The sequence below is a fragment of the Arachis hypogaea genome, chromosome 11, assembly GCF_003086295.3.
Source record: "Arachis hypogaea cultivar Tifrunner chromosome 11, arahy.Tifrunner.gnm2.J5K5, whole genome shotgun sequence".
Lineage (NCBI taxonomy): Eukaryota > Viridiplantae > Streptophyta > Magnoliopsida > Fabales > Fabaceae > Arachis > Arachis hypogaea.
The window spans coordinates 45,316,723-45,460,901 of NC_092046.1; the positions used below are offsets into that span (position 1 = coordinate 45,316,723).

The 144,179-nt window shown below is 37.7% G+C and overlaps 2 protein-coding genes and 3 non-coding genes across 11 annotated transcripts; 3 read left to right on the forward strand and 2 right to left on the reverse strand.

Annotated features, from left to right (window-relative positions):
- The first annotated feature begins 14,217 nt into the window (after positions 1-14,217).
- LOC112720785 (probable polygalacturonase) lies at positions 14,218-19,204 on the forward strand. Of its 7 annotated transcripts, none has more exons than XM_025771873.3 (12): positions 14,218-14,433; positions 14,914-15,145; positions 15,467-15,816; positions 16,106-16,423; positions 16,515-16,635; positions 16,726-16,900; positions 17,011-17,081; positions 17,197-17,538; positions 17,654-17,775; positions 17,885-18,006; positions 18,150-18,298; positions 18,491-18,897. In XM_025771873.3, exons 3-8 carry the CDS (start codon positions 15,712-15,714, stop codon positions 17,337-17,339), a joined length of 933 nt encoding a protein of 310 aa, XP_025627658.2. In that variant the 5' UTR covers positions 14,218-14,433; positions 14,914-15,145; positions 15,467-15,711; the 3' UTR covers positions 17,340-17,538; positions 17,654-17,775; positions 17,885-18,006; positions 18,150-18,298; positions 18,491-18,897. The 7 variants fall into 7 exon arrangements, with proteins under 7 accessions (XP_025627658.2, XP_072062905.1, XP_072062903.1 ...); XM_072206804.1 differs by having other exon boundaries at positions 14,239-14,433; positions 17,197-17,466; XM_072206802.1 differs by lacking the exons at positions 14,218-14,433; positions 18,491-18,897 and adding an exon at positions 18,955-19,204 and having other exon boundaries at positions 14,626-15,145.
- A 1,584-nt stretch (positions 19,205-20,788) lies between these two features.
- Positions 20,789-21,970, forward strand: LOC112720787 (ethylene-responsive transcription factor ERF038). The gene has a single exon (XM_025771874.3). The coding sequence runs from the start codon at positions 20,894-20,896 to the stop codon at positions 21,575-21,577; it is 684 nt and encodes a 227-aa protein (XP_025627659.1). The 5' UTR covers positions 20,789-20,893; the 3' UTR covers positions 21,578-21,970.
- A 32,658-nt stretch (positions 21,971-54,628) lies between these two features.
- LOC112725546 (small nucleolar RNA R71) lies at positions 54,629-54,736 on the forward strand. The gene has a single exon (XR_003164648.1). It is a non-coding gene; the product is annotated as a small nucleolar RNA R71 (small nucleolar RNA).
- A 63,345-nt stretch (positions 54,737-118,081) lies between these two features.
- LOC112724297 (small nucleolar RNA R71) lies at positions 118,082-118,189 on the reverse strand. Its single transcript, XR_003163467.1, has one exon. It is a non-coding gene; the product is annotated as a small nucleolar RNA R71 (small nucleolar RNA).
- Positions 118,190-131,994: 13,805 nt separating this feature from the next.
- On the reverse strand, positions 131,995-132,102 carry LOC112725857 (small nucleolar RNA R71). The gene has a single exon (XR_003164938.1). It is a non-coding gene; the product is annotated as a small nucleolar RNA R71 (small nucleolar RNA).
- Between the last annotated feature and the right edge of the window lie 12,077 nt (positions 132,103-144,179).

The following is a 144,179-nucleotide window of genomic DNA, read 5'->3' on the forward strand; positions in this document are numbered from 1 at the left end:
CTCTCTCTCTCTCTCTCTCTCTCTCTCTCTCTCTCTCGCTTTCCTTCTCTCTTCTTCTCTCTCTCCCTCCCTCTTTTCCTCGCTCTCCCCTTTTCTTTCTCTCTCTCCCCCTCTTTCTTCCTCTCTCTCTCCTTTTTCTCTTTCTTCCCCTCTTCTCTCTCTTTCTTTTTCCTCTCGCTCTCTCTCCCTCTCTTTCCTTTTTCTCTCCTCTCCCTCGTTCCCCCTCCCTTCCCCCGTCTCTCTCTCTCTCTCTCTCTCTCTCTCTCTCTCTCTCTCCACCCTCCTCTCTCTCTTTCTCCTCTTCTTCCCTTCCTTTCTCTCTTTCTCTTTCTCTCTCAACCTTCTCTCACTCTCTATCTCTCTTCTCTCTCTCTTCTCCTCTTTTCTCCAAAATAAGAGAGAGAATGAGGGAGAGAGAAAAGAAGAAAAAATAGGGGAGAAAGAGAGATAGAAAAAAGAGAGAGGGGAGGAGGAGGAGAGAGAGAGAGGGAGAGAAAGTAAGAGAGACAAAGAGAAAGAGAGAGGGAGAGAGAGAGGGGGGAGGGGAAGAGTGAAGGAGAGAAAGTGAGAGAGAAAGAGAGAGGGGGAGAGAGAGAGAGAGAGAGGAGGGAAAGAGGAAAGGAGAGAGAGATAGAGAAGAAGAGGCATAGGGATAAGAGAGAGAGAATGAGAGAAAGGGATAGAGGGAGAAAAGGAAGAGAGAAAGAAAGGGGAGGGGGAGAAAGAGGGGCAGGGGAGAGAGAGATAGGAGGGGAAGAGAGGGGAAGATAAGAAGAGAGAGGGGGAGAGAGAGAAAAGGAAACGGGGGGAGAGAGAGGAAGACAAAGAGAGGGAAAGAGGAGAAAGAGGGAGAGAGAGAGAGAGAGCAGAGGAAGAGTGGGAGGGGAAGGAGAGAGAGAGAAAGGAAGAGAAGAAGAGAGAGAAAGGAGGGAGAGAGGGAGAGAAGAGGAGAAAGAGAGGAAGAGGGAGAGAGAGAGAGAGAGAGAGAGAGAGAGAGAGAAAGAAAGAGAAAAAGGGAGAGAAAGAGAGAGAGAAAGGGAGAGAAGAAGAGAGAAAAAGAGAGAGAGAGAGAGAGAAAGAGATGGAGAGGATGGAGAGAAAGGGAGGGAGAGAGAGAAGGGAGGAAAGAGAATGTAAAATCTAATTTTATATATGTTAAAAGAGAGAGAAAGAGATAGAGAAAGAGAGAGATGAGGGGGAAAGGAAAGGAGAAGTGGGAGAGAGAGAGAGAGAGAGAAAGAGAGAGAGAGGAAGATCGATAGGGGAGAGAGAGAATGAGAAAAGGGAAAGAGAGAGAGAGAGGGAGGGAGAGAGGAGGGGGAGAGAGAGAGAGAGAGACAAAGAGATGGGAGTGGAGAGAGAGAGAGAGAGAGAGAGAGAGAGAGAGAGAAGGAAAAGAGAGAGAAGAGGGAGAGAGAGAAAGGAGGGAGAGAAGAAGAGAGAGGAAGAGGGAAGGAGAGATAGGGAGAGAAGGAGAGAGAAAGTGGGAGAGAGAGAAAGGAGGGGGAGAGAGAAAGAGAGAGAGAGAGAGAGAGAACGGAAAGAGAGAGAGAAAGAGAGAGAGAGGGGAGAGAGAGAGAGAGAGAGAGAGAGAGAGAGAGAAGAAGAAGAAGAAGAAGAGAGAGCGGGAGAGAGAAAATGTAAAAACTAATTTTATATATGTTAAAAGTTAAAACTAGTTTTAGCCTATAAACCAGTTTAAACTGGTTTTTTCAATTAAAACTGGTTTTATTTTTATGAACTGGTTTAAACTGGTACACTGTATTGTAAACTGATTTAAAACTATTTTTTTATTTGACAAAGTAGTTTGGTTCAGTTTCTAAACCATTTAAAATGGTTTAGTGCAGTTTCAGTTCAGTTTATAAAAAAACTGAACCATGAACACCCCTAGTCTCAGCAGCAACAACCACCTCAGCAGGCAAACTCTAAATCCCAAGAAGATTCTAATTGGGAGATGATGAGGAGTTTTATGTAGGAAACCAGAGCCTCCATTAGAAATTTAGAGGTGCAAATGGGCCAACTGAGCAAGCAAATATCTGAGAGGTCTACAAGTACATTTTCCGGTGATACAGTGGTGAACCCAAGAGAAGATTGCAAGGTTATTCAATTGAGAAGTGGTAAAACAGCTGGCTCTGAGACAAAGGCTAATGAAGAGCTAGTTGAAAAGGAAGCTCTAGAGGAGAAGAAGGAAGAAGTGAAGCACGCCCCTCCAAAGCGTGCAGACAACCCATTCCCTGACTCTCTTGACATGTATCCTACATTGCCAAAGGCTCCTGAATACAAGCCAAAAATGCCATATTGACGTTGGGATTTTTGCTAGTAAATAATTTTAATAAAATAGTCGCTTTGTAGATATAATTTCTAAACCAACAAAAATCCCTTCGTACAAACGTTTTGGTTGTCACAAGTAACAAACCTTAAAAATTGATAACCGAAGTATTCAAACCTCGGGTCGTCTTCTCAAGGAACTGCAGGAAAGTATGTTCTTATTATTGGTTATGGAGATTGTAAATTTGGGGTTTCAAGAATGAGGAACAAATATGACAAATAATTTAAATGGCAATTAAAAATAAATAAATAACTGTAAAATAAACTTTTGGCAAGGTATGAGAATTTGGAAGTCCAGACTTAGTTATCCTTATCAATAATAATGAAAGTTGAATCTTAATTCCACTTAGTTAACCTTTACTAAAGCAAAGGGAAGTCAAGGGACTAATTAGTTTGATCTTCGAATCCTATTTATTTCCTAAGAAAAGGTTGGGATTATTGAAGTTCAGTTCAATTAGCAAAGATAACAGTTATCAATTATGTTGAGCTAAGATAACTCCTGAGTTATTGCTTTCTTAACCAAGACCAAAAGGGGAAAAAGTAAATTTGCTGGAATAAAAATGTCTTTAGATTGGAAGTAATGGTGACATAAATAAAAGAAAGCAATAATAAACTGAAATACCTCAAATAGCATTAATTCAAATAATCAGGAACATAGAAGAATTCATAAATTATTAAATGGTAAAAGTAAATAATCAACTAAAGTAATGGAATGAATAAAAGTGAAAGGGAAGCTTAAATTAAAGGAACATTAAACCTGGGATCGAGAGTCACTCCTAAAATTAAGAGAAATCCTAAATCCTAAGAGAGAGAGAGAGGAGAGAACCTCTCTCAAAACTAAATCTAAATCATGAGAAGTAACTAAATTGGCGAGCTCCCTTTGAATGGATGCATTCTCACACTTTATAATCTCTAATCTATGCCTTCTGGACTTGGATTTGGGCCAAAAAGGGCTTCAGAAATCGCTGGGAGAGTTTTCTGCAATTTCTGGTGCGTGGCCTCTGTCACGCGTCCGCGTGGGTCACGCGGTCGCGTTAGTCAGAGCTTTTCTTGTCACGCGGTCGCATTAGTCATACGACTGCGTCATATGTGTTTTGCTTAAGGCGCGTGGTCGCGTCAGTCATGTGGCCGCGTCGCTGTTGATTCGCGCTTGGCATGCGTTCGCGTCGCCCATGCGATTGCGTGGATGCCAGTTTCTTTAGAAACTCCGTTTTGTGCTTTCCTTCCATTTTTGTATGTTTCTTTTTTCATTCTTTAAGTCATTCCTGCCTTAGAAGATCTGAAACTACTCAACACACTAATCACGGCATCGAATGGAAATAAAGGTAATTAAAATAATTATTTTTAAAGCATAGGAAACATGTTTTTCACATACATCACATAATAAGGAAGGAGAAGTAAAACCATGCAATTAATATGAATAAGTGGGAGAAGGATTGAATAAATCACTCAAATTAAGCACAAAATATATCATAAAATATGGGTTTATCACATATCCTCAGAGACTTCATAAGGCTTCCAAAGAAAAGCAGTTCTCTAAATTTTTAGATGTCTTCAAGAAGCTACATATCAACATTCCTTTTGCAGAGGCTCTTGAGCAAATGCCCCTTTATGCTAAATTTATGAAAGAATTGTTGATTAACAAGAGGAATTGGAATGAGCAAGAAACCGTGGTGTTAACCAAGGAATGCAGTGCTATTATTCAACATAAACTTCCTTAGAAAATGCAAGATCCAAGGAGTTTTGTGATTCCTTGCACCATTGGAGATGTCACCATTCAGAGAGCTTTATGTGATCTTGGAGCTAGCATCAATCTCATGCCACTTTCAGTGATGAAAAAGCTTCAACTTGAGGAGGTAAAACCCACTCGTATTTCTCTTCAACTTGCTGATCTTTCTATTAAATTACATGTGGGTGTTGTTGAGGATTTACTTGTGAAAGTAGGACCCTTTATTTTTCCTACTGATTTTGTTATATTAGACATGGAAGAGGATGTAAAATCCTCTATTATTCTTGGTAGACCCTTTTTAGCTACAGGTAGAGCTTTGATTGATGTGCAAAAGGGTGAATTAATCCTGAGGGTCAATGAAGAACAGGTGGTCCTTAATGTTTTTGAAGCTCTCAAGCACCCTAATGATTCTGAAGGGTGTATGAAAATTGATGTTGTTGAACCACTTGTTCAAGAAGTACTAGAATCTGAGGTACTTGATGACATTCTGGATCCTATTTCTGAATATGAGTTAGTTGAAGTTGATGATTCACCACCCCAGAAGGCTATGGTTCACACACCTAAAGTAGAGGAGGAAGTCCCCAAGCTTGAGCTCAAACCTTTACCTTCTTCTCTGAAATATGTGTTCTTAGGTGAAAATGATTCCTATCCAGTGATTATTAGCTCTTCCCTGAAGCCTGAAGAGGAAGAGGCGCTTATTTCAGTGCTCAGGAGCCATAAAACAGCTCTTGGGTGGACCATTAATGACTTGAAGGGGATTAGTCCAACCAAGTGCATGCACAAGATCCTCCTTGAAGATGATGCTAAACCAGTTGTGCAACCACAAAGGAGACTCAATCCAACTATGAAAGAGGTAGTCCAAAAAGAGGTAATGAAACTATGGGAAGCATGTATTATTTACCCTATTTCTGACAGTCCTTGGGTAAGTCCGGTGCGGGTAGTTCCCAAGAAAAGAGGGATGACAGTGATCAAGAATAAAGAGAATGAGCTTATTCCTACAAGAACAATCACAGGATGGAGAATGTGTATAGACTACAGGAGGCTCAACACTGCTACAAGGAAGGATCACTTCCCCCTGCCTTTCATTGATCAGATGCTTGAGAGGTTAGCTGGTCATGCTTTTTACTGTTTTTCTAGATGGATATTCTGGATATAATCAAATTATAGTGGACCCTCAAGATCAAGAGAAGACAGCATTCACATGCCCCTATAGAGTATTTGCCTAAAGAAGAATGCCTTTTGGACTTTGCAATGCTCCAGCAACTTTTCAGAGGTGTATACTTTCAATTTTTTCTGATATGGTTGAAAAGTTCATTGAGGTATTTATGAATGACTTTTCTGTTTTTGGTAATTCTTTTGAATCTTGCCTTAAGCATTTATCTCTTGTTTTGAAACGGTGTCAAGAATTAAACCTTGTTTTAAATTGGGAAAATGTCATTTTATGGTTACAGAAGGTATTGTTCTTGGACATCGGATTTCAAGTAAGGGAATTGAGGTTGATAGAGCAAAGGTGGAGGTAATTGAAAAATTACCACCACCAGCTAATGTTAAGGCAGTCAGGAGTTTCTTAGGTCATGCAGGATTTTATAGAAGATTTATAAAGGATTTTTCTAAAATTGATAAACCTTTAAGCAACCTACTGGTTGCTGATGTTCCTTTTGTCTTTGATTCTGATTGTCTGCATGCTTTTGAAACTCTGAAAGCAAACCTTACCTCTGCTCCCATTATAGCTTCCCCTGACTAGGATTTACCATTTGAATTAATGTGTGATGCTAGTGACTTTGCTATAGGCGCTGTTTTAGGACAGAGACATGGTAAGCTTGTACATGTCATTTACTATGCTAGCCGTGTGTTAAATGATGCCCAAAAGAATTACACAACTACAGAAAAGGAATTATTAGCCGTTGTGTATGCTGTTGAAAAGTTTAGGTCCTATTTACTTGGTTCTAAGGATATTGTTTATACTGATCATGCTGCTTTGAAGTACCTTCTAACCAAACAAGATTCTAAACCAAGATTAATCAGATGGGTGTTGCTCCTTCAGGAGTTTGATATTGAGATAAAAGACAGGAAAGGGTCAGAAAATCAAGTAGCTGACCATCTCTCCAGAATTGAGCCTGAAGCAGGAGTACAACCACCCACAGCTGTGATTGAGACGTTTCTGGATGAGCAATTGTTCCTCATTCAGCAGGCTCTATGGTTTGCAGACATTGCCAATTATAAGGCCATGAATTTTATTCAAAGGGAGTATAGTAGGCAACAATTGAAGAAGCTATTGACTGATGCAAAGTACTACATTTGGGAGGAACCACACCTTTTTAAAAGGAGTTCAGATGGTATCATCCGGAGATGTGTCCCAGATGAAGAAAAACAGCAGATTCTTTGGCACTGTCATGGTTCTGAGTATGGAGGCCACTTTGGTGGTGAAAGGACAGCTACAAAGGTCCTTCAGAGCGGGTTTTACTGGCCGACTCTCTTCAGAGACTCAAGAGCATTTGTGAAGCACTGTGACAGATGTAAAAAAGCCACAAATCTCTCTGCCAACCATGAAATGCCACAACAGGGGATTCTTGAGGTTGAGTTATTTGATGTGTGGGGTATTGATTTCATGGGACCTTTCCCACCCTCACATTCAAACAACTATATTCTAGTGGCAGTTAATTATGTGTCCAAGTGGGTGGAAGCTGTGGCCCTACCCACCAATGATGCCAAGGTGGTAATGAGCTTTCTTCAGAGATATATCTTTAGCCGGTTTGGTGTCCCAAGGACACTCATTAGTGATGGTGGTAGCCACTTCTGTAACAGACAGTTGGACTCTCTTCTGCAGAGATATGGAGTCCGTCATAAAGTGGCAACCCCCTATCACCCTCAGACAAGTAGACAGGTTGAAGTTTTCAACAGAGAACTTAAGAGGATTTTAGAGAAGACCGTCAGTGTTTCAAGAAAGGACTGGTCTAGGAAGCTTGATGATACTCTCTGGGCATACCGGACAGCTTACAAGACTCCTATTGGCATGTCCCCTTATCAGTTGGTCTATGGCAAAGCTTGTCACTTGCCAGTTGAGTTGGAGCACAAAGCTTACTTGGCAATCCGATATCTGAATCTTGATTTAGAAGCTGCAGGAATCAAGCGAATGCTTCAGTTGAATGAGCTTGATGAATTCAGATATTCAGCCTATGAGAATGCCAAGCTCTATAAGGAAAGAACCAAGTTACTACATGACAAGAAGATTGCCATCAGAGTCTTTGAGCCAGAACAGTGAGTGCTTCTGTATAATTCAAGGCTCAAACTCTTTTCCGGGAAGCTGAAATCCCGGTGGTCAGGACCGTTTGTGGTTATCAGAGCTTCACCATATGGTTATGTGAAAACACAGGAAGAGAAGAGGTTGAAGCACTATCTTGGAGGCTAGATTGATCGCCAGAGGTCCGCTCATCTGCTAAATTAGCAGAACAGACCGTCAAGCTAGTGACGTTAAAAAAGCGCTTGTCGGGAGGCAACCCGATAATTTCGTATCCTTAGTTGTTTTTTGTAGTAGTAGTAGTTTTATTACTTATTTGATTTTTATTGAGTTTTTACTGTTCTTCTGATCATGCAGCTATTTTATAACAGGAACCGAACACTTCAGGCGACACAAAAAAAAGAGCACATGACGCGCAAGCGTCACTGACGCGTACGTGTCATCTGTGTGTGTGTGAAAATAAAATTGTACAAAGAGTTGAGCAGGAGTGGGGCTGGAACTATGCTGGGCGCATAACCCGCATCATGCGTACGCGTACTTCACGTGTGCGCGTCGTTTGTGCAAATGGCCACCCACGCGTGCGCGTCTCAGACGCGGACGCGTGACCCTGAAAATTGGCGTCAATGAGTGTTTGGGCAGAGAGTTGTGATGGCTTGGGGCTGGAAGTGTGCTAGAGGCACAAAGTTGATCACGCGTACGCGTCCCTGACGCATGCGCGTCATTTCCCCAAATGGCCATCCACGCATGCGCGTGCATGACGCGCACGCGTCATCTAAAAATTTTGATTCCCAGACCACGCGAGCAGAGAGTTGTGCGTGCGCGCAGCCGCCTTCGCGCAATTCGCACAAACCAAGTCCACGCGTACGCGTCCCAGACGCGTACGCATCGCTTGAAATCAGTGCGATTCACGCATACACGTGCCTTAAGCGTTCGCGTCGCATGCGACGCCCAAATTAAACCCCTTCAGCGCCTGATCTCAAATCATCTACCCCCCCATCCTAATTCTCTCTTGTTCTTTTATCCTTTTATTATTCTTTACTCATAATATTTGTTTTCATTTTCAGTTCTTCTTTGCTTGACGACAAGCAAACCTTTAAGTTTGGTATTGTGTCGCTCCGCTTATGGCTTTTCTGCTTATTTTAATAGCACCAAAGAGAGATGAATGTTCTTCATGGAGGAATGAGATGGCCACTAGCATAACTAAGGTGGTTGAGTTCTTTTCATTCTATTTCTCTTCCGTTCTTATTTTGTTGTTTTCTGTTTTCTGTTGCTTTGATTACCTGCATGATCTTTAGTACTTTTAGTTCTTAGAATTAGTTTCATTCTGTTATTTGTCTCATGTACCGCTCACTGAACTTGAATCTAAAAAGAAAAAGAAAAAAGAAGTGATATATTGCATGAGAAATTAAGTTTATATTGAAGAGTAGTCTTATTCACTTAAATGTGGTGGTATTTTCTGTGATTCTGAATGCATGACATGAACAGTGCATATTTGAATTTGAATCAAAGAATGTTGATGTACAAGGAACAGGGATTTAGAGAATTATTATGACTTCTCTGAAATAAACAAAAATATAATCCTTGAAGCAAAAGAAACAGCAAAAAAAAAAGCAAGGTCCAAGGCTCTGAGCATCAATGACTAGGGAGGTCAGACATGATTAAAAGCTCAAAGAGTTGTTTCCCTAGTCACATGCTTGTGGTGTTCTTGTGTCAAGTAATCCTTGAGACAAAATATTTAGAGTCGAGATCAATGCCAATTAGCAGAGTATGCCAAAGGCTTTAAGCACCACTGTCTGGGAGTAGCTGAAAAAAAAAATCAGAACTTCAAAAGAGTTCCCCAGTTAAATGCTTGTAGTGTTTCTGTGTCAAGTAAAACTTGAGACAAAATATTTAAAGTCACAGCTAGGCTCAAGGTGCAAAGCACCAAAGAAAAAAAATTTGCTGTGTTCAAGGGTTAAATTAAGCTACAAAAAATCAGAGAATTCATAATATTATCCGGATTCTAATTCCGAATGACACTAACATCCTTCTGATTCAAAGGAGAGTGAGATGCCAAAACTATTCAAGATTGCAGTTGTAAACCCCACTATAAGAAGAGACATGAGCTTAATCGAACTCATTCTCATGCAAATTCACATTCTAAGCCTATATTAGTTTGGTTGCTTGAGGACAAGCAACAATTCAAGTTTGGTGTTGTGATGCGTGAGCATCTTTCCTATCTTTTCCTAGTGAATTTGCATTTAAATGGTTGAGTTTAATCAAGAATTAATTATCTTTTAGCCACTATGGATGCTACTTTGAGTCTTATGCAATTCTGTTTATTTTAGATAGCATTCGGATGGATTTGATGGAGTTTCTGCAGAGAAAGAGAAGAAACCAAGGAGCTGACCAGCGAAGAGCGACGCGTACGCGTGCCTAACGCGTACGCGTGATTTGGAGCTGTCCATGGTGATGCGTGTGCGTACCTGACGCATACGCGTGAAAAGTGAAGTTGCACAGCAACGCGTGCGCGTACCTGATGCGTACGCATGACACGTGAAGAAGATCATCGACACGTACGCGTGACTGACGCGTACGTGTGACATGCGCCACGTGCAGAATTTGCAGAAAACGCTGGGGACAATTTCAGGCCGAGTTTTGACCCAGTTTTTGGCTCAGAAACATAGACTAGAGCCAGGGGATAGCAGAGACTCAAGGGAGATTCACATAAGAATGGTTATTCCCACTCCAAGTTAGGCGTGGACCCTACGAAGCAAGTGGTCCCCATCCATCAATTGAAGACATGTTGATTGCTTTAATTAATTCTAATTTAAACTTTATTTTATTTAAAAATAGGAAAAGATATTATTTTAGTTTTAGAAGATAGATTTTAAATTAATTAGGATTAAATATAAAAGTGAATTGGAATTATTCCACAGGGGGAGATCCCATTCCATTCAAACTACCAAAATATATTTTATCAGAATCCTTATTTTCTCTTTACCATGAGCAACTAAACCTCCATTGTTAAGGTTAGGAGCTATGTCTATTGTATGGATTAATTTTATTGTTTTTCTATTTTAATTCATGTTTTGATTTATATTTCAAGAATTGTTTTCGTTCTTTATTTTATGAATTTGGCTGGAACGGAAGTATGACCCTCTTTCTAATTGAATTCTTGTATAACTTGGAAAAACTCTTTACTTGAAACAACAGCTTGAAAACAACTTCTCCTAAATTTCTAGTTTATCTGAATTTAACGGGATACGTGACATATAATCCTTTTATATTTGGGTAATTAGGATTTCTGTGGCATATAACTATAATTGAACTTCACCCCCTAATTAGAATTAATTGACCAAGGAATTGGCTGTTGATGAATTTTAGAGGAGACTAGAAAGGTCTAAGGAATTAGGGTCTAGTCACATATAATTTGCCATGAATTAAATATTGCATGATTAAAGTAGTAAATAAGAAAAGTCAATCCAGAAAATAGATAACTCTGAAGCCTTAACTGTTTCTCCATACTTTATTTCCAACTCATTTATTTGCCTTTCTTTAATATTCTTTCTATTGTTTAATGTCTTTGAACTCTCAAACACTACTTTCTATTTTCCTAACTAAGTAAATCAATTAATCATTGTTGCTTAGTCCTTCAATCCTCGTGGGATCGACCCTCACTCACCTGAGGTATTACTTGGTACGACCCGGTGCATTTTCCGGTTAGTTTGTGGGTTATAAATTCTGCACCAGATATATACAGAGTATTAACTCTGCGAGGTGTACAGGGCACTCTCCCTGTGAGGCTACGCAATATAGCGAGTAAACAGCAGAGAGGACAATCTCCGGGTTAGCTACTAGATGTGTCGGATTTGGCTGTATAACCGACAGATGATATCATTGGCCATAAGGCAGACATGCATCATTTGTATATGTTTTGATTTGTTTGGGTTTATTTAATTGTATGGTTTGCCTAATTGTACATATTACATGATTATATGCTACTTGTTTTACTTGAATCTTACTTGTGTATTACTTGATTGCATGACTTGTGTTTGTACAACTGAGAGGTCCCTCATGCTGGTGTTGGTTGACGTTGAGGGCTAGTGTTTGTTCTGGTTATGATGCTGTTTGATTGGAAAGTTGAAGAAAGGCGAGAATTATTGACTTAGACTTAAAAATCCCTTAAGATAGTTGCCAAGTTATGGAGTAGATAGAATAATAAGATGGATATAATGAGGTGTGAAGTTAAGATGCTTAGTGAGTTCTTATTATAGTGCATTGTATTTACTTGGAATTTTTACCGTACTAGAAACCCATGGGTCGGGGTTCTCATTCCGTATATATTCTCTATTTTTCAAATGCAGGTCCAAGTGCTCAATAGTGAGCTGTGGTTTATCTGAAAGATAGCGAAGATCATTGGATTCTGCTTTACTTTTGTTTAGAATTTCTCCGTTCTTGTTTTGAAAAATTATTATACGTATTTATTCCTTTTTGAAAACTTTCCTATAGAGGCCTTGATGTATATTTTGGGAGAGATAAAAAACTACTGTTGTCAACTGATTTTATTTCTGTACCCTAGTCAGCCTAAACTTCGCAGGTCGCGACTAGTGGCTATTATAATTATGTCTAAATATATATGTATCTTGTCTCTATTCTATTCTTCCTTACCATTATACCTTATCTTGATTCTCTATCCGAGTACGTTTTATCTTATGTTTTACCGATACGTGAGCGTTCTGATTCGCGATTTTATTTTACTCTTTTCAGGCTTCTCGTTAATACTTCCCTTCAAGTCATATATAATTATGTATTATAATGCACCTTGAGAGTCGTACCACCTTATTATCATTGAATTATGACTCGAGCATAATTAGGGTGTTACATTCCACCACCTAATAAAAGCAAATTTGGTAACGAATCTATTTTATGTCACTAACGCAACATCTATTCTAGTCATATAAAACAATAATAAATTAATAAAAATACCCTAATATAATTGTATGATTATTTATTTAAAAGAGAAAAATAACGACATTAACTTGGAAGTCGATTGCTCCAGCAATCTGTCACGTCGTATTCAGGTGGTTGATATCGTCATCTCATACAACTAAGCGCATCATAATGTCTAAATACTTCAATAATATAAAGGGTTAAGTACAATTTTGGTTCCTAAGGTATAGGCCAAAAAAATTTTTCGTCCCTAACCTTTTTTTACATACAAAATCATCCCTAAGGTTCAATGTAATTTAAAACCGTCTTTCGGACTAAAATACTCTTCTCTTCTTCTTCTTCATCACATCATCTCTTTTTCTTCCTCAGAAACAAAAACAGAAGATACAGAGCCCAACCACCGCCACACACATCCCTTCCCCCCTACCTGGACTCCCATTCTTCCCTTTCCCCTACCGTTAAAACCCTTTGTCACATCATCGCCACCACTCTCTCTCACTTCATCGAGCAATCTCTCTACGACACGCAGCACCTTGCCCTCGCCATCGCTTGGCCCTCGCCCTCGAAGCACCGCGACTCGCGCCCTAACCTCTCTGCGACTCGCCCTCACTTCGCCCTTGTCGTCGCTTGGCCCTAGCCCTTCCCTCCCTTCCCCTTCCCTCCCTTCCCTATCCCCTCCCTGGCTCCCTGCCATCTGCTGCCCTTCCCATCCTCTCTGCTTCCTTCGCTTTCCAAATCTGTTGAAAGTGCAAACCCCCAGTTCGATAGTATTAATGTCGAGGGTTCTAAACCATACGTCCCTCACAATTTCATTTTCTTTGGGGCAAAATAATGTTGTCGTCGTTTGCTGGGACACTGGGATGTATAGTTATTGTGATATGGCACAACCTCTTTGAATCAAATGTTAACTCTATAATGAATTCCTCGAAGTCAATCTATTCACTATTCAATCCCAATCCTAATTGCTCATTAGGCATTGGCGTGTTTCAGGGGGTTTCTTTTTGCTTTCTTTTGTTTGTCTTGTAGGGAAGTAAAGTTTTAGGCTAGTTATGCGGTGAGTCTTTGGTATGATCTGTGTTATCGGTTTTTGTGTGCTTGGTGCCTCAGTATGTTTCTGTGGTGTCATTGCTGAAGGAATTTTGGAGATGATGATGGTAGGTGGTGGTTGTGTCCCTCATGTTTCTCGTCGCCGTCGGGGAGGTGGTGGTTATGTTCCTCGCGTTTCTAGCATCACCGCCGCGCCTCCCTTTCCCTTCCCTCCCTGCCCTCTACCGCCCTTCCCCTCCTTTTCTTGTTAATGTTTGTTTTGACAATGATGATGATGATTTTCTTATTTTTTGTTAACGATGATTGTTTTGGTGATGAATTGCTGTGTTATTTTGATTTATTTGAGGTTGTTGTTGAAGGTTGTTTCTTGGTGCAGATGGTGATGGAGTGGTAGTGGATGGGGTGATGGTAAAAAGAGAGAGAAGAGGTAGTTTAGTCATTCAAAAATTAATCTGTCTAAAAGGATGATTTTAAAATTATGTTGAATCATAGGGACAATTTTGTATGCAAAAAAAAGTTAGAGACTAAAAAAAATTTTTGACCTATACTTTAGAGATCAAAATCGTACTTAATCCTAATATAAAAAAATGTCCAAAAAAGAGAGAAAAAGAAGCGAAAAAAGTGAATGAATGTGATCGGAATCACGCCGTACACGATATATCTCATTTATATGATAAACGAGATGATTTTAAACATATCTCATTACAATTTATCTCGTTTATACGGTAAAATTGAATATATATTATGAGACCCCACTACTACATTTTGAGCATTTGGTAACATTTATTGCTTAACATTTATTAAAGTGTTAGTGATTATTATAAAATTATATATAAAGTAACATTTATAATGAAATGTTAGTAAATATATATAATTTTTTTAAAAACTTCAAAAATGTTACCTATTCCGATCGTGAAAATCAAAATCGGAGACTACCCTAACTGTTGGGACGGAAGAAAGATCAGGAAACCTGGTCCAAATCTCGTTCTCCTTCACACTCTTGCTCTCAATCTCACTGGCGCTCTCGATCGTGCTCCTCCTCTGCTTTGCACTCTCGCTCTCAATCAAACTGGTGCTCTCGATCGTGCTCCTCCGCTCCTTGAATCTCTCACTCGTTTCAACAAATTCTAAGGTTGGGTTTGTTATTCTCTGTTTTAAGGTGAGTCTAATGGAGGAGAAGAAGAACTACTTTTCGTATTCTTTCTTCTTTTACTGATTTTGATCCAAATTTGAATAATGCATATATAATTTTTCATCTCTGGTTCATCCTCTTATTTAGTAGTCAGGTTTTGAATTTAGTTTTTAATTAAGTTTTTTATTTTAATTTAGGTTTTGAATTTAGGTATGAAATGAGAAGAAGAAAAAGAAGCAGCTGAAATTTCTTGCTCCTTGGTCCTTGACTCCTTGTTGTTCCTTACTTACGTTTCTCATCTTTCCAATCCATAAAACCCTAAATTACTACCCAGAATCCCCTTTTCGTTTTCCTCAATCACATTCAAACCTTTAATCCCCAATCCATAAAACCCTAAATTACTAACCGTTTTCATTCCCATTTCCGATATTCCTACAAAACTCGCCTTCTCTCTGCTTTCTTTAATTCTCTCTGTAAGAATTCTCAAATTTCCCATTCTAATTTCAGGAAGAAAAAACTGAAGTAATTACTGGAAACTAAAGGAAAGAATTGGTACATCTGTGAAAAGAGCGACTACTGTGTTAACCGTCAGATGAAGCTACTCATCCATGTTGGATCTACTGCTCCTGCACCTGCTCCTACTTCCGGTGCTCCTCATTCTTTGTCGTCGTCGTCGTCATTTTACATTGCTGCAACTCTTGCCATTGCTGCCATTTTATTCGTCTAAGATTAGTTTGAGGTTCTTCGTCTTCGTTGCTTGTTATGAAAAGTAACAGTTTCAGATATATGTGCTTCTAGCTTTAATGTCACTGGTTTAACCTTACTTTTTTATTTATTTTTTATCTTAAATGAGATTTATTTTTTAATTATCATATATACTATATTATTTTATTATAATATATATTACAGATAAAATGAATCATCTTATTATTTTTTATATTTATTATAAAAAATAATAAACCATATGCAAAATGAGAAAATTGAATTAATCTATTCATTTTTTTGGGAATTAATATACAAAACTCCTTGTTTTGGTGTTTATTTATTTAATATTAAGCAGGTGTTTAGCATGTAATTAGCTAATTGAGAATCATGTCGAGGACCTGAGTGGAGCTTTAAGCAGGATAAAGCATTTGAGAATGCCTTGGGTACTTACCCTGAGGAAGATTGCTGCGGATGTAACTGGGAAGACTTTGGAAGAGGTTAAACAACACTATGAACTTCTGGTTGATGATGTCAACTTAATTGAATCTGGGCGTGTGACTCTACCGACTTATAATTCTACTTCAGAAGGCTCAACAAGCAATGCTAGTGATGAAGGAGCTGGCAAGAAGGGTGGCCAACCTTGGAATTCGAACGAGTCTAATAATGGATCTAAGGCTTCAAGATCATATCAGAAACGTCGTAAGGGTATTGCTTGGACAGAAGATGAACACACGTCAGTTTATTGTTTACTTAATTAATTATAATAACTAATTTAAGTAAATCAACAACACTTTGATTATTTCCAGTAGGTTTAATAACTAATTTGAGAAAAATAATTATTCGAAAAAATAATCTTGATTTTAGTCATAGAGATATGTCAACCCTATGATTTTCTTCCTTCTAGGTAATTTCATACTCTCAATCCCCTTTATTAATAATTATTTTGTTGAATTGTGAGAAATTCAATGAATCTGTAATTGATATATTGTTTTAGGTGGCACTGGTGTTGCTGCTGGCATTGAGCAATGAAGCAAGAGTTAATGGTTATGGTAGTTCTGAGCAATGTGAATATAGTCCAGAACTAGCTCCAAGACCACACAGTGTCTCAATTTTGGAGTTTGGTGCTATTGGGGATAGAAAGACACTGAATACCATTGCATTCCAGAATGCAATATTCTATCTCATGTCATTCGCCGATAAGGGCGGCACTCAGCTTTATGTACCGCCTGGACAATGGCTCACCGAAAGCTTCAACCTCACTAGCCATCTTACCCTCTTTCTAGAAAGAGGTGCTGTCATTATTGGATTTCAGGTATTTTTTCCCCTTTTGTGCTTCTTTGATTCTTCTATTTTCACTAACTTGTTAGAGATGACATGTTGCTATATGATTCATCTTTGTTTAGGATCCATTTCATTGGAAAGTTATTAATCTTTTACCTTCTTATGGACGAGGAATCAAAGCTCCCGCCGGAAGATACCTTAGCTTGATAAATGGATACATGTTAAATGATGTGGTCATTACAGGTTTTTGTTTAGGATCTTTGTTTTCTTCTCAATTAATTGGTCTGTTTCTTTTCTCACTTAAGCTCTCATATATCTATGTTACATAATCAGGCAACACTGGGACCATAGATGGTGTTGGATCGATTTGGTGGAGATCCTTTACTTCTCATTCCCTGAACTATAGCCGACCTCATCTAATCAAATTAGTCGCATCTAACTCGGTGGTAGTTTCAAATATCACATTCCTGAATACCCCTACATATGGCATCCACCCAGTTTATTGCAGGTAACATTTTATGCTCCTTCTAAAGCATTGAGTACATTGTTACTTATTTTGAAAGAAAATGGGTTACTGATCTGGTGTAATGTAATGTACTGTACTGTATTTTAATGCAGCAATGTACATATTCACAATATTTCAATATCAGCTCCTTCAGAATCCCCTTTCACTGTTGGCATAGTACCAGGTTTGAAACTTGTTATCATGCGTTATATTTTTACTATATTTTATCTCAAATTCCAAACTTTATTGAAGTCTTAATCAACTTGTTGTATAATGTATTTTTCTTTTTGTTTTTTCAGATTCTTCTGATAATGTTTGTATAGAAGATAGTACAATTAGCATGGGGTTTGATGCAATTGCACTCAAAAGTGGCTGGGATGAGTATGGCATTACCTATGGCAGGCCTACAAAAAATGTGCACATTAGAAGGGTGCATCTCTAATCTTCTTCCGGCTCTACTCTTGCGTTTGGTAGTGACATGTCTGGTGTCATTTTGAATGTCCTAGTGGAGCATGTTCATCTCTACAACTCAAAAACTGGCATTGTGTTCAGAACCACCAGGGGAAGAGGTGGTTACATCAAGGAGATAGTTATATCAGACATAGTTATATTAAAGAACATGACTGGGACAAGATTCTCAAGTAATCTAAAAGAGTGGCATGGATAAAATTTACATGGTTTTGTTTTGTTAGTATGTGTGCCAGCATGTAAATTCTGTGGTTTGTTTGATGGAGTTAATCTTTTCTTCGCCCGCAGCCTTTTGGACTTGGCTGGCTATGGAGTAGCTGTAGCCGTTTCCAAAGAATTTAAGGGTTCATTTCGTGGTCTCACATATAAATCTCCACTGCTTGATCTTATGATCAAAAGTGGGAGAAATGGTAATACTTATTTTTCAGTTAAATTAAGCTTTCTTTGTGTCGAGGACATACTTCAATTTTCATTTGTTTACATAACACATTCTTTCCTTGATCACTTGTGTCCTTTCAGGCAAAAACAATGGGAAAGGATACTACTTTTATGAAAAGGGTAGCAAGCCAAAACCCGATCTTTCAATATTACCAATTGTTGAAGAGTCGAGAAGACTTGCCAATATTATGCCTGGTGGAAAGGTGCTTTTCTTTTGAAAATTCTATATTGCAAGTGATTGTTTAATCATAAGCTTCCTCTCACTAGATTGAATCTATATCTTCTTGAATTTTCTCGTCGACATTAGCTTGTGTAGTGAAGCTGATAGCATTTATTCCTTTTACAGCCTATATTTATTACTGACCAAGAGATTGTAGAGATGATACTATTTCCAATAGTGAACGAGGCATGCCGTGTTTTAGATGAAGGAATGGTTATTCAAGCATCAGACCTCGACATTGCTTGTGTTCTTGGGATGAGCTTCCCTAGTTACAGGTGGGTTTATCCTTTCCTTTTTCTTTCCTCGTCTAAAATATTGAATGGCTAAAGCTAAGAAAAGGAATTTATAAAAGCATTGCAAAATCATTTGCTTCCATGTAATAATTTGTAAACTATTTGAACTCTTAAACCATCATTTATGTTACTGCCCCTTTTGTACTTATCTAGTCCAACATGTTTTATGATCAGCTTTTTGGTTGGGGCAAAGCATGTATATAACAGCCTAAAGAAATAGTCAGAATTATATGGTAACTTATATAAGCCATCAAGGTATCTGGAGGAAAGGGCAATTCAGGGCATTCCTTTGATAAGATTCTATATCTGTTATTTTCTATTTGAATTTCATGGAATTTAATATTTTCAATTTCCTTTGTATATGAGAAAAAAATGTTAAATTGACATAGTTACCTTAGGATATTTAGATAGTTAAAGTTGAAAAACCAAGATAACTAAGTCTTGCTTACTTTCTTGCATGTGACTGTTTACTTTCTTTGTACATGAAAAAAAATGTTAAATTTTCTTGGTGTAAGTGACTGCTTACTTTCTTGTAAAGTCTTGTAAATAGTAACTAATGAAATTCATGCTTTTCTTTTGCATATTATACTCTCTTCCAAGATTGTTTTGATTATTGGGTGTGTGCAGTGTATTTTCAGATGTATTTGATGAGAAAATTTTCAAGAATCTGAAAGTTGGCTCCCGAGCTAGAAAACACTTTACTTCATGGTCTGGTGTGGGTTAAATGTTACTAAAGATATTTTGTGCATTTAAATGTTACTAAAGATCCATTGTAATATTTTTTTTTTTGTTAACAAAAAAAATCTTTTGTAACATTTATTTGAGTATTACTATAGAATATCTATTGTAATATTTTTTAAAATGTTATTAGAAAGATTTATTGTGATATTTTTTAAGTGTTACATAAAATATCTATTGTAACATTTTTTAAGTGTTACAGAAAATATCTAAGGTAACATTTTTCTAAATGTTACAAAAATTATCTATGGTAACATTTTTCTAAATGTTACAAAAAATATCTATTGTAACATTTCTCTAAGTATTACCATGAATAGTCTATTGTAACATTTTTCATAATATTATTATAGAATATCTTTTGTAACATTTTTACTAAATGTTATTAAATCTTTAGAAAAATGTTAGTAAAATTATTTAGTAACATAAAGTATATTTAACATTTGTTAAAATATTACTAATATACATAGATAACATTTTAATATAATTTAGTAATATTTTTTAAATGTTAGTAAAAATTAATTATGTAGTAGTGCCTGAGGCCAATTTTTGTTTTGGATCCCCACTTTGATTTGGAGCTAAGGATAAATACACGGATATGGACAGTGTGACATCTAATCTATCATCAATTATATGATATGATGATCATACAAAGAAAAATGCCACTAATAATGTAAGACCCACTTGAAGATTAATATTGGACACTAATTAATCTAGCTGTTAAATGAATATGATCGAAATGACGTCACACCAAGAAAATGAATAAACAATATCGCTACAGGAATAGTACATTTAATTTGGATAATCAAGAGAAAGCTAGAGAGCTTAACAAAGTATTTTCTTAGCAATGTACACGAAAATTTAATTTGTACAAGAACGGACCAAATTTGAGGAAATTATTTATATAAAACAAATTTTTATGCCTTTTTGTATGGCCACTTTTACGTTTGGTAATTGTCATTACTCATACTTAATCCAAAGTTGTAGTAAATAGTGTTATTTGTGTCATTTTTCTTCTTTTTCATTTTTCTATTTGGATAATTCTTCGATCCACCGTATCACAAAAAAAAATCCTCTAAAGTGACAATGTTAGTAAAATAGTAAAGTGATATTTTAATCACTTTTGAATTTGTAACATTTATTATCCGTAAATTTTACTATCTTAACTCAATGGTGATTAATGTACTTTTTTTTCTAAAATGACAATACAACTTTAGAAGAATCGGATCTCTGCCTCACAAGGAGGAGAACAGATGATGACTCCGTTTAATGTAATTTGTGTATAGATTAGTCATTAGTGTGTATTGGACAAAATATTTATAAGAGAGAATGATAGTGAAAAAAATAGTATCAATATTTTATATAATATATTTTAGATCTGTAATTTAATTGGTCATAAAATATTTATACATTTTTAGAACAACTTGTTTGGTTATTTATACAACTTCAACCAACATTTTTCTCATTGTTTTCAAATGACACAATTTAAAAAGTCACTAACTTTTAAATCCAAAATTATGAAGTATTTGTCCTACTAAATTACCACGTTAAAATTATCCATAAGATTAATCTGGTTTATAAATGTCCAAACCGTGACGGCAGAAAGAAAGTGAGATAAAAGGAATACAATGCAAAGTGCACACAGAAGCATTTGTTTGTTTCTTTTCAGCCGGGCCCATTTCTTTAATTAATATGTGAAAGAATTATAAGTATAGTTCACAGCTCCACCCACCTCAACTTAATTCAAAGCTCTCGCTTACTCACCACATATATTTCCCCTTCACTCATTCCATCACACACACACACAATAATCTCTCTTCTCACTTTCCATTATTTCCTCCAATGGACATGGAAGAAACTGTCCCTTTAGAGAGCGAAACACAACCAACTACGTCCTTCTCTTTCCCCATTATACCCTCCACGTCCTCCTCTTCCTCCTCCTCCTCCAAGAAGAAGAAGAAGGTGGTTTTGAAGAGGAGCAATGATGGGAGGCACCCAACTTATAGAGGAGTACGAATGCGCCAATGGGGAAAGTGGGTATCTGAAATTCGGGAGCCTAGGAAGAAATCTAGGATTTGGCTTGGAACTTTCCCCACGGCTGAGATGGCGGCTCGAGCCCATGATGTGGCGGCTCTAACAATCAAGGGCAGCTCAACTTACCTCAATTTTCCTGAGCTAATAGCCGAATTGCCTCGTCCGGCTAGCAATTGTCCTAAAGACATTCAAGCAGCCGCAGCCAAAGCTGCCGTCATGAATTATCACCATGAAAGCCATGACATAGAATTAGAAGCCGAGTCCGAACTAAGCCAAGTAGAGTCTTCTTCAAGTCAAACTCAAATATCATCAACTTCTACTTCATCATTATTGAAGGGTGAGGATGACATGTTCATGAATCTCCCTGATCTATCATCAGACTTGAATCATAGTGCTGATGAGTTTCATTACCTCTCGGCTTGGGTCATAGCTGGAGCCGAAGCCGAACATCTAGACTCAGATTTCCGGCTTGAAGAACCGTTCTTATGGTAGCCTTATTAAGTTACCTAGTATGGACAATCTATGTTCCCTTTACATTTTGTTGATTGTGCTGCTTCTTTTTCCTCTTTTCCTTTCGTTCCTTTCACTTTTTTGGTGGTACTCTATCCACTACCTAGAACCTTGAAGCCCCCTAGCTATAGTATCTACTTTAATTTGGTCCATGGCATGTCATGCGTCATCGGTCATGGTATCATGGGGTGCCAAGTGCCAATTGCCAATTGCCAATTGCAAAGTTTATTTCCACCCACAAAATGGTCAAAATTTGTTACTATAGATTGATTGATGTGCCTCTTCACTTCGCTGTTTCCTTAATTCCACAACGTATAGTGGGGTTTTCATGCATGGATTTTGTAAATATTAGTCCTAATAAAAATATTGCACTCATCAATTGTGTTTGATACGGTAATTGAGTTGTCCATCATCGTCTTTTACATTTGGATCTCTTAATCTCCAGATCCTCATGTCTTAAATTATATCAAAATTAATGAAAAACAAGTGTCTTTTTTTTTTTATTTATTTTAAACATTATTGGTCAGAATTCCATTTAATTATGTATGAGGTTAGTTTGTGGAATAAGATTCTCAAATGGGTATTTCCTTTTACGGATTCCCAGTTGTTGTTTCTCCTGGCTTATTTAGAATAATAAAGTGTTGATGACCACGTTTTGTTGTGAGAATTCTTTAAAGTTCTAATACTAATGTTTGTCGTTATAAAATTATTATAGCACTATTTTTTAATTAAATTTACCAGCTTTATGCTTTTATCTTTGACTTAAAGCTGAAAGGAGAGGCATATCATAAGGTGATGATATATCATTATGAAAAAGTACAAGAGGCCAATTAGTGGTACAGCTAATTGTAATAAATTAAAGGAAAAGTATTGGTAGATAATGAAAATATTAAATAATGTGAACAGTAGATATATTAGATATTCAATTCATTATGTGTGCGGATAGTTATTCTAATATTAAGATTTAGATGGATAATTTGTAATGTAGTGTGTTCTACTTAAATTGGGCCAATTTTAGGGCCCGTTGTTCATATTGTTCAAGAAAGTCATTGATTACCTAGCATAATCCTAAATTAAAATAGTACTCAAAGAGTCACTCCTCTAATCGTAATTTGTCTTTCACTCTCATTCCTAGTTGAAAAAAACAACCACATAAACTCTTATCTCTCTTCATAGTCGCACGACGCGCTGTCCAGCCGCGGAGTCTCGCTCCACCTGTGCCGCTGACTAACAACGCCCATCCTCCTTCTGCCGCAACGCCTCCTACGCAAAAGCCGCACGCGTTTCAATGAAGAAGAAGGCTGCAAATCACGCCTCCTCCACGATGCGCACAAGATAACGTGCATTGTTCTAAAAATAAGATCAAACCGACTAGTTTGACCGGATTAATCGGAAACCAGTCATCTGGCTGGTTCGATTGACTCCCAGAACTGTCTTGAAAAAATTGGCCGAAAAAACGGTCAAACCAGTAATTAACCGACAAACCAAGCGAACCGGACGGGTTTTTAAAGGCTCCAATTTTTAATTTTCCTTAAAACGGCGTCGTTTTGATGCTGAAAAAAAAAACTAACCTAAAATGATGTTCCCCTCCCCTAACAAAGACACACACCACGTCTCCCTCTCTCAACCCTAATTTCCTCTTCCTCTAACTAATGAGAGAAGGCACTCTACCATCGTTACCACAAGCGATGCCAGTAGTGACCACCAACGGTTGCCACCGTCATGGATCGAAGCTTCTGTTGGCGGCATCGTCGTCTGAACTCTGAAGCCTTTGTCGTTGGTGTCGTCTGGTTGTCAGAAGCAGGGTCTGAAGTCTCTGTCGCCATTGTCGTCTAGTCAGTTCGAAACTTCTGTCGTCGGCCACCTCTATCCCGCCGAGCTTCTGTTCTGTCGCCGTGGACTCCAGGCCTCCTTTGCTCTCTGCCGTAGTGAATTCTTCGATTATTTTTGTCAATTAATTTTTTATTTTGTTAACTATATGAATTGCTTGTTGTAGTGAGTTAATCAGTTTTTTATTTCAATTAATTTTTTGTTAATTATATGAATTAATTATTCTGTAATATGGATTTTGGATTCTGAATTATATGAATTAATCATTCTGGATTTTAGATTTTGTTTTATGTAATTTGTAATTTGAATTTCTAGATTTTGAATTCAAATCCGCTTCTGAAACCATGGCAAATTCCTTACTCGATTCAATCAATCATGACATCTGCAGACATGTTTCTGCATTGATCTGCATATTCTTCCTTTTGTTAATCTCCCTATATGTTGTGTTCTCTCTGGTAGCATAAAGTCACTCTTGGTATATGGTGGAAATTTCTAGAATTAGGTCATTGTTGAGAATGTAGTTTAGAGAGTTTTTTTTTTATTTTTATTGGTACCATTTGTATCTAAATAATGGAAGAATCTTGTGTTAATTACAATGAATGTATTATTGCTATTAGTGCTTTTATTGAGCATCTTAATGATTCTAGTGTTAGTGCTTCTGGTTTCATTGTAGAAGAGAATTGTATTATGCATTAAGGAAAAATTGTATCTACTGTACTTATCTCTCTAACTTTTGATTTAGTGTTTTGAGTTCTTATAATTGTGCAGTTGTAATTTTGCCTGTGTTTAACTAGTGTATATTAGCTGACCAAACCTTATTAATAATTTTTTTAAGAAAACTACTAATGTCTAATCTTGAGGTGTAGCATCTTTTAGTCTCATGTTGAGGTGTAACTCTAAAATTAGTTTCATATTAAAGTTTTCTGATTTAGAAATTATTGAATTTAAATATTTAAAATTATATATTAAATTTTTAATAATTTTATTTAATATTTAATTAAATCAGTTGAACCTTGGTTGAATTCCGGTTGAACTACTGAACTAATGAACCAGTCGCCTCATCGATTCATTGACCGGTCCGGTTCTCGCAACCTTAACAGCGTGTGAGATCGTCACTGCTCGTGCCGCCGACCAACGACACCCCTCCTTTCTCTGCCATCAATTGCTGTAATGCCTCTTTTGCAAAGTCGCACCGCCACTCATGTTTCAACGAAGAAGAAGGCTACGGATCATGCCTTCTCCGCGACTCGCTTTTCTTCTTTGTCGTTTTCTTTTTTTTTTTTTTTTTTGGTTTTTCATAATTCTTTTTACTAGTTTTGGCAGTTTAATTTTTTTTTCTAAGTTTTAGATGTTTCTTTTTCTTATGTTTTGGATAATTTTTTTTATAATTTTAGATGTTTCTTTTTATAATTTTCCGATGTTGTTTTTCCAATAATTTGTTGGATGTCTTTTTTTTAGTTTTTGAAATTTTAAAAAGATTTTGAATATGTCATTTTTTTAGATTTTGAATGTTTTTTTTATATAAGTTTCAAATGTTTTTTTTGTTAGAAATTTTTAAAATAATTTTAAAATTTTTAAATAAATTTTACAATAACTTTAAATGTTTGTTATTGTTTATTGGTGATAATTTTTTTTTAAATTCAGAACTTTTTTTATTAAGTTTTGAATATTTTTATAATAATTTAAATTTATGTTTCCTCCACAAAAATAAAAAAAAATTACTAATTAACTACAATTAGCTACATTCCTAACTGATTACCTAAGATTGTAACATTATTATATAACACATAATAATATTGCCATCAATTACTCATTTGAATCTTTTTGGCCGCGTGTAATAATTCATTATTCATATTTATAGACCAAAGCTGAGATGTTCCACATGAAGCAGCATGAGATATATAGAGGAGAATATCTTTTTCCTTCTGACCCGAATAAAGACGCCACTGATATAAATAACTTTGCTAATACTTTAATAATGCACACATAAGGAATTTATATGCTTTCTTGTGAAATGGGTAACTTCTTCTATTAGTACTTCACCACCATCTGGCTTCATCATATCTACGTACATTTCTGTTTCAAGTATTAATTGCGGAAATAAATTGATATAAATATAGGATGTTTCTTTTTCACCTAATAATAATGATCATTATTAGCATCAAAAAATTAAAATTTACTGCCTTATAATAATAATAATAATAATAATAATAATAATAATAGCTATATAAAATAATTTAATTTTTATACATTATTAATATAAAAGAGTTATGAAAAATAACTATTTGAGTATTGTTATCTAAATAAAAATAATTAATTTTTAAACTCATAATTTAAAAAATATTTAAACACATGAATCTGATAAAATAGTCGTATGTAAAATTTTATATATTGTGGGTGTATTAAAAATAAATTTTAATTAAATATAGTCTTTTAATTTTTTAAATATATATTAACCGGAATATAATAATGTTTCAAGGGTTACTTGAAACGTTGATTTAGATCTGAATATGAGGTCCAAATTCCTTAATATGACCGCGTCCAATCTCTTTGGTACTGAGGTGCCGCCTATTCGAATTTCTCATGAAAAGATGGGGGCTGGTACCTGCAAGAGACTTTGATGCTTAAGTTAGCAAGGGCTTTAAGCAGGTTTTTAATAGATTAAAACGTGAATATACCTGAAGGGTGTCAGTGTATTTATAGTAGAATAGATAACCACTTTTATTGGAGTAGTTCCATCTATATTGATGGATAACCATTTTCTTTATCTTAGGAGTTTGTTAGGATCTATCTTTTAGGAAAGATAGAGATAGTTGGAGAGATTCAAGGAGGCAGTTACTTACTTAGATAAGCATAAGCTGTCCCTTTTTATTGTGTCCAACCTCTTTAAAGAGGTCGGGTATGTGGTAGAGGCCACTCTCTTAAGTGGGCATTTCATTTTTATTGGGTCTGCCTTTTGTGTTTTGGGTCAGGGTATCAACAGTGTCCCTGCTTGAATTCTGAGCTTTTCATACGTCAGGCTCGAGCATTTTGTGACTTTTGCTTGGACATAGTTTATTTCGACTTTGAGTCTTAGCAACTTTGTTAAGTTATTAGTTTCCTTTCCTAGTTCCGACTTCGAGTAGTCGGTCTTTATTAAGTTACTTTTACAGCTCATTTTTTATTCGATCTCATTGAGGTCTCTTTGTACGAGTTGTTTATATAACTTCTTACATTAATTTGTGCCTCTTTGCTTCATCTTGCCGACCATTCGAGGTCGGGCAATAATTTTCGCAATTTGTCGAGTTTAAATTAATGTGTTCTAAATAGAAAATGTTTGAAGAAAGAAATAGAAATTTTTTATTAAGAAATTTCTTTACAAATCTGTGTACTAGGGGATTGGGTACCCTTAACCCTCATGTTGGTGCCTCGTTAAAAAACCCTTATAGTCGGAAAAAAGAGTACACCAATACACGAAATTTGCTAATTAGCTATAGTACTTCTTTAGGTTACAAGCATGCCAAGACCTCGAGAGCTTCCGCCCTTAGAGGTCGGACACTTTGTAGTAACCTTTGTCTAGGACCTCAACTATTTTGTAAGGTCCCTTTCAATTAGCAGCCATCTTTCTTTCTCCTGATTTTTGTACTCCGATATCATTTCGGATCAGAATGAGGTCATTGGTGGTGAAGCTCCTCTTGATAACCTTTTGATTGTATCTTAGAGCCATTCTTTACTTTAGGGCTTCCTCCTTAATCCGAGCTCTTTTTTGGACTTTGAGGAGAAGATCGAATTCTTCTTTCTGTGCCTAAAAATTAGCTCTTTCGTTGTAGTATATGACTCTAGGTGATTCTTCCGCTACTTCTATGGGATCATGACTTTCTTCTCTTTTGTGTTGGTTGTGATGTGCTTTCTTCGTGGAAGCTATCCATCTTTATTAGTTTGCAAACAACATCAAATTCATTGGCAATGATGCAATTTGTGAGCAACCAATAAAAGATGTGCCATGAGGATTTCCAGTGTTATTCACTGCTATGTTGTAATTGATTTGTGAATATAATAAAGAAAAAACTGAATTCATCAGTCCATTGTCTGATTAAGTAGCATTCAAATTAGCTGATACTGTATTTTGTGGCATAAGATGGGAAGAAAGATTTCATTATTTTTATCAAAAATATTTTTCATACCTCCTTCAATTACTAATCAATATAGGACATTTTATTTATTTATTTTTCTTTATAAAACATGTGTATTTGGAACATGCAACTGCTCCATTACCATGAGTGAGTATCATGATTCTTTCCGAGGTTGTAAGTAGGCACGAACGTCGTTGTCCATCCTATTCCACGAGGAGATTGGGATCAGTCACGTTCTCTTTTCTCCATTTCTTTTTTTTTTTTTTTGATGATGGTGATGAATTTGCAACTTCCAATCCACCATGGTTGGTGTCTACGAGTGCATTATTCTCGTCTCTGCCGTTTATATATTTAATCCAATTTAACTGTAGAAGCAGAATCATCATCCCTATTTGATATCTTCTACCCATTGGGAGAAGTTTTTACAGAGTTTATAGTATCCATAGAAACTGTATTCCAACTTCTTTTTAATATGCTTGCATCATATTCATGTCGAGTGGTTGTTTGACCAGTTTGTTGATCATCCGCCATTATTAAGGGTTGAGCTCCAAGTCCCCGACAACGGCGCCAATGTTCCGACGGTTTTCTGAAACGTTGATTTGGGTCTGAACGTGAGATCCAGATCCCTTAATATGGCAGCGTCTGACCTCTTTGGTGCCGAGGTGCTGCCTGTTCGAGTTCCTCGTGAGGAGGTGGCAGGTGGTACCTGCAAGAGACTCCGATACTTAAGTTAGCAAGGGCTTTAAACAAGTTTTTAGTAGATTAGAACGTGAATATACTTGAGGGGTGTCAGTGTATTTATAGTAGATTAGATTAGGGATGGTAATACCACCCGAACCTGCGGGTACCCACCCCGCCCCTACCCCGCTCGGAGCGGGTAATTACCCGCCCCGGTGCGGGGCGGGTCTTGGGAGGGGGGGCGGGGTCGGGTTTAGGTAATACCCGCCCCTACCCGCCCCGCTATATATATAATATATATAATTTTAATATATAATATGTATAATATATGTAAAATAATTAGTAAATGATTAATAATATTGTATCATATTTAAATTTTTACTTTAATTTATGCTATGTATGTGATGATAGTTATATAAATTTTGAAATTTAATTTTATTTATTAAATTTTAATAATTATAGGGGCGGGTAGGGGCGGGATGGGTACCCGCAGGGGCGGATTAGGGTTCAACATTTTACTACCCGCGGGTAGAAGCGGGACGGGTTCCATGCGGGTTGTTGTACGGCGGGCGCGGGGTCGGGTAGAGCAAAATCTGCCCCTACCCGCCCCGTTGCCACCCCTAGATTAGATAACAACCTTTGTTGGAGTAGTTCTATCTTTATTGATGGATAACTGTTCCCTTTATTTTGGAAGTTTGTTAGGATCTATCTTTCCTAAAAGATAGAGATAGTTGGAGAGATTTGGGACAGTTACTTACTTAGATAAGCATAAACGGCCCCTTTTTATCGCGTCCGACCTCTTTAAAAAGGTTAGATATGCGGTAGAAACCATCTTTTTAGGAGGCCTTTCATCTTTGTTGGGCCTGCTTTTTATGTTTTGAGTCAAGACATAAACAAATAGTATTTTAAAAAAATTAGAAATCCCAAAATTGAACAAAAAGAAAAAATTAGAAAATGACATAAATATCAAGAATAAAATTCAACCTTAACGGTACAAAAAATATAAAGATTTTGGCATTTACATATTTGGCAACCCTTTGTATCTTACAATAATGTTATTTAATTTAGCACACTTGAAAAAAAGTAGCTATTTAGACATTAACTCCACCATTATGAGTTCAAATTGTTAATTACTGCATCATTATTTCTCACGTATGTACTCTATCCACCTTTAAATGTAAGAGATGTTTATAATACCATTTTTAATCTGAGTTTACATCTATATCATTAGTTCAGACCAATTGAGATATCACAACTTAAAACCAAACTCATGCCATTTAACGAGGTTAGATTAATTTAAAAGTTTGTTAAAATATTCTTTTAACGGACACATAATCATGAGGACAAAACAAACAACAATACAATCGATTATACAATCATCTATGCTACAATCATATTTAATGCAAAAATTATGCAATAATACCTATATTAAAATGTAATTCCAGTAAATTTGTAGGTATAACAAATTTACATGTTCATCCATTCATGCATCCATAAGTCACTTATATAAGTATGTAGCAAATTAAATCCATGGGTAAGAGAGATCACACGGTAGAACAAGTCTTGGGTTAGCAACAGTAGACATGAGGGGATATATATATATTGGAAAGTTTTCGAGTATACAATGGACCGGTATTTCAATAATTTTTAACCATTGATCTTAATTATATATATTATATATACTTTTTATAACTAAAATCAACGATTAAAAATCACTGAACCAGTATACCAGTAAACTTGAAAATTTTCCATATATATAATGATCCTCCTGTACAATTCATCCTTTGGCCCCACCCTCATATTGGCATCCTAAGCAGACAAGAGGTAGAAATTAATACATCAAAATAAAACAATACTTCAACATTAGACCTAAGATATTCTTTTCGTATATATTTATAGAGAATACAATAGATGTGTAGATTGTCCAACTCAAAAAAACAAAAAAATTAAAATTAGACAGGACTTTTATTTTTAGGATTTATTTTTTAGAAAAGTTACTAATACTCTAATAAATATTGAAAAAGAGATTATTTTTTATTTTTTATGGAATTTTTTAATCTGACAGGTAGAATTCGAACTCCTAACACTTACTTAAACGGATTAATGAGCCAACTACTAAATCAATTCAACTTGGTTAAAAAAAGAGATTATTTTACCTGACTTAGTTTGTAATTAAATGTTTTTTCTTTGGGCTTTAGCCCCAATCCAATAAAAAACAACCTTTTATATTCTCTCTAATCAAGCCACCAATAAACAATAATTGTGTCATGATGAACCATTGCGAAGGAATACCGCTTTATGGTATCAACCTGGCAAGGACACTCCTAACTCGGGCCTAGGGATGTCCATATCTTTCTTAGGGTCCTCTTGTTAAAATTCGATGGATGATAAATGATGTCAGAAGAAAGGTCCTCATCTCTAGAATCAGAACATGTATCGAGGCAGATATAGGCTCTAGAGCTGAGCTGGCTGAGCAATTAGGGTAACTACAGGAACCGGAGCAAATATTGGGTCGGGTGTGAAGACTGGAGAGTGTGCCAAATGCATCTTGAAGCTATCAAAAGGATGTGATAGATCAAAATCGGGGTGATGTAAAGAAGAGAGTTCGAATGACAACCGAAAAACATTTACATACGCAAAAGCCAAAGGTGCTGCAATAAAAACGCTCTCTGCCACAGGATCTATAGGTACCACTTGTACGTGGTCATTGAACAATGAAGGACGTCCGTGAAGATGATGATCATACCCATTTGAACCAACACAGATAGCGAGAAGAACACAACAATATAATGTAGGGGTGAGTAGTTCACCTCTTAGTAGGGAAAAAGGACAAAAAAAATATAGCCACCTGTTAGATAGGTTAATTACAAGATTCATAATGCTAATCAATAATGGTAATCCTCTGCTAAATAAAGATTTAGTTACCCCTCTATGATATATTTAATAATTATTAGATGAAGTAAATTGTGTTATTATTATTAATACTTACTCATTATTTAACATGAATTTTGATAACTTAACTATTTAATTATAGTAAAACTCTTTTTTTTTACAAATAACAAAACTGACTAGAGAAGTCCCTTTCTATAAATTTTTGTTTTTTTTCCAAATTAAACAGTCTATTTATTAAGTAATTCAAAAAAAAAAAAATTTAAAATCCAAAAATAATAAATAAAAAATTCAAAAAACGATTCTTCATAGAGTTATAGTCAAACTGCAGAAGTTTTTTTTGGAAGAAATAGAGTGAATACACAATCCGACTTCTAACAAATATTTTAAAGGGACAACGAAATTCTTAAAAAATTCATTTTTCGTGTCCTGATCTTTAATTTACGAGACTGATTAATCCTGTATTAATGATAAAAAACATTGACATAGAGGACTAATCAGTCTCATAAAAGTAAAAATTAGAGATTCAAAAAGAATATTTTTTTTGTTGAAGATTTTGTTATTTTTCAAAATAATTATCAGAAATAGTTTAGAAATTTTTTTTTAAAATAATATTTTTTATTGAACAGTAACATAGTTAATTAAATAGAATGCGAGCCAATTTAATATAGACCCATTTTGAAAATTTGAGCATGGATTTACTTGGTTTTTTCAAATGTTGAGAGTGCAGAACATACATGTTTTGAGAAGGAAGAAAAAGTGCAGGCATTGTGAGTTTGTGACACACTGAATGGTGAAACATTTGATGGCACAAAAATAGAACTTCTTCTAAGTCAGTACTATTCAAATATGTCCTCATCATGATGTTCTACATGACAATATTAGATGAAGACAAACAATTTTCAATTAAAAAAAAAAAACTATGCAGTTTGGCTTCAATGGAAGAATCGTCTTTTGTTTTGTTTTGTTTTTTTTTTATTTATTCTTTTTTGTTTTTTTGAAACTAATTAATAAATGGGAAATTTTAAAAACTAAAATTTATAAAATAAAATTTTTCTGACAACTCTTTAATTTACAAAGAAAAATTTTACTACGATTAATTGATTATCAAAATTCAAATTAAATTAGAAGACAGTGTTAATTATAATGACACAATTTATTTCATCCAATAGTTATTAAATATATCATAAAAGATAATTAATACTTTATTTTAAGAGATGGTTAGATAGAATTTACCATCAATAATAATATAATAATCATCGAGTGAGTGTAACTTCCTAACTATCAAAGCTTATGCTTCCGGCTGCGCTACTCTAATAGCTTTGGTGTTACGACGACTCTGAAAGTATTTAATACTAAAATATGAGCCTGTTTAAAACTTTAAACTGTATAACCGCTCCAAAATACTTTTTGATAGGTATCATACATCCATAAATACAATACAACTTACAAAACTCACAAAGAATATATATATATATATATATATATATATATATATATATATATATATATATATATATATATATAATTTTACAAGCATTAACTAATACAATTCCTATCCCTCTTACAGAATGTATAAAGATAATGGCGAGGGAACAATAATTAATAATTAAAGCAATACAAAACATCACGACAACAACAACTAGGTAAACTCTTCGTGACTTCTGCATCCATATCCTGAAAAGGAAAATTTGTAGGGGGGGTGAGAACATCATCCTCGAAAAGGTTCTCAGTAGAGAGTTTTTGATAATTATTATAATAGGATACGTGAAGGTAAAACCGTTACAGTGATTAATAACCGTCTTATGCATCTTTTCAGAACCAAAGGTTTAATATCAAAATCTAAAATCCTCTCTGAAAGAGAAAGCTGTTAATTCCTCAATAAAATAAACCAAAAGCCTTTATAAAAGTTTTCCTTACACAGTATCAATGACCAAGCTATTCCAAGCATAGGTTCATTAAGTCTATGCTGAACCAGTTTAGTTTTTCATACTTTTCTAAACTAGAAACACAAAACCAAACACAAGTTTTTTCATGAATAAAATTATTTAAATGCCCAAATTAGATTCCAGAAAGTTAGAATGAGAATTTGGGAATTTAAATATGATTTTTGGACTCAGTAGGTCTTTCTGAGTCAGAAAATGTGTTTTCTACGAAAAATCGTGAACCGACAGTTAAACCGGTTGAACCGGTTCAAGTCTGCCCGCTACTGTGCGAAAAAAAAAGAGAAAACAGTCAAAAACTATAGAAAAATATTAGGAATGAAAAATCGGGCATTAGTGTTAAAGGTTTGGCCCAAAGTTGGGTCGAACGAGCTAAAAACGCTAACGGGTTGGACCGGGCCCAAGTTGGGCCCAAGTCCAACATATATAAAGGTTCATTAATGAACCCTTCACTCCATAAACACACACACACTCAGCAGAGAAGAAGAAGAGGGAAAGGAGAAGAGAGAAGAGCACTATTCACTTCTCCATTTAATCCGCGATATCTCGAGCTACGGTGCTCCGATTCGCGTGCCGTCACCGGTTATGCGAAGCTCTCGCCGAGCCCGTCGTTTCTATCTAATCTTTGTGGTAAGTCCCTCGAGTTTTCCTTTCCAGTTTTCGTGCCCTTGTTCATTTCGAGTTTTAGGATTTGGTTTTGAGGGAAATCTTGTGTCTTGGGTGTTTTAGGTACACTCTAGCACTTGATTGTTGGTGGTTTTGGCTTTCAAAACTGTTGAACAAGGTAAAAGCTCTTGAAAACCCTTGTGGGATCATGTTTATGTTGAGCCCTAGCTTGATTAGTGATGTTTGGTGTGTATATAGCTTGTTTGTTGTGAGTTTGGAAGCTTTTGGAGCTTATTGGTGCTTGTTGGAGTCATATTGGAAGCTTGCTTGTGGTTGGAAGCTCAACTTGTGCTCTTTGGGGTTTTGGTCCATATTGGAAATTGACCAAGGTATGGTTTCGGTTTCCTCTATGTAGTATATAATATTCATGGATACTTAGACTAGTGACCCATAGGATAGGAATGAATTATAATGGTTGTTGAGGTGTTGAGTGTTGATGTATGATGAATACTATTGATATGTTGAGAATGAATGATTGTATATGGTTGTGATGTGTGAAGATAACTTGTATGGAGATGATGATGTTATGGAGTTTTGAAATGAGGAATGTGTAAATTTGATAATGATTGTTGGTATTTAAGGATTATGATGCTTGATGTTGGGTATGTGATTTATTATTGTTGATATGGTTGATGATTGATAATGATTAGTGATCTTGTGGTATATTGAAGGTGAGTGTTGAGCTTGTTAATAAATGATGTGAATTATGATGAGTTGATAAATCATGAATGTTGAAATTGGTAAAGGTGGCGTGAGAAATTGAAATTGAAAGCATATGGGATTGATTTTGATGTTCGGTAATGATTGAATTAGGATTGAAGAAAGTGTTGGTGGAGGATTGATTTTGGTATCACATGATTGAGATTTGATGGTTGGGAATGGTATAAAATGATATAAAGGGTAGGTTATGATAGAAAGTAGAGTTTGAAGTGGTTTTGGTTTGGTTTGGTTGGAAATGTTGGTAATGTTGAGGTTTTGAGACTTTTGTAAAAAGTGGGTTTATGGTGAACTTTGTTTGATCATAACTTTTGCCTCAGCTTTCAAAATTGATTGGAATTTATTTCAAATTAAAGCTTATTGAAAACCCTTTTATTTGATATAAAGTTTGTAAAATTTAGAATTTTGTAGAGGGAGTTATGATCATTCAAAGTTGGTGTTAAAAATCTGAAATTTTGCAAAGTTGCAGAATTTTATGATTTCTGATATGTGCGCACGCACAATCCTGTGAAAATCTCAATCTGTGCGAGCACATAGCCTTGTCCGTACGCACAGGCAGAAAAGGGCTCTCTGCTTGCAGCGTTAGCACAGTTTGTGCGCGTACACATCAATGAAGAATTGCGACCTGTGCGTACGCACAGCAGCCCTGTGCGCACGCACAAGTTGGGAAGGGTCGTCTGTTGGGGGTGCTAGCACAGGTGGTGCGAGTGAACAGACAGTATGAATTTTGGTACCTGTGCATATGCATAGGTTTTGAAACTTCCTGGGCGTGTGCACACACACTCCTGTGCGTACGCACACGCCTTGTTTCACAAATTTAATTTTAGTTTTCAACTATTTCACCTTCCCAACAAGGTTGTAAGCTTCTAAAACACCATTTTAAGGCTCTTGGGCCTAGTTTTGGATATTTCAACATGGGATAGAGCCTAAGGATTTTGATTTGGTATTATTTCAAAAAGTTAGAGAACGGAGGCTTAGGTTTCTGGTGTATTGAGGATGAGTTTGGTTGAGAGAGAAGGAAGACTAATGAACTTGATGATTACGGTCAACGAATTGAGAAACTGATGGACTAATGAGCTTGGAATGAAAATCATGAATTGATGATGGTTGTGAGGAGTTGAGGACTCAAGATGGGATGAGGACACTTGATGAATGTTGAAAGTGTGCTAGGCACTATATCCTTGGAATGATAATTATTGAAAGAGAGTATGCCAGGCACTATATCCTTGGAGTGTTGAGGGTTGATAATTGGAAGTGATTTGAGATGAGAAATGATGATGATTTGATGTTGATGAAATTGTGGATGTGGATAGTGAGCCACGCACTATTTCCTTGGAATGATAGTGTGCCAGGCACTATATCCTTGAAATGATTTGTGATGAGTTATGTGTAATTGTTGTTTTCCTTTTCTACCGTAAGAGTGGACCATGCACTATATCCTCGGAACGGTAGTGTGCCAAGCACTATATCCTCAGAACAAGAGCGGGCCAGGCGCTATATCCTCGGAAGTGGCAGAAAGGCGACATCCGAAAGGATGTGTCGGGTTGGCATTTATAGACCGACAAGTGATATCACGAGCCAATAGGATAGACATTCATCATAAGCGTTTCCTATGTGCTTGTTTGCTTTGATTACTTGAGCCTGCCTAATTGTATAATATGCCTACTTGCTTCTTGAATTACTTGTTATATATTTGAATATTACTTGTGTTTTCCTTGCTTGTATTATCTGTGTTTGTCTGGTGCTGAGGATGGTAAGTAGGCGGTGGCAATAGGATCACAGGGTAGATCGGTTGGTGAAGGCTGTGGGACAGCGGTGTTGGTTAAAATAGAAATTCCTTAAGATAGATTACTCGATTTATTTATGTTAAGGTTTATATAACTATGCTTATCTGTTTTAGTATGCTTTAAGATTGAATCTCGTGATGGATATGGAGCTTAGGATTGCCTTTGGTGTCCCGGGGTCTTATATCCTACATCACTGGGCACTGTTACCGTACAGAGAACCTCCAGTTCTCATACCACATTTATGTTGTGTTTTTCAGATGCAGGTTGCAACCCACCACGGTGAGGTGTCTGGTTGGTGATAGAAGCGGAGGATCCGGATGTCTCTTTTTGAGTATTTTTGACTTATTTTGTATATGTCTCTCACTTTTGTATTTTGCCTTGCCTAGAGGCTTGTGTATTGAGAGAACAAAACTTGAATAAGCTGTTTTTACTGTCTGATTCGGTATATCTGTATATGGCTAGCCGGCTTAAACTCCGCAAGCCGTGGCTAGTTTCTTATGATATTATATACTTATCTTTTGTTACACTGTATCTGTTTCTTGTGTTTTAAGTTAGAAGCTTTGTTAGTACGTTTTGCACTTTTCAAATCTAAACCTTGAGCTATATCCTTCATCGGGATTCTTGATTATATTATTCTTTCTATATAAATATTATGTATGAGCTTAGAACTGTCGTAATCTCTGATTAATCTTTGCTTTACGATGCGAGGTAAAGCTTAGGCTAATTAGGGTGTTACACATCTCATAATCAACCACGGCCCTAGACCCAAACAATCCAAACAGCAGCCAATCCTCCACAATCCAACAGAGTTTCAGTCGCAAACACACGTAAGAAAGCTCAAGCACAAACAAGCAGTTACGTCAAGTAGAACAGTTAACAGTTAAACACAATTAATCACATAGGCAAACCAAGTACAATATGCACACCCACACAATGTCACATAGATGCATATGATGAATGCCTGTCCTAGTGGCTGATGAGTCTCATCTGTCGGTTATAAAGCCAGCCCGACAAGTCCTGGTAGCTAACCATTGGACTGTCCCTCTGTCGTGCATCCCCAACTCGAGTTATTCACAATCATAATCATAATCACACAACACCTACACAGGTGTTTATCCACGGGGGCGAGCTCATCCGGAACTTTCACAGTGTCCGGCCACACTTGCGACATAGGGTCAGCAGAGTATCGAGTCTCAACCTGGAGCACGTAGTGGCTAGCCACTGCTTCTACCCACGAAAACTCGTATCTCAGATAATTGGAAGTGCAACAATCATTTTATCAACTCAATAATCATCCATATTCATACTCAGCCATCCGGCTCATACCATATTCCACAATCAGCCATAATTCATTATCATATACAACCATTCCATCTCATAACATATTACACAATCAGTCATAATTCATTATCATATACAGCCATTCTGGCTCATAACATAATAGCACTTCCACCATCCAACATCATAAAACTTATATCATCATTCAAGCCACAAATCACTTTTTCTCAATTTACTTTACTCTGAAATCAAAAATAAATTCTTTTCAGCCTTGGCTTTACAATTCCCATTCCTCAAATCATTTCAGGCTCATACGCCACTTTTACTCAAAGTAGGTTCCTTTTTCAAAACAAAGCCACACTCGGTATCCTCTTTCCAAAACTTCCAAAACAATGGCAAATTAAAGATTTCTTCTGAAATATTCAAAATCATCCATCCAAAAATGGGATTTTGTAACAAAAGTTCCTTGGCAGAGTCTCAAGTCTTTAGGGCAGAATAACATAATTTATTTCCTCAAATTCGTTAAAAATCTGTAAAACCTTAATTTTCTTGATTTGAATAAATAAAAATAAGAATAGAATTTAAGTCAAACCAAGTCGTGAAATCAGTTACTCCAACCACATTTTCAAAATTCTTTCTTTTACTTAAACTAAAACTAATTTCAATCCCATGCTAAAAATCTGAAACGTTTCCAACGGCTCGGAAATCACTTTAGTTTTTTTAAACCAGAACTTTAAAGGATACTTTAAACTTTTCCCAAAACGTCGTAAAAATAAGGTTTATCAATCAAGATTCAAATTCTTTCAAAACCACTGAAATTCTTCCAATTGAACTCCTCAAGTTAATTTCAAAGACATAAACCTTTTCACCTTTAAAACAACTTAAGACACAAGCTCCTTCTAAATGTCTTGCACCCAAAGGTAAAATACTTTTCTTAAGAAATAAATTAAAGTTGAATCATAGTTCTCTTTTCAATAATTCATTTCGAAACACAATTCTTCACCTTTGTAAATAGTTCAAGTAAAATAGTACAAGTCTTAGACTCATAACTCTCTAAATAACATTTCGAATAAAATCTTGGATTTTCGTAGAAATTTCGGCAGCACCCCCTCTAAAACATGGACTCTGCCACCCTTTCTGAGTCCCATCCAAACCATTCCACAACCCTCTTTAAAGGGTTCAAAACTAAATCAGCTCAAAATCCAACTGAATCCAAATGTGCATTCCATTTTCATATTTAGAGAAAACCAAATCAAACTCAAATCAATTTCCAACGGATTAAACTTGATTTCAAAGCTTTAAAGAGGCGACTATAAAGAAACACTTTAAAACCGTCCGTTTCACAAAACCAAATGATAATCAAATCAACCAAGCCTTCATATTCATCCAAGACAACCAACATTACATAAGACTTATACAATCACCCAAGAATATATTTTTACCACATAATATCCATATATAATAATTCCAGTTTATAAAATATGCTTTTCTGAAAAGGCCCCTACCTCGTCTCGTCGAAACCATAACCTAAACGCCTCACAGAGTTCCTTTTGCCTTAACCCGCATTGACGGCAACCAAAACCTCGGCTCCGTTTGCTCTTTCAAAAGCAGAAACAGCTTCAAACGTGACAAGAAAACTCAGATTTTAACTCCTAAAATCATTAACATTGCAAATACTTTATTACACAGAATAGAACACTAACGCAGGACTTTTGAAACAGAAATACTTACTGAACTAGCGAAACAAAGCAGTTGCAGGCTCTGAACCAGTGGGGCAGCGGCCCCGGCAGCCACCTCAAGCGGCAGCGGCGAGCGAACTTCGGCGATGGTGATTGAAACCCACATACAGAGACGATAAAGTTTCCAAAATCTTAAACGAATGAAAACCAAACTCAAAAACCCCTACCGGCAGAGTTTACCGGTTACGGCAGTGGGGTTTCGGGTGGCAGAAGCGGCCAGAAGCTTCGGCGGTGGTTTCAGCAGCCACAACAACTTCCCCATTGACCATACCCAGAAAACCACAACCACTGCAGCAGCTAGGAGGCCGGCGGCCATGGCGGCAGCTTTTGACGGCAGCGGCAGCAAGGGTGGCAGAACAACCCACCACCATCGTGTCTCACCTTCTCTGCAAGCTCCCTCGCACACGTTCTTCCTCTGTTTGCGCCTCCAACGACATCGGCGATGGCAACTTCTATGGCGACGGCGAGGTGACATTGGCGGTGATGGCTTTCCTCAGCGACGACTGCACGAACAGCAGCAGCGGTGCGAATCTTCCTCCCTCTTCGTATCTCTCTCTCTGTCCGATCTCTCTCTCTCCTCCTCCTCTGGCGTGGGACACGGCAGCAAGTTCAATGGAGGCGATGACAGCAAGAAACGACGGTAGTGGTGGCTATTCCTCCCCTGTGCGCACGCTCTTTCCTTTGTTCTGTGGCTACGGTTCGTGGCTTCCTCCCCTTTAATGGCGGCACGACGGCGCGTCAGCAGTGATGCCCGCTGGCACCGTCCTCCTTCTCTTTCCCTCCTTCTCTTTACAACATTTTCCCCTCCCTTTCTTTCTGTGCGTGTGTTCTGTTGGGAAAGAGGGGGGCTGCGGCTGCTGGATTTGGGAAAAGGGTAGTTGGGTTAGGGTTTCAGGGTTAGGGTTTTCCCAATTTGGGAATTTAGGTTGTAATTTTAATTAAATTAGGAGATAGAGTATTTCATTAAAAATCTAATTTAATCCCTTTAAATTACTTTAAAACATTAATTAAATTATCAATTTGCTAATTAACTCTCAATCAAGTATTCTAATTTAAAATATAAGATAATATAATTAATAAAAATTAAAGTATAAAATTCTTTTTCTTTTACAACTACTAAGACTTGTAATTTAAATATAGAAAATTATTCAATAATTATGAAACTATGTAAAATTTCCATTTTAATTGCCAAAACTTGATTTAATTATTCTCAATGAAATAATTTTTTTGAAATTAAAATCGCTAATAAATAAATAAATTTGGAATCACTCAAAATAGGATTTTTCAAAAGTTCTGGGTCTTACATTCTACCCACCTTAGAAAAATTTTCGTCCTCGAAAATTAAAGTAGCACACAAAATATTACATAGCTTTGATACTTTACTTTCGAATACTTTAGAAGAGCAACAGATTTTGGCATATATATAAATTTTCAAATACCGGATAAGGCATAAGACTTAGATATAATGGAAGAGTGTGGTGTTAAGCAAAAATTACAAGATAGGCTCAAAATAAAGAGGTTATATGGTGTCAACATCAAGGGCTTTAACATAGCTCACTATCACAACTCCCAACTGTACTGTAAGAACCGCAATTAATCAACTGGTTAATTAAGTGATTAATTGCCCTAAATTAGACTTTGAAAAGCTAGAGTGAGAATTTGAGGATTTAAAGGTGATTTCTGGACTCAGTCGGTCTTTCTGAGTCAGAAAATGTGCTTTCTATAAAAAACCGTAAAAAACTGCGAACCGGCAGTTAAACCAGTTGAACCGGTTCAAGTCTGGCCGGTACCGCATGAGAAAAAGTGAAAACCGGAAAAAACCTTAGAAAAATGCTAAAAATGAAAAACCGGGCGTTAATTTTAAAGGTTTGACCCGAAGCTGGGCCAAACGGGCTAAAAACGCTAACGGTTAGACCGGGCCCAAGTTGGGCCCAAGCCCAACATATATAAACACTAAGTGAACCCTTTTCACCTTCATTAAACACACACACATCAGAATTGGAAGAAGGAGAGGAGAAGAGATTGAGTACTATTCATCTCAATCTTCCAACGCCCATATCTTGAGCTAAAGAGCTCCGATCGCTTCACTGTTTGCGGCTACACGTTTTTCATAAAGAGCTCTACAAAACCCATATAAGAAATTGGTAAGAAAAATTCGAAATCTTCTCAGTTCATCTCTTGAAAATTTTGGGTACCTAGGGCTTGTGATTAAGTGAGTTTTTGTGATTCTTGGTGTTTAGGTTCACTTTAAGCCTTGCTTAGCCTTGGGTTTTGACATCCAAATCGGTTGGAAGAGGTAAGAGCCACTAAACCCTTGTGAGTTTATGTTAAATTGGAAGCCTAGGTTGATTTGAAGTGATTTGTATGCAGTGACGGATTCGGAAAATTTTGGTAGTGGGGGCAAAATTTTTATAAGTAAAAATAATATGTGTATATAAAAAATTAAATATTAAATTATCTATTAACCACTATATATCTGTGTATAAATACATGTATTGTTTAACTTATTTTTATTATGTATTTTATATTTTAATATATATTTTATATAGATAATTATTTTTAATGTGCATATAACAAGATTATTGTTATGATTATATTTTGTTATTGTAAAATATGATTAACTTTCAAAATATCTAATATACGAATTAAAACACTAAAATAGTAATTTAAATAATAATAATAATATATAATTTTAAATTCTATTGTTTTAGGTTTTATATTTTTAAAAAATTAAGTAATTTTTCTCTTAACACTACCATCAAAATTTCTCTCTTTCCATATATATTACTAAACAATTATTTAGAAATTCACTTCCTAACACAATTAGAAACCGACTCTTATTGATATTCATAGTTAAAAAAGTTCTTTCAATTAATACAGTTGCTATGCAAAAATTAAAGCTAATTTAAAAGAAAATAAATAATATTCTTTTGAGTTGATTTTTAAAAAGAACACTAATTTCGTTTAAATATGAGAATTGAACATTCTAACGAATATCTGATATAAAATTTTTAAATTGATGATTAAGTACCAAAAATTGAGTAAAAAATTATTATGGGGTCAAATTTAATAATTTAATGGGGGCAAATAAATATTATTATCATATACTACTCAAAAAAATTTTAAATTGTAGTGGGGGCGCTTGCCCCCACATAACCACCCTTAGAACCGTCCCTGTTTGTATGCATATAGTTTGATTATTGTGACTTTGGGAGCTTTTGGAACTTAATTGTGCTTATTGGAGTGGAAGTGAAAGCTTGGTTTGTGGTTGGGAGCTTATTTGGGCTAAATTGAAGTTTTGGTGCATAAAGGGAATCGGCCAATGTATGGTTTCAGTTTCCTCTATGTAGTATGTAATATTCATGGACACTTAGGCTAGTGACCCATAGGATAGGTTTGAATTATAATGGTTGATGAGCTGTTTGAAAAATTAATGTATGATGATTTATGATGGTGTGATGATTATTGAGGTGAATGTATGATGATTGATAATGTTAAGCTATATGTGAAATTAATGTTAACGATATGGTTATGTGATTTGAAGAGTTGAATGGGGATTATTGTGGTATTGCATGATTGGTATTGATGGTTGGAAAATGGTGAAATGTGATGAAAAGATGTGGTAAGTGATGAATTTTTGACCCAAGAGGGTAGTTGTGCTATAAATGGGAGGTTGACGTTGTTTTGGTTGGAGGTGGTTTAAGAATTGTGAACATTTGGTAAATTGTGGCTTTTAGTGAAATTGGATTTTTGGTGAACTTTGCTCGATCATAACTTTTGCCTCGGTTTTCGAAACTGATTAAAATTTATTTACAATTAAAGATCTTTGAAAACCCTTTAAATCGATATAAAGTTTGTGAAATTTGGAATTTGGTATAGGAAGTTATGATCATTCAAAGTTGGTGTTAAAAATCTGAAATTCTGCAAAGTTGCAGAATTTCATGATTTCTGATATGTGCGGGTGCACACACCTGTGTGGACGCACACCCTGCGAGAATTTTGACCTGTGCGCATGCACAAGTAGGGAAGTGCGTTCTATTTTCAGCGCTAGCACAGCTTGTGCGCGCACATATCTAAGGAAAAACTTCAACCTGTTCGGACGCACAGGTCTGTGCGGACGCACACGTCATGTTTCTTAAATTTTTCTTGTTTTTCAACTATTCTACCTTCCCAACAAGGTTGTAAGCTTCTATAACACAATTTTAAGACTTTTGGGCCTAGTTTTGAGTATTAGAACATGGGATATAACTTAAGAGTTATAGTACATGATTTTATGATAAATTTAGAAAACGGAGGCCTAGATTTCTGGCGTGCTGAGGAAGGTTTGACGTTATGTGAAGGATGATTGATATATGAGATTGAGGAATGATGAACTGTTGATGTTTGAAAACTGAGATATGAATGGACAGTGGTTGAGATGAGTCAGGGACTCTGAATGAGATGATGGATCCATGTATACTGAAAATGTTTTCTGAAAACCACTGATATATTATTTTTACTGAGATTATGAGACGCTATGCGCCCGGCAGGGACGGCGGTAGGATCCCGCCTGTCGAGGTAGCGGCGGTGGCGTAAGGGCGGTGGTTTGTGCCGCTTGCGTTGAGATGTGAGGTCTGTGGCAAGAGTATCCCGCTCACATCCCTTCGGATCTATAGGCGTGCAGGCGCCAGTACCTGGACAGTGATCCGGGCACTATATCTCGGGGGTTCCCAAATGAGAAATCCAAAGGGATACGTCTCCATGGAGATGTATCGGGTTGGCAGTTGAACCGACAATGTGATATCACAGCCAGTAGGGTAGGCATTCATCATATGCATTTTCTATCTGTTTGTTTGCTTTTCCGACTTGTAATTGTATGCCTAATTGAATAACATGCCTATTTGCTTACTTGATCTACTTGCCTTGTATGCTTTTACTTGTGAATTACTTTCATTGTTATTAATTGTGCTTTCTACTGGGATTGATGAGGTTTGGAAGGCAGTGGCGATGGGATCACATGGAGGATAGGTTGGTGAAGGCTGTAGGACAGTGGTGTTTGGTTAGAATAGAAATACCTCAAGATAGATTACCCGGTTTAATTATGATAAGGTTTATATTATGCTTATTTGTTTTAGAATGCTTTAAGCTTGAATCTTGTGATGGATATGGAGCTTAGGATTGCCTTTGGCGTCTCGGGGTCTTATATCTTACATCACTGGGCACTGTTACCATACTGAAAACCTCCGGTTCTCATACCATATCTTTGTTGTGTTTTTCAGATGTAGGTCGCAACCCACCTCGGTGAGTTGCTTTGGATGGTGACAGAAGCGGAGGATCCTGGATTCTTTTGGAGTCTTTTGGTTTATCTTGTGTATACATCTCTCTTTTGTATTTTGTTTAGCCTAGAGGCTTGTATTATGAGAGAAAAACTTGTATAAGCTGTTTTTAAACTGTCAGGTTTCTGTATGGTCTGTATATGGCTAGCTGGTTTAAACTCCACGAGTCGTGGCTAGTTTTCTTATGATATTACACTATTATACTATTACCTTGTTTATATCACTTCTGTTTCTTATGCCTTAAGATAGTAGCTTCGCTAGTACGCTTTGCGTTTTTGAAATCCTATTTTTGAGCTATATTCTTCATCGGGCTTCTAGATTATATTATTTCTTCTATATATTATACATATGAGCTTTAGAATTTTTGTAATCTCTGATTAACCTTTGCTTTACGGTGTGAGGTAAGGCTTAGGGTAATTAGGGTGTTACATATACTCTATCGAACAATTCATCCGTAAGTTTTCAACCTCATCAATCACGTTGCAACTCACTACCGGTCATAAGCCCAATATCAACAAAACCTTTTCATGTAAAACAAAACTCTACAACATTCTGTGGCATCGCACACTTACAGGCTTCACCTTCTGCCTCCACCAAAACCGTGTCCTAAGAACTAACGTATCGCTTGCTATATCTAAAGGTCGTGCGTGACATGAGCAAATCTCGAGTTTACTCAGGACACAAGATCTTAGAAGCAAAGATAAGTGACAAAGACGGTACTCATAAGAATTTGAAAGAATGAATGAAAATACAAACAAATAGGATGCACAAGAATGAAGATTGCAGGAAAGGGTTCAGCTGGTAACTTCAATGATAACACTTGAATAAAGGAAATTCGATAGAATTAATGCGAAGAAAAACAGTGTATTATTTTGAAACAAATTCAAGTTGAGTTGAAGAAGCATGAGGTTTGCAAAAAAGAATATCTCAAACCCAAGACAAAGCTTACAGAACTCAAGAGTACGTTTAAAATATTTTCGAATACATTGTTCATAAAAGAATCGAAAACTTGCGGAAAAATCACTTCGCAGTCTAAAAGAAAAGTTAAGCAACAACATTCTTCAAGAGAATAACAAAAGCATAAATTTGGCTTTACTTTAAAACAAAATGAACACAAGTTTGGCTAAGAGCTAAAATATTTCCTCAAATATCTTAGAAAGATAGTTAGGTGCACAACTTAACCAAAAGTAATTCATAAAACTCGGAAGAAAATCAAATGCTTGTTCAAAAATCCTCAAAGTTCATATTCAAACAAGCATGTATAAAAACTATAGCAAGGACGAAAGAGAAAGTTAAACTCTATTTAGAAAAGAAAGTCCAAGGTAAAAATTTGCTTATAAATTGGTAAAGGAAATAAGTAGTGCGTTACAAACGGACAGGTTTCTACTAAATAAGGAAGCTTTTCAAAACTTCATTTAAAATAGTGCATGCCCACTTTAAAATAACTTTGTCAAAAATGGAACAATGGTTTCAATTACAATCAAGCAACAAAAAAATTTGACTTACAATATCCTTAAAGAGAAAATCAAAACGTCTTTAAAAAGTTCAAAACAAAACTCCGAGAATATACTTGAAATCACCACCTCACAAGAACATTCAAGAAGATTAGGACGTACTAATAGGGAATCAACTCATCAATAGCAATTCTCGAGAAAGAATCTTCGACTAAGAACTCTGGCAAAAACAATGAGAGGATAAACGATGCACAAAATTAAAACAAATCAAGTTGACTCATATAAGGATGAGATTCATAAGAGAAGGGAAACTGAGATTGATGGTAGTGCTCACAAGAGGTAGAAGAGTGATTAAAAACAAGATCAAGCATGACATTCATAGAGATGAAAAGCTTAAGAAAGAACGAGTCCGTTCACAAGAAGAAAGATATGAGTCCAACATTTTCAAAGGAACAACAATGGCATAAACAATGTAGTATGCTAAACTAAACTCAAATAAGAAATAAATTAGGTGAAGTTTATCAAACGAAAATCAATCGGAATAAAAGCGAAAAGTATTTTCTTTCCAGAATTTTGAAAGATACCCCAAATAGATAATCAAATAAAGATATGCTTTGGAACTGTAGTAAAATTATTAGAAAATCAAATTGCATTTAAAGTAAGTGCAGTTCCGTAAACCAGTAAAAGTACAGGCGAGGTATTAGAAATAAATAGTTGTTAAACTGTATAAGGAATTTTCAAAGTTTTATATAGATAAGTGTATATCGAATCAACAGCAATTTTATAGAAATTTCAAAATTGGTTGTAATTACTGTCAAATAAGAGAAAAATGGAATCACAATTCCTCTAAGGATGAACTCAGAATAAGGACTTAAAAGGCACATCGCATTAAGATAAGTTCAAAGCTATATCAAAGAATACGTGAATCAAGAAGAAGAATTTAAACAGAGAAAGATAGATACCACAAGGATTTTAAACAAGCATATGCAATTAAGATCAAACAAGAATGCATATGAATAGAGGAGTAAGGTTGAAAAATCAAACTACTTTTCAAAAGGATTAGCAAACAAGAACTTCAAGTTAGGCTATGAAAGAACAAGTCGACTCGAATAGAATTCAAGACACAGGAACTGAATAACCTCGAGAAATAGTTTCTAACATTCCCAAAACCCGCGATTCGCTTTACCCAAAACTCGTATACCATCTATGATAACCCACTAGTGCTTTCATATACATAATTCGCTAGTATTAAGCCGGCCAAACTTAATACCAAGAAGTATGCAATGTAAGACTAACAGCGTTAATCAATAGACCGTCATGTGCATAAAGCTCTAATTCTCGTCATTTGACAAGACTATTGCATGACAGACACTTAGAATATGAAATTGAAGCATAGTCAGTCCATTCCTCAAGCTTTACAGGAAAGACTGCTTTGATACCATAATGTAACACCCTAACTATCAAAGCTTACGCTTCTGGCTGCCCTACTCTGATAACTCTGGTGTTATGACGACTTTGAAAGTATTTAATACTAAAATATGAGCCTGTTTAAAACTTTAAAGCGTATAACCGCTCCAAAATACTTTTTGATAGGTATCATGCATCCATACATATAATACAACTTATATAACTCACGAAGAATACATATATATATATATATATATATATATATTAATAATTTTACAAGCATTAACTAATACAATTCCTATCCCTCTTACAGAATGTATAAAGATAAAGGCAAGGGAACAATAATTAATAAATAAAGCAATACAAAACATCACGACAACAACAACTAGGTAAACTCTTCGTGACTTCTGCGTCCATATCCTAAAAAGGGAAACTTGTAGGGGGTGAGAACATCATCCTCGAAAGGTTCTCAGTAGAGGGTTTTTGAGAATGACTATAATAGGATACGTGAAGGTAAAACCGTTATAGTGATTAATAACCGTCTTATACATCTTTTCAAAACCAAAGGTTTAATATCAATATCTAAAATCCTCTCTGAAAGAGAAAGCTGTTAATTCCTCAATAAAATAAACCAAAAGCCTTTGTGAAAGTTTTCCTTACACAGTATGAATGACCAATCTATTCAAAGCATATGTTCATTAAGTCTATGCTGAACCAGTTTAGTTTTTCATACTTTTCTAAACCAAAAACACAAAACCAAACACAACCTTCGGCCCATCTCATAATCAACTATGGCCCTAGACTCAAACAATCCAAACAGCAGTCAATCCACCACAATCCAACAGAGTTTTAGTCGCAAACACACGTAGAAAAGTTCAAGCACAAACAAGCAGTTACGTCAAGTAGAACAGTTAACAGTTAAACACAATTAATCACATAGGCAAACCAAGTACAATATGCACACCCACACAATGTCACATAGATGCATATGATGAATGCATGTCCTAGTGGCTGATGAGTTTCACCTGTCAGTTATAAAGCCAACACGATAAGTCCTGGTAGCTAACCATTGGATTGTCCCTCCGACGTGCATCCCCAACTCGAGTTATTCACAATCATAATCATAATCACACAACACCCACACTGGTGTTTATCCACGGGGGCGAGCTCATCCGAAACTTTCACAGTGTCCAGCCACACTTACGACATAGGGTCAGCAGAGTTTCGAGTCTCAACCTGGAGCACGTGGTGGCTAGCCACTGCTTCTACCCAGGAAAACTTGTATCTCAGATAATTGGAAGTGCAACAATCACTTTATCAACTCAATAATCATCCATATTCATACTCAGCCATCTGGCTCATAACATATTCCACAATCAGCCATAATTCATTATCATATACAGCCATTCCGACTCATAACATATTCCACAATCAGTCATAATTCATTATCATATACAGCCATTCCGGCTCATAACATAATAGCACTTCCGCCATCCAACATCATAAAACTCATAAAATCATCATTCAAGCCATAAATCACTTTTTCTCAATTTACTTTACTCTGAAATTGAAAATTAATTCTTTTCAGCCTTGGATTTACAATTCCCATTCCTCAAATCATTTCAGCCTCATAAGCCACTTTTACTCAAAGTAGGTTCCCTTTTCAAAACAAAGACACCCTCATCATCCTCTTTCCAAAACTTTCAAAACCATGACAAATTAAAGATTTCTTCTGAAATATTCAAAATCATCCCTCCAAAAACAGGATTTTGTAACAAAAGTTCCTCGAAAGAGTCTCAAGTCTTTAGGGGAGAATAACATAATTCATTTCCTTAAATTCGTTAAAAATCTATAAAACCTTAATTTTCTTGATTTGAATAAATAAAAATAAGAATAGAATTTAAGCCAAACTGGTGCACGAAATTGTGATCTGCAGGCTCGAACAATCCCTGGTAATGGCTCCAAAGCTTGGTGCTTTGATCTTAATTCATGATTGTCACAACTTCGATACAACTAACCAGCAAGTGCACTGGGTCGTCCAAGTAATACCTTACGTGAGTAAGGGTCGAATCCCACGGAGATTGTTGGTATGAAGCAAGCTATGGTCACCTTGCAAATCTCAGTCAGGCGGATTTAAACATGATACTTTATTAGATTAAAATAAACAATAAAAGGGATAGAGATACTTATGTAGATTCATTGGCAGGGATTTCAGATAAGCGAATGGAGATGCTTTTCATTCCTCTGAACCTCTGCTTTCCTGCTATCTTCATCTAATTAGTCTTACTCCTTTCCATGGCTGGCTGTATGCAAGGGCATCACCGTTGTCAGTGGCTACATCCCCTCCTCTCAGTGAATCATATGCTCACGCACCCTGTCACGGCACGGCTATTCATCTGTCGGTTCTCGATCATGCTGGAATAGGATTCACCCTCCTTTTGCGTCTGTCACTAACGCCCAGCACTCGCGAGTTTGAAGCTCGTCACAGTCATTCAATCATTGAATCCTACTCGGAATACCACAGACAAGGTTTAGACTTTCCGGATTCTCTTGAATGCCGCCATCATTCTAGCTTACGCCACGAAGATTCCGGTTAGGAGATCTAAGAGATATTCATTCTAGCTTATTTCATGTAGAACGGAAGTGTTTGTCAGGCACGTGTTCATAGGGGAGATGGTGATGAGCGTCACACATAATCATCACCTTCATCACGTTCTTGGGTGCGAATGGATATCTTAGAAGCGAAATAAGATGAATTGGATAGAAAACAGTAGTACTTGCATTAATCTTTGAGGAACAGCAGAGCTCCACACCTTAATCCATGGAGTGTAGAAACTCTACCGTATGAAAATACATAAGTGAAGGTCCAGGCATGGCCGAGATGGCCAGCCCCCTAAAACGTGATCAAAGGATCATAAGGTAATCCAAAGATGGTCAAAAAGACGTCTAATACAATAGTAAGAGGTCCTATTTATAATAAACTAGTCACTAGGGTTTACATGAGTGAGTAATTGATGCATAAATCCACTTCCTGGGCCCACTTGGTGTGTGTTTGGGCTGAGCTTAAGTGTAGTACGTGCAGAGGCCATTTGTGGAGTTGAACGCCAGTTTCTGTGCCAGTTTGGGCGTTCAACTCTGGTTCTGGATCCTTTTCTGGCGCTGGACTCCAGATTTGGGCAGAAGGCTAGCGTTGAACGCCAGTTTACGTCATCAATTCTTGGCCAAAGTATGGACTATTATATATTGCTGGAAAGCCCTGGATGTCTACTTTCCAACGCAATTGGAAGCGCGCCATTTCGAGTTCTGTAGCTCCAGAAAATCCACTTTGAGTGCAGGGAGGTCAGAATCCAACAGCATCAGCAGTCCTTTTTCAACCTCTGAATCTGATTTTTGCTCAAGTCCCTCAATTTCAGCCAGAAAATACCTGAAATCACAGAAAAACACACAAACTCATAGTAAAGTCCAGAAATGTGAATTTAACATAAAAACTAAGGAAAACATCCCTAAAAGTAACTAGATCCTACTAAAAACATACTAAAAACAATGCCAAAAAGCGTATAAATTATCCGCTCATCACAACACCAAACTTAAATTGTTGCTTGTCCCCAAGCAACTGAAAATCAAATAGGATAAAAAGAAGAGAATATACTATAAATTCCAAACTATCAATGAAACATAGCTCCAATCATATGAGCGGGACTTATAGCTTTTTTGCCTCTTGAATAGTTTTGGCATCTCACTTTATCCATTGAGGTTCAGAATGATTGGCATCTATAGGAACTCAGAGTTCAGATAGTGTTATTGATTCTCCTAGTTCAGTATGATGATTCTTGAACACAGCTTCTTTATGAGTCTTGGCCGTGGCCCTAAGCACTTTGTTTTCCAGTATTACCACCGGATACATAAATGCCACAGACACATAATTGGGTGAACCTTTTCTGATTGTGACTCAGCTTTGCTAAAGTCCCCAATTAGAGGTGTCCAGGGTTCTTAAGCACACTCTTTGTTTGCTTTGGACCTTGACTTTAACCGCTCAGTCTCAAGTTTTCGCTTGACACCTACACGCCACAAGCACATGGTTAGGGACAGCTTGGTTTAGCCGCTTAGACCAGGATTTTATTCCTTTAGGCCCTCCTATCCACTGATGCTCAAAGCCTTGGGATCCTTTTTATTTGCCCTTGCCTTTTGGTTTTAAGGGTTATTTGGCTTTTTCTGCTTGCTTTTTCTTTCTATTTTTTTTTCTACATTTTTTTTTCGCCTATTTTTTTTTTCTTTGCAAGCTTTGTTCTTTGCTGCTTTTTCTTGCTTCAAGAATCATTTTTATGATTTTTCAGATTATCAAATAACATGTCTCCTAGTCATCATTCTTTCTAGAGCCAACATATTTAACATTCTTAAACAACAACTTCAAAAGACATATGCACTGTTCAAGCATACATTCAGAAAACAAGAAGCATTGTCACCACATCAATATAATTAAACTAAGTTCAAGGATAAATTCGAAACTCATGTACTTCTTGTTCTTTTGAATTAAAACAGTTTTTATTTAAGAGAGGTGATGGATTCATAGGACATTCATAACTTTAAGACAAAGTTACTAACTACTAATGATCATGTAATGAAGGCACAAACATAGATAAGCACATAACATAGAAAACGAAAAACAGAGAAAGTAAGAACAAGGAATGAGTCCACCTTAGTGATGTCCTTGAGCTCTTCTATGTCTCTTCCTTGTCTTTGCTGCTCCTCCTTCATTGCTTTTAGATCTTCTCTGATTTCATGAAGGATGATGGAGTGCTCCTGATGTTCCACCCTTAGTTGCTTCCAATAATTGTATGGAAGAAAATGAATCCCCTGAGGTATCTCAGGGATCTCTTGATTTGCAGTCAAATGTTCTACCACTGAGCTATAGATCCTTTACATAATTGTTTTAGCACACCAAACTTAGAATGTTGCTCGCCCTCGAGCAAAAGGAGAAGGAATAGATGAAGAAGAAGATGTGGAAATAAAAACTAGGATTATGAGGAGGTAAAGTGGGGATCCTGTGGGGTCCACAGATCCTGAGATGATCCTGTGGTGTCCACAGATCCTGAGGTGTCAAGGCATTTACATCCCTGCACCAATTTAGGCATGCAAAATGCCCTTGCACACAACTCTGGGCGTTCAGCGCCAGGTTGGTGCCCATTTTGGGCGTTCAACGCCCCTTTGCTGCCATTTCTGGCGTTGAACGCCAGAACCATGCTTGTTCTGGGCGTTCAGCGCCAGGATGCTCCCATTCTGGGCGTTCAGCGCCAGAACTATGCTCTGTTCTGGCGTTTGAACGCCAGACAGATGCTCCTCCAGGGTGTGATTTTTCTTCTGCTATTTTTGATTCCGTTTTCAATTTTTCTATTTATTTTGTGACTCCACATGATCATGAACCTAAGAAAACACGAAAAATAATAAAAATAAGAATTAGATAGACATTGGGTTGCCTCCCAAAACAAGCGCTTCTTTAATGTCAATAGCTTGACAGTGGGCTCTCATGGAGTCTCACAGATGTGCAGAGCTTTGTTGAGACTCTCCAACACCAAACTTAGAGTTTGGATATGGGAGTTCAACACCAAACTTAGAGTTTGGTTGTGGCCTCCCAATACCAAACTTAGAGTTTGACTGTGGGGGCTCTGGTTGACTCTGCTTTGAGAGAAGCTTTTCAAGCTTCCTCTCCATGGTTGCAGAGGGAGATCCTTGAGTTTTGAATACAAGGGAGTTCTCATTCCATTGAAGTACTATTTCACCTCTGTCAACATCAATCACAGCTCTTGTTGTGGCCAGGAAAGGTCTTCCTAGGATGATGGATTCATCCTCTTCCTTTCCAGTATCCAGGACTATGAAATCAGTAGGTACGTAAAGGCCCTCAACCTTTACTAATACATCTTCTACTTGTCCATAAGCCTGTCTTCTTGAGCTGTCTGCCATCTCTAGTGAGATTTTAGGAGCTTGCACCCCATAGATTCCCAGTTTCTCTATTACAGAGAGGGGCATGAGGTTTATTCCTGAACCAAGGTCACACAGAGCCTTAAAGATCATGGTGCCTATGGTACAGGGTATTATGAACTTTTCAGGATCCTGTTTCTTCTGAGGCAATGTCAGTTGATCCAAATCACTTAGTTCATTGATGAACAAGGGAGGTTCAACTTCCCAAGCATCAATGCCAAATAATTTGGCATTCAGCTTCATGATTGCACCAAGAAACTTGGCAGTTTGCTCTTCAGTAACATCCTCATTCTCTTCAGAAGAGGAATACTCATCAGAGCTTATGAAGGGCATAAAGAGGTTCAATGGACTCTCTATGGTCTCTAGATGAGCCTCAGAGTCCTTTGGTTCCCCAGAGGGAAGCTCCTTATTGATCACTGGACGTCCCTGGAGGTCTTCCTCCTTGGGATTCACGTCCTCTCCTCTCCTTACAGGTTCGGCCATGGCACTTATGTCAATGGCCTTGCACTCTCCTTTTGGGTTCTCTTCTGTATTGCTTGGGAGAGTACTAGGAGGGATTTCAGTGATCCTTTTACTCAGCTGGCCCACTGGTGCTTCCAGATTTCTAATGGAAGACCTTGTTTCATTCATGAAACTTACAGTGGCCTTAGATAGATCAGAGACTAGATTTGCTAAATTAGAAGCATTTTGTTCAGAGTTCTCTGTCTGTTGCTGAGTTGATGATGGAAAAGGTTTGCTATTGCTAAACCTGTTTCTTCCACCATTATTAAAGCCTTGTTGGGGCTTTTGATCCTTCCATGAGAAATTTGGATGATTTCTCCATGTTGAGTTATAGGTGTTTCCATAAGGTTCACCTAAGTAATTTACCTCTGCTATTGCAGGGTTCACAGGATCATAGGCTTCTTCTTCAGAAGATGCCTCTTGAGTACTGTTGGATGCAGCTTGCATTCCATGCAGACTCCGAGAAATCATATTGACTTGTTGAGTCAATATTTTGTTCTGAGCCAATATGGCATTCAGAGTATCAACCTCAAGAACTCCCTTCTTCATAGGCGTCCCATTACTCACAGGATTCCTTTCAGAAGTGTACATGAACTGGTTATTAGCAACCATGTCAATGAGTTCTTGAGCTTCTGCAGGCGTTTTCTTTAGGTGAATGGATCCACCTGCAGAAGTGTCCAGTGACATCTTTGATAGCTCAGATAAACCATCATAGAATATATCCAGGATGGTCCATTCTGAAAGCATGTCAGAAGGACACTTTTTGGTCAACTGTTTGTATCTTTCCCAAGCTTCATAGAGAGATTCACCTTCTTTCTGTCTGAAGGTTTGAACATCAGCTCTAAGCTTGCTCAGCTTTTGAGGAGGAAAGTACTTGGCTAAGAAAGCCGTGACCAGCTTATCCCAAGAGTTCAGGCTGTCTTTAGGTTGAGAATCCAACCATAATCTAGCTCTGTCTCTTACAGCAAAAGGGAAAAGCATGAGCATGTAGACTTCAGGATCTACTCCATTAGTCTTAACAGTATCACATATCTGCAAGAATTCAGTTAAGAACTGAAAAGGATCTTCAGATGGAAGTCCATGAAACTTGCAGTTCTGCTGCATCAGAGAAACTAATTGAGGTTTCAGCTCAAAGTTGTTTGCTCCAATGGCAGGAATGGAGATGCTTCTTCCATGTAAATTGGAATTAGGTGCAGTAAAGTCACCAAGCATCCTCCTTGCATTATTATTATTTTCGGCTGCCATCTCCTCTGCCTGTTCGAAAATTTCTGAAAGGTTATCTCTGGATTGTTGTATTTTATCTTCTCTTAATTTTCTCTTCAGAGTCCTTTCAGGTTCTGGATCTGCTTCCACAAGAGTGTTCTTATCCTTGCTCCTGCTCATATGACAAGGAAGAATGTCCAGAAAAATGATAATAATAATAGAGATTCTCTATACCACAGTATAGGGATCCCTTTGTGAGTGGAAGAGAAGGGGGAGACAAAGAATGTGATGTAAAGGAAGAAATGCAACTGTACGAATGGAAGAGATGTGAGATGAGATGTTAGGATATGAATGAATAAATAGAATAAGATAGGGGAGGGAAAATTTTCGAAAATTATTTTGAAAAAGAGTTAGTGATTTTTGAAAAATGGTTTTTGAAAAATGTTAGTATTTTTTTTCGAAATTTTTTTTTAAATTAAAATTAAAAATAATTAGTTAATTAAAAAGAAATTTTTGAAAAAGAGGGAAGATATTTTCGAAAATTAGAGAGAGAGAGTTAGTTAGGTAGTTTTGAAAAAGTTAAGAAACAAACAAAAAGTTAGTTAGTTAGTTGAAACAAATTTTGAAAAGATAAGAAGTTAGGAAGTTAGAGAAGATATTTTGAAACCAATTTTTTTGAAAAAGATAAGATAAGAAGATATTTTTGAAAAGATATGATAGAAATTAGTTTTTGAAAAAGATTTGATTTTTAAAATCTCAATTAATGACTTGATTCATAAGAAATCACAAGATATGATTCTAGAACTTAAAGTTTGAATCTTTCTTAACAAGCAAGTAACAAACTTCAAATTTTTGAATCAAAACATTAATTGATTATGTTATTTTCGAAAATTATGGTATAAAATAAGAAAAAGATTTTTGAAAAATATTTTTGGAATTTTTGAAAATAACTAAGAATTTTGAAAAAGATTTGATTTTTGAAAAAGATTTTGAAAAAGATAAGATTTTCAAATTGAAAATTTGATTTGACTCATGAAAAACAATTTGATTTTAAAAATTTTTGAAAAAGTCAATCCAAATTTTCGAATTTGATGAGAGAAAAAAGGAAAGATATTTTTTTGATTTTTGAATTTTTATGATGCAAGGGAAAAACACAAAAAAAATGCAATGCATGAAATTTTTAGATCAAAACATGTGATGCATGCAAGAATGCTATGAATGTCTAGATGAACACCAAGAACACTTTGAATGTCATGATGAACACCAAGAACATATTTTTGAAAAATTTTTAATGCAAAGAAAACATGCAAGACACCAAACTTAGAATTCTTTAATGAATTCAAGAATGCATATGATAAACATGAAAAGACACAAAACAAAAAATCATCAAGATCAAACAAGAAGACTTACCAAGAACAACTTGAAGATCATGAAGAACACTATGAATGCATGATATTTTCGAAAAATGCAAGATGCATATGCAAGTGACACCAAACTTATAATGTGACTCAAGACTCAAACAAGAAACAGAAAATATTTTTGATTTTTATGATTTTCTAATTTTTTTTGGATTTTTATTTATATTTTTCGAAAATTTAAAAGAAAAAATAAGGATTCCAAAATTTTTAATATGAATTCCAGGAATCTTGCCATGTTAGTCTAAAGCTTCAGTCCAGGAATTAGACATGGCTCACTAGCCAGCCAAGCTTTCAATGAAAGCTCCAGTCCAAAACACTAGACATGGCCAATGGCCAGCCAAGCTGTGATATATGGAATTACATGCATTGAAGTTATTAGTTGAAGCCTCAGTCCAAAAGAATTTAGACATGGCTTTACAGCCAGCCAGGCTTCAACATGCTTCATGAAACACTAGAATTCATTCTTAAAAATCTTGAATAAAATTTTTGAAAACATTTTTATTTTTTTATTTTTTTATTTTTTTTCGAAAACAAAGGAGAAATTTTTGAAAAATATTTTTGAAAATTTTTTTGAACAGAAAACGAAAAGAAAGTTACCCAATCTGAGCAACAAGATGAACCGTCAGTTGTCCAAACTCAAACAATCCCCGGCAACGGCGCCAAAAACTTGGTGTTGTTGCCGGATCAAAACTTGGAACTGGGCACTATTGTTGCTGGACCAAGAGAGAATTTGGCACTGATGTTACCGGACCAAAAGCTTGCCGAAAACTCAAACAATCCCCGGCAACGGCGCCAAAAACTTGGTGCACGAAATTGTGATCTCCAGGCTCGAACAATCCCTGGTAATGGCTCCAAAGCTTGGTGCTTTGATCTTAATTCATGATTGTCACAACTTCGATACAACTAACCAGCAAGTGCACTGGGTCGTCCAAGTAATACCTTACGTGAGTAAGGGTCGAATCCCACGGAGATTGTTGGTATGAAGCAAGCTATGGTCACCTTGCAAATCTCAGTCAGGCGGATTTAAACATGATACTTTATTAGATTAAAATAAACAATAAAAGGGATAGAGATACTTATGTAGATTCATTGGCAGGGATTTCAGATAAGCGAATGGAGATGCTTTTCGTTCCTCTGAACCTCTGCTTTCCTGCTATCTTCATCCAATCAGTCTTACTCCTTTCCATGGCTGGCTGTATGCAAGGGCATCACCGTTGTCAGTGGCTACATCCCCTCCTCTCAGTGAATCATATGCTCACGCACCCTGTCACGGCACGGCTATTCATCTGTCGGTTCTCGATCATGCTGGAATAGGATTCACCCTCCTTTTGCGTCTGTCACTAACGCCCAGCACTCGCGAGTTTGAATCTCGTCACAGTCATTCAATCATTGAATCCTACTCGGAATACCACAGACAAGGTTTAGACTTTCCGGATTCTCTTGAATGCCGCCATCATTCTAGCTTATGCCACGAAGATTCCGGTTAGGAGATCTAAGAGATATTCATTCTAGCTTATTTCATGTAGAACGGAAGTGTTTGTCAGGCACGTGTTCATAGGGGAGATGGTGATGAGCGTCACACATAATCATCACCTTCATCACGTTCTTGGGTGCGAATGGATATCTTAGAAGCGAAATAAGATGAATTGGATAGAAAACAGTAGTACTTGCATTAATCTTTGAGGAACAGCAGAGCTCCACACCTTAATCTATGGAGTGTAGAAACTCTACCGTATGAAAATACATAAGTGAAGGTCCAGGCATGGCCGAGATGGCCAGCCCCCTAAAACGTGATCAAAGGATCATAAGGTAATCCAAAGATGGTCAAAAAGACGTCTAATACAATAGTAAGAAGTCCTATTTATAATAAACTAGTCACTAGGGTTTACATGAGTGAGTAATTGATGCATAAATCCACTTCCTGGGCCCACTTGGTGTGTGTTTGGGCTGAGCTTAAGTGTAGCACGTGCAGAGGCCATTTGTGGAGTTGAACGCCAGTTTCTGTGCCAGTTTGGGCGTTCAACTCTGGTTCTGGATCCTTTTCTGGCGCTGGACTCCAGATTTGGGCAGAAGGCTGGCGTTGAACGCCAGGTTACGTCGTCAATTCTTGGCCAAAGTATGAACTATTATATATTGCTGGAAAGCCCTGGATGTCTACTTTCCAACGCAATTGGAATCGCGCTATTTTGAGTTCTGTAGCTCCAGAAAATCCACTTTGAGTGCAGGGAGGTCAGAATCCAACAGCATCAGCAGTCCTTTTTCAACCTCTGAATCTGATTTTTGCTCAAGTCCCTCAATTTCAGCCAGAAAATACCTGAAATCACAGAAAAACACACAAACTCATAGTAAAGTCCAGAAATATGAATTTAACATAAAAACTAAGGAAAACATCCCTAAAAGTAACTAGATCCTACTAAAAATATACTAAAAACAATGCCAAAAAGCGTATAAATTATCCGCTCATCACAAACCAAGTCGTGAAATCAGTTACTCCAACCACATTTTCAAAATCCTTTCTTTTACTTAAACTAAAACTAATTTCAATCCCATGCTAAAAATCTCAAACATTTCCAATGGCTCGGAAATCACTTTAGTTTTTCTAAACCAGAACTTTAAAGGATACTTTAAACTTTTCCCAAAACGTCGTAAAAATAAGGTTTATCAATCAAAATTCAAGTTCTTCAAAACCACTGAAATTCCTCCAATTGAACTCCTCAAGTTAATTTCAAAGACATAAACCTTTTCACCTTTAAAACAACTTAAGACACAAGCCCATTCTAAATGTCTTGCACCCAAAGGTAAAAATATTTTTCTTAAGAAACAAAGCTGAATCATAGTTCTCTTTTCAATAATTCATTTCGAAACACAATTCTTCACCTTTGTAAATAGTTCAAGTAAAATAGTACAAGTCTTAGACTCATAACTCTCCAAATAACATTTCGAATAAAATCTTGAATTTTGGCAGAAATTTCGGCAGAACCTCCCGTAAAACATGGACTCTGCCACCCTTTCCGGGTTCCATCGAAACCATTCCACAACCCTCTTTAAAGGGTTCAAAACCAAATCAGCTTAAAATCCAACTGAATCCAAAGGTGCATTCCAGTTTCATATTTCAAAAAAACCGAATCAAACTCAAATTAATTTCCAACAGATTAAACTTGATTTCAAAGCTTTAAAGAAGCGACTTTAAAGAAACACTTCAAAACCGTCCGTTTCACAAAACCAAATAATAATCGAATCAACCAAGCCTTCATATTAATCCAAGACAACCAACATTACATAAGACTTATACTATCACTCAAGGATACATTTTACCACATAATATCTATATATAATACTTCCAGTTTATAAACTATGCTTTTCTGAAAAGGCCCCTACCTCATCTCATCGAAACCATAATTCAGACGTCTCACAGAGTTCCTTTTGCCTCAACCCGAATTGATGGCAACCAAAATCTTGGCTCCGTTTGCTCTCTCAAAAGAAGAAACAGCTTCAAACACCACAAACAAACTTGGATTTTAACTCCTAAAACCATTAACATCGCAAATACTTTATTACACGGAACAGAACACTAATGCAGGGCTTTCGAAACAGAAATACTTACTGAACTAGCGAAACAAAACAGTGGCGGGCTCTGAACTAGTGGGGCAGCGGCCGTGGCAGCCACCTCAAGCGGCAGCGGCGACCGGACTCCGGCGATGGTGACTAAAACCCACATACAGAGACGATAAAATTTCCAAAATCTTAAACAAATGAAAACCAAACTCAAAAACCCTTACCGGTAGAGTTTTCCGGCGACGGCAACGGGGTTTCGGGCGGCAGGAGCGGCCAGAAGCTTCGGCGGTGGTTTCAGCAGCCCAAACAACTATCCCGGCGACCATACACAGTGGACCACAACCACTGCAGTAGCTAGAAAGCCCGCGGCCATGGCGATAGCTTCTGACAGCGGCGGCAGCAAGGGTGGCGGAACAACCGACCACCATCGCGTCTCACCCTCTCTGCAAGCTCCCTCGTGCGTGTTCTTCCTCTGTTCGCGCCTCCAACGGCATCGGCGAGGGCAGTGGTGATGGCGAGGAGGCTCGGTGACAGTGACACTGGCGGTGATGGCTTCCCTCGAAAACGACTGCATGGTCAGCAGCAGCGGCGCGAATCCTCCTTCCTCTTCGCATCTCTCTATCTGTCCGATCTCTCTCTCTCCTCCTCTGGCGTGGGACACGGCGGCAAGTTCAGTGGAGGCGGCGTCAGCAAGACGCGACGGCAGTGGCGGCTATTCCTCCCTTGTGTGTGCGCTCTCTCCTCCGTTCCATGGCTATGGTTCATTGCTTCCTCCCCTTTAACGGCGGCACGATGGCGTGGCGGCAATGATGCCCGCCGGCGCCGTCCCCCTTCTCTTCCCCTCATTCTCTTCGCAACATTTTCCCTCCTTTTCTTTCTGTGTGTGTGCGTGTGTTCTGTTGGGAAAGAGGGGGGGGGGGCTGCGGCTACTGGGTTTGGGGAAAGGGTTTCAGGGTTAGGATTTTCCTAATTTGGGAATTAGGGTTGTAATTTTAATTAAATTAGGAGATAGAGTATTTCATTAAAAATCTAATTTAGTCCCTTTAAATTACTTTAAAACATTAATTAAATTATCAATTTGCTAATTAACTCTCAATCAAGTATTCTAATTTAAAATATAAGATAATATAATTAATTATAAAACTTAAAGTATTAAATTCCAAAATCTCAATTATTTAAGCTAAATAGTATAAAATTCTTTTTCTTTTACAACTACTAAGCCTTATAATTTAAATATAGAAAATTATTCAATAATTATAAAATTAAGTAAAATTTTTATTTTAATTACCAAAATCTGATTTAATTATTCTCAATTAAATAATTTTTTTGAAATTAAAATCGCTAATAAATAAATAAATTTGGAATCACTCAAAATATGATTTTTTAAAAGTTCTGGGTCTTACAGTGAGTCTCTTTATCACATATCAAGTATTTCAATTGAGGATAAAGTATATTTTTTTTTTCTTGAAGCTTGTTAAAAAATTGAACAATATTCTTAAATTTTATCTTGTTTCAATTTTATCTCAAAAGATTTGGATTTGCATCAAATATACTCTTAGCAGCTAATTTTTCAAAAACTTTAGCACCAATTCAGCAATAATTTCACAAGAATAACCTTCAACACAAGCAAATCGAATATAGTTGTCATGTATTATTACTGGATTGGTCCTAAACTTTGTAAACATTTAGTTGTCAAAAATATATTTGATGCAAATAGAAAACTTCAAAAATAAAATTAAAATAAAATAAAATTTATGAATATTTTTAAATTTTTTAACAAATTTTAAAAATAAAAAATATAACTTTTACAACTCCACGCTAACCCCTTAAATTTATTTGAGGATTTAACAACCTTACTTCTACCAACGAATTCATTTTCTAAACCACTCCATACTGTCCCATTTTAATAACTTAACCCCCCATTTTAATAACTTAACCCCAAGAGTTAGAAAATAGCAATTCATTTGAAATTTTGCTAGGTAGCCAATGGTTTTTCTAAATAATATGAATAATGAGTTTTATAATTAGCCTAATAAAATAAAAATATACTACACTTTTATATTATCCACTTAAATTTTATTATTAGGATGACCATTCGCACACCTAATGAATTGAATATCCAATATATTCATTATTCACATTGTTTAATATTTTTATTGTCTACCTATATTTTTTTATTCGTATAAGATCTCACAAATATATGCATTTTATCATGGTATGTGATGTGAAAAAATTTGTTGTATACGGTTTAAATTCTTAAAATTAGTGTTTATGTCATTATTATATGTAAGAACCAAATTTTTTGTAAGGTAATTTTTTTAATTTTTAATGACTCAAATTTGTGAAATTCGTGAATCACAATTTGTTTTGTTTTAGCAAGTCGCACCAGTATGTAAACAAAGAAAGAAGAAGAAAGTCATTAAATTATAATATTATTGTAATTATATAAGACAAAATGTATATTTTATTATGTTATTTAATTATCTGGTCTAAATTCAACTGATAAAATTTTTTTATTGGTATTCTTTAATTGATTTAACTACATTAAAATATTTTTAAAATATTTAGGAGTTGAAATAACATATAATATTAGCACTATTTATACTAGTAAAATTACTATTTGATCTGATAAAATAAAAATAAGTGATTAAATAATTATCACATTTAGTAATTATTTTTCAAGATTTAATTATGGCCACACATTATCCTTGTTCTCATCTCATCATCCATGGCCCTCCCTATGTTAAATAAATATGAAGGTAAGATAAGATAATTATAAAAAGATGCTTCATACCACAACAAAATTGACCTTGGTTGAATGGCGCGCAGTACTGATCAATAATGAACTTTTGTTTCGTGCCACCACAAGTTTGAATGGCAGTACTCAGAGAGAGAATTACTCACTTAGTAATAAAAGAGAGAAAGAAACCAATGTTGCACAATAAAAAAAAAAAGAGAACCATAAAACTAGCCTTGTTAGAGAGAGAGACCAATAGTGTACAATAAGAAAGAAAAAGAGAGAAAAAAAAGAAAAGAGAAACTAAATGTGCATACCACTTTTACATTTAAATTTCAAGAAGCCAATGTCTCATATCCAAAAACTAATTCAACCAATAAATTATTCTCAATCCCTTACTTTCATATCAAATTCTTTAAGTTTTGTGAAGCAAAACCTTTTCTTTTCTCTTCAACATTCGGTTGTTGTATGATCCTTTAGGGTAAAATTTTGTTCTTGATCCTTTGGTTTAGGAAGTCATCCTTAGAGATTTCAAAAGAGTAAAATAAATATCATTCACAAGCTTAAAAGATAAGAAGAATTATGTAACACCCTATCATACAGAATTTTATACTTAAGTCATAAGATAGAGGTTGTGAGGTATTATGACCTCTAAAAAAACAAAATATATATAAACAATTGAAAAAGTTTTATATCTAGGAGCCTTTGAAAGAATGGATAAAGCAAAGTTGTGAGACCAAAAAGCGCAACGCTCGTGAATGACGTTTACTTGCGTATGAAGAAAAGCTTAAGTGCAAATAAATACATGTATACAAAAGAGTAGAGGGTCAAGGATACATAGTAGTTAAGCTCCAAGCTCAGCCTGCAAAGATAAGGCCGGTCGGAGAATATTTACATACATACATACATACATACATATAATCCCATAAAATCAAAAGTTCTCAAAATAAACCCTAGTCCTCCAACAAAAGCCTCTCTGAGGTACCAAGGTATAATACATAAAAGGAGAAGTCTAAGCATTTATATACATAACAAAATATAAGAGCCCAAACTCCTATCTTCGTTGCCAAAGAACCTCAGACGCCTAGCGAGGCGCATCTCGACCTGCATCTAAAAAACCACAAAATATGTATGGGGTGAGAATCGAAGGTTCTCAGTATGGTTAAGGTGCCCACATATATAATAAATAAGGTCCCGGGAATGCCAAAGGCAATCCTAGAACTCTGAAACTCAAATTATAAATCTTAAAGAACTAAAACAGAAATCATAAAATCAGGGTGGTTCTCTAAGGTTCTTAAACTTATCCAACTCTATCCAAAACCCTCAATTCTCCGCCTTTCCTCCAATCCTCCAACTCCGATGAAATTGCATAGACAGACAAGCTGACAATGGCAAACATAGGTAGAGTCAGATAGCAAGTATAACAATTAGCATATTATAATCATTTAGGTAATCCTAATTAATACACAAGCAAGCAATTCAAACATTATGCATATGATGCATGCCTGTCCTATGGCTGATGATATCATCTGTCGGTTATATAGCTAACCCGACATGTTCTGGTAGCTAACCATGGACAGAAACACCCATTGCGGAGCAAGTGAGTTTAAGCTACAACCCATTGCTACTACCCGCTTAACCTAGAGTCAGTGGAATAACCCCTACTGCGGCTACTACCCAGGCGGGTGTTTAGAAGCTCAACCTGGAGCAAGCGGAATAATTCACTACTGCTGCTACTACCCAGGCGTCACAATTAGTGACCTGGAGCAAGCGGGACGAACCACAATCCTTGCTACTGCACAGGTATCCCAAACATATATTCATTCATTCCATCTCAGTTCAATCATCAATCATCATATCTTTATGACCAAATATTCATCAATTTCATAACACTTTCACACTTTTCAACCATGTTTCATCATGTTTTCAAGCTTTCTTCTCTTCTAAGCTACCACCCCTTCCTAACTTCACCTCATTACTAAGCATACAACTAAGGTTTAGGAGCTAAAAGAGTGAAAATAGATGTTTAGAGGTTTAAAAGCATGTTTTAAAACATAAAAAGTCACTTTGTTGAAAACAGGGTCATTGATATATGCAAGCGCCTTGCTCGCGTACGCAAGGACTGATTTTACCATGCTCGCGTATGCAAGCACCTTGCTCGCATACGCGAGATGCCCAACCCGAAGAGGTTGGTCGCATCGTGTGCAGGTGGTCGCGTACGCAACCCTTCAAAAATTACTGCTCGCGTACGCAAGCATCCTACTCGCGTACGGAAGATGCCAAACTTGAAGGGTTTGGTGACGTCACGTGCACTGGTCGCGTACGCAAGTTATGCAAAATAGCTAAAATGCTGAATGCTGCAGAATTTTCAATTTTTCCCTCCAAACTTTCGACGCACATAACTCTTTTATTTTAAAATATTTTTCATCCGTTCTTTGAACAGCATAAACTTTCACCAAAACCACTAAACATGCATCAAACACACACAGTTTAACTTATCCTAAGTCGTCTAGCTTAAGTTTTCACAAGACATTATATATTAAATACGAGAAACCAAAACCATACCTTGGCCGATTTTTCCCCTAAGCCAAAAACACCCAAATTGACGAGGTCACAAGCCTCCAACACCGAAACCTCAGCACCCAAGGCTTAAACAAGCATCCAATCTCTTCAATTGAGTTCTAATCTCACATATACACTACCTAACACATATTATCACATTCACATGCACCAACTTAATGCTCATTCACAATTAACCAGAGGATTCACTAGGGTTTGAAGATCCTTACCTGATATGTGCCTTAATCAAACAAGAGCCCACTAATTCTCCAAGCTAGATTGGCCCTAGAACATTAAATTCACCTAAACCTCAACCTCCAAGCTACTAAATTTTGGAATTGAGAAGGGATAAATTGAGGAATAAAATGTGACTTTCTTACCTTACAACATACTGAACTTTGTAGAACTCGACGCTACGGTCGCGTGGCCGCAAACGGTGCGGCGATCAGAGCTCGGAGCGGAAAGTTATGGTGATTTAGTTGTGGAGTTAGGATTTAAGAGCTCTCCTCCCTCCTTCCCTTCTTTTGTAGCGTGAAAGTCATTTTGGGAAGGAAGGGGATGCTGAGCTTCTAATTAATGAGGCTTGGGTTAGGCCCTTGGGCCCGGTCTAACCGGTTCTGCCCGTTCGGCCCAATCTTGGGCCAAGTTCTTTGAAATTAGTGTCAAAATTCTTGTTTTAATTAGCTCTATCCTATTTTACCATAAAATTTACATTTCTAATTTCTTTTATTAAAAATTAACTTACTGATTAATTATTCTCTAATTTTACGGGGTTTACAAATTGTTCTTCTCACTCTTCTCTTGAATTTGACCATACCTTCTTAAAGAATAAGAAAATTATTTTTGATGATATCTTGTTTATGAAATCACAACTAGAAAATTGCTTATTACAGATGGATTTACAGACAGATTTAGTCTCTTTTACCAACGAATTTTTGGTTACCAACAGATTTTATCCCTCTTTAAAAGTCTCGTCGGAAATTACTTACCGACGGATTTTTTTGTCGGTAATTTACCGACAGATTTTTCTCCGTTACTGATAGAATTTCCCTCGGTAATGGTCCCCTTTTGCTAAAAAATCGTAAGATTTTTTCCATTACCGACAGACTTATTCTCGGTAATCGTCACTTCAATTTCGCTTAAACCGTTCGATTTTTCGACATATTTTCCGTCGATAACTAGCGTCGAATTTTCTGATAGATTTTCCGTCGATAATTGGAGCCTGGAAAAGCATTTATAACTCTGAATATAGACGAAAAATTCGTCTATAAATCCGTTAGTAAGGTAAAACATTTTTTTTAGATTTTTTATTGCAAAATAAACCTGATTTCATACAAATTTAATATAAATTTAAACAAGTTCATCGTATTATCAAACTAAAAGAAAAGTACTATAAACAAGCAAGTCAATATAATTCAAAACATAAACAAATTGTATTGATACATCAACTATAATAATAAGTAACAACTATACATCAACAAAGTGTATTGGGTAAATTAAAAGTTGTTAGTGGGTATTCAAAGGGCTTTAAATAATTTTTCTCATACTAGTAAATTAAATAGACCTATGCCACAAGCAACTCCTATTCAATTTTCTAACTCATTTGAACAATTTTCACTGCTCTAATAATTAATTTGTAACAGAAGATTCATTAGATGAAGTTGGTAAAGGAGGTCCTGTGTTAATTCCACTTATCTCATCTGCAAAATTCACTTTAGTTGCTCTTTCTTCTTCTTCTTCTTCTTCTTCTTCTTCTTCTTCTTCTTCTTCTTTCCTCACAAGAAAACTTTGCCTTCTTATTTCTCCTCTTATCCTTCTTCAGATATATTTTGTAGCCAGCCCATGATGATATTATCTGTTTCAAAAATCACATGTTATGAAATACTATATAATGATTTAATGAAATATATACGAAAACCAATAATAAACATCATACATACAAAAGTCTATCATATATGTACCTTCTGAGATATAATTGCTCATCCAACATGAAAGAAGCCACAACAGCCACAATCACAAGCATGAGAGGGTTAAAAATGGAGGCAAATAGTAGCCCTCTCATTTGTATGCACCATGCTATGATAAGAAACACTACTCCAGACCCCACAATTTTCTGCACCAATAACAAATAAATTAATTAAAAAGAAGCTAAGTTATGAGTACAATACAATATAATGTATGATGTATCAATAATGTATGTACCGAATAAGCAAAAGCTAAAAGTCTGATATTCCATCCAAACTTTCATTGATTGAGATCCCTCTTGTCCAACCAAGCTGCAATGAAGGTGCAAGTGCAAGTAGTCCATGACTGCGTTAGCCACCATGTGTGTTGAGGAAGCTAAGCTAGTTGAGTATCAGGATCATCAAGATATGGAGAATACTAAGAAAGAGGACATGATTCATAACAAAAAGTGGATTTTGCATTGTGATTATCATAATCTCTTGATGGACACCACCTCTTCTTTTGCATTTTCCACTGCAAACTCACTCCCTGTCAGTACTTTCTTCTTTCTCTTCAACATTGCTTTCATTTCATGCTTCACCATAATACATCTATTTTTATTTCACTGATTTATTGAGGTTTAAATTCTTGTAATTCTAATAACATTAATTTATTGGTTCGTAATTATAAAATTTCTTGAGACCTTAGATATAATTAACAATTTAACACTGAAGTGCAACTTCAGAATTCGAAGATTAGATTCCTATTGGAAAGCATATGTGAGGTGACAGTGATTGCAGACAAGAAATAGAAAAGTTGAAGCTTTGTCCCGGCTTTGCGCTCGGTCTTGATATCACAAGAAAAGTAAAATGGTCTAGTTAACTAAACAAGGCTCCGACATGCCACGTCCAGCTAGAGAATAGGACTAATTTGAAAACCCTTTCAACAACTAGTTAATTTGCTTCCTGCACCAAATGTTTCAATGCAAAGAAGAAGTAAGTAGTGTCCATCAACAAAAAAACAATTTGATATTTCTACTAATAAAAAAGTGAATGACTAGTCACATACTTAATAACTTCATGCAATACACAACTACCGACTAGCCCTCTAACAAAATCGACATACTGGATTTTAGGACACCAAACAAACTATTCAATGCAAGTATAGGCTACCTAGCAAACATACAACCATAATGCATTCAAATATCTAGAATGATATCAAATTTATGCAAAAGCTCTGATGACTTACATCATATACCCTTCTTTCTTGCATAAAGAAAATCATAAAAGAGCATAAATCTCATTTGATCAGTACAATTCATGCATTATTTGATGAATATTATGGTACACTACTTTGAGATGAGTTGTACTGAATTTCAGGTGAAAAAGGCATAAAAAATGGGTAGAAGACAAACAAGAAGCTGGGCGTGTGAAACTGGCGTGCCACTTAGAACAAACGCCACAAAAATTCACTAGCGTGGCACGCCAGGAGCTAGGCGTGGCACGCCAGTACTAAATTCCACAAGGGAAGTCCAAGCATGCATGTGGGCGTGGCATGCCAGGGGCTGGGCGTGGCACGCTAGTACAAAGTTCCAGAGAACAACAATGGAGGACACAAAAGGGGCGTGGCACGCCAGGTTGGGCATGGCACGCCTAATCCATCAACTACTATGGGCGTGCCACTTGAGCAAAGAGGAATGGCATGCCAACCCACCATTCCAAGAAGAACCCCCTCTATGGCGTGCCACTTGGTATCGAAGGTGTGGCACGCCAGCTCCAAGAAGTCAATTGGGCGTGCCACTTGAGAACCCAGGCGTGGCACGCCAAGCTTGAAGAGTTCACAAATCCATGGGCGTGCCACTTGAACAGCATGGCGTGGCACACTGGTACAATGATTCAGAGAAGGGGCTGAAGGCAATTGAAGACTGGGCGTGCCACTTGAAGTCGAAGGCGTGGCACGCCAACCTCTCAACCTCACTTAGGCGTGCCACTTGAGCAACCAGTTGTGGCACGCCAATGCACAAAGATAACAAAAGCAAGGACTGGGCGTGCCACTTGGTATCAAAGGCGTGGCACGCCAACCCAAGCATGTCACTACGACGTGCCACTTGAAGGCTGAGGCGTGGCACGCCAAACAGAGGAACCACTCACTCACAAAGGGGCGTGGCACGCCAGACCCTGGGCATGCCATGCTAGTGCAACTTTCCAAAAAAGCTTAGCCAAGCATAGAGCAAGGGCGTGGCACGCCAGACCCTGGGCGTGCCATGCTAGTTCAAGTTTCCAGAGGAAGAGAGAAAGGAAAAAAGGCTAGGGCGTGCCACTTGAGCTCGAAGGCGTGGCATGCCAAGGTTGTTAGAGAGATGAGCGTGCCACTTGAAGGGCTGGGCATTGCACGCCAAGCTAAAATTAAAGAGCACGTGACACGCCACTAGAGCGCCAATCACACGCCAGCTGGAGGTCACACTTATTGAGCTTCTTTTCCCTCCAAAATGTAATTTTCCTTTTTCACTTCTGTAATTCTTTTATTTTACTAGGAGTAGTATAAATACCCCCTAAGGAGTACTGAAGGAGGGGGTTAACCAGTTAGTCTTTGATCCACTTTTACACTTCACTTTTGAGTACTTTTTGAGCTATGAGTAGCTAACTTCCCTCTTATTGAGAGAGGGAGCTTTGTTGTACTTGATGGATTGATAATAGTGAAATTTTTCTTCTCTTCATCTTCTCTTTGATTTGCTAGAAGGAATTTCATTCTTAATGCTTAGTGTTCAATTATCTTGGAAAAGAGATTGAATGCAATTGGGTTTCATGGGAACCTTTTGAAGGAAAACATGAAACCATGCTTGAAATCCCTTCTCACACTTGAGTAGAATATGGGTTTTGGTGTTTAGATATGTGACATATAATCCTCCCTCTACTTGGACCTATAATGGTGTGTAGTATAATCAGGGACCAAGCATATCTCTCTTCATGAGCAATTAGACCAAGGAATTGGCTATTGATCAAGATCTGAGAGATTGAGTCACCAAGGGATTAGGGCTCAATCAATCATGATTGCCAAGAGTTCAATGAGTTGCATGATTGAAGAGGATATAAGCTGGATTTGATCCAAAGAGACAACATCTCCCGATCTCAATGAATTTCCCCATTCTTATCTATTCCTTTCTTTATAGCCTAATTTTATATTCAGCAATTCCCCATTCCCATTTACATTCAAGTCATTTATGATTCTGTACTTTATATTCTGCCATTTCTATTTCTGCACTTTATTGCTTTTCTTTATATTCTAGTCATTTACATTTATGTCATTTATAATTCTGCACTTCACAATCTTATTGATCCGCTTGACTAATTCATCAATTAATTAAAACTGCTCGAATTTGCCAATCTCTGTGGATACGATCCCACTCCACTGTGGGTTATTACTTGATGATAATTTTGGTGCGCTTGCCAAAAGAACTAATTCACCAATTTTTGAATGGGATGTGAATTGGAATCATCAAGTTTTATGGTACCGTTGCCGGGGATTGGCTTAAATTTGACAGTGATTAAATTGATTGGAGAACTAGATTAAGCAATTTAAATTCCTTGTTATTTTATTTTATTTAGCGCCTTTTATTTTTTTTTATATTGAGTTCTATTTCTTTCTTCTTTGATTATTTCTTTTTGTTATCCATATTCCCACTCTTCTAACTGTTCGATTAATTGCATCAACAAAGCTAACCACTAATCTCAGTAAGGTTTTCCCTACTACACTTGTTCCCTGCTGGTTATTTGCCAATTGTATGACAGGTAGAAGAGGAGAGACTTCATCTCCCTTTGATAGTGAAATTGAGAGGACCCTCCTTAGGCGAAGGAGGAAAGCAAGAGGCAAAGGCATAATTGGAGAGGAACTAGTGGAGGAAAATCTAGAAACCACTATGGAAGAAGAAGCACATAACCATGTTGAAGAGGAGGATGGCAATTATGCTGGGCAAAGGAAATTGTGGCAGCAGCATCCTAAAGCCAACAATTCATGCCAATAATTTTGAGCTGAAGCCTCAGCTCATCACACTTGTTCAGAATAATTGCTCATATGGAGGAAGTGCCCAAGAAGACCCTAATCAACATCTCAACATATTCTTGAGGATATGTGATACTGTAAAGTCCAATGGGGTACACCCTGACATCTACAAACTACTTTTGTTCCCTTTCTCACTCAGAGATAAGGCAGCAAAGTGGTTAAAATCATTCCCCAAGGATAGCCTAACTACATGGGAGGAGGTCATGAACAGATTCCTTGCAAGATTTTATCCTCCACAAAGAATCAACAGGCTGAGAGCTGAGGTGCAAACCTTCAGACAACAAGATGGAGAAACACTCTATGAGGCATGGGAGAGATTCAAAGATCTGACAAGAAGATGCCCACCAGAAATGTTCAATGAGTGGGTACAATTACATATCTTTTATGAAGGGCTATCCTATGAAGCAAAGAAGGCTGTCGATCATTCTTCAGGAGGCTCACTCAACAAGAAGAAAACCATTGAAGAAGCCATAGATGTCATTGAGACTGTAGCTGAAAATGAGTATTTCTATGCTTCAGAAAGGACTCAGAAGAAAGGAGTGTTAGAACTCAACTCTGTAGATGCTTTGTTAGCTCAGAACAAGGCAATTACAGCTCAAATAGCAGCTTTAACCAAGAGGATGGAGGCCAATCAAGCTTCAGTCATTCAAGATCAAACTCCTCAACAAGAAGGGAATGTACCAGAGTCTGAAGGTGATTGGGAACAAACAAATTATGTGAACAATTCATCCAGACCACCATATGACCCACACTCTAAGACATACAACCCAGGTTGGAAGAACCACCCAAATTTTGGGTGGGAAAATCAACAAAACCACAACCAGGACCACAACAAACCTTATTCATCAAATCAACATTCCAACCACAACCCCAACCATCAAACAGGGAACCATAGACCCTACCATAACTCACAAAACACATCATACTATAGCAACCAACCCATACACAACAACCTCAATCAAGATGCACCACCCTCAACTATGCAACCATGTGAAATCAAGAGCAACTTTGAGAGGATGGAAGCTGCAATAGCACAACTGTCATCACAGATTACAGGGGCAGTCTCCATCCTCATGGACAGACAAGCACAAACTGAAAGAAGGATAGATGCTAATCAAGAGGAATACATGTCAAATCTGAAAAATCAAGGCGCAGCGATCTCAAAGTTGGAAGCACAAGTGGGGATTCTATCCAAGCAAATCCCACACCCCACAGACACATTTCCCAGTGATACCATGGCTAACCCAAGAGGGGAATGCAAGTCCATTACACTAAGAAGTGGGAAGGTTGTGGAGGAAGGAACCCCAAGCAAAGGCAACCATAAAGAAGTTTCAGAAAAGCATGGGAATAAGGATGAAGAAGAGATCCCTGCTCCACCTCAACCAAAACCAGTCTTGAAGCCTTATGTGCCAAAAGCACCATACCCACAAAGACTGGAAAAAAGGTGGGAAGGATGACCAATTCTCTAAGTTCCTAGATCTTTAAGAAGCTCCAAATCAACATACCATTTGCTGAGGCATTAGAACAAATGCCACTCTATGCCAAATTTTTGAAGGAACTTATAACCAAAAAGAGGAACTAGGAAGCAAAGCAGACCATAGTATTGACCGAGGAGTGTAGCGCCATCATACAGAAGAAGCTACCTCAAAAGTTGAAAGACCCAGGGAGTTTTCAAATCCCCTGCATCATAGGGGATATCGCTATTGAGAAAGCTTTGTGTGACTTGGGAGCTAGCATAAATCTCATGTCCCTAACCATGATGAGAAGGATGAAGATTGAGGAAGCAAAGCCAACAAGAATGGCACTCTAATTGGCTGACAGAACATTTAAGTTTCCACTTGGGGTGGTGGAAGACTTGCTAGTGAAAGTGGGAGAATTCATTTTCCCTGCTGATTTTGTTGTGCTGGACATGGAAGAAGAGGCCAACACGTCAATTATCCTAGGAAGACCATTTCTAGCTACTTCTGGAGCCATCATTGATGTGCAAAAATGGGAACTAGTCTTAAGGTTGCATGAAGAGAAAATGGTCTTCAACGTCTTTAAAGCAATGAGTTACCCCAAGGAATCCATAGGAGAATGCATGCTGGTAGACACCATGGAACATATAGTTCAAGAAGTCTTGGAAGAAGAACAATGTGGAGGAACCATTGAGCTGGAACAAGCACCAGGTGGAGAACCACCACAAGCAACCAAGAGAAACTCAATCATGCCAGCCACTACAAACAATAAAGATGCATACTCACCAAAATTAGAACTAAAAACTTTACCACCCAGCTTGAAATATGCATATCTGGGTGCCAACAACACTCACCCAGTAATCATAAATGCAAGTCTGAGTAAGGAACAAGAAGAGGAGCTTATCCAAGTGCTGAGACAACACAAGAATGCCATAGGCTGGATACTTACAAATTTAAAAGGGATCAGTCCTTCAATGTGTATGCATAAAATCCTGCTTGAAGAAGATGCCAAACCTTCAAGGCAACAATAAAGGAGGCTGAACCTAACTATGAATGAAGTGGTTTAGAAAGAAGTGTTGAAATTGTGCCAAGTAGGGGTGATCTACCCTATCTCAGACAGCCCTTGGGTAAGCCCGGTGCAAGTAGTCCCTAAGAAGGGAGGGATCACTATTGTGGCAAATGAGAAGAATAAATTAATACCCACAAGGACAGTGACCGGATGGCGTATGTGCATTGACTACCGGAAACTTAATGAAGCCACCCGGAAGGATCACTTTCCCCTACCTTTCATGGACCAGATGCTTGAAAGATTGGCAGGACATGAGTATTATTGCTTCCTGGATGGGTATTCGGGCTACAATCAAATTGTTGTAGACCCCAAGGATCAGGAAAAACTTCATTTACTTGTCCATATGGTGTCTTTGCCTATAGGAGAATGCCCTTTGGATTGTGCAATGCACCTGCAACATTCCAAAGGTGCATGCTCTCCATTTTTTTAGACATGATTGAGAAGTTCATAGAAGTATTCATGGACGACTTCTCTGTATTTGGGAACTCATATTCTGATTGCCTATACCATCTTGCTCTTGTGCTAAAAAGGTGTCAAGAAACCAACTTGGTTTTAAACTGGGAGAAGTGCCATTTTATGGTAACTGAAGGGGTGGTTCTTGGTCACAATATTTCAAAAGATGGCATAGAAGTGGACAAAGCAAAAGTGGAAGTAATTGAAAAATTACCTCCACCATGCAATGTCAAAGCAATCAGAAGTTTTTAAGGACATGCTGGATTCTATAGGAGGTTTATCAAAGACTTTTCAAAGATTGCAAAACCCCTTAGCAACCTACTTGTCTCAAATACTCCCTTTGTTTTTTATAGAGAGTGCATGGTAGCCTTTGATGAACTTAAGAAGAAACTCTCCTCTGCACCTATCATAGCACCACCAAGCTGGGATCTTCCCTTTGAACTAATGTGCGATGCATCTGATTTTGGTGTTGGTGCTGTTCTAGGACAGAGGAAAGACAAGCTAGTACATGTTATTTACTATGCTAGCAAGGTCCTCAATGAGAATCAAAGGAACTATACCACCACGGAAAAAGAACTTTTAGCCATAGTTTTTGCCTTTGATAAGTTTAGATCATATCTTATTGGCTCAAAAGTAATTGTATTCATTGATCATGCAGCACTCAAATACTTGCTTACCAAACAAGAATCTAAGCCCAGACTAATAAGGTGGATTCTGCTGCTCCAAGAATTTGATATTGAGATTAAAGATAGGAGCGGAGTAGAGAACAAGGTAGCTGACCACCTCTCAAGGATACCACAAGAAGAAGAAATACAGCAAGTAGCAGTAAATGAAAGCTTTCTTGATGAATAATTGATGATGATTCGAGTAGCCCCTTAGTTTGCAGACATAGCTAACTTCAAGGCTATTGGGAAACTACCAACTAACATCAATAAGTACATGAGGAGGAAGCTAATTAAGGATGCCAAACACTACATCTGGGATGACCCCTATTTGTTCAAAAAGTATGCTGATGGAATCCTAAGAAGGTGTATATCCCATGAAGAAGGGTAGGAAGTGTTATGGCAGTGCCATGGATCCGCATATGAAGGTCACTTCAGTGGAGAAAGAACAGTAGCAAAAGTGCTTCAATCCGGATTTTACTGGCCAACAATGTTTAAGGATGCCAAGGAAATGGTATCAAGGTGTGATGAATGCCAAAGAGCTGGTAATCTAACCAAGAGAAATGAGATGCTACAGCAATTCATACTAGAACTGGAGCTATTTGATGTATGGGGGATTGACTTCATGGGACCCTTCCCAACTTCCTACTCAAATAACTACATATTGGTGGCTGTTGATTATGTCTCAAGGTGGGTAAAAGCCATAGCCACCGCAACAAATGACAACAAAGTTGTGATAAGCTTCTTGAGAAGGAACATCTTCAGCAGATTTGGAGTTCCCAGAGCTCTCATTAGTGATGGAGGGACACACTTCTACAAAAAATAACTTGAGACACTCCTTCTCAGATATGGAGTCAAGCACAAAGTGGCAACTCCATACCACCCACAGACCAACAGGCAAGCTGAAATTTCCAACAGAGAGCTAAAACAAATCCTTGAAAAAACTATTGGGAGCTCAAGAAAGGATTGGTCTAAGAAGCTGGATGATGCACTATGGGCCTACAGAACAGCCTATAAGACTCCCATTGGGATGTCTCCATACCAACTGGTATATGGCAAGGCTTGTCACTTACCAGTTGAACTTGAGCATAGAGTATTTTGGGCTCTAAAAGTGTTAAACTATGATGAGCAAGCTGCTGGAGAAAAAAGATTAATGCAACTCAATGAGTTGGAGGAGTTTAGAAATCAAGCATATGAGAATGCAAAAATCTACAAAGAGAACACAAAAAGGTGGCATGACCAAAAGATAGCAAGAAGGGAGTTCACCGAAGGACAGAAGGTGTTACTCTACAACTCAAGACTCAAGTTCTTCCCTAGGAAACTTAAGTCTCGATGGTCAGGACCCTTCACCATACTCAAGGTGTTTTCCTATGGACATGTAGAGCTCATGGAGGACAAGACTCAGAGAACTTTTACTGTCAATGGCCATAGACTCAAACACTACTTGAGAGGCTCCTTAGAGGAGCAGAGAATGAGCTACAAGCTCAGCTAAAGATGAAGGAATGTCAAGCTAATGACAATAAAGAAGCGCTAGTTGGGAGGCACCCCAACACTTTATCCTTTTTGATTTAATAGCTTTTCTTAGAAATGGTTTAAAAATCTATTGCTTTAGATAGTTTAATTTTTAGTCTCACATTTATGTTACAGTATCAAATTAGGATTAGTTTACAATTGTAGATTAGAAAGTTGATATTAGATTTGGTAGCTAGATTTTCTTTACACTCTTTTATTTCTTTCTATTCTGGAATTGCAACTAGATGAAGGCATAACTAATGATGAGTGAATGGGCTGAGAACTAGCTAAACTGCTAAGTTTGGTGTGGCCTCTCACCCACTTAATCTAGGCTTACAAACAATTAGTAACTTGATTTTGAAGAGTAAGCCCAGAGATTAAGTTTGGTGTGGCCACCACCAAGGATCACCCAGCAGCCCAAGTCACCCAATTTGAAAGTACTTAATGCTTTGGGTAAAGACATGAACGTGGTTTAATGAGTTCAGAGGAATTGGAATCAAAAGAAAATGAAAAGATTGGTGTTACTCCATTCTTATAAACACATTAAATACACAATGATGGAACCAATTCATTAAGATGCCAAAGGATTAAGTTTGGTGTCCCAAGGGACACCCATTAGTTGCAAACCAAATCACTCTTGATGAGAAGGAACGTGAAGGGGCTCTTTGGTCATTACTCATGGGTTCTATTTCATTTCAGGAGAGAAGATGGGGCCCACATGGTAAACAACTCACAAAGCAAGGAAGTTAAAGTGTACTTGCACTTTGGAATGCAACACATGCAGAAGACACTGTGAGAAAAGAGTTGGCGCCTCTTCCCACGCTAGGTGCCACTCCCCAAGTGGGAAAACATTTAACCCTTTTTATTTCCCACCCTTCGAACCACACCATTCACCCATTATAAAAGCCTCACCTCCCCAACTCCTCTCCCACTTCAACAACCCCCAATCACACACGAAGAGCATACACGCCTCATCTTCCTTTCTTTTTTCATCTTTTACTATCTCTTTCCCTACTTTCTTCTTTTTCTTGATTGGGACAATTAAGTCCTAAGTTTGGTGTTGGAGCAAAACCTTGTTTTGCTTGCTCTTTCTTGCAACCCACATTTTTTTTCACAACCTCAAACACACTCTCTCAACCCAATGGAACCACCAAAAAGCTAAGCCTCAAAGAAAAGAAAAACCAAAGAACCAACCTCTGGATCCTCAAACTCTTTCAATGACTACAAGTTCCTCTCCGCATTCAACCAAAATCAATTCTATGGTTGGGTGAGTGAGAGGGAGATCATTCCAGAAGTTGGGTTTCAACTAGGGAAGAATGAGCATCTTGAGATCAACATTGAGATCAACAATAGGGGTTGGTCACTCCTATGCAACCCACTGGTGCACGAAATCGTGATTGTTCATTCCTTGGTAACGGTGCCAAAAACTTAATACGCACGTTCATAATCTTAGTTCTTTGTCACAACTTCGCACAACTAACCAGCAAGTGCACTGGGTCGTCCAAGTAATAAACCTTACGTGAGTAAGGGTCAATCCCACGGAGATTGTCGGCTTGAAGCAAGCTATGGTCACCTTGTAAATCTCAGTCAGGCGGATTCAAATGGTTATGGAATTTTAATAATTAAAAGATAAATAAAATATAAAATAAAGATAGAGATACTTATGTAATTCATTGGTGAGAATTTCAGATAAGCGTATGGAGATGCTTAGTTCCTTCTAAATCTCTGCTTTCCTACTGCTTTCATCCAATCCTTCATACTCCTTTCTATGGTAAGCTGTATGTTGGGCATCACTGTTGTCAATGGATACATCTCGTTCTCTCAGTGAAAATGGTCCAAAATGCGCTGTCACCGCACGGCTAATCATCTGTCGGTTCTCGATCATACTGGAATAGGATTCAGTAATCCTTTTGCGTCTGTCACTACGCCCAGCACTCGCGAGTTTGAAGCTCGTCACAGCCTTCCCTTCCCAGATCCTACTCGGAATACCACAGACAAGGTTTAGACTTTCCAGATCATGGAGGTCTTAGAACGTAAAAGTTACATAATGTGTTCCAGAGATGTGAAATAAATCACTAAAAGTAGTTTTTATACTAAACTAGTAACTAGGGTTTACAGAAATGAGTAAATGATGCAGAAATCCACTTCCGGGCCCACTTGGTGTGTGCTTGGGCTGAGCATTGAAGCTTTCACGTGTAGAAGTCTTCCTTGGAGTTAAACGCCAGTTTGTAACCTATTTCTAGCGTTTAACTCCGCTTTGCAACCTGTTTCTGGCGTTTAACTCCAGAATAGGGCAGAAAGCTGGCGTTGAACGCCAGTTTGCATCGTCTAAACTCGGGAAAAGTATAAACTATTATATATTGCTGGAATGCCCTGGATGTCTACTGTCCAACGCAATTGAGAGAGCACCATTTGGACTTCTGTAGCTCCAGAAAATTCACTTTGAGTGCAGAGAGGTCAGAATCCAACAGCATCTGCAGTCCTTCTTCAGCCTCTGAATCTGATTTTTGCTCAAGTCCCTCAATTTCAGCCAGAAAATACCTGAAATCCCAGAAAAACACACAAACTCATAGTAAAGTCCAGAAATGTGATTTTTAATTAAAAAATAATAAAAATATACTAAAAACTAATCAAATCATACTAAAAACTAAGTAAAAATAATGCCAAAAAGCGTATAAATTATCCCCTCATCACCCACCAAGGAAGGTGGTAGAGAGCTTGGTGAGAGAATTCTATGCTAATGCAGTGCCTTAACCAGGACAACACTATGGCTACATTAGCTATGTAAGGGGGAAGTCCATTGACTATAGCCCCTCTAGCATAGAAAGGATGCTAATGGTGAAGAGGACAAGCTCCACCCGGAGCTATAAAGAACGAATGAAGCAGCAAGACCCTGGGTTTGATGAGATCCTTAATGAAATTTGTGTGCTGAATGTGCGTTGGATAAATGATAAGGATGGGATACCTAACCAATTGAGGAGAAGAGATTTGAACCTCCAAGCTAGAGGGTGGCTAGAATTCGTGAGGAGGTCCCTAATCCCCACATCCAACACTTCAGAGGTGACCAAGGAGAGAGCTGTGCTCATCTACAGCATCATGAAAGGAGAGAATGTCAACATGGGAGAGATGATTGCCAACAACATCAACAAAGTACTGAAAAGCACCAGTGACAACACAAGGTTGGCATTTTCCAGCATTATACAGAGGCTGTGTGATAAGGCTGGAGTTGAAAAGATCATTGATGAGGTGCTTGTGAAGCAAGACAAATTTATAACGGCCAAGAAGATAGCCAAGGTGGTGGCTGTTAACCCACTTCAAAGAGCCAGAGAACAAAGAGCTCATGCTCATGACCACAACAGCAACAAGAAGTGGAAGAGGCAGAAGAGCAACCTCACTTCCTGGCACTTCAACCACCACCACCACACTACCAATATCAATAATTTCCAGAAGGATTCAAATAGGAACAATTGCAAGGAGATGTACACCAAATGAAGGGAGACCTACACCACTTGAGGGAAGATGTCAATCAACTCAAAGAAACTCAACAACAACAATGGAGCTAAGTCAACCAAAACATTCAACAACTCCAAGAGAATTGGGAGCATATGAGGAAGGAGCAGCAAGAACAATTTGACTGGGGAGAGGTGCAAAGTGCACTGGACAAAATAGTAGAGCAAGGAAAATGGCAACAGAGGAACTTTGCTAAATTCAGAAATCTCTATGATGCTAGAACCATATCCAGGAGGCAATATGACATCAATACACAAGCGAAGCTGAATCACTTGTGTAACGCCGTGGCCGCTCTAAACCCAAGATACCTAACCTTCATGCAAGGAATGGAAGAGCTAAGTGCAAGACAAGAGGAAATCCTAGCCAAACATAAGGAAGATGAAAGGAATTATATGAGGAGGGCAGGATTTTGGAAGCCCAAGGATGCCAAAGCACAAGAAGGTTCCTCTAAGCCAGATGAAGGTGGCTCCTCCCCTTCCAAGAAGAAGGACAAAGGGAATGGGCCAATGAGCTAAAGATGAAGCTACTCAAGGTTGTCGAGTCCCATGGTTGACACTTTCTAATTTCTGAAATCTTATTTTAAACTTTTGTTTGATTTACTTTTTGAATAAATAATCATGCTAGGATAGTTTATGTTTTATGCTTAGTTTTAATTCCTGTTTGAAGTCTTTATGAGTTTTTTTTACATGAAAGAAAATGCCATATACTTCAAAGTCTTTATTTCAACATAAATAAAAGTAGAGCTTGTCTCCATAAGAGTTACTATGAATTGTACAAAAACAATAAGAGAGACCAAGGCCAAGAGAGATCATCAAACAAACTAAGAAATAAGAAACTAAGTGTAGAACCTTGGATGAACTAAAAAGAGAATGAGTCATGGAGATCAACTAGTCTTAGAAGGTATAACAAGGGAAGGTTAAGGGGTGTTCCTTGAATATCCATAGAACCAAGAGGTAGTAAGCAATAAAGGCCCAAGGCTCTGAGCATCAACTACTGGGATAGAAAAAGAAACATTAAAAAGCTCAAAAAGAATTAAAAATCTTAGTAGATGCTTGTGGTGAAGATGTGTCAAGAAGAGACCTGGGCAAGTAAATTCTTAGGGGTGTCTCAACACCTAGTATCCTAAAACCAACTGGTTTGGGAGTGCTAATTGAAAGCCTAATTAAAGGGTTGTCTTGAGACAAAACACTTAGAGTCGTGGTCAAGAAAGCAAAAACAACCCTTGCTACTTCAAGGTGACAATCAATAGAAAGGATCCCTAAAGCCTATACCTGAAAGAACCCTCAAGGATCTAAGAGCTTTTCATGACAATAAAACATTCATACATGTGTTGAACACTTAGTTTTTCTCTTAGTTGTATTGCAATCATTCAAAGCCAAGGCCTCAAGTTATAAAGGCTTACCCACATTGATTTGCTTGGGACAAGCAAAGCCTAAGTTTGGTGTTGTGATGACTTGCATCATCTACCCTTCTTTCTTGCATAAAGAAGATCATAAAAGAACATAAATCTCATTTTATCAGTACAATTCATGCATTATTTGATGAATATTATGGTACACTACTTTGAGATGAGTTGTGCTAAATTTCAGGTGAAAAAGGCATCAAAAATGGGTAGAAGACAAACAAGAAGCTGGGCGTGTAAAACTGGCGTGCCACTTGGAACAAACGCCACAAAAATGCACTGGCGTGGCACACTAGGAGCTAGGCGTGGCACGCCAGTACTAAATTCCAGAAGGGAAGTCCAAGCATGCATGTGGGTGTGGCACGCTAGTACAAAGTTCCAGAGAACAACAATGGATGACATAAAAGGGGCGTGGCACGCCAGGTTGGGCGTGGCATGCCTAATCCATCAACTACTATGGGCGTGCCACTTGAGCAAAGGGGCGTGGCACCCCAACCCACCATTCCAAGAAGAACCCTTACTATGGTGTGCCACTTGGTATTGAAGGTGTGGCACGCCAGCTCCAAAAAGTCACTTGGGCGTGCCACTTGAGAACCCAGGGGTGGCACGTCAAGCTTGAAGAGTTCACAAATCCATGGGCGTGCCACTTGAACAGCATGGCGTGGCACGCTGGTACAATGATCCAGAGAAGGGGCTGAAGACAATTGAAGAATGAGCGTGCCACTTGAAGTCGAAGGCATGGCACGCCAACCTCTCAACCTCACTTAGGCGTGCCACTTGAGCAACCAGGCGTGGCACGCCAATGCACAAAGATAACAAAAGCAAGGACTGGGCGTGCCACTTAGTATCGAAGGCATGGCACGCCCACCCAAGCATGTCACTATGGCGTGCCACTTGAAGTCTGAGGCGTGGCACGCCAACTACTAGAACCAAGACAAGATCATGGGCGTGGCACGCCAGCCTTTAGGCGTGGCACGCTGGTATAAGTTTCCAGAGAGGATGAAGGAGGGCAATTACATGGGGTGTGCCACTTGGTGTCGAAGGCGTGGCACGCCAATCACTATTCTTCACTTAGGTATGCCACTTGAATCCCAGGCGTGGCACGCCAGTGCCATTCAGAGAGCAAAGAAGCATTGGGGCGTGCCACTTGAGTTCGTGGCGTGGCACGCCAAATAGAGGAACCACTCACTCACAAAGGGGCGTGGCACGCCAGACCCTGGGCGTGCCACGCTAGTGCAACTTTCCAGAAAATCTTAGCCAAGCATAGAGCAAGGGCGTGGCACGCCAGACCCTGGGTGTGCCACGCTAGTTCAAGTTTCCAGAGGAAGTGAGAAAGGGAAAAAGGCTAGGGCGTGCCACTTGAGCTCGAAGGCGTGGTACGCCAAGGTTGTTAGAGAGACGAGCGTGCCACTTGAAGGGCTGGGCGTGGCACGCCAAGCTAAAATTAAAGAGCACGTGACACGCCACTAGAGCGCCAATCACACGCCAGCTGGAGGTCACACTTATTGAGCTTCTTTTCCCTCCAAAATGTAATTTTCCTTTTTACTTCTGGAATTCTTTTATTTTACTAGGAGTAGTATAAATACCCCCCCAAGGAGTACTGAAGGAGGGGGTTAAGCAGTTAGTCTTAGATCCACTTTTACACTTCACTTTTGAGTACTTTTTGAGCTATGAGTAGCTAACTTCCCTCTCATTGAGAGAGTGAGCTTTGTTGTACTTGATGGATTGATAATAGTGAAATTCTTCTTCTCTTCATCTTCTCTTTGATTTTCTAGAAGGAATTTCGTTCTTAATGCTTAGTGTTCAATTATCTTGGAAAAGAGATTGAATGCAATTGGGTTTCATGGAAACCTTGGAAAAGGAAACATGAAACCATGCTTGAAATCCCTTCTCACACTTGAGTAGAATCTAGGTTTTGGTGTTTGAATATGTGACATATAATCCTCCCTCTACTTGGACCTATAATGGTGTGTGGTATAATCAGGGACCAAGCATATCTCTCTTCATGAGCAATTAGACCAAGGAATTGGCTATTGATCAAGATCTGAGAGATTGAGTCACCAAGGGATTGGGGCTCAATCAATCATGATTGCCAAGAGGTCAATGAGTTGCATGATTGAAGAGGATATAAGCTGGATTTGATCTAAAGAGACAACATCTCCCGATCTCAATGAACTTCCCCATTCTTATCTATCCCTTTCTTTATAGCCTAATTTTATATTCAGCAATTCTCCATTCCCATTTACATTCAAGTCATTTATGATTCTGCACTTTACATTCTACCATTTCTATTTCTGTACTTTATTGCTTTTCTTTATATTATAGTCATTTACATTTATGTCATTTACAATTCTGCACTTCACAATCTTATTGATCCGCTTGACTAATTCATCAATTAATTAAAACTGCTCGACTTTGCCAATCTCTGTGGATACGATCCCACTCCACTGTGGGTTATTACTTGAAGATAATTTTGGTGCGCTTGCCAAAAGAACTAATTCACCAATTTTTGAAATGGGGTGTGAATTGGAATCATCAAGCTCAAAGAAGAATAATGAGCAAACAGATTGTAGTTTGTCTTTATTTACTCAAGAACTGAGAATGTAAACTAGTAACATGAATACTTTGCAATACAAACTTGATATAAAATCATAAACATATTCAGCATCAATCTTTCCATGAGCCATTGAACCAACCTCAATAATAAAAGCACATAAGTTAGTCGATGACCTCAAGTTCTAAAATGAAGTGTTTAATATTCTTCTCAAGTTCCAAATGTCTTCAACCTTTTCAGGTTTGATAGTTGTAGCTGAATCTATCTGCAAAATCAACCAGCTAGTAGTAACAAAGCCATAGCAAAAGGAATAGTAACAACTTAAACCCCGAGAATCAACCCAAAATAAAACAAATACTTGAACCAAAATATAATTTCCCACTATATATTTCTTTTTCTTTTAAATTACCACTTACTTCAGTTATTACAAGTCTTATGTATCTCAAGAATATGGTCCCTAGATAATTTAAATACGTTTACCTATGTTTCCTCATCGTCTTTGATGTTGAACTTGAGGTCGAGTTAACAAAATAAAACACATAAGATGACAATAATTCAAGATTCAAGACACTAATATTGAGATTATCATAATTCAGAGATCATTTATGAATTATGTGGAAAGCAAAATAATTTAAACAGCAATCCAATTCTGACTTAATATAGATTTCAAGCTACAAATACCATATGACATGCTGTTAAAAAACAGAAAGCAAGTCTAAATTATTATGCACTGATATGGAACTTCCTTAAAGGATTCAGAGCTCATCATAAAGGAGCTTTACTTTTCTCTCGTAGACAATCACTACTCCTCTTGATGAAAAAACGCAATCAATAAATAGATATGCATAATTTATCTAATATATTTTGATTAGATGAAATTGAAAACATAAATTCGAGAGAAATTGAAAAGAAAATTGCAACAATAAGAAACTAGAGATGCATAATCTATCTAATATTCACTACTAGTAACTGAAATTAGAAAAGAAAATCGAAGAGAATGGAGGATTGGAGAGAGATGTTACCCATGAGTATGCCAGAGAGTCTCAGAGCCATGGGAACCGATGGGTTAAAAATCTCTTTGCTGTGAACAAGCAACATGAAATGGTTTCAAGTTGCTGAGAAATTTGATTTGAAAAAAAATAAGCTACACTGAACGAGAAATAATAAACAAGTAGCACATAAATTCGAATAAGGGAAAGAGAGTGCGAATCTTAGAAAGAGATAGAGAAATGGAAGACGTACGGTTTGAAAATCTCGAAGGGCGACATCGGAAAGGTAGAAAGAGTGAACGCAGGAGAAGGTGAAGAGGATGAGGATGGAGGCAACGAAGACGGTGGCGGGGAAATGCACATTAGGGTTCGAAAGGGAACAACGCGAGCAACACACAGAGAAGAGCCGGGAAGGGGTGTGACGGAGTTTCGGGGTGATGGAAGTTCAGTGCAATGGGGGTTCGGTCTGATAGCGACCAAGGTGGGACGGTGGTGCAAGGCTGAGAGGCGCCATCGATAGAGCATTTGAAGGGGATGTGTGTGGAGGCGTGGGGAAGAGAAATGAGGAGGAGCTCGTAATGCCAAATCTTTATTTTAATATTTCTGACGAAATTTTTTAAATTACAAACAAATTTTTTGTCTGTAATATTTTAGTAAAATGCAATATTTTTGTTTATTTAAATACAGGCAGATTTTTTTTCGGTAATTATTTTCCATAAAAAAGACTAATTTTTCTGAAAAAATTATCGACAGATTCTCTTTTCTGTCTGTAATTTATGTTAATTCATTTTTTGTTTCCAACGAAAATTCCCTCGCAAATCTGTCTGTATTTTTATGGGATAAAATCTATCGAAAATATCCGTCTGTAACAAGTAGTTTTCTAGTAGTAAATGTGTTCTAGGAATCTTCAAGGAGTTATATATCAAAAATTCAAAGATGAGAAATATCGCCCTTTTTAATCAACAATGATTCAACCATAAGGCTTTAAAGTGATTAAAAAATATCTTAATTTTGATTTAGGAGAAAATGGTTATCAAAAGACTCTAAAAAGTAAAATTAGAGAGCTCACAAGATAAGATAATGGTTAAGATTATATTTGCATGCATTGTGAATGTTATAAAATCTTAGTTGATGTTCTAATAATGGTTTGATGAAATTGGTTGTTGACAATGCCCAAAAGCATAGGTTTAGATTTTCACACTAAAAATAGAATTTGTCCGTTGCAAGTATAGTCCAAACCCAACAATTGAACGTCAATCAAATGTTAAATTCAAATCAAAACATATAACCGAGAGTCTTTCAACCTCGGGTCATTCTCCCTAGGATGCAATTGGAAGTGCTACGCTTTCGGTTGTGAGGGCAAAGGGGGGTTTTGTAGTCAAAGAACGAAATATTAAAAGAACTAAGAAATAAAAGAACTAAGAAATGATCAAAATTGTAATTAATGCAAGTAAAGAGAAGATAAGATCAAAACTTGTGAAAGATGCTATAAATGCATAAAAGAGCCTTGACTTGGGAATGAGAGCCCAAGGAATCCTATCATCGCCATAACCACAACTATGATAATTATGATGAGTCAATCTCGCCTAGTTAACCCCTAACATCGAGGAGTAAGTCTAGCAAGCATAATTGACCTTAATCCATAAGTCCTAGCTAACTTACCAAACTAGTTAATAAAAAGCTAGCGTCAATGGAAACAAGAGTCAACTAACTATCCAAGAATTACCATTAAATGTCAGACATCATGACTCTAGTATCCTAGGAACTCAAATCCCAATTCAAGGTGTGAAAATCTACTCAAAATCTAAGGTTAGCATTTTCACAAACACCTTGTGTGCATAAAACAAAACATAGGAAATTTGCAAATGAAAATAGAAAACTATAACCAACTACTCACAAAACCAACAATGAACAATCCAACAAGCATAAAGAAAGCATAAAACATGAAATTCATCTATCAAAATTCCAAGATACCAAAATTGCATATATAAACAAAGTAACTTGAACCATAAGAACATAAAAGCATAAATGATGTAATTAAAGAGAAGATTAAGAGTACTTACAAAAGAGTTGATCAACCTAAGATGAAAACTTAAAACTATAAAATGCTACAATGGAAATGGAAGATGAAATTAAACCCTAAGAGAGCATTCTAACTACACTACCCCTACTCCTAAAATTATGTTCTAAAACTAATTCTACCTAATGGAAACTTAATACGTTGATATGTGTTGATATCCTTGAGGAACGGATTTTTCTATGGTTTAGAATTTCACAATAAATTCTCGTTGCTAGTATAGTTTCTAAACCAACAAAGAATCCTTTCATACAAAAATTTTGTTGTCACAAGTAACAAACCCATATAAAAATAATAACCGAAGTATTCAAACCTCAAGTCGTCTCTCAAGGAATTGCAGGGAAGTGTACTTATAATTGGTTATGAGATTGTATCTTTTTGGGGTTTTGAATAAGGAACAAGAAAAGTAAATTGCAAGAATTAAACTAATAGCTAATAAAGCTCTTGGCAAGGTATGAGATTAGAAGTCATATCCTAGCTATCCTTATCAATTGTGACATCAATTGTCCATTGCTCCCACTTAGTTAACCTCTAACTATGAAGGAAAGTCAAGTGGATGAATCAATTTGATTCCTCAAGTCCTAGTCAACTCCTAAGGAAAGACTAGCTTTAGAGGGATCCAAATCAACTAGTAACTTTCAATTATCAATCAACAAAGAAGTTTGATAACTCAAGAGTCTCAAATTACTGAATCAAAGCCAAAAGGAGAGAAATCTATACTAAAACCCAACCAAACATTTTGTCAAACACTTGGAAGGCATAACATAAAAATATAGGAAACTAATAAGAGATAATAAAATCCAAACAACCAATTGAAAACATCAATAAAATAAATTGAAGAAAGCAATCATAAATGTGAAATACCTCAAATTGCATTAAATAGAAAATCAAATCAAACATGAGAATTCATAAACTAAAGTGGATAAATAAATAAATCACCAAGAGAAGAGAAACAAAAGTGCTAGAATAAATAAGAGTAGAAGAGAAACTAAATTAAAGTAAAGTAGAAATCTAAAATTGAAAATAGCTAAACCTAAGAATCCTAAAACCTAGCGAGAGGAGAGAGCCTCTCTCTCTAGAAACTACATCTAAAACCTAAAATTATGTGAATGAAAGTTGTATGAATGAATGTATGATTCCCCCACTCTGTAGCCTCTAATCTTTGTTTTTTGGCTTGAAACTGGGCCAAAATTAGCCCAGAAATTGCCCCCAGCATCTTTTGTAATTTCTGCACGTGGCGCACGTCACGCATACGCGTCCGTCACGCGTATGCGTCGATGGTCTTCTGCGCAAGGTCACGCGTACACGTACATTACGTGTATGCGTCGTCTAGCAGCATGGCAACTATGGGAAGTTGCATATCATTTCGAAGCCCTGGATGTTAGCTTTCCAATGCAACTGAAACTGCCTCATTCGGACCTCTATAGCTCAAGTTATGATCGATTTAGTATGAAGAGGTCAGGCTTGAGAGCTTAGCAATTCCTTCAATTTCTTGTATTCCTTCCACTTTTGCATGCTTGCTTTCCATCCTCTAGGCCATTTCTGCCCTATAAACCCTAAAAACACTTAACAAACATATCACGGCATCGAATGGTAATAAGAGAGGATTAAAGATAGAAAATTTAATGCTAAAGAAGCATGTTTTCAATCATAGCACAAAATTAGGAAGGAAAATGTAAAACATGTGAATTCTATGAATAAGTGTGAGAATAGTGGATAAAATCCACTCAATTAAGCATAAGATAAACTATAAAATAGTGGTTTATCAATCTCCCCACACTTAGACATTAGCATGTCCTCATGCTAAGCTCAAGGAGATAAAAGGAATGAATAGGGGAAAGTAAGACTCATGAGATGCAACCTATGTATGTGAATACAACTATATGCTAAGATGTTTCTATCTACTTAGTTAAAGGTAAACAAGTTCTCCAAGACAAACATAAATCAGATTCCACTAATTCAAATCACACAATAAAAGGCAGGTAAACTTGTAAGAAGATAGCTCATGAAAGCAGGGAACATAGAATCAAGCATTGAACCCTCACTGGAAGTGTATATGCACTCTAATCTCTCAGGTGTCTAGGGTCAATCACTCTACTCTTCTCTAGTCATGTTTTCTAAAACTTTGTTCTTCATCTAACCAATCAACAAATATTTAGTGTACAAATGGAAACATCATGAGGTCTTTTCAAGGTTGTAATGGGGCTAAGGTAAGGGTGAGGATATATGTATGGCCAAGTGAGCTATAATATGAATTTTTGACCAACCTAAGTTCTCACCTAACATACACACACTCTATATAGATGAAATTATTCCTAGCTACCCATAATCTCATTTTGGTATGTTTCACATACTCATGTATCAAATTTTCTTTAGTTTCACCACATATGCATTGATCTTTTATTAAACTTAACATTGGAGTAATTTTGTCCCCTATTTATTTATATTGTAAAAATTTTTTTTCTTTTTTTTTTGATGAACATGAAAGCAAACATAATATATCAATGCATATGGTTTTTCTGGTCTCACATGAATCTGCACCCTAATTGCCAAAATTTTACACAACATATTTTCATCAACCTAAGTTCCCACAATTCTCCACACTTAGTTAACACACTATCTTAAGCTAACCAAAGATTCAAATCAGGTAATTAATTATTTTTTTGCTTAAGGCTAGTGATGTGGTAATATAAAGAACAAATGGGATTAAAGGCTCAAAGTGACAAACAAGGGTAACTGAAATGGTTGGCTATTTGGGATAAGTGAGCTAATAACAATTAATGGCCTCAATCATATGTATGCATGAATATACACTAAACAATGGACATATATAATGGAACAAACTATAGATTGCAATCATAGAGAAGAAAACACACAAGAATGAAAATCATGGTTAAATAATGTAACCATATAATTAAGCTCAAAATATCACAAGTTGTGTGTTCTTAGCTATAAACCATGTTCCAAATTACAATCTTCAAACAAGTTTAACAAAAAAGTTTTAATTTAAATTAGTGAAATACTATAAAAAGGGTCTTGAAAAAGAACTTATCACTCCAACCAAGTAGTGGTAGAAGAACATGCACAAAATCAAACAAACATGCAATCAAACATGCAAATGCAACAATTGATTTAACAAGAAAAATTAAACATTGGTATTGATATAGGAAATAACTAACCCACAGAAGTCGGTATTGACCTCCCCACACTTAAAGATTGCACCGTCCTCGGTGCATGCTAAGATGTGCAAGTGGACAGGTGGCTCCAACTGATATTTTTTTCCAAAGAATGTACGTAGGAACTTGTTTGTTGCCCCATGTAAAAGTCTTCCATTTCCCTTCTTGGTGGCCATCCTGAAAGAAGAGGAAAAGGAAGAAAAGTAACCCAGAAACAAAGATAGAAAACAAATACAATATAGTTGGGTTAATGCCAAATAATGAGGGCCTCAATTACATGGTAGCTACAACATGCAAGTGAGAAAATAGTAAAAGCAAATGGCATATCATAGTGCAAAAATTGTAACAAAAAGGAAGATATAGTGGGTAATGAAAGACAATATAAATTCATGTCAATGCAAAAGGAATACAAGTATTATAAAAGATTAGCATTGACTTAAATAATATTACCCAATTAGAATAAAACAAGTCATGAAGCACCAGAATACTGCAAGAGATATTCAACAGTTGAGCAAGAAAATTCAACACCGAAGAAAAAGTATCAAATTTAGAAAAGAAAACAAAAACATGCACAAAGTTAAAATGCAATGAATGAAAATATGCAAATAAATTAAGTAAAAGAGAATAAAAGAGAATAAGGATGAGAAATTAAAGGAATGAAGAAGAAGAAAGTAAGAAAGGAGGGGGAAAGAAGGAGAAAGGAGAGAAGAAAGTAGTAAGAATTGAAAAACAGGGCGCGACGCATACGCGTGAAAACAGAATTAGCCATGCGACGCGTAAGCGTCGCCCACACGTACGCGTGGGTGGCCAAAAATACACACTGACGCGTGAGCATCGGTCACGCGTACGCGTGACTGCTCGCGTACGCGTGACTGCTCGCGCGATTCCAGCACAGTGGCAGCCCAACTCTCTGTTCAATTACCTTACTACGTCGATTTTTTCATTCCACGCGTACGCGTCACTGACGCTTACGCGTGGATTGGCAAAACCTCATAGGACACGTACGCATAGAGCATGCGTACGCGTGGGTTGGCTTATGCGCCAGGCACCCCTCCCGCGTCGTTCCAGCACAACTCTCTGTTTAGATTGAAGGGGGCAAAATTTACATGCGATGCGTGCGCATCAGGCACGCCCATGTGTGGTGTGCCAGAATTGAAGATGACGCGAACGCGTGTGCGTGGGTCAAATTATGCATTTTGCACACCAGCCGCACGATTCCATCATAACTTTCTGTTCGTTAGATGGAGAGCGAGATTTGGACATCGCATACGTGTACATGTGGGTTGCCTTTTTTTATGCAGAATGTAGGTAATTATGCAGAAATTATGAATAAACACCAATAAAAAAATAAAATAAAATAAAACTAATAATAAAAATGAAAGATCGTACCATGGTGGGTTGTCTCCCACCTAACACTTTTAGTTATTGTCCTTAAGTTGTAGATTCTGTGAGCTCTGGGTCATTGTGGCTTGTGCTTGAACTCATCTTGAAACTTCTACCAATGCTTGGACTTCCAATAAGCTCTAACATCTCCAAGTGCATTCACCAAGCCTTGATGAAGTTCTTCATAAGCTTCGAGCTCCCAAAGTTAATTCTCTTGTATGCCGGGATCCCAAATCTTGTTCCGACACCCGTCTGTAAGTTGCTCATCATCGCTCCAACCAGGTGGCAAGCAATCCGAATTCTCAATGCAATACCAAACTCTTTTCTTAGATCCAACCAAATGTTTACTAGTCCCACCCTTGCATCTAGCTCTTGAAGAATAAACCTTGATGAGCCTTGATTTGCAACTCCAACCACTAAACATCCTTCTCTTATGCTTAATTCCACAAAGTCCCCTAAGTTGACCATCCGTTTCAAGAATACCATATTCAAGTGGAACGGTAAGGCGAATAGAGACAAGTCTTACCCACTCAAATGAAGGAGTAGATGGCAACTTAGGTGGAAAAGTCTCCAACATTCTTGACAGAGCATATTCAACTCCCGTCCAACCCTTGCGAAGGACTTCCACTTCCACATCATTTTCAAACTCATTCAGAGAAGGCTCTTCATACCCAAGGAGTTCAGTTGCGGATGTAGCTTCACCACTAGGAAGACTTGATTCATGATCACCATCACCAAGGGAACTTGCTTCTTCATCTATCCCATTCAAGTCTTCATAAGAAATATGCCATGGAGGTTATGCACTAGCTTTCTTGAAATCAATTTCAATCTTCTTGGAGGAATACTCTGTAACTCTAGATTCCCATGGAGGTTCAGCATCTCCTAAGTCTTCAATCATTTCTTCCTCTTCAACTATTATGGCTTCTTCCACTTGTTCTAATACAAAATCACATTCCTCATTGTCCATCGGAGTTTCTAGTGTCTTTTTCATGCTACGCTCTTCTATTGATTCTCCACATGTAGCCATGGGAGTTTCTTGAGTGTCCAAATGTTGGGAAGCTAATCGATTTACTACCTCGGTCAAGGCAGCCGTGAATTCTAGTACTTCCCTTTTCATCTCTCTTTGCCCTTGAAGAAGAACACCAAGAGTGTCATGAATTGAAGATTGAAGTGGATATGAGGGCTCATTACTTGGGAAGAAAGGTTCATGATAAGAGGGTGGTTCATCATAATAAGGATGTGGTGGTTCATCACTCTCCATCTTTTCTACTTGTTAAACGACACACTTCAATCCTTGGTTCTCAAGTTGAGTTTCTTTAGTCACGGGAGCTTCGGGTGCTATTCGGCTTACCACTCGGTCCAATTGATGAAGGGTTGCATGAAACCGATCCATTGCTTCCTTGAGACGATCCCTTGACTATTGTTCCGCTTGGATATCATAAGTAGGATCATAAGGCTCTTGGATTGATGGATATGGACATAGTGTATATGGAGGAGGTGGTTCTTGGGAGTAATTGGGTTGGAATTGGAGTAGTTCTATATATGGTTCATATGGCTCATAGGGTGGTTGATATGGTGGATATGGGTTAGGATCATATGAGGGTGTTTGGTAGTAGGGGGCTTGTGAGTATGGTAGTTCAAAGATATGTTGAGAAGGAGGTTCATAGGTGAATGGTGGTGGTTGTTGACAAGTACAATAAGGACTACCACATCCATTAGATTGATATGCATTAGGATTGGAGTTATACCTATGTGAGACTGGAGGAGGTTGTTGCCAAGAAGGTTGGGCATATGCTCGAGGCTCCTCCCACCTTTGATTGTTCCATCCTTGATGCATGTTCTCATTATAGCTTCTATCCCCTACAACATAATTTGAACCAAACTCGTAGCCAAAGGAATGAGAATTCATAGCAGCAAGTAAAAACAAAAACTAATAAAAATAAATGAAAATAAACTTCTAAAACTAGAAACACTAACAAAGAAATGAAAAAGCAAAAATATTCACAATATTCACAATAACCAATAATAAGGCACACCTTTGTAATTCCCCGGCAACGGCGCCATTTTGACGAATGGAATTTTGTGCGGTTTAGAATTTCACAATAAATTCTCGTTGCTAGTATAGTTTCTAAACCAACAAAAAAATCTTTCGTACAAAAATTTGGTTGTCACAAGTAACAAATCCCTATAAAAATAATAACTGAAGTATTCAAACCTCGGGTCATCTCTCAAGGAATTGCAGGGAAGTGTACTTATAATTGGTTATGAGATTGTATCTTTTTGGGGTTTTGAATAAGGAACAAGAAAAGTAAATTGCAAGAATTAAACTAATAGCTAATAAAGCTCTTGGCAAGGTATAAGAATCAGAAGTCCTATCCTAGCTATCCTTATCAATTGTGACATCAATTGTCCATTGCTCCCACTTAGTTAACCTCTAACTATAAAGGAAAGTCAAGTGGATGAATCAATTTGATTCCTCAAGTCCTAGTCAACTCCTAAGGAAAGACTAGCTTTAGAGGGATCCGAATCAACAAGCAACTTTCAATTATCAATCAATAAAGGAGTTTGATAACTCAAGAGTCTCAAATTACTCAACCAAAGCCAAAAGAAGAGAAATCTATACTAAAACCCAACCAAGCATTTTGTCAAACACTTGGAAGGCATAACATAAAAACATAGGAAACTAATAAGAGATAATAAAATCCAAACAACCAATTGAAAGCATCAATAACATAAATTGAAGAAAGCAATCATAAATGTGAAATACCTCAAATTGCATTAAATAGAAAATTAAATCAAACATGAGAATTCATAAACTAAAGTGGATAAATAAATAAATCACCAAGAGAAGAGAAACAAAAGTGCTAGAATAAATAAGAGTAGAAGAGAAACTAAATTAAAGTAAAGTAGAAATCTAAAATTGAAAATAGCTAAACCTAAGAATCCTAAACCCTAGAGAGAGGAGAGAGCCTCTCTCTCTAGAAACTACATCTAAAACCTAAAATTATGTGAATGAAAGTTGTATGAATGAATGTATGATTTCCCACTCTGCAGCCTCTAATCTGTATTTTTTGGGCTTGAAATTGGGCCAAAAATAGCCCAGAAATCGCCCCCAGCGTCTTCTGCAATTTCTGCACGTGGTGCATATCACGCGTACGCGTACGTCACTGTGCAAGATCACGTGTACGCGTACATCACGCGTGCACATCGCCTAAAAGCATGGCAACCATGGCAAATTGCATATCATTTCGAAGCCCCAGATGTTAGCTTTCCAACGCAACTAGAACTGGCTTATTCGGACCTCTATAGCTCAAGTTATGATTGATTTAGTATGAAGAGGTCAGGCTTGAGAGCTTAGCAATTCCTTCAATTTCTTGTATTCCTTCCACTTTTGCATGCTTGCTTTCCATCCTCTAGGCCATTCCTGTCCTATAAACCCTGAAAATACTTAACAAACATATCACGGCATCGAATGGTAATAAGAGAGGATTAAAGATAGCAAATTTAAGGCTAAAGAAGCATGTTTTCAATCATAGCACAAAATTAGGAAGGAAAATGTAAAACATGCAAATTCTATGAATAAGTGTGAGAATAGTGGATAAAATCCACTCAATTAAGCACAAGATAAACCATAAAATAGTGGTTTATTTATAGGGCCAAAAATGACTTATATTAGAATACTGATCAGATTTTAGTGTTATGAATTTGGGCAACGCCTAGTGATTCACAAGTTGAGCTAGAAACATTATTTGAAGCTGAAACTATTGGCATTTGAATCATAAAAAGCATATGTACAACTTGTGTCTTGACATCAAAGCTTTCTTTTTGCATCTAATATGTGCAAGGAGCCAATAAAAAATGATGAATTATAAAGTCAAACATGTCAAGCATTAGTTGTTGAACTTTTTAATAGTTGAAAAAAAAAAGATCATATCTAACCCTTTCAGACTCAATTGATTTCTAAAATTTTTTATCTAGTTATCTCAAATTTGATTATTCATATATACAAAAAAGTTATGCATTTTTAAATCCTAAATTATAAATTAATTTTGACTTTTTTCAAAAAAAAATTAAATGAGTAACTGAACTCATGCTTTTTTTTATCATGTAAAAGAGAATTGTGGAAAAAAAGAGGGTTAGTTGTGTTGGAGAAAGTCATGGTACATGGGAGATAGTGTTTTAATAGGACTATAAGAGTAAGAATGTTGAAATAGTTACGGTTCTAAAAGTGGTTGCTCATGACGTTCATATGGGGGGTGGTAGTAAGGTGGATATAGGTTTGGGTCCCATGGACGTAATTGGTGGTGAATATGCCAATAATATGCACACATTGCAATTCTCCGACAACAACGCCAAAAACTTTATGAGTGTTAAGAACTGGTTTAGAAGTTTTACAAGTTTAAAAGCCTAAGATTCGTTGTAACTCTAAACCAATAATTAACACTCTCAAAATTTAGTAAAACATGTCACAAATTCAAAATAATAAATGGGAGTTTATTTTTGGGTTGCTCTCCTTGAAATCACAATCGAGTGCACTATCATTGGCTATAGAGAAATTGGAGGTTTATTTGTAATTGACAAAAATTTGAATAGCAAAAAATTAAAAGAGCAAGCAATGAGTAAATGTTAAGAGAATTTAAACTAAGAGAAATTAAGGCAGTTAACTAGTAAAAGAAAGTAAATTCAAATACTAAAAAAATATTGACAAGGGTTGAGGATCACTATCCTTATCACTAACCACAACATGATAATTACAAAGAGCAAATCCAATATGTTAACCTCTACAAATTGAGAAGAGTCAATTAGGCTTAATTAACCCTAATCCTTTTAAGACTAGATTTTTGGAAATTAAATAATAAGTTATTTATGACTTATTATGTTTACAAAAGATGATATTTTTCGAGATTTTTGTCTTAGCTGAGCAATTTCTTATTTATGCTTTAAAACTTTAGTAATTGAAAAATAATGAAAATTTTATATGTTTCAATTTGAATATTGAGATTTTAAACTTTGTTTTATGAATAACAAGGAAAAATATTTAGAACATAAACTCGAGCGTTTATCTAAAAGGTTTTGGCTTAAGATAGGGCCAACGTACCCAAAATCACAAATGGACCCATGTTAAGCCCAAGCCCAAGACTTATAAGCCTTTCACCTCTCACAATTCAGTATCTCACCCCCATTCATCAATGCCTTAGGAGAGAAGAGAGTGCCAAAACATTATTCATCCATCACCTTCAAATTTACATAACTTTCAATCCGTAGCTCCGATTGATGACCCGTTTATGCCCACATGTCGCTCTCAACTTTCTCTTCGTTTCTATATACTTTTATAGTAAGTAATATCAAGAACCCATCTCTAGGTCTCTGTTTGTTTCTAATTTCAAGTTTGAATTTAGAGGAGTTTCTGTCCAAGGTTTCGTTAGAAAAGGTAAGAGAATATTCCTCCATTGATTTCTTCTATTATATGCAAAACCCTATGTTAAAATGTATAAAATTTGGTGTTATTTAAGTTATTTGGGAGATTGGTTTGGCGTGTAGAGCTTTGGTTGAGGCTTGGATTGGATTGTGAAGGAAACTCAAGGGTTGGAAATCGCTGTCAATAAGGTAGCGATTTTCTTAAAGCTATTTTACTACCAAGAATTGTTATGAATCGATATCGATATGAAAATTATATTTTTGGATGATCAAGTGAGTCTTATGAATTGGTATGTTTGATTGTTGTGGTGATTAAAGTGATTGGATGGTAACTTGAATTATGATATGGATGTATGTATGTGTATATATGCATAATTATAATGGTATGTTTTAGTTGTCAATTATGATTAATTATTGATGTGAGAGTTTGTGCCTAAGACCGTGATAAGGTGAGGTATCCCCTATTCAGTAAGTTATGGCAAGTTGGATAATTGCCATATTATGATTAGTTGTTAAATTATGTGGTTGGATTGAATAATTAGATTGTTGGTATTGGTTTGTTGATGAAAACTTTGAAAATTGGATTGATTGTATCAGATGTAAAATCCAGAAATTTTGGAAAATCTCATTACGAGTCAATTTTAAATTATTTATTCATTAAGGATTTTAACTTCAGAAATTATTTTATTAAGGCTAATTAAATCAAGTTTTAATAATTAAATTTGGATTTTTATCTAATTTCATAATTATTGGATAATTTCCATATTTAAATTATAAAGTTTAGTAATGGTAAAATAATAAAGATTTTATGACTTACTTTAAATAATTGAGATTTTAGAATTTAATACTTTAATTCTTATGAATAAAGAAAATTAATTATATTATCTCTAATTATTGAATTAGAGCATTTTCTTGAAAATAATTTGTAAAATTGATGAACAAATAGTATTTTCATACATTATTATTATTTGATTAAAATTTATTTCTACTTACTATATTATCCCTATTTTTATTTGAAATTACAAAACTACCCATAAACTTAATTTTACCTAAACCCTAACCCTTCCCCACTCTTCTCAGCGACGCACCACTCATCAAACAACACACAGTTTCCCTTTACCATGAAAGAAAGAAAAAGAAGCAGAAAAGGGGAGAGAGACAGGGAGCTGCGGCAGGGAGAAGAAGAAGAGAAGGAGACGCGCCGGTCAGGGGGTTGCCGATGCTGCACGCCATGCTGCCGCCACTGTCCAACCCGCCACGCCTCGCTGCCAGTTGCCGTCGTCGTCACCATCGATGGAGGAGAGAGAAAGAGGAGAGCGCGAAGAGAGAAAGGAAAGCCTTGTGTGGTCATCGTGCTGGAGAGCTGACCATCAGGGGGTGCTGCTGCTGCGAGCTCGCTGCCACCGAAGGCCGTTGCCGTCATCCGCACTCGCTGCTGATGCGAGAAACTGTCACCGATCCGTCATCACTGAAGGAGACGCCATGGCCGAGCTGCTGCGCCGCCGCTGTCGCCGTTGGGGTTGCCGGGAAGAGGAGCTCGAGCGGGAGAGAGAAGACACGGAGGTTGCCACCGCGGGTGTCCCTGTGATAAACCCCATCTTTTAGGGTTTATCTTGTACTTAATTGAGTGGATTTTATCACTATTCTCACACTTATTCATAGAATTCGCATGTTTTACATTTTCCTTCCTAATTTTGTGCTATGATTGAAAACATACTTCTTTGGCCCTAAATTTGCTAATTTTAATCCTCTCTTATTACCATTCGATGCCTTGATATGTGTGTTAAGTGATTTCAGGGTTTATAGGACAGGAATGACTTAGAGGATAAAAAAGAAGCATGCAAAAGTGGAAGGAATACAAGAAATTAAAGGAATTGCTAAGTTGTCAACCCTGACCTCTTCGTACTAAATCGACCATAACTTGACCTACAGATGTCCGAATGAGGCGCTCTTAGTTGCGTTGGAAAGCTAACATATGGAGCTTCAAAATGAAATGCAATTTGCCATAGTTGGCATGCAGTTAGAGGATGCGCACTCGTGCATCATGCGTACGCGTGACCTTGCAAAAGTTCAGCGACGCGTATGCGTGGGTGACGCGTACGCGTGATAGAGCCACGTGCTGTACGTATCAAAAAATGTTGGGGGCAATTTCTGGGTTGTTTTTCTTCTAGTTCCAAGCCCGAAAACACAGATTAGAGGCTGCAGAGTGGGAGAATCATTGATTGAACTTTCATTCACATAATTTTAGGTTTTAGATGTAGTTTCTCGAGAGAGAGACTCTCTCCTCTCTCTAGATTTTAGGGTTCTTAGTTTATTCCTTTTTAATTTCTGAATTCTATCTTATTTCAATTTACTTTCTCTTCTACTTTTATTTGTTCTAGTACTTTAGTTTATCTATTTCTCTTGCTGATCTCTTTATGTTGCTATTTTAGTTTATGAATTCTCATGTTAGATTTAATTTTCCTTTTTATGCAATTTGAGGTATTTTATGTTTATTGTTTCTTTCTTCATTTGTTAGTGTTGATTCCTTACTTTGGTTGTTTAGATTTGATTATTCCTTGTTAATTTTTTATGCTTCTATTTTGTGCCTTCCAAGTGTTTGATAAAATGCTTGGTTGGATTATAGAGTAGATTTTTCTCCTCTTGGCTTTGGTCAAGTAATTGGAGACTCTTGAGTTATCAAACTCCTTTGTTGATTAATAATTGAAAGTTGCTAGTTGATTTGAATTCCACTAAAGCTAGTCTTTCCTTAGGAGTTGATTAGGACTTGAGGAATCAAATTGATTATCTCCACTTGACTTTCCTTCATAGCTAGATGTTGACTAAGTAGGAGTAATGGAAAATTGATGTCACAATTGATGATGATAATGAGGATAGAACTTCCAATTCTCATTCCTTGCCAAGAGCTTTATTAGCCATTAGTTTTATTCTTGCAATTTACTTTTCTTGTTCCTTATTTCAAAACCCAAAAAGATAAAATCTCATAACCAATTATAAGTACACTTTCCTGCAATTCCTTGAGAGACGATCCGAAGTTTGAAGACTTCGGTTATTTTTATAGGGGTTTGTTACTTGTGACAACCAATTTTTTGTATGAAAGGATTGTTTGTTAGTTAGAAACTATACTTGCAACGAGAATTTATTGTGAAATTCTATATCATCAAAAATCCATTCATCACCCTGCCAGAGAAGGAAGCTGCTTCTCTGTGTTTCTGACCGCCGGGAGTGGTTTTGTGACTTCCGGGACCACCGTCGAAGCTTCTGGCCGAGCCTCTGCTGCCACTGAAATCCACTGCCAGTAAGGTTTTAAGTATTGGGTTTCATTTCTCTTGAGCTTTTGGAAACGTTACAATCACTACATGTTGGTTTCAATCGCCGTCGCTGGAGTCTGGTTGCCGCTACTGCCTGGGATGGCTCTCGGGGCTATCGCCAAACCAGTTCAGAGACTGGCGCTGTTTCATTTTCTCATTACAGTAAGTATTTACGTTTTGAAGACCCCTGCGTTAGTGTTCGGTTATGTTTAGTTAAGGACTTTGAGGTTTGTTAACATAGGTTTGAGTCCTGATGTTGCACGTCGCGTAAGTATTGCTGTGGCTACTGCGCCATTCCTTCTATTTCAGTAAGTGTCTCTATCTCAGAATCCTCGGCATTAGTTTTCCCGTTATGTGTTTTAAGTTTTCCGCAATATTAATGTTTTTAGGAATTATAAAATAAGTTTGCATGTTGCGGCTGAGGCTATTTCTGCTATTGAGAAAGCAAGCAGAGTTCAGTTGACACGTTTGGGTTATGGTTTCGCTTATCGAGGTAGGGGTCTTTTTCAAAAAACTAAACTTATTCATCTCGAACTATTATATATGGATACTAATGTGAGAAATGTGCCTTTGGTGATTGTATAAGTCTTGTGTATTGTTTGATTGTCTTGGATAAATGTGAATACTTATTTGACTGGACTATTGTTGGATTTTATGAAACGAACTATTTTTGTAGTGTTTATTTAAAGTTATCTCTTTAAAGTTTTGAAATCAAGTTTGATCAGTTGATAATGATTTGATCTTGAAACGGTTTCCTTGAGATATGAAAATGAGATGAACGTCGGATTTAGCTTGCTCTTGAACTGATTTTGGGTCTTGGACCGTTGAAAAAGGATTGTGGAGTGTTTTAGTTGGGGCCCGAAAAGGATGGAAAAAGTCCAAGTTTTAGGGGAGGTGCTGCCAAAATTTTTAAAAAAATCTTAGACTTTGTTTGAAAAGTTATTTAGAAAGGCTTGGATTTGAGAAAGTGTATTACTTGATTTATTAAGAAAATAGTTATGTTTTCGAGCTTAATTTATTTAAGAAAACTATATGTCTTGAGTTCGATTTATTTAGAAAGGAATTACTTCACCATTTTGAATCACTGAAGAAAAGTATTATGTTCTAATATTGATTTTAAATATAAAAAGCCACTACAAGAAAATGGAGTATTTATAACAATAATTAGTTATTGTTACAAAATAAGAATATTTTGTAATAACAAAAAAATTTGTTACAAAATATTTCAATATTTTGTAACAACGTGATTTTTTTTGTCACAAATTATGTTGGCTATCGTATCGAACTATTGTTTTGTTGTAAAATATTATAATGTTTTGTAACAAAAAATTATATTGTTGCCAAAATTTAAAATATTTTATAACTAAATATCTATTTGTTTCAAAAGTTCTAAATATTTTGTAACAAAAAATTAATTCGTCACAAAATACAATATTTTTGTAACAATTTATTTATTTGTCACAAAATTCAAAGATTTTTTTTGTAATTAATAAAAAATTTTATTTCAACATATTATGTAAGGCTCCGGATTTTTTACAAAATTAAATAATAAATTTGTTTATGATTTATTATATTTAATTAAAATTATATTTTAAGAGATTTTATATATAAATTAAGCAATTTTTTATTTATGATTTAGAACTTTAATAATTGGATAATAATAAGAATTTTATATGCTTTAAGTTAAATAATTAGATTTTTAACTTTATTTTATGATTATAAAGGAAATTAATTTTTATTACCTCTAATTATTAAATTAGAGTATTTATTTAAAAATAAATTTTAAGTTGATAATCGAATAGTATTTTTATAGATATTATTATTATTGGATTAAAATTTGGTTTTCAATTACTCTATTATCCTAATTTTACTAAAATTACTAAATTACCCAAAATCACTAATTTTATCAAAAAAAGATGAGAAAAACCCAAAACAGCCCCTGGCAATTACTTCGAAAGACAACGAGGCCCTTGACAAAAAAAATCCAACCCGACCCCTAACAATTACCTCGAAATGACAACGAGGCCCCTGTGCCAAAAAAAGTCAATGTTGCTTTTGGGTATTCACTCAAAAAAGATTGTACGTTTTGTTTTTTCTCTTAGCTAACGTAACCAAAAAAAATGATCTATATATTCTAAGTTTCTAACTAATAATGTTATTTGCTCATAAACTATATTCAAATCACAGCAATACATACATATACGTTGTTAAATGACCATTGTAACCATAAAGATATTATTATCATAGCTCAGCAAAAACAAAGGCCGCTAACCTATTCTCCACCCACCTCACCGCCAAACCCTCCATATTCCTCACTCAATGGCACTCAAACACAAAATACACACACACACACACACACAGACACCGTGAATTAGGGAAGAGAGGGAGGAGGAAGCCGCGCTATCGTTCTGCCCCGGCTCGCCAACCAGCCACGCCACCGCCATGACGTCCAGCTGCCGTCGTGCCGCCACCTCCAGACGCCGTTGCCGCCGCCATTTGCAAAGAGGGAAGAGAGAGCTCGCGGGTGAGAGAGGGAGTGTCGCGCCAGCCACTGCCTCTGCGCCGCCGTTGTTGACGAGCTCAGCCGCCTCGCCATTGTTGCCGCTGAGGGTTTTGCCACTGGTGAGGAGAAGACGCCGTCGCGTTGGTTGTTGGCATCGAGAGAGAAGCTGTGGGGTCCCTGATAAGCGGATAACTTATACGCTTTTTGGCACTGTTTTTACATAGTTTTTAGTATGTTTTAGTTAGTTTTTAGTATATTTTTATTAGTTTTTATGAAAAATTTACATTTCTGGACTTTACTATGAGTTTGTGTGTTTTTTTGTGATTTCAGATATTTTCTGGCTGAAATTGAGGGACCTGAGCAAAAATCTGATTCAGAAGCTGAAAAAGGACTGCAGATGCTGTTGGATTCTGACCTCCCTTCACTCGAAGTTGATTTTCTAGAGCTACGGAAGCCTAATTAGCGCGCTCTCAATTGCGTTGGAAAGTAGACATTCTGGGCTTTCCAGAAATATATAATAATCCATACTTTGCCTGAGAATTGATGGCCCAAACTGGCGTTCAAAGTCAACCCAAAGAATTCTGGCGTAAAACGCCAGAATTGGCACTAAAACCAGCGTTTAACGCCCAAACTGGCACCAGAGTTGGCGTTTAACTCCAAGAAAATCCTATGCAGAACGTGAAAGCTTCAATTCTCAGCCCAAGCACACACCAAATGGGCCCCGGAAGTGGATTTCTGCATCATTTACTCATTTCTATAAATCCTAGGCTACTAGTTCACTATAAATAGGACCTTTTACTATTGTATTTTCATCTTCGGATCATCTTTTAATCTTTTGATCATCTTTTTGAGAGCTTCATTTCATAATTGGGGAGGCTGGCCATTCGGCCATGCCTAGACCTTGTTCTTATGTATCTTCAACGGTGGAGTTTCTACACCTCATAGATTAAGGTGTGGAGCTCTGTTGTTCCTCATGAATTAATGCAAAGTACTATTGTTTTTCTATCCAATTCAAGCTTATTCTTATTCTAAGATATTCACTTGTACTTCAACTTGATGAATGTGATGATCCGTGACACTCATCATCATTCTCACCTATGAACACGTGCCTGACAACCACTTCCGTTCTATCTGCAATAGCTGGAGTGTATATCTCTTGGCCTCCAGGTTCACGATGCATGGTTACCTCTCCTGACAACAGAGCCTTCCATTCCGTGAGATCAGAGTCTTCGTGGTATAAGCTATAATCAATTGGCAGCATTCTTGAGATCCGGAAAGTCTAAACCTTGTCTGTGGTATTCCGAGTAGGATCTGGGATGGGATGGCTGTGACGAGCTTCAAACTCATGAGTGTTGGGCGCAGTGACAGTGTGAAAAGAATCAATGGATCTTATTCCAACACAAGTAAGAACCGACAGATGATTAGCCCTACGTAACCCGTAGCCGGACTATTTTCACTGAGAGGACGGACGATAGCCATTGACAACGGTGATCCCCCAACATACAGCTTGCCATAGAAAGGAGTATGAATGATTGAATGAAGGCAATAGGAAAGCAGAGATTTAGAAGGAACAAAGCATCTTCATACGCTTATCTGAAACTCCTACCAATGAATTACATAAGTACTTCTATCTTTATTTTATGTTTCCTTTATCTTTTAATTACAAAAACTCATGACTATTTGAATCCGCCTGACTGAAATTTACAAGATAACCATAGCTTGCTTCAAGCCGACAATCTCCGTGGGATCGACCCTTACTCACGTAAGGTATTACTTGGACGACCCAGTGCACTTGTTGGTTAGTTGTGCGAAATTGCAGAAGTGTGATTGTAATTTCGTGCACCATATTTTTGGCGCCATTGCCGGGATTGTTCGAGTTTGGACAACTGACGGTTCATCTTGTTGCTCAGATTAGGTAATTTTCTTCTTGTTTCAAACTTTATTTTATTTTCAAAAAGTTTTCAAAAATCTTTCAAAAAAAAATGTTTCCTCTTTTTCGTTTTTCCAAAATAATTTTCGAAAAAACAAAAAAAAATTAATAAAATCATAAAAACCAAAAATTTTGTGTTTCTTGTTTGAATCTAGTGTCTATTTTTAAGTTTGGTGTCTTTCATATTTTTAATTTTCTTACATTTTTCGAATATATGCATTATGTTCTTCATTGATCTTCAAGTTGTTCTTGATGATTTTCTTAGGTCTGATCTTTAAATTGTCTTGTTTTGTGTCTGTTGTTGTTTCTCATGTGCATTCTCAATTTGTTAGTGTCTCTAATATGAAAATTTCTAAGTTTGGTGTCTTGCATGTCTTTCTTTTCTTAAAAATTTTCAAAAAAATATGTTGTTGATGTTCATCTTAACATTCAACGTGTTCTTGCATGCATTGTTTATTTGATTTTAGTTTTTCATGATTAGTTTCATTTTATTGTTGTTCTCTCTTGTAAGATCCGGTTAATTAACGGCTAATTAACCCATAAATGAGAATTTATTCTAGAAAGCCAAAAATGTTATTTTTATGGCTTAATATGATAGAGGAAATTGAGACGAGAATTTCGGTACCAATTTTATAGAAATCGGACTAAGATTGGACCGAACGGGCCAAACCGGGCCAACCGGACCCAAAGTGGGCCCTTGGCCCAACTAAACTAAACCAAAACCCTAGTTTTCAGCACTCTCTCTCCTCATTTGAGACACTAAACACGCTGAAATGGAGGCCATGGAGGGGAGAACACTCTCTCAAGTTCTCTCCCTTGGTTGATCTTCAAACCACCATAACTTTTGATCTAGAGCTCCGATTGCCGCACCGTTTGCGGCCACGCGTTCACCGCGGAGAGCTCTACAAAACCCATACAATTAATCTTGAGGTAAGCCACGTTTTATTGTTCGAAATTCCAGCCCTTGATTTCGAGTTTCATGAGTAAAAATGTTGAGATTTTGGGTTCTTTGATGTTATAGGACCCAACTCTCTTGAAGAAGAAGGTTAATCTTGTCTCTTTGGACCTTGGGTGTGGTAAGATTCTCAACCCTAGTATAATTTGTTGTTCTATGATGTTTGGGTATTGAGATGTTGTGTATGGGTATGATGATTGTGGCTTAGGTTGTGTATATGTGAATATTGGAGCTTGATTGGTGATTTTGGAAAGCTTGGAAGAGGGTTTTGTGTGATAAAATCTGTTCTTGGAGGTGTTGAGACCTTGAGAGCTTGAGGAAAAGTGGTTTGGAAGTGCTCCAGTTGAGCTTGGGAAATCGGCTAAGGTATGGTTTTAGTTTCCCGTATCTAATATGTAATGTGGTAGGAAATACTTAGGATAGAGGCCCTAAGATAGGCATTGAATTGTTGGTGTTGTTGAATGGTTGAAATATATGATGTGTTCATATATGTGATTATGAATATTGATGCCTTGATTGTGTGAAATATGAGAAATGCATGTTGTGATATATGCTTGATGGATGATTGAGGTTGAATTGATGGGTGGTACCATGTTGATGGTGAGTATGATGTTGATTATGTATAATGATGGTTAATTGGAAATGGTATTATTGGAAATTGGGATGAGGAAGGATGTATGACATGATATTGTGTTTGTCCTTTAGCCATTTGATTGAGAAGTGTTAAAATGGTTGGATGTGGTTTTGGAAACCTTGGTAAAGTGTCAATGTGTGAGTTGAGGATGGCTTGTTGTTGATTTTGGTACATTTTGAATGATTTCAAAGAGAAGGATTGAAATTGGCATGTTTGATTGATTTTGAAAAGAGTTGAAAGTGGCTTGTTTTGAAAATGGCACATTGTGGTTTTGTATGAAAACATGGTTTTTGGGCATACTTTGACGGGACATAACCTGGACTACGGATCTCTGATTTGTGCCAAATCTGTTTAGAAATGAAACTGGATCCAGGATGTCCATGCCGTTCGAAGAACGAGTGAAAAACGATTTAAAATGAGGAAGTTATGTCCGTCGGAAGATTGGGGTTTGAATCTGTAAATTCTGCAGCTTTTAACTTAGAAAATTTTTAGCAGAATGACCCCTCGCGCATAGGCGCACTTGGTGCGTACGTGCCGTTCTTCGAGAAAGCGCCATCCACGCGTGCGCGTGGAGTGCGCGTACGCGTGGACCTGTTTTCATCCCAAAGTTGATTTTTGAGTTTTAAAAGCCAAATTTCATACTTCTAAGCCTCCGATCTCACCACTTATGTCTTAAATCATTATGATATGCCTAGCATGAGAAAAAGGGCTAATGAATGTGGTAACTTGCGAGTGAAGCAAGGGAAAAATGAATGATCATTGAGGATCAAAGATGATTATGTGAGATGCGGAGAATGGCGGTGGAAGTGCTTGTTGTGCCATGGGCCGAAGGGCCGTAATTGTTAATGAATTGGCTGGTTATGGATTTAACCGTGAGCCGGATGGCTAGATTATTGCCGTGTTACGGCGGAGCCATGTTTATGGCCAAGTATAAATGCATATATGATGTTGATTGAATTGTGAAGGTTTGCACTTCCACTATTGGAGATGAGGGTTTCCCTGGGTAGTAGCAATGGCTAGCCACCATGTGCTCCAGGTTGAGACTCGAAGCTCTTTTGACCCTATGTCGTAAGTGTGGCCGGGCACTGTGAAAGGCCCGGATGAGCTCGCCCCCATAAATATTCACCAGTGATGGTGATGGATAAATATTCACCAGTGAGGGTGATGGATATGGATCATGATTATGATCAAGTTTATGATGAGTATAACTCGAGTTGGGGATGCACGACAGAGGGACAGTCCAATGGTTAGCTACCAGGACTTGTCGGGTTGGCTCTATAACCGACAGATGATATCATCAGCCACTAGGGACAGGCATGCATCATAAGCATACTACATGAATTGTTTGAGATTGCCTATTTGACTGCATATTACTTGCTAATTGCCTAAATGCCTTATCTGTTCCTATTTGTAAATCTCTTGTCTGATATAACTGTGTTTGCTATATTATACTCCTGCTGGTGGTTGGGAGGTCTGAAGGAATTGGAAAGGGAAGTATTAGTTAGACTGAAGAATCTTTAGTCAGTTGCCACTTACGGTTTAGCTTGTTTATAAGCTTTGATATTATCTGAAGGAAGTTCTAGGATTGCCTTCGGCTCTCCTCTATTATTATGTATTATATATGTGGAAGCTGTTACCGTACTGGGGACCTCTGGTTCTCACCCATGCGGATTTTGTGGTTTTCAGATGCAGGACGCGAGGCTTCTCGTTGAGGCATGCTGGAGACTTCTGGATTAGCGAAGATCCTTTGTTCTCGGGACTCTGTTTTGGGATATATATTTTGTTTAGATACTTTTATCTCCATTAAATAATACAAACTGTGATGACTCCTTCTAGAGGGGATTTTGGAGATTAGGTTTTCGGTATTTGTGTCCCTTTGGGTTTCCTTTGGGGTTTTCCTTATTTTATCATATGTATATATTGCTATGCTCGGACCGGTTCTCTTCGCAGCCGGGTTTTGAGTCTTGATATTCTTGTTTTTGACACTCTTTATATATATGATCTCGCGTTAGCTTATCCCGGTTCGTTACGTTGTCGATCGGAGTGTTGCTCGTTCGAGTTACGGTTTTTGTTTACCCCCTTTTTCTACAAAGGCTCCTAGTTATAATCAATTATTCATACTACTATACGTACTAAATTTTTGTTTTAGAGGTCGTAATACCTTGCCATCTCTGAATTATGACTTAAGCATAAGACTTTGTATGGTAGGGTGTTACATTATGGTATCAGAGCAGTTCGTTCCTGTAGAGCCTGAGGAATGGACTGACTATGCTTCTGTGCATTCTCTGTGTGTGTGTTATGTGCTACTAGTATATCTGCTTGATATAATTGGCATAAACGTTCATGAGCATGCATTTGGGACTTTGAAGCACTGAACTTCCGATATTGAGACTGATCAACTTAATATCGATTGTTTGATGTGTATAGGAACCAAATGGCGCCTCGTGGACGCGGTAGAGGTCGTGAGAGAGGTCGTACTAATACTCGTGTGTCGGAGACTAACCCTAATGATCCGGTGAACTTTATGACTGCGTTAGAGAACATGGCTGCTGCTATGCAAGCCACTGCTGAGGCTCTTGGTCAACAGATGAACAACCATGGTAATGACGGAGGTGGAGTTTAGGGTCCGATGACACTGGCGAACTTTTTGAAGGTTAATCCACCGAAGTTCAAGGGAACTACTAGCCCGACTGAAGCCGATACGTGGTTTCAGGCTATAGAATGAGCACTGCAAGCGCAGGTGGTACCTGAAGGGCAGCGTGTGGAGTTCGCTACCTATTTGCTCACTGGTGGAGCGTCGCATTGGTGGCAAGGAATCCGACGCCTCTTACAGCAGGGTGATGATTATATCATCTGGGATGTCTTCCAAGAGGAGTTCTATAAGAAGTACTTTCCGACTTCTGCTAGGACGGCCAAGGAGCTTGAATTATTGTAGCTGAAGCAGGGTACTATGTCCGTATCTGAGTATACTGACAAGTTTGAGGAGCTGTTCAGATTCTCTCGTATGTGTCAAGGGACTCCGGTGGAATATGAGGAATGGAAGTGTGTTAAGTACGAAGGAGGACTCCAGAGTGATATTTTCGGTTCGGTGGGGTCAATGGAGATTAGGACTTTCTCCGAGTTGGTGAACAAGTGTAGGGTTGCTGAAGAGTGTGTGAAGAGGGCAGCCACTGAGAAAGGGAGTCACAAAGGATCATTTTCACAAAATCAAGGGAAGAGCTTTGCACCTAGAGGTCCGCCCTTCAAGAGGGGAAGTTCTTTTAGGAGGCCCAACAACAACAACTCCCAATGGAAAAGGTTTGGGAAGCAGCCTCAGAATGATCAAGCTTGTACTAGGTGTGGAAGTCACCATCCGGGAGCACCATGCAAAGCCAGATGGGGTTTGTGCTACAATTGTGGAAAGGTGGGGCATAAAGCCGCAAGTTATCCAGAGAAGCAAAAGCAAGGTGCTGGGAAAGCACAACAGACTGGTCGGGTGTTCACCACCTCAGCTGTGGGTGCAGAGGGATCCGAGACACTCATTCGAGGTAACTGTGAAATGGCTGGTCAAACTTTAAATGCTTTATTTGATTCGGGAGCATCGCATTCATTTATTGCATTTGAGAAAGCCCATGAGTTAGGATTGAAGATCGTAACCTTAGGTTATGACCTAAAGGTACATAATGCTACCCATGAAGCCATGGTAACTAGGCTAGGATGCCCGAAAGTTTCGTTCAGGTTCAAGCAGCGTGATTTTGTCCATAATTTAATCTGCTTACCGATGATCGGTCTTGATCTTATCTTGGGATTGGACTGGTTATCTGAGAACCATGTCCTGCTTGATTGTTCTACAAAGTCGGTGTACTTTATGCCGGAAGATACAGAAGGGCCGGTCGTGGTGAATAATTATTACTTGAATTCGATGATGGTGAACTGTTCTGGAATCGAATGTCAGGGTATCCTGTTGTTAACCGCTGGTGTTTCGGGTGATAATCAAAAGTTGGATCAGATTCCGGTAGTGTGTGATTTTTCGGAAGTGTTTCCCGATGATATTGAGGAATTTCCACCTAACCGAGAGGTCGAGTTTGCTATTGAATTGGTGCCTGGGGCGGGACCAATCTCAAGTGCTCCTTATAGAATGTCACCATTAGAGATGGCCAAGCTAAAGTCTCAGTTAGAGGAATTGTTGGGTAAGAACTTTATCCGACCAAGTGTTTCCCCGTGGGGTGCTCCAGTATTACTGGTAAAGAAGAAAGATGGAAGTATGCGGCTCTGTGTGGATTACAGGCAGCTGAACAAGGTCACCATAAAGAATAAATACCCATTACCGAGAATTGATGATCTCATGGACCAGTTACAAGGAGCTGGGGTTTTCTCCAAGATCGATTTGCGATCCGGTTATCACCAGATAATGGTGAGGGGTGAGGATATCCCTAAGACCGCTTTCAGGACTCGTTATGGTCATTATGAGTACACCGTAATGTCTTTTGGGTTGACAAACGCTCCTGCAGTATTCATGGATTACATGAATAGAGTATTCCGTCTGTTTTTGGATAAATTCGTTGTTGTCTTCATTGACGGCATACTGATTTACTCCAAGACTGAAGAAGAGCATGCAGAACACTTGAGGACCGTGTTGCAGATTTTAAAGAAGAAGAAACTCTATGCGAAACTGTCTAAGTGTGAGTTTTGGAAGGATGAGGTGAAGTTTTTGGGTCACGTGGTGAGTAAGAAGGGAATAGCCGTAGATCCAACTAAGGTAGAAGCTGTGATGGATTGGAAGCAACCAACCACAGTAACCGAGATAAGGAGTTTTCTGGGTTTAGCTGGCTATTACCGAAGGTTCATCAAAGGATTTTCACAATTAGCTTTGCCGTTGACAAAGTTAACTCGCAAAGACACTCCGTTTGTTTGGACTTTTGAGTGCGAGGAGAGCTTTCAGACATTGAAGAAAAAGTTGACCACTGCACCTGTGTTAGTGTTACCTGAGCCGAACGAGCCTTTTGAGGTGTACTGTGATGCATCGTTAAAGGGCCTAGGGTGCGTGCTGATGCAGCATCATAATGTGGTGGCGTATGCCTCACGACAGTTGAGACCTCACGAAGTTAGTTATCCTACGCACGATTTGGAACTCGCTGCGGTTGTGTTTGCCTTGAAGGTGTGGAGGCATTATCTCTATAGGGTTAAGTTCCAAGTCTTCTCCGATCACAAGAGCTTGAAATACCTCTTTGATCAGAAAGAGCTTAATATGAGGCAAAGGAGGTGGATGGAATTGTTGAAAGACTATGACTTTGAGTTAAATTACCATCCTGGAAAGGCGAATATAGTGGCGGATGCGTTAAGTCGAAAGTCGTTATATGCGTCTTGGATGATGCTTCAAGAGGAGAAGTTGCTCAAGGGATTCGAGAGTCTAAAAATTGGTGCTCGAGAAGTATCTGGAACCTTGTGTTTGAGCCGATTAGAAATCTCGAGTGACTTTAAGTCCGAACTCCTAAAGGCTCATGAAAATGATGAAGCGTTATGGAAGGTGTTACCGGCTATCGAGCAAGAAAAACAGTGGAGAGTGTCAGAAGAAAAAGATGGGTTATGGAGATTCAAGGGTAGGATCATTGTGCCGGATGTTGGCACTTTGAGGCAAGATATCTTAAAGGAGGCACACAAAAGCGGATTCTCCATTCACCCAGGGAGTACTAAGATGTACCATGATTTAAAGGCGATGTTTTGGTGGCCGGGTATGAAGAATGATGTGGCGGAATTTCAAAGTGCTTAACTTGTCAAAAGGTAAAGATTGAACATCAAAGACCTTCCGGGATGTTGCAACCCTTAGAGGTTCCGCAATGGAAGTGGGAAAGTATTGCAATGGACTTTGTGTCGGGATTGCCAAGGACTAGGACTGGTTTTGATGCTATCTGGGTGATCGTGGACCGACTGACGAAGTCAGCTCACTTTTTACCCGTTCGGATGACTTACACCCTTGAGGAGCTAGCTCGGTTATACATAAAGGAGATTGTGAGACTCCATGGTGTACCTGCTACTATAATCTCTGATAGAGATCCTCGTTTCACTTCGAGATTCTGGGGTGCATTTCAGAAAGCTTTTGGAACTCGATTAAGCTTGAGTACAGCGTACCATCCTCAAACAGATGGTCAATCCGAGAGGATGATCCAAACACTAGAGGATATGTTGAGAGCTTGTGTTTTGGACCAACCGGCGAGTTGGGATCGGTATATGCCGTTAGTAGAGTTTGCATACAATAATAGTTACCATGCGAGCATCGGAATGGCTCCGTATGAGGCTTTGTATGGGAGAAAATGTCAATCTCCACTATGTTGGTATGAAGCTGGAGAGAAAGGCTTGTTGGGGCCGGAAATGATAGTTGAGACCACTGAACAAGTCAAGAAAATCCGAGATAGGATGCTTACGGCGCAGAGTCGTCAAAAGAGTTACGCCGATCAAAGGCGGAAGCCCTTAGAATTTGAGGCAGGAGATCATGTTTTCCTGAAAGTTACTCCGACCACAGGAGTAGGTAGAGCGATTAAAGCAAAGAAGTTGAATCCTCGATACATTGGTCCATTTCAGATCTTGGAGAGGATTGGGCCGGTGGCGTATCGGGTGGCTCTACCACCCCATCTTTCAAACCTGCACGATGTATTTCACGTGTCGCAGCTTCGAAAGTACACTCCTGATGCTAGCCATGTGTTAGAACCCGAATCGGTTCAGTTAAGAGAAGATTTGACGCTTCCAGTGGCTCCAGTCAGAATTGATGATACTAGTATCAAACGGTTGCGTGGAAAAGAGGTTTCATTAGTCAAAGTGGCTTGGAGTCGAGGCGGTGTTGAGGAACACACTTGGAAACTTGAGTCGGAGATGCGAACGGATTATCCGCACTTATTCTCAGGTAATTGAATTTGAATTTGAATTTTGTGGGCAAAATTCCCAATTAGGTGGGTAGAATGTAAGATCCGGTTAATTAACGGCTAATTAACCCATAAATGAGAATTTATTCTAGAAAGCCAAAAATGTTATTTTTATGGCTTAATATGATAGAGGAAATTGAGACGAGAATTTCGGTACCAATTTTATAGAAATCGGACCAAGATTGGACCGAACGGGCCAAACCGGGCCAACCGGACCCAAAGTGGGCCCTTGGCCCAACTAAACTAAACCAAAACCCTAGTTTTCAGCACTCTCTCTCCTCATTTGAGACACTAAACACGCTGAAATGGAGGCCATGGAGGGGAGAACACTCTCTCAAGTTCTCTCCCTTGGTTGATCTTCAAACCACCATAACTTTTGATCTAGAGCTCCGATTGCCGCACCGTTTGCGGCCACACGTTCACCGCGGAGAGCTCTATAAAACCCATACAATTAATCTTGAGGTAAGCCACGTTTTACTGTTCGAAATTCCAGCCCTTGATTTCGAGTTTCATGAGTAAAAATGTTGAGATTTTGGGTTCTTTGATGTTATAGGACCCAACTCTCTTGAAGAAGAAGGTTAATCTTGTCTCTTTGGACCTTGGGTGTGGTAAGATTCTCAACCCTAGTATAATTTGTTATTCTATGATGTTTGGGTATTGAGATGTTGTGTATGGGTATGATGATTGTGGCTTAGGTTGTGTATATGTGAATATTGGAGCTTGATTGGTGATTTTGGAAAGCTTGGAAGAGGGTTTTGTGTGATAAAATCTGTTCTTGGAGGTGTTGAGACCTTGAGAGCTTGAGGAAAAGTGGTTTGGAAGTGCTCCAGTTGAGCTTGGGAAATCGGCTAAGGTATGGTTTTAGTTTCCCGTATCTAATATGTAATGTGGTAGGAAATACTTAGGATAGAGGCCCTAAGATAGGCATTGAATTGTTGGTGTTGTTGAATGGTTGAAATATATGATGTGTTCATATATGTGATTATGAATATTGATGCCTTGATTGTGTGAAATATGAGAAATGCATGTTGTGATATATGCTTGATGGATGATTGAGGTTGAATTGATGGGTGGTACCATGTTGATGGTGAGTATGATGTTGATTATGTATAATGATGGTTAATTGGAAATGGTATTATTGGAAATTGGGATGAGGAAGGATGTATGACATGATATTGTGTTTGTCCTTTAGCCATTTGATTGAGAAGTGTTAAAATGGTTGGATGTGGTTTTGGAAACCTTGGTAAAGTGTCAATGTGTGAGTTGAGGATGGCTTGTTGTTGATTTTGGTACATTTTGAATGATTTCAAAGAGAAGGATTGAAATTGGCATGTTTGATTGATTTTGAAAAGAGTTGAAAGTGGCTTGTTTTGAAAATGGCACCTTGTGGTTTTGTATGAAAACATGGTTTTTGGGCATAATTTGACGGGACATAACTTGGACTACGGATCTCTGATTTGTGCCAAATCTGTTTAGAAATGAAATTGGATCCAGGATGTCCATGCCGTTCGAAGAACGAGTGAAAAACGATTTAAAATGAGGAAGTTATGTCCGTCGGAAGATTGGGGTTTGAATCTGTAAATTCTGCAGCTTTTAACTTAGAAAATTTTTAGCAGAATGACCCCTCGCGCATAGGCGCACTTGGTGCGTACGTGCCGTTCTTCGAGAAAGCGCCATCCACGCGTGCGCGTGGAGTGCGCGTACGCGTGGACCTGTTTTCATCCCAAAGTTGATTTTTGAGTTTTAAAAGCCAAATTTCATACTTCTAAGCCTCCGATCTCACCACTTATGTCTTAAATCATTATGATATGCCTAGCATGAGAAAAAGGGCTAATGAATGTGGTAACTTGCGAGTGAAGCAAGGGAAAAATGAATGATCATTGAGGATCAAAGATGATTATGTGAGATACGGAGAATGGCGGTGGAAGTGCTTGTTGTGCCATGGGCCGAAGGGCCGTGATTGTTAATGAATTGGCTGGTTATGGATTTAACCGTGAGCCGGATGGCTAGATTATTGCCGTGTTACGGCGGAGCCATGTTTATGGCCAAGTATAAATGCATATATGATGTTGATTGAATTGTGAAGGTTTGCACTTCCACCATTGGAGATGAGGGTTTCCCTGGGTAGTAGCAATGGCTAGCCACCATGTGCTCCAGGTTGAGACTCGAAGCTCTTTTGACCCTATGTCGTAAGTGTGGCCGGGCACTGTGAAAGGCCCGGATGAGCTCGCCCCCATAAATATTCACCAGTGATGGTGATGGATAAATATTCACCAGTGAGGGTGATGGATATGGATCATGATTATGATCAAGTTTATGATGAGTATAACTCGAGTTGGGGATGCACGACAGAGGGACAGTCCAATGGTTAGCTACCAGGACTTGTCGGGTTGGCTCTATAACCGACAGATGATATCATCAGCCACTAGGGACAGGCATGCATCATAAGCATACTACATGAATTGTTTGAGATTGCCTATTTGACTGCATATTACTTGCTAATTGCCTAAATGCCTTATCTGTTCCTATTTGTAAATCTCTTGTCTGATATAACTGTGTTTGCTATATTATACTCCTGCTGGTGGTTGGGAGGTCTGAAGGAATTGGAAAGGGAAGTATTAGTTAGACTGAAGAATCTTTAGTCAGTTGCCACTTACGGTTTAGCTTGTTTATAAGCTTTGATATTATCTGAAGGAAGTTCTAGGATTGCCTTCGGCTCTCCTCTATTATTATGTATTATATATGTGGAAGCTGTTACCGTACTGGGGACCTCTGGTTCTCACCCATGCGGATTTTGTGGTTTTCAGATGCAGGACGCGAGGCTTCTCGTTGAGGCATGCTGGAGACTTCTGGATTAGCGAAGATCCTTTGTTCTCGGGACTCTGTTTTGGGATATATATTTTGTTTAGATACTTTTATCTCCATTAAATAATACAAACTGTGATGACTCCTTCTAGAGGGGATTTTGGAGATTAGGTTTTCGGTATTTGTGTCCCTTTGGGTTTCCTTTGGGGTTTTCCTTATTTTATCATATGTATATATTGCTATGCTCGGACCGGTTCTCTTCGCAGCCGGGTTTTGAGTCTTGATATTCTTGTTTTTGACACTCTTTATATATATGATCTCGCGTTAGCTTATCCCGGTTCGTTACGTTGTCGATCGGAGTGTTGCCCGTTCGAGTTACGGTTTTTGTTTACCCCCTTTTTCTACAAAGGCTCCTAGTTATAATCAATTATTCATACTACTATACGTACTAAATTTTTGTTTTAGAGGTCGTAATACCTTGCCATCTCTGAATTATGACTTAAGCATAAGACTTTGTATGGTAGGGTGTTACATCTCTCATCATTAAAAATTCAAAAATTTTTTAAAATTATGTCTTTTCAAGTCAATAATACAGAGAATTGAAGATTCAGAACATACAGCAGAGGAATCACAGAGAAAAAGTTGGGCATTCAAAATGCCCAGTGTAGAAGGAATTCTGGTGTTTAAATGCCAGCCTGGGTACCTGGCTGGGCGTTTAACACCCAAGGAGGTAGCCAAATGGGCGTTAAACGCCAGAATGGATACCACTCTAGGCGTTTAACGCCAGGACAACACAAGGGAGGTAAGTTAGTTTTTAATTCAAATCTTTTTCAAATTTTCATAATTTTTCAAAATCAAATCTTTTTCAAATCATATCTTTTTTAATCATATATTTTTCAAAATCAAATCTTTTCCATTTTTCTCTCACTATTTTCGAAAATCCTTACTAACAATTAATTATTTGATTCAAAAATTTCAAGTCTGTTACTTTCTTGTTAAGAAAGGTTCAATATTTGAATTTTAGAATCATATCCTTTAAATTTCTTGTTAGCCAAGTCATTAATTTCAAAAATCAAATCCTTTTAAATTGTTTCTCAATCATATCCTCTCAATCATATCTTTTTCAAAATAATTTTCAATCATATCTTTTTTATTGCTAATTTCAAAATCTTTTTCAAAATCACTTAACCACTTTCTCACTTTTAATTTTCGAAAACCATCATCCACTTTTTTAAAATTATTTTTAATTATTTTAAAATTTTTTAAATTTGTTTTCGAAAATTTCCCCCCCTTCTCACCTCCTTCTATTTAAGGACTAACACTTCTCCTCTAGTAGCAATTCGGACTCTCTCCTTCTTTATATGTTTGAATTCTTCTCTATCTACCCCATCCTTCTATTCCTGTTTTCTTCTGACACCTTAAGGAATCTCTATACTGTGACATAGAGGATTCCATACTTTCTTGTTCTCTTCTCTTTCATATGAGCAGGAACAAGGACAAAGACATTCTTGTTGAAGCTGATCCTGAACCTGAAAGGACCTTGAAGAGGAAGCTAAGAGAAGCTAAAACACAACTCTCTGAAGAGGACCTAACAGAAATTTTCGAAAAAGAAGAAGACATGGCAGCCGAAAATAACAACAATGCCAACAATGCAAGGAAGGTGCTCGGTGACTTTACTGCACCTACTCCCGACTTCTATGGGAGAAGCATCTCTATTCCTGCCATTGGAGCAAACAACTTTGAGCTTAAACCTCAATTAGTTTCTCTGATGCAACAAAATTTCAAGTTTCATGGACTTCCATTGGAAGATCCTCATCAGTTTTTGGCTGAATTTTTGCAAATCTGTGACACTGTTAAGACCAATGGAGTTGATCCCGAGGTCTACAGACTTATGCTTTTCCCTTTTGCTGTAAGAGACAGAGCTAGTATATGGTTGAACTCACAACCTAAAGACAGCTTGAACTCTTGGGAAAAGCTAGTCAATGCCTTCTTAGCTAAATTCTTTCCACCTCAAAAGATGAGTAAGCTTAGAGTGAAAATTCAAACCTTCAAGCAGAAGGAAGGTGAATCCCTCTATGAAGCTTGGGAAAGATACAAGTAATTAATCAGAAGGTGTCCTTCTGACATGCTTTCAGAATGGAGCATCATATGTATCTTCTATGATGGTCTGTCTGAGTTATCCAAGATGTCATTGGACCATTCTGCAAGCGGATCCATTCATCTGAAGAAGACACCTACAGAAGCTCAGGAACTCATTAAAATGGTTGTAAATAACCAGTTCATATACACCTCTGAGAGGGATCCTGTGAATAATGGGACGCCTCAGAAGAAGGGAGTTCTTGAGATTGATGCTCTGAATGCCATATTGGCTCAGAACAAAATATTGACTCAGCAAGTCAATATGATTTCTCAGAGTCTGACTAGATTGCAAGCTGCATCCAGCAGTAATAAAGAAGCATCTTCTGAAGGAGAAGCTTATGATTCTGAGAACCCTGCAATGGAAGAGGTGAATTACATGGGAGAACCCTATAGAAACACCTATAATCCTTCATGGAGAAATCATCCAAATCTCTCATGGAAGGACCAACAGAAGCCTCAACAAGGCTTCAACAACAATAATGGTGGAAGAAATAGGTTTAGCAATAGCAAACCTTTTCCATCATCTTCTCAGCAACAAACAGAGAACTCTGAGCAGAGTCGTTCTGGCTTAGCAACCATAGTCTCTGATCTATCTAATACCATACTAAGTTTCATAAATGAAACAAGATCCTCCATTAGAAATTTGGAAGCACAAGTGGGTCAGCTGAGTAAGAGAATTACTGAAACTCCTTCTAGCACTCTCCCAAGCAATACAGAAGAAAATCCCAAGAGAGAGTGCAAGGTCATAACCATGACCAATATGGCCGAACCTGGAGAGAGTAAGGAGGACGTGGTTTTCAGTGAGAAAAACCTCATGGGATGTCCTCTGAACGAAAAGAAGTTCCCCTTTGAGGAACCAAGGGAATCTGAGGCTCATACAGAGACTATAGAGATTCCATTGAACCTACTTCTACCATTCATGAGCTCTGATGAGTATTCTTCCTTTGAAGAGGATGAAGATATTACTGAAGAGCAAGTTACTAAGTACCTTAGAGAAATCATGAAGCTAAATGCCAAGTTATTTGGTAATGAGACTTGGGAGGATAAACCTCCATTGCTCATCAATGAACTGAATGATCCGGTTCAACTGAAATTACCTCAGAAGAGACAGGATCCTGGAAAGCTCTCAATACCTTGTACCATAGGCACCATGACCTTTGAGAAGGCTCTGTGTTACCTGGAGTCAAGTATAAACCTCATGTCACTCTCTGTAATGGAGAAACTAGGGATCTTTGAGGTACAAGCTGCAAGAATCTCACTAGAGATGGCAGACAATTCAAGGAGATAGGCTTATGGACTTGTAGAAGATGTTTTGGTGGAGGTTGAAGGCCTTTACATCCCTGTTGACTTCATAATCCTGGACACTGGGAAGAATAAGGATGAATCCATCATCCTTGGCAGACCCTTCCTAGCAACCGCAAAAGCTGTGATTAATGTTAACAGAGGAGGTTGGTCCTTCAAGTGAATGAGGACTACCTTGTGTTTAAGGCTCAAGGATCTCCCTCTGTAACCATGGAGAGGAAGCATGAAAAGCTTTTCTAAATATAGAGTCAAACAGAGCTCTCACATTCAAACTCTAAGTTTGGTGTTGGGAGGCCCCAACCATGCTATGAATATCTGTGAAGCTCCATGAGAGCTCACTGTCAAGCTATTGACATTAAAGAAGCGCTTATTGGGAGGCAACCTAATTTTTATTTATCTATGTTAAATTTACATTTTCCATTGTTATTTTATGTTTTCTTTAGGTTGATGATCATGTGGAGTCACAAAACCAACTACAAAAATCAAAGCAAATTCAAAAACAGCATTAAAAATAGCACACCCTGGAGAAGTAGCTTACTGGCGTTTAAACGCCAGTAAGGGTAGCAGAATGGGCGTTAAATGCCCAGTCTGGCACCATTCAAGGCGTTTAACACCAGAAAAGGGCACCAGACTGGCGTTTAACGCCAGAAAGGGAAGAAAAGTTGGCGTTTAACGCCAGAAAGGGAAGAAAAGCTGGCGTTAAACGCCAGAAATGGGTAGCAACCTGGCGTTTAATGCCAGGATTGGCACTCAAGGGGTCATTTTCACGCCAAAATTGTGCAAGGATGAGAAGTCCTTGACACCTCAGGATCTATGGACCCCACAAGATCCCTACCTACCTCAACTCTTTCTCTCTCTTCTTCACACCTTCCCATAACACCCTTCCCCAAATACCCCTCACCAATCACCTCCATTTCTCTTCTCCATCACCTCTTCACCAATCACCTCCACCCACTCTTCCCCAAAAAACCCTACCCACCTCACAATTCAAATTCAAATCCTTTCCCTCCCAAACCCAACCCCTAATACACGAACCCTACCCTCTCTTTCCACTCCTATATAAACCCCTCTTTACTCCTTCATTTCCACATATCACAAACACTACTTCTCCCCCTTGGCCGAACCATTAAACCCCCTTCATCTCCTCTATTTCTTCTCCTTCTCCATCCTTCTTTCTTCTTTTGCTCGAGGACGAGCAACCTTTTAAGTTTGGTGTGGAAAAAGCATTGTTTTTTGTGTTTCCATAACCATTTATGGCACCTAAGACTGGAGAAACCTCTAGAAAGAGGAAAGGGAAGGCAAAAGCTTCCACCTCTGAGTCATGAGAGATGGAGAAATTCATCTCAAAGATCCATCAAGACCACTTCTATGAAGTTGTGGCCAAGAAGAAGGTTGATCTCTGAGGTCCCTTTCATGCTCAAAAGGAATGAGTATCCGGAGATCCAACATGAGATTCGAAAAAGAGGTTGGGAAGTTCTCACCAACTCCATTCAACAATTCAGAATCTTAATGGTTCAAGAGTTTTATGCTAATGCATGGGTCACCAAAAACCATGATCAAAGTGTGAACCAGAACCCAAAGAATTGGCTTACAATGGTTCGGGGGAAATACTTAGATTTTAGTCCGGAAAATGTAAGGTTAGCATTCAACTTGCCAATGATGCAAGGAGATGCACGCCCCTACACTAGAAGGGTCAACTTTGATCAAAGGTTGGACCAAGTCCTCATGGACATATGTGTGGAAGGAGCTCAGTGAAAAAGAGACTCCAAAGGCAAGCCGGTTCAATTGAGAAGGCATGACCTTAAACCCGTGGCTAGAGGATGGCTGGAATTCATCCAACGCTCCATCATTCCTACTAGCAACCGATCTGAAGTGACTGTAGATCAGGCTATCATGATCCATAGCATCAGATTGGAGAGGAAGTAGAAGTTCATGAGGTCATATCCCTAGAACTCTACAAAGTGGCAGACAAAACCTCCACCTTGGCAAGGTTAGCCTTTCCTCATCTCATCTGTCACCTATGCAATTTAGCTGGAGTTGTCATAGAAGAAGACATCTTCATTGAAGAGGACAAGCCCATCACTAAAAAGAGGATGGAGCAAATAAGAGAGCCCACTCATGGACCTCAACAAGAGCATGAGGAAGTTCCTCATCAAGAAATCCCTGAGATGCCTCAAGGGATGTATTTTTCTCCACACAACTGTTGGGAGCAACTCAACACCTCTTTGGAAGATTTGAGTTCCAATATGGAGCAACTAAAGATGGAGCACCAAGAGCACTCCATTATTCTCCATGAAATTAGAGAGGATCAAATAGCCATGAGGGAAGAGCAACAAAGGCAAGGAAGAGACATAGAGGAGCTCAAGCACTCCATAAGAACTTCAAGAGGAAGAACTAGCCGCCATCACTAAGGTAGACCCGTTCTTTAATTTCCTTGTTCTTTATTTTCTGTTTTTCGTTTCCTATGCTTTATGTTCTATCTATGTTTGTGTCTTTATTACATGATCATTAGTGTCCTAGTGTCTATGCGTTAAAGCTATGAATGATTTTATGAATCCATCACCTTTCTTAAAAAAAAAAAGAGAAATGTTTTTACTTGAAAAAGAACAAGTGCATGAATTTCAAATTTTAAAATAGTTTAATTATTTTGATGTGGTGGCAATACTTTTTATTTTCTGAATGAATGCTTGAACAGTGCATATTTTTTATAGTGAAGTTTACGAATGTTAAATTTGTTGGCTCTTGAAAGAATAATGAAAAAGGAGAAATGTTATTGATAATCTGAAAAATCATAAAAGTGATTCTTGAAGCAAGAAAAAGCAGTGAATAGAAAAAAAAAGAAAAAGAAAAAGCAAGCAAAAAAAGCCAATAGCCCTTTTAAACCAAAAGGCAAGGGTAAAAAGGACCCAAGGCTTTGAGCATTAATGGATAGGAGGGCCGAAAGGAATAAAATCCTGTCCTAAGCGGCTAAACCAAGCTGTCCCTAACCATGTGCTTGTGGCGTGAAGGTGTCAAGTGAAAAGCTTGAGACTGAGCGGTTAAAGTCGTGGTTCAAAGCAAAAAGAGTGTGCTTAAGAGCTCTGGACACCTCTAATTGGGGACTCTAGCAAAGCTGAGTCACAATTTGAAAAGGTTCACCCAGTTATGTGTTTGTGGCATTTATGTATCCGATGGTAATACTGGAAAACAAAATGCTTAGGGTCACGGCCAAGACTCATAAAGTAACTGTGTTCAAGAATCAACATACTGAACTAGGAGAATCAATAACACTATCTGAATTCTGAGTTCCTATAGATGCCAATCATTCTGAGCTTCAAAGGATAAAGTGAGATGCTAAAACTGTTCAGAAGCAAAAAGCTACTAGCCCCGCTCATCTAATTAAAACGGATCTTCATAGATGTTTTCGGAATTTATTTTATATTCTCTTATTTTTATCCTACTTTGTTTTTAGTTACTTGGGAACAAGCAACAATTTAAGTTTGGTGTTGTGATGAGCGGATAATTTATACACTTTTTGGCACTGTTTTTACATAGTTTTTAGATGTTTTAGTTAGTTTTTAGTATATTTTATTAGTTTTTATGCAAAATTCATATTTCTGGACTTTACTATGAGTTTGTGTATTTTTCTGTGATTTCAGGTATTTTCTGGCTGAAATTGGGGGACCTGAGCAAAAATCTGATTCAGAGGCTGAGAAAGGACTGCAGATGCTGTTGGATTCTGACCTCCCTGCACTCGAAGTGGATTTTCTAGAGCTACACAAGCCCAATTGTCCCACTCTCAATTTCTTTGGAAAGTAGACATCCTGGGCTTTCCAGCAATATATAATAGTCCATACTTTGCCCGAAATTTAATGGCCCAAACTGGCGTTCAAAGTCAACCCAAAGAATTCTGGTGTAAAACGCCAGAATTGGAACTAAAACCAGCGTTTAACGCCCAAACTGGCACCAGAGTTGGCGTTTAACTCCAAGAAAAGCCTATGCACGTGAAAGCTTCAATGCTCAGCCCAAGCACACACCAAATAGGCCCCGGAAGTGGATTTCTGTATCATTTACTCATTTCTATAAACCCTAGGCTACTAGTTCATTATAAATAGGACCTTTTACTATTGTATTTTCATCTTTGGATCATCTTTTAATCTTTTGATCATATTTTAGAGAGCTTCATTTCATAATTGGGGAGGCTGGCCATTCGGCCATGCCTAGACCTTGTTCTTATGTATCTTCAACGGTGGAGTTTCTACACTTCATAGATTAAGGTGTGGAGCTCTGCTGTTCCTCATGAATTAATGCAAAGTACTATTATTTTTCTGTTCAATTCAAGCTTATTCTTATTCTAAGATATTCACTCGCACTTCAACCTGATGAATGTGATGATCTGTGACACTCATCATCATTCTCACCTATGAACGCGTGCCTGACAACCACTTCCGTTCTATCTGCAATAGCTTGAGTGTATATCTCTTGGCCTCCTGATTCACGATGCATGGTTGCCTCTCCTGACAACAGAGCCTTCCATTCCGTGAGATCAGAGTCTTCGTGGTATAAGCTAGAATCAATTGGCAGCATTCTTGAGATCCAGAAAGTCTAAACCTTGTCTGTGGTATTCCGAGTAGGATCTGGGATGGGATGGCTGTGACGAGCTTCAAACTCATGAGTGTTGGGCGCAGTGACAGTGTGAAAAATGATCAATGGATATTATTCTAACACAAGTGAGAACCGACAGATGATTAGCCCTACGTAACCCGTAGCTGGACCATTTTCACTGAGAGGACGGACGGTAGCCATTGACAACGGTGATCCCCCAACATACAGCTTGCCATAGAAAGGAGTATGAATGATTGGATGAAGGCAATAGGAAAGCAGAGATTCAGAAGGAACAAAGCATCTTCATACGCTTATCTGAAACTCCTACCAATGAATTACATAAGTACTTCTATCTTTATTTTATGTTTCCTTTATCTTTTAATTATAAAAACTCATGACTATTTGAATCCGCCTGACTGAGATTTACAAGATGACCATAGCTTGCTTCAAGCCGACAATCTTCGTGGGATCAACCCTTACTCACGTACGGTATTACTTGGACGACCCAGTGTACTTGCTGGTTAGTTGTGCGGAATTGCAGAAGTGTGATTGTAATTTCGTGCACCAGTCGCACAGAGAGAGAGAGAGGGAAAGAGAGAGCACGAGGAGCAGAAGAGTGAAGGGAGACCCGCGCCCAGCCACCGCCGCTTCTGCCGCCAGGGGACAGGACGCCGCTGCCGTCGTCGGAAACGCTGCTGGTAAGGGTCGAGTTTGGTTTACTTCCTTTTGAGATTCCAGGAGCTTTATTTTCGTTACATGTTATTACACCCATCGTCACCGGAGCTGCAGCTGCTTCACTCTTGATTTCTTTTGTGCAATAAGTTACTTCTGCTTCAAAAACTTATTTGTCGCTTTTCTATATATATTTCTGAAATTTTGGTAATGTAGCGTTGAGTTTTGATTATTGCGAGTCGCGATTGAAGCTGTGGTTGCTGCGAGCTGCGATGGAAAATGGGGTTGTGACGTGTTTGAGTTTTTGAGTTTCGACAATCGTGTGAAAAATATATTTCTGTGAATATGTTTGTCTTATGGATGTGGCTGTTTGTTGGATTGAATTACTGATTGCTCAGAGATGCGTGGTTGTTGATAAAAACTTGATTTGTAAAGTCATCTGGTTGAATGTTACGAAAAGTGGTTTTTCTTGATTTTGGAGTTAATTTAATAATGTAAATGAATCGGTTTTGGAAATAATTTAAGATATGAAAACGAATTAATTTTGAAAGTGACTTGATTTTTAGTTAGTCTGATTTTACAAATTATTTAGTATTTGAGCTGGTTTGATTTTAAAAAGAGATTTATTATTGGCATTGATTCGATTTGAAAATAATTTGATATTGGAACTGGTTGAATTTTGGAAAATGATTGAGATTTGAAAATGGTTGAGAAAGGGTTTGAGGAATGTTTGGATGGAACCCAAAAATGGTGGCAAAATCCAAGTTTTAGAGGAAATGTTGACAAAATTTTATAAAATTGGAAGTTTCGTTTGAAGTAATTATTTAAAAAGATTTGGTTTTAAAATTTGTAAGTTTTAAGGTTGACAGAACTAGGAGTGATTTAATGATAGAACTAGTCTATTTAATGATACAATGAAGTGAATTTATTTATTGAAATTTTTAGTTGAATTTTGTTACAAATGCTCCATTATTATTCACATACTCATTCTTGGGATTGACAAGGCTGGAAAAACAGTAATGCATATTTCGAATGCCATTTTTTTACAAAATTGTTGAACTTTATGTTTCCCTGAGTTGCTGAATACATTAACTTTACAGACTTTGTTGGAGAGGATGAAGTCAGTGTACTCAAACATAGAAAGCCTTCCTCCTGATTGAATCGTTTCAACTGTGGGATTAAATATCGATCGTATTAAAGCTGCAAATAGGAAACTTGTGTTTTGGGACTTGGGAGGTCAGGTATGGGCATATGTTAGAAGGATGAATGATTAATAAAAGTTGAATTGAATTTTTCTTGTTTTGTATCTTGTTTTGGATTGATTAAAATGAATGATGAAATTTTTATTGTTGTTGAAATTTTTGTTGTTGTTGAATATTCGTTCGATTAAAAAGAGAAAAAAGGAACTAAAAGCAAAGTGTCTTGTTTTCAATGTTGCAGGTCTCATTTAATTTGAGTTGAACCGTTTGATTATGTTGGCTGTGTGATTTTCTCATATGTTTGTGCTAACTGAACAATTTGAAACTATAGGTACTAGAGACAGTAAAACTCAAATTTTCTAGACAATTTTTTAGAATTGCATTAATTGACATCATATTGTTATTGTTGGTCGTCTTTTCAGGTGTGTGTCACTTATTAGAAGCTTCTCCATGAGAAAGAAGATGTATGAACATGATGGAGTTTGTAATTTGTAGTTTATATTTTAGAGATTTATAATTCCTTATTTTTCTTGTCCTATATATCTATCTAGTTCATTAGGGTTCTTCAATGTGTCTTGTTAGTTTGTACTTTAAAGTTTATATGTTGAAGATTTATAAAACAATCTTAGTTAAATGAAAGATATTTGAACTATCCATGTTATTATATATTATATGAATATTGACTTGCTGAGTAAATTAGTTAATATATTAATTAATTAAAAAATAATATAATTTGACAAATTATGCGTGTAATTTGTACTAAAAAATTTTTTTACAAAATAAATAGTGTTTTGTAACTAAAAAAAATGTTACAAAATCAAGTTACATTTTGTAACAAAATTTTATGATAGGAAAAAATATATTGTTACCAAAAATATTTTGAAGATTAAAATTTGTTATCACTTTTGTAACGACTTTTGGTTTTTTTTATCAGAAAAATTTGTTACAAAATATTACCTTGAATTGTAACAGTTTCATTTTTTGTTACAAAAACTTTTTGTAACGGGACATACTGCAACGGTCCCTTTTTTTGTTACAAAATCTTTTTGTTTCAAAATTTCGATTTTTTGTAACAATATTTTTTGTTACAAATATTACTTTTTCTTGTAGTGAGGGCTTATGCTTTTAGTTAGACTTAAAGATTTCGTTCGGAGGAGCTTTTGTTGATGTTAAAGGAAATTGGACTTGTGATTTAATAATTGCGTTGTTACATTTTGGAAGAAGTCAGATAATTGGTTTTAAGAAGGAACCTGGAAGTAGTTTTGATTTAAATGGATTGACTCCGTATTAAGTGAATTGGTTTTCGATTGGGTTGGAACTTGTGACTGTATATGATTCAGTTTTATAATAAATTCTGTTTCTATTCACTTAAACCAAAAATCTATGATTTTAGGAGTTTCAATAAACTTTTAAGAGATTGAGATAGGTTGTCCTTCCCTAAAGTCTTGAGACTCTGCTGAGAAATTTCTATTACCAAATTTTTTTTTTGGATAACTGATTTTTGAATCTTTCAAAAGAGATTTTTAATTTGGCCTAGTTGCTGAATCGTTTGGAAGTTTTAAAAGGATGTTGTGGAAATGTGACTTATTTTGAAAGAGGAAATTTCTTTTGAGAAAGATGGTTATAAGCTAGAAGTGATTTGAGAAATGTGGATTTTTGAAGTTAAGACTGGGATGAATTGAATTTGATTTCAAACAAAAGTGATTTGAGATAAGTGATTTATGGCTTGAATGATGATTTTGTGAGTTTTATGATGTTGGATGGTGGAAGTGCTATTATGTTGTGAGCCGGAATGGCTATATATGATAATGAATAATGGCTGATTGTGGAATATGTTATGAGCCAGAATGACTGTATATGATAATGAATTATGGCTGATTGTGGAATATGTTATGAGTCGGATGGATGAGTATGAATATGGATGATTATTGAACTGATAAAGTGATTGTTGCACTTCCAATTATCTGAGATACGAGTTTTCCTAGAAAAAAGCAGTGGCTAGCTACTGATGAGCGGATAATTTATACGCTTTTTGGCATTGTTTTTACATAGTTTTTCATATGATTTAGTTAGTTTTTAGTATATTTTTATTAGTTTTTAAATAAAATTCACATTTCTGGACTTTACTATGAGTTTATGTATTTTTCTGTAATTTCAGGTATTTTCTGGCTGAAATTGAGGGACTTGAGCAAAAATCAGATTCAGAGGTTGAAGAAGGACTGCAGATGCTGTTGGATTCTGACCTCCCTGCACTCAAAGTAGATTTTCTAGAGCTACAGAACTTCAAATGGCGCGCTCTCAATTGCGTTGGAAAGTAGACATCCAGGGCTTTCCAGCAATATATAATAGTCCATATTTTGCCTGAGTTTAAATGACGTAAACTGGCGTTCAACGCCAGTTCCATGTTGCATTCTGGAGTTAAACGCCAGAAACAGGTTGCAAAGTGGAGTTAAACGCCAGAAACAGGTTATAAACTGGCGTTCAACTTCAAGAGAAGCCTCTACACGTGTAAAGCTCAATGCTCAATCCAAGCACACACCAAGTGTGCCCCGGAAGTAGATTTCTGCATCATTTACTCATTTCTGTAACCCTAGTAACTAGTTTAGTATAAATATAACTTTTTACTATTGTATTTACATCTTTTGAAAAGTCTTGGTTACTCCGGTTCCCCTCTGGGGCCGAGACCAATGAACTCCATTATCACTTGTGTATTTTAAACGGTAGAGTTTCTACACACCATAGATTAAGGTGTGGAGCTCTGCTGTTCCTCATGAATTAATGCAAAGTACTATTGTTTTTCTAATCAATTCAAGCTTATTCCTATTCTAAGATATTCATTCGCACCCAAGAACATGATGAATGTGATGATTATGTGACGCTCATCACCATTCTCACTTATGAACGCGTGCCTGAGAACCACTTCCGTTCTACATGAAGAAGAGATAGAATGAGTATCTCTTAGATATCTAATACAGGGGACCGAGTCCGAGATATTAGAATCTTCGTGGTATAAGTTAGAACCCATGGATGGCCATTCCCGAGATCCGGAAAGTCTAAACCTTATCTGTGGTATTCCGAGTAGGATTTGGGAAGGGATGGCTGTGACGAGCTTCAAACTCGCGAGTGCTGGGCGTAGTGACAGACACAAAAGGATAGTAAATCCTATTCTAGTATGATCGAGAATCGACAGATGATTAGTCATGCAGTGACAGCGCATTGGACCATTTTTACAGAGAGGATGGGATGTAGCCATTGACAACGGTGATGCCCTACATACAGCTTGCCATGGAAGGGAGTAGGAATGATTGGATGAAGACAGCAGGAAAGCAGAGGTTCAGGAGGAACAAAAGCATCTCTATACGCTTATCTGAAATTCTCACCAATGAATTACATAAGTATCTCTATCCTAGTTTACATTTTAATTATGTTTTTATTGTCGATTCACTATAACCATTTAAATCTGCCTGACTGAGATTTACAAGGTGACCATAGCTTACTTCAAGCCGACAATCTCCGTGGGATCGACCCTTACTCACGTAAGGTTTATTACTTGGATGACCCAGTGCACTTGCTGGTTAGTTGTGCGAAGTTGTGACAAAGTGTGATTCACGTTTGAGAACACAAAGCCTTTGGCACCATTGTTGATGATCGCAATTTCGTGCACCAAGTTTTTGGCGCCGTTGCCGGGGATTGTTCGAGTTTGAACAACTGACGGTTCATCTTGTTGCTTAGATTAGGTAATTTTATTTTAATTTTAAGCTTTTTATTTTTATTCTTTTATTTTCGAAAAAAATTTTCAATAATAATAATAATAATAATAATAATAATAATAATAATAAAATCTTTAAAAAAATAAATTATTCTATGTTCTTCAGAATTTTTAGGAAGGAATTCTAGAGTTTCATGAAACATGTTGAAGCCTAGCTGGCTGTAAAGCCATGTCTAATATTTTTTGGACCGGAGCTTTCACAGAAAGCTTGGCTGGCTAGTAAGCCATGTCTAATTCCTGGACTAGAGCTTTAGACTAACATTGTAAGATTCCTGGAATTCTTATTAAAAATTTTGAAATCCTTATTTTTCTTTTTCCAAATTAATTTTCGAAAAAAAAAATTACAGAAAAAAATTATAAAATCATAAAATCAAAAATAATTTGATGTTTCTTGTTTGAGTCTTGTGTCAATTTTTAAGTTTGGTGTCAATTGCATCTTTTTAATTTTATTAAAATTTTCGAAAATCCATGCATTGCATTCTTCATGATCTTCGAGTTGTTCTTGGTAAGTCTCCTTGTTTGATCTTTAAAATTTCTTGTTTTGTGTCTTTTCTTGTTTTCCATATGCATTCTTGAATTATTAGTGTCTAAAGTTTGAAAATTTCTAAGTTTGGTGTCTTGCATGTTTTGTTTTCTTAAAAATTTTCAAAAATAAGTTCTTGGTGTTCATCTTGACATTCAAAGTGTTCTTGGTGTTCATCTTGACATTCATAGTGTTCTTGCATGCATCATTTGTTTTGATCCAAAACTTTCATGCATTGAGTCTTTTTATTGTTTTTCTCTTTCATCATTAAAAATTCGAAAATAAAAAAAATATCTTTCCCTTTTTCATCTCATAAAATTCGAAAATTTGAGTTAACTTTTTAAAAAATTTTAAAATTTAGTTGTTTCTTATAAGTCAAATCAAATTTTCAATTAAAATTCTATCTTTTTCAAATATTTTTCAAAAACAAAATCTTTTTCATTTTTCTTTTATGATTTTCGAAAATTTCAAATTGATTTTCAAAAATCTTTTTCTTGCTTTATTTTATAATTTCAAAACCTTTACTAACAATTAATGTGATTGATTCAAAAATTTCAAGTTGTTACTTGCCTATTAAGAAAGATTCAATCTTTAAATTTTAAAATCATATCTTTTTTGTTCTTGTTAGTCAAGTAATCAACTTTAATTTTCAAAATCAAATCTTTCTAAATTTCCTTTTCAAATCTTTTTCAAATTAAATGTCAATCACATCTTTTTCAAAATCAATTTCAAAATCTTTTCTAACTTCTTATCTTTTTAAAAATTAATTTTCAAATCTTTTTCAATTAACCACTTAACTTTTTGTTTGATTCTTATCTTTTTCAAAACTACCTAACTAACTCTCTCTCTCTCTCTTTAATTTTTGAAAATCCCTTCCCTCTTTTTCAAAATTTCTTTTTGATTAACTATTTGTTTTAAATTTTAATTTGATTTAATTTTATTTTTCTTTTTAAATTTTCAAATTTTTATTTTAAATTCAATTTAAAAACAAAAATACTTTTATTTTAATTTATTTAATTTTCGAATTCTCTCATCTCTCATCCCCTTCTGTTTATTTATTCATCTACTAACACCCCTCTTTCACCCAAGAATTCGAACTCATTCCTCTCCCTTGTGTTTGGATTCTTATCTTTTCCTTCCTCCATTATTCTCTTATAAGGAATCTCTATACTGTGACATAGAGGATTCCATATTTTCTGTTTTCTTCTTTTTCATATGAGCAGGAACAAGGATAAGAACATTCTTGTTGAAGCTGATCCTGAACCTGAAAGGACTCTGAAGAGGAAGCTAAGGGAAGCCAAAGCACAACTCTGTGGAAAAAATCTGACAGAAATTTTTGAAAAAGAAGGAGACATGGCCGAAAATAATAACAATGCAAGGAAGATGCTTGGTGACTTTACTGCACCAAATTCCAATTTACATGGAAGAAGCATCTCAATCCCCCTGCCATTGGAGCAAACAATTTTGAGCTGAAACCTCAATTAGTTTCTCTGATGCAACAGAATTGCAAGTTTCATGGACTTCCATCAGAAGATCCTTTTCAGTTCTTAACTGAATTCTTGCAAATCTGTGATACTGTTAAGACCAATGGGGTTGATCCCGAGGTCTATAGGCTTATGTTTTTCCCGTTTGCTGTAAGAGACAGAGCTAGAATATGGTTGGACTCTCAACCTAAGGATAGCCTGAACTCTTGGGATAAGATGGTCACGGCTTTCTTAGCCAAGTTCTTTCCTCCTCAAAAGCTTAGTAAGCTTAGAGTGGATGTTCAAACCTTCAAACAGAAAGAAGGTGAGTCCCTCTATGAAGCTTGGGAGAGATACAAGGAACTGACCAAAAAGTGTCCTTCTGACATGCTTTCATAATGGACCATCCTGGATATATTCTATGATGGTCTGTCTGAATTATCTAAAATGTCATTGGACCATTCTGCAGGTGGATCCATTCACCTAAAGAAAATGCTTGCAGAAGCTCAAGAACTCATTGACATGGTTGCAAATAACCAGTTCATGTACACTTCTGAAAGGAATCCTGTGAGTAATGGGACGCCTATGAGGAAGGGAATTCTTGAAATTGATACTCTGAATGCCATATTGGCTCAGAATAAAATATTGACTCAGCAAGTCAATATGATCTCTCAGAGTCTGAATGGATTGAAGGAATCATCCAACAGTACTAAAGAGGCATCTTCTGAAGAAGAAGCTTATGATCCTGAGAACCCTGCAATAGCAGAAGTGAATTACATGGGTGAACCCTATGGAAACACCTATAATCCCTCATGGAGAAATCATCCAAATTTCTCATGGAAGGATCAACAAAAGCCTCAATAAGGCTTTAATAATGGTGGAAGAAACAGGTTTAGCAATAGCAAATATTTTCCATCATCCAATCAGCAACAGACAGAGAATTCTGAGCTGAACCCATCTAGCTTAGCAAATATAGTCTCTGATCTATTTAAGGCCACTGTGAGTTTCATGAATGAAACAAGGTCCTCTATTAGAAATTTGGAGGCACAAGTGGGCCAGCTGAGTAAAAGGGTCACTGAAACTCCTCCTAGTACTCTCCCAAGCAATACAGAAGAAAATCCAAAGAGAGAGTGCAAGGCCATTGATTTGACCATCATGGCTGAACCTATAAGGGAGGGGAAGAACGTGAATCCTAGTGAGGAAGACCTCCTGGGACGTTCCGTGTCCAATAAGGAGTTTTCCTTTGAGGAACCAAAGGAATCTGAGGCTCATCTAGAGACCATAGAGATTCCATTGAACCTCCTTCTGCCCTTCATGAGCTCTGATGAGTATTCTTCTTCTGAAGAGAATGAAGATGTCACTGAAGAGCAAGTTGCTAAGTACCTTGGTGCAATCATGAAGCTGAATGCCAAATTATTTGGCAACGAGACTTGGGAAGATGAACCTCCCTTGCTCACCAATGAACTGAATGCATTGGATAGGCAGAAATTACCTAAAAAGAAACAGGATCCTGGCAAATTCTTAATACCCTGTACCATAGGCACCATGACCTTTGAGGAGGCTCTGTGTGACCTGGGGTCAGGAATAAACTTAATGCCACTCTCTGTAATGGAGAAACTTGGGATCTTTGAGGTGCAAGCTGCCAGAATCTCATTAGAGATGGTAGACAACTCAAGAAAATAGGCTTGTGGACAAGTAGAGGACGTGTTAGTAAAGGTTGAAGGCCTTTACATCCCTGCTGATTTCATAATCCTTGACACTGGGAAGGATGAGGATGAATCCATCATCCTTGGAAGACCCTTCCTAGCCACAGCAAGAGCTGTGATTGATGTGGACAGAGGAGAGTTAATCCTTCAACTGAATGAGGACAACCTTGTGTTTAAAACTCAAGGATCTCCTTCTGTAATCATGGAGAGGAAGCATGAAAAGCTTCTCTCACTGCAGAGTCAACCAAAGCCCCCACAGTCAAACTCTAAGTTTGGTGTTGGAAGGCCACAACCAAACTCTAAGTTTGGTGTTGGGAGGTTCCAACCTTGCTCTGATTATCTGTGAGGCTCCATGAGAGCTCACTGTCAAGCTATTGACATTAAAGAAGCGCTTGTTGGGAGGCAACCCAATGTTATTTAATTATGTCTATTTTATTTTTATTGTTATTTTCGTGTTTTATTAGGTTGATGATCATGTGGAGTCACAAAAACTACTAAAAAATAAAAAACAAAATGAAAAATAGCATTAAAAATAGCACACCCTGGAGGAAGAGCATTCTGGCGTTTAAACGCCAGAAACAAGCATCTGTCTGGCGTTTAACGCCAGAAACAAGCACCAAGCTGGCCTTTAACGCCAGAAACAGGCTACATTTGGGCGTTTAACGCCAGAAACAAGCAGCAGTCTGACGTTAAACGCCAGGATTGCACAGCAAGGGCATTTTACACACCTAATTGGAGCAGGGATGTTAAGTCCTTGGCTCCACTGGATCTGTGGACCCTACAGGATCCCCACCACCTTCTTCTCTCCTTTTCACACCTTCTTCATATCTCTCTTCCCCAAATACCCTTCACCAATCACCTCAATCACTCTTTCCCATCACCTCTTCACCATTCACATCCATCCACTCTTCCCCATAAACCCCACCTACCTACAAAATTCAAAATATTTTCCCTCCCAAACCCAACCCTAATGGCCGAATCCTAATCCCTCCCCCACTCCTATATAAACCCCTCATTCCTTCTTCATTTTCACACAACACAACCCTCTCTTCTCCCCCTTGGCCGAATACACCTTCTCCCTCCATCTCCTCCTTATTTTTCTTCTTCTCCTTCCTTATTTCTTCTTTTGCTCGGGGACGAGAAAACATTTTAAGTTTGGTGTGGTAAAAAGCATTGCTTTTTGTTTTTCCATAACCATCAATGGCACATAAGACCAAAGAATCCTCAAGAAAGAGGAAAGGGAAGGCAGTTGCTTCCACCTCTGAGTCATGGGAGATGGAGAGATTCATCTCAAAGGTCCATCAAGACCACTTCTATGAAGCTGTGGCCAAGAAGAAAGTGATCCCCGAGGTTCCTTTCAAGCTCAAAAAGAATGAGTATCCGAAGATCCGACTTGAGATCCAAAGAAGAGGTTGGAAAGTTCTCACCAACCCCATTCAACAAGTCGGGATCTTAATGGTTCAAGAGTTCTATGCAAATGCATGGATCACTAGGAACCATGATTAAAGTGTGAACCCGAATCCAAAGCATTGGCTTACCATGGTTCAGGGGAAATACTTAGATTTCAGTCTGGAAAATGTAAGGCTGGCGTTCAACTTGCCAATGATGGAAGAAAACACATGCCCCTACACTAGAAGGGTCAACTTTGATCAAAGGTTGGACCAAGTCCTCATGGACATATGTGTAGAAGGAGCTCAATGGAAAGTTGACTCAAGAGGCAAGCTGGTTCAATTGAGAAGACTGGACCTTAAGCCTGTAGCTAGAGGATGGTTGGAGTTTATTCAATGCTCAATCATTCCTACTAGCAACCAGTCTGAAGTTACTATAGATCGAACCATCATGATCCATAGTATCATGATTGGGGAGGAAGCAAAGGTTCATGAGATTATACCTCAAGAGCTCTACAAGGTGGCTGACAAGTCATCCACTCTGGCAAGGTTAGCCTTTCCTCACCTCATTTGCCACCTATGCAATTCGGCTGGGATTGACATAGAGGGAGACATACTCATTGAAGAGGATAAGCCCATGATAAACCACTATTTTATGGTTTATATTGTGTTTAATTGTGTGGTTTTATCATGATCTTTACCCACTTATTCATATGATTAGCATGCATTTACACTTCCTTCCTAAAATTATTACATGATTGAAAACTTGCTTCTTAGAGACTTTTAATTATGTATTTTAATTCTCCTTTATTCCATTCGATGCCGTGATCTGTGTGTTAAGTGTTTCAGGCTTTACAGGGCATGAATGAGTTGGAGATTGGAAAGGAAGCTTACAAAAATGGAAGGGACACAAGAAATTAAGGAGATGACCAGCGAGAAGTGACGCGGCCGCATGGCTCACGCGACCGCGCGAAAGAGAGGAAATCGCAGTGACGCGGCCGCATGGCTCACGCGACCGCGCGGATTGGAATAGCACAGGTGACACGGAGGCGTGGACGACGCGCCCGCGTGGCAAAGCAAAACACCGAATGACACGTCCGCATGAATGACGCGATCACGTGACGTGCGCGATCTGCATAATCTGCAGAATTCACTGGGGGCGATTTTGGGCCCTGTTTTGACCCAGTTTTCGGCCCAGAAAAGCAGACTAGAGCCAGAGAACATGCAGAAACCAAAGACAACATTTATTCTACACAATTTTAGTTTTTAGATCTAGTTTTACTCTTCCTCTAGGTTTTCTCTCTACACATTCATAGTTCTTAGGATTTTATTTCTATTGTTTTTTTTTGCATTGGAATATTGAGAAGAGTTATTACCTCATCAAGACTTCGTCATTCTAGTTCGTCTTCTTTACTTGGCTTTACTCTTCCATGTTCTTTAATTTACTCAATTCTACTATTGGATTATTTTAGAATTTATTAATACAAGAATTACTTTTATTTTTAATTGATTCCTTTGAGTTTTATTTATCATGTCTTTCTTTAATTCCCTTTCCTATGTTATGAGTTATACATTCACAATGAGCGATTAGTTCCCTAACTTGATGGGGAGTTGATTGAAAGGAACTCTTGAGTTGGGATGCTTAAAAGAAAAATTGTAATTGGGTTTATTGTTGGAATGCTCTCTAGTCACTGACAGTAATCCTTTTCAATTGAGCGGATTGGAACTTGTGAATAGAAACAACATTCCAACTTGTTTGACTTTCCCTCACCTAGTAAGGGATAACCAAACAGAACAACCTTCAATTATCAATCAATCTTGAGAGTACTTCAACAAGAATAGGACTTCCAACTAATCTACTCCCAGTCAAGGCTTTTATTTAAATTATTTAATTTTTCTAATTTAATTTCCTATTTATTCAACTCAAACCATTTTGAAAACATCTGATTAATAAAATAGAACACCTTTTTGCAACTCGTTGGGAGACGACCTGGGATTCATACTCCAAGTATTTTAATTTTAATTTTTGTGACACCCTTCTAAATTGATAAGCGGAATTCTGGTTGGTTAAGAACTATACTTGCAACGCATATCTTATAACAATTCCTGACTTGCCAATTTCCGCCACGTCAATTTTTGGCGCCATTGCCGGGGATTTGTAATAGAGTGCTAAAGTTATTAATTGGAATTTATTTATTTGCATTTTATTTTATCTTGCTACTATGAGCTTCTTGTTTCTTTCGCTAGATGACGCGTTCACTTCCTGATCCAAGCTTGCCAGTATTCGATCCTGAGATTGAAAGAACTATTTCACGAATAAGGCAAGCTCGGTGTCAGTTAGTCCTCTCTGAGGGCGGATCTGAAACGTCATTTGAGGAAGAAACCAGCCCCCGTTCTACTGATTCGGTTGATTTACGTGTAGGTGACATGGCAGAACCTAGGAGAGTTACTATCTAGGAGGCTGGAGCCCCTGATTTTACAATGCAACCGTTTCAAGCGCATCACCTAGCGGTGGCTACAGACTTTGAAATAAAGACTGCACTGCTCAATTTGATGTCCAAGTTTCATGGCTTGCCTGTTCAAGAGCCTATCAAGCACCTGAGAGATTTTCAAGCAGCCTGTTCTACTGTCAGGCGTGACGGTGCAGATGAAACTTCAATTCTGTTGAAAGCTTTCCCATTTTCTCTTGAGGAAAAGGCAAGAGAGTGGTACTACACTCAACCCGCAGCAACTGTATCCAACTGGGATACACTTAGAAGAGAATTTTTGGAAAAGTTCTTTCCAGCTGAAGTTACTGATAAACTGAGGAAAGACATTTCCATGATTGTTCAGGACGAATCCGAGACTCTCTATGAATACTGGGAGCGCTTCAATAATCTTCTGGAAGGTTGCCCCCACCATATGATTGATAAGATAGTGTTGCTCGGTTACGTCACACAGGGCATGAGGCCCCAAAATAAGACCACATTGGAAAGTGCTAGCAATGGGTCTATGAAAAAGTACAAGACCACTGATGAGGCATGGCAATTGATCAGCGACTTAGCAGAATCTACTCGGAATCACAGGCAGAAATAAGGCCGTTCAAAAGCCGTTGCAGAAGTATCCTCTAGCAGAGAGACTGCTGCTCTAACTCAGAGTATCTGTGAAATGACCAACTTGCTGAAGCAGATGCAACTGAATCAACAAGAAGTTCAGCAAGCTCAACCTTCTCCACCACAGCAAAGCCAACAGTTAGTCCCACAGAGAGTTTGCAAAATCTGTGCTGATTATAGCCATTATACTGATGAATGTCCGCAGCTCCAGCAGGAAGACAACACCGTGGCAGCCACTCATAACTTCTATGACCGCCCCAACCAAGGGTACAATCAAGGTGGCAATTACAGTCATGGATGGCAGGACAATTCTAACCAGAATTGGAGGGACAACAACAACAGAGGAGGCAGAGATAATCAGGGAAATCAGAGGTAGAATAACAACAACAGGCAGCAGAACCAGAACCAGCCTTACAGAGCACCTCACCTGAGGCAATCCCAAGGACCACAGAACACCCAACAGCAGACCTCTCAAATTACTTATCCTTCTCCATCTTCTAATGACGACTTACTACAATCTATTGATCGGAGATAACAGACCATGAAAAATAACCTTTATGCTACGCTAAATGGTCTGAACTCTACTTTGCAAGCTCTTGTCCTACAGATTGGATCAATGAATAACTCCAATAACCAGCATTTAAGCTCCAGTGAAATTCCCTCTCAACCATTACCCAATTCAAAGGGTGGCATTAATGCCATCACCTTAAGGTCTGGAACCACACTGCAGGAGAGGAATCAGGAGGAGCCAAGCCCACCAGAACACGCCTCAGCTGAAGAGGTAGTGGAAATAGAAGATGTTGAAGAGGAAGAAGACATACAGGACATAGATGAAAAAGAAGAAGTTCAACCACAAGAGGAAGCACCACAGGGTGCAGACACTGCAGAAGACACCACTTCCATTCTATTTCTACAACTTGCAAGGAAGCCCAGAAAGCAGCTGGAACCTAATCCCAAAATGGTAGAGATATTCAAAAAGGTTGAGGTAACTGTTCCTCTTTTTGATGTTATTCAACAGGTACCTAAATATGCAAAGTTTCTAAAAGATTTATGTATACATAAAGACAAAATTAATGAATTAGAAACTATTCCTTTAGGTAGTTCCATATCTGCTTTAATGGGAGGTTTACCTGAAAAATGTAGTGACCCAGGTCTATGTATGATTAATTGTACTATTGGTGGTGTAGTATTTTCTGACTACATGTGTGATTTAGGAGCATGTGTGAGTATAATGTCTTTGTCTATATATGATATTTTGAGGCTCCCTCCCTTAAAAAGGTCGGCAGCTCGTTTTGTGTTAGTAGATAAAAGTATTATTACAGTGGCTGGAGTTGCTGAAGATGTATTAGTAGGCATCAAGGGGCTCACATTTTCCATTGATTTTTATATCCTGGAGATGCCCCAAAATGACTCAGAGAAGCCATCATCAATCCTACTCGGAAGACCATTCCTGAAGACCTCGAAGTTCAAATTAGATGCTTTTTCAGGAACTTACTCTTTTGAAATAGATGGCCGAGTAGTAATCTTCAATCTAAATGGAGTTATGAAGCATCCTCCGGAGGATCATTCTATCCTCCAGTGTGACATCATAGATGAAACCGTGGCTGAAGTTCACCAGGAGGAATTTGAAGAGAAGTACATAGGACAAGGTCCAAGTGTGGGGACATTCTCAAAGGACAATGACAGTGCTTTACCATTGTCACCAGCTCTAGACAACCCAGAGCCTGACCATGATCAGAAGTTAGAATTAAAACCCCTTCCTCCACACCTCAAATATGCTTACCTTGAGGACGAGCAGAAGTTTCCAGTTATCATTGCAAGGGAGCTCACTTCTCAACAGGAAGAGCAGTTACTTAGTGTGCTGAGGAGACACAAGAAGGCAATTGGTTGGAGTTTGGCAGACATAGTAGGCATCAACCCTCAAGTCTGTGAGCATAGGATATTTTTAGAAGAGGGAGCAAGACCTGTCTGTCAACCTCAGAGAAGACTGAACCCCACTATCTTAGAGGTTGTCAAGAAGGAAGTGACCAGACTACTGGAGGCAGATATCATCTACCCCATTTCAGATAGTGAATGGGTAAGCCCAGTACAAGTGGTGCCCAAGAAGTCTGGAGTCACTACAGTGAAGAATGAGCATGGAGATCTCATTGCAACCAGAGTTCAGAACGCCTTGAGGGTCTGTATTGACTACATACGCCTCAACCAGGCTACTCGTAAGGATCACTATCCTCTTCCATTCATTGATCAAATGCTGGATCGCCTGTCAGGTAAATCACATTATTGTTTTCTAGATGGTTACACAGGTTATTTCCAAATTCATATAGCTCCTGAGGATCAGGAAAAGACCACTTTTACATGTCTTTTTGGGACTTATGCTTACAAGAGAATGCCATTTGGCTTGTGCAATGCACCAGCTACCTTCCAAAGGTGCATGATGAGTCTTTTCTCTGATCTTATTGAGGACTGTATGAAAGTTTTTATGGATGATTTTAGTGTATATGACGATTCCTTTCGCCTTTGCTTAGATGGATTATCTAGAGTATTAGATAGATATGTCAGTACAAACCTTGTATTAAATTTTGAAAAATGTCACTTTATGGTAAAACAAGGTATTATACTAGGACATGTTGTGTCTAACACTGGTATTTCTGTAGATCCAGCAAAGGTGGATGTTATTTCTAGTTTACCTTACCCCTCTTCTGTAAGGAAAGTCCGTTCGTTCCTTGGCCATGCAGGTTTTTACAGGAGATTCATTAAGGACTTCAGTAAGGTAGCACTTCCCTTATCCAGACTACTGCAAAAGGATATTGAGTTCGAGTTCAGTGACGATTGCAAACAAGCGTTTGATAAGCTGAAGACCACCCTGACTCAAGCTCAAATTGTGAGAGGACCAGACTGGAGCCAGCCATTTGAAATAATGTGCGACGCCTCCAACCATGCAGTAGGAGCAGCACTGGCTCAGCGTGAAGGTAAGGACCCCTTTGTTATTGCTTATGCGTCTAAAACTTTAGATGCCGCTCAGTCCAATTACACTACTACTGAGAAAGAGCTTCTTGCTATTGTTTTTGCTCTGGATAAATTCCGAGCCTATTTACTTGGTACGAAGGTAGTAGTGTACTCAGAACACGCAGCTCTAAAGTATCTATTAGCTAAAAAGGAGTCCAAACTGAGGCTTATACGTTGGATACTGCTATTACAAGAATTTGATTTAGAAATTAAGAATAGGAGTGGTAACCAGAATTTAGTGGCAGACCACTTGAGTCGCCTTGAGCACATTACAGATGACCCCACTCCTATAGCTGATAATTTCCCATTTGATAACCTGCAAGCAGTATCTGAGGTAGTCCCTTGGTATGCACCTGTAGCTAATTATCTAGTTAGCCGCACCTTTCCTCCAAATTTTTCTAAGCATCAAAGAGACAAGATGAAAAGCGAGTCTAAATATTATATATGGGATGACCCATATTTATGGAGATGTGGCGCTGACCAGGTAATTAGACGGTGTGTGCCTCAATCAGAATTCCAGTCCATCTTAGAGGCCTGTCACTCATCTGAGAGTGGAGGATATTTTGGCCCTCAAAGAACAGCTAGAAAAATCTTAGACTGTGGATTTTGGTGGCCTACACTTTTTAGAGACGCTGCTGAATTTTGTAGATCTTGTTTTCCATGCCAAAAATTTGGTAATATATCAAAGAGGGATGAGATGCCTCAACAAATTATGCTTTTCTATGAAATTTTTTATGTTTGGGGCATTGACTTCATGGGTCCATTTCCAAATTCTAATGGTTATTTTTATATATTGTTAGCTGTGGATTACGTTTCCAAATGGGTGGAAGCAATTCCTACCCGCACTGATGATGCTAACACTGTTGTTTCCTTTGTGAGAAACCACATTATTTGTCGCTTTGGATCACCACGAGCAATCGTGAGCGATCAAGGCACCCATTTTTGTAACAGGAGACTAACATGATTAATGAAGAAGCATAGGATAATTCATAAGGTTGCAACAGCCTACCATCCTCAAACTAATGGGCAAGCCGAGGTGTCAAACAGAGAGATAAAGCGTATCTTGCAGAAGATAGTCAAACCTCATAGAAGAGACTGGAGCACCAGGCTACAAGATGCACTCTGGGCATACAGAACAGCATACAAAACACCCATTGGGATGAGTCCTTTCTGCTTAGTTTATGGAAAAGCTTGTCATCTCCCTGTTGAAGTAGAGCACAAAGCCTTTTGGGCAGTAAAGGAGTGCAACATGGGAATTGAAAAAGCCGGAGATGAAAGGAAATTGCAACTGCAAGAATTGGAAAACCTTCGCCTAGAAGCTTATGAGAACTCAAGACTATACAAGGAGAAGATGAAGGCTGTACATGATCAGCACATCAAGAGAAAAGAGTTCCAACCTGGGGACTTAGTCCTCCTTTACAAATCTCGACTGAGGCTCATGCCCGGCAAGTTGAGATCAAGATGGGAAGGTCCATACAGAGTAGAGAAGGCCGAACCATACGGAGTTTATCACCTAAGCCATACTTCAAGCTCTGAACTTATCAAAGTTAATGGACATCGTTTAAAGCTGTACCATGGCGAGAAGCTAAAGAAAAACAAGGAGCTCGAGATCTTCCTCTTGAAAGATCCCCACATAGCCGAAGCCTGAGCTAGTGGAGCGTCCAACTTACGGACGTTAAAGCAAAGTGCTAGGTGGGAGACAACCCACCATGGTATGATCATTCTTTTCTTTATTCTTAGTTTTTCTATTCAATAACTCCTCTCTTTATTATTACATTTCGTGCATCTGCATTTACATACTTTTATTTAAAAAAAAAATTTCACGTGACGCAACCGCCTCATTGACGCGTCCGCGTCGCAAGAGATGGGAGGAAATAAAAAAACGAACAGAGAGTCACGCGAGAGCGTGGCTGGAGGCATGCCAGTGACACAAATTGCCCCACGCGATCGCGTCGCCGACGCGTCTGTGTCAAATGGGAACATTGGCCTCCCACGCGACTGCGTCACTCACGCGGCCGCGTGCCCTGGAATTTGACGTGAAAAGGGTACACGACCGAAAGTTGTGCTAGAGTGGTGCTGGATTGGTACTGAACGCACAATTCTTCCCACGCGGCCGCATGACCGACGCGACCGCATCATATCCTTCTAATGGCCACTCACGCGATCGCATGCCCCACGCGATCGCGTCACCCAAAAATTTGGCAAAATAAGATTTTGAACAGAGAGTTGTGCGAGCGCGAGGCTGCTCTCGCGCCAGTAGCATAAAACGGGTCACGCGACCGCGTGACCAACGCGACCGCGTCAATCAGTATAAGCGCAAGTCACGCGACCGCGTGCCCTACGCGACCGCGTCGCTTGCGCGCACAGCTTCCCTGATTTGCCAATTATCTTATCTTTCTTTTCCCCAAATCCTATTTTCTCTTTTCCCTCCTTACTTCTTCCTTCTTCCTTCTTTCTCTACTCTCTACTCTCTCTCTCTCTCTCTCACTCCCATTAACAATGTCTTCTTTTCTTCTTCTCCCTTACTTTTCTATTATTCTTCTTATTTTTATATGTTATCTTCTTTTCTTTTCATTTTACTTTCATTATCCATATTTTCTTTTTCTTTCTTTTTCCTTTTTACTTGGTGTTGGAAATTTATTTGAGTCATTGTTTCTCATTATATGCTTGTGGATTGTTGTAAAATTGTTGGCAATTATATATTACCTTTTTCAAAAGGGTTGCTTGCATGTTCACTTTAATACTTTCTACACCTTATTTACCATGCATGCTATGTGTTTGTGAAAAAGCCAATATGGCATTATGCATTTTTCTACGTTATTCTATTCCACTATTAAATGCTTGTTTTTCACAAAACTCCTTTCTTATTTTATTCGTTGAAAATAATTGTCAATACAAACGTGATGGTTTGTTACGAGTGATGCTTGATATATGCTACTCATGCCTTTGCCAGCATGCCAATAAACATCTTGCATCTAATTACCCAAACATGCACTTGCTCTATTGCCTTTGATGAACTTTTCACATGTAGTCATGACCATGTGTTCACTTCATTCATCTTTAATGTGCATTGATTGCCACCTATACCATTATGTTCCTTGCTTTACCCCTTGACATTTTGACATACTTCCTCTTTTCTCCCTTTCAGGATGGCCACCAAGAAAGGAAAAGAGAAAGCAACTCCCAAACCACCAGCAAGAAGAGGAACAAAAAGAGCATTAGTGGCAGAGCCCTCTTCAACTGCGGTTAAACCCTCAACAAAAAGAACTAAGAGGATC

Bases quoted from the DNA above. Each gene is read 5' to 3' on its own strand.
- LOC112720785 (XM_072206799.1), top strand. From the start codon at position 15,712: ATGCTAGTGATGAAGGAGCTGGCAAGAAGGGTGGCCAACCTTGGAATT. The intron at 15,817-16,105 runs GTATTGCTTGGA...ATATTGTTTTAG, and splicing joins ATATCAGAAACGTCGTAAGG to GTGGCACTGGTGTTGCTGCT. The intron at 16,636-16,725 runs GTTTTTGTTTAG...TTACATAATCAG, and splicing joins AAATGATGTGGTCATTACAG to GCAACACTGGGACCATAGAT.
- LOC112720787 (XM_025771874.3), top strand. From the start codon at position 20,894: ATGGACATGGAAGAAACTGTCCCTTTAGAGAGCGAAACACAACCAACT.